Source organism: Saccopteryx bilineata, chromosome 7, assembly GCF_036850765.1.
Source record: "Saccopteryx bilineata isolate mSacBil1 chromosome 7, mSacBil1_pri_phased_curated, whole genome shotgun sequence".
In the NCBI taxonomy this organism is placed as follows: Eukaryota; Metazoa; Chordata; class Mammalia; order Chiroptera; family Emballonuridae; genus Saccopteryx; species Saccopteryx bilineata.
Window position 1 is genome coordinate 17,219,422 of NC_089496.1, and position 144,179 is coordinate 17,363,600.

The 144,179-nt window shown below is 43.0% G+C and overlaps 3 protein-coding genes and 1 pseudogene across 6 annotated transcripts in view; 1 reads left to right on the top strand and 3 right to left on the bottom strand.

The window, feature by feature from the left end:
* Positions 1-8,505: 8,505 nt before the first annotated feature.
* On the bottom strand, positions 8,506-12,800 carry LOC136310771 (uncharacterized). The gene is given in 6 exon segments (XM_066239687.1): positions 8,506-8,722; positions 8,950-8,968; positions 9,068-9,109; positions 9,112-12,129; positions 12,132-12,539; positions 12,542-12,800. Coding segments are annotated over 6 exon segments (3,963 nt in total).
* Positions 12,801-27,229: 14,429 nt separating this feature from the next.
* On the bottom strand, positions 27,230-109,046 carry PUS7 (pseudouridine synthase 7). Of its 2 annotated transcripts, XM_066239782.1 has the most exons (16): positions 108,806-109,045; positions 80,658-81,090; positions 75,728-75,812; positions 75,494-75,595; positions 71,914-72,058; positions 64,393-64,504; positions 62,184-62,261; positions 45,292-45,420; positions 44,512-44,637; positions 42,169-42,230; positions 41,207-41,367; positions 39,835-39,961; positions 33,402-33,503; positions 29,768-29,897; positions 28,919-29,010; positions 27,230-28,304 (listed from the first exon to the last, which is right to left on the bottom strand). In XM_066239782.1, exons 1-16 carry the CDS (start codon positions 108,930-108,932, stop codon positions 28,168-28,170), a joined length of 2,148 nt encoding a protein of 715 aa, XP_066095879.1. In that variant the 5' UTR covers positions 108,933-109,045; the 3' UTR covers positions 27,230-28,167. The 2 variants fall into 2 exon arrangements, with proteins under 2 accessions (XP_066095879.1, XP_066095880.1); XM_066239783.1 differs by lacking the exon at positions 33,402-33,503 and having other exon boundaries at positions 108,806-109,046.
* LOC136310641 (52 kDa repressor of the inhibitor of the protein kinase pseudogene) lies at positions 36,026-38,633 on the bottom strand (annotated as a pseudogene).
* A 6,764-nt stretch (positions 109,047-115,810) lies between the features above and the next one.
* Positions 115,811-144,179, top strand: part of RINT1 (RAD50 interactor 1) — a 41,711-nt gene continuing 13,342 nt past the window's right edge. The window contains exons 1-11 of one of the 3 annotated variants that reach the window (XM_066239485.1): positions 115,811-115,980; positions 117,270-117,318; positions 124,153-124,334; positions 128,460-128,701; positions 133,967-134,140; positions 134,238-134,387; positions 135,166-135,322; positions 137,267-137,377; positions 137,466-137,691; positions 138,161-138,298; positions 140,503-140,702. In XM_066239485.1, coding sequence (XP_066095582.1) covers positions 115,939-115,980; positions 117,270-117,318; positions 124,153-124,334; positions 128,460-128,701; positions 133,967-134,140; positions 134,238-134,387; positions 135,166-135,322; positions 137,267-137,377; positions 137,466-137,691; positions 138,161-138,298; positions 140,503-140,702 — 1,671 coding nt within the window. In that variant the 5' untranslated portion in view covers positions 115,811-115,938. Of the gene's footprint in view, positions 115,981-117,269; positions 117,319-124,152; positions 124,335-128,459; positions 128,702-133,966; positions 134,141-134,237; positions 134,388-135,165; positions 135,323-137,266; positions 137,378-137,465; positions 137,692-138,160; positions 138,299-140,502; positions 140,703-144,179 lie in introns of those variants that run through there. The other 2 variants (XM_066239487.1, XM_066239488.1) reach the window with 2 other exon arrangements.

Below are 144,179 nucleotides of genomic sequence, written 5' to 3' on the forward strand. Positions count from 1 at the left end.
ATAAGCCTGGGAAACACTGTCTCAGCCAGAGGGTCAAGGTCAACATCACATTGATAAATATGTAAAGGTCAACATCACATTGATAAATATGTAAAGCACATTGATAGTATGTTCCTTGATATGATGGATAAAAACAGCACTTTACACCGGCAATCTTTCTCATAAAAACCCATAACCTCAATAAGAGAAAAGCATCAGACAAATTCCAGTAGAGGGTTGGTCTACAGCAGGGGTCCCCAAACTTTTTACACAGGGGGCCAGTTCACGGTCCCTCAGACCGTTGGAGGGCTGGACTATAAAAAAAAATATATGAACAAATCCCTATGCACACTGCACATATCTTATTTTAAAGTAAAAAAACAAAACGGGAACAAATATAATATTTAAAATAAAGAACAAGTAAATTTAAATCAACAAACTGACCAGTATTTCAATGGGAACTAGGCTCCTCTCACTGACCACCAATGAAAGAGGTGACCCTTCTGGAAGTGTGACAGGGGCCGGATAAATGGTCTCAGGGGGCCGCATGCGGCCCGCGGGCTGTAGTTTGGGGACCCCTGGTCTACAGTATACTTGACCCTACCTCCTCAAACCTGTCAAGATCATCCAAACTAAGGAAAGTCTGAGTTGCCATTAAAGGTAAAAGGAGGCCAAAGAAACACAACGGAATGCAATGTGGTACCCCAGATGGGATCCATGAAAGGAAAAGAACATTAGAGAAGCATAAGGAGATCAGAATAAACTATACACTACAGTTAATGTATCAGTATTGGTTCTTGAATGATAACAAATGTCCGTACTAATATAAGATCTATAAATAATGGTAGAAACTAGGTGTGGATTATAGGGGAACTCTCTATACTATCTTCTCAATGTTTTTATAAATCTAAAACTGTTCTATAAAATAAAGTGTATTTTTAAAAATTAAATTTCAAAACATATAGATTGGTCATGGTGAAAAATTATATAAAAGGTGAACATTTCTTTGGTCAGTAAAGTTAATGTCATTTAATTAAATGCTGCTCACTTTATTCCCCTAGTTCAAGGTACTACTATTCTGCTATGTTTTTTAACTGTTGATGCTAAATATAATAGATCTTACCATAATAAACTCATATTTTAAATAAACTGTTCTCATAATTACTTATTTTTCTAAATAAAATGTATTATTTGGATTACTAAAAATTTCCAGATCTCCATTATTATAGATTCTCATGAAAAGAAAGCTATGTATTAGTCATGTCCTATCAATCAATTTTAAATATTAAAAGATAAGGTAAACTTTTTTTCTGTTTCTTTCTTTGCTATTTTATTGATAATGACAAGATCTATCATCAGGGCTAGATATCTTTAGGTCTAGATGATGATTATGCTTCCAAATTTCTTACCAAAATGGCTCAATGACTATTCCTTTTTCTCCTCCTTGAATCTCAAGGAATCTATTACATTAAGTATGTTAAGGATTATTTCCTATCAAATGTTATATGTATAATACACATATCACTGTTAGTTTGAAAGTAAAAATATACCTAGGAGTCATCTACCTCCCTCCAAATTTCTAGAAGCCAAGACTAGTGTGTGTCCCAGCCAAGGCAGGGAGGGCAGGAAACAAGGGCTGCTATTTTCCTTTCCACCTATTACATGTTTTCTCAAAGCTCTCCCTCACTTTCCAAAGACATGCTCTTTCTCAGTGTGTGTGTTATATACATATGTGCATATAAATCACGTCATCCTTCTATTTGTTTCAAATTGTTGCATATTTTTAATTTTTTTTGAGTTTTACTTTCTTTTAGTAAGCTCTCCTTACCGTTGGACCAAAATCTTGTCATTTTATTTTTTTAATCTAAGCTTTTATACATGCTGAGTTCTTATTTTTGTTATTTCATATTTATAATTATTTAACAATTATCTGATTCTGGACTTTACAGTTAACTACAGTTTCTGCTCAGTTTTTGTCTTACTGTGGCAATTGTTGAGAAGTTTAGGCATGCTTTTGTTTCTGGTTTTTAGTTTTTATGAGTCATAGCATAAAACATTTCAATTTTTCTCTGAATCTATGTACTCTAATTGATCAATGTCACCCCGTTAAAATTGTCTAAATAAAATTGAAAAATAAAACTTCCGCCTTTCTTTCCTTCCTTTCTTTTCTGGTGATACCTCACTGAATTTCCTGAAACAATGAAAATGTCTGAAAAAGACTCTAATCAGTATGACTAATATGCTCTGGACTCTCATTGGAATCTTAGGTTCAGGATTTTCATTTTTGTTACACAACAGATTTTTTTTTTAAGAGAGACAGAGACAGACAGGAAGGGAGAGAGATGAGAAGCATCAGCTTGCAGTTGCATCACTTTAGTTGTTCATTGATTGCTTCTCATACGGGCTTTGACTGGGGGGCTCCAGCCGAACCAGTGACCCTGTGCTCAAGCCAGTGACCATGAGATCATGAATTAATCATTATTAAAACAAAAACATCAGTGAACTTGGTTTCTAACTTTTACATCCCTTTATCACGTTCACACCATGAAATTCTACTCAGCAATAAGGAATGAGCTACTGATACACCCAACATCAGGAATGGGCCTCAAGGACACTACACTGAGTGAAAAAAGTGAATCTGAAAAGGTTACATGCTGTATAATTCCATTTATCTCACTCTCAAAGTGGTAAAATGTTAGTGGAGAACAGCTCAGTGCCTGCCAGGGGTTAAGGAGAGGGGAGGGGATGACTATTAAAGGGTAACAAGAGGGAGTTTCTTTGTGGTGATGAAACAGTTCTGCACCCTAATCATGGTAATGATTACACAAATATACATGAATATACAAATGATAACATTTGACAGAACCACACTAATACACACACACACACACACACACACAGTGCATGTAAAACCTGGTGAAATTTTACATGAGTTCACATTATTGTGCCAATGTCAATTTCCTAGTTGTGACAATGTTCTGTGGTTATGCAAGATACCACCACTAGGGGAAGCTGGATGAAGGGTGCACAGGGAACTCTGTACTGTTTTTGCAACTTTGTGTGAGTCATATTATTTCAAAATTAAACAATTTTTATTAAAAAATAATTTATAGCCCAAGCCTGACCAGGTGGTGGCACAGTGGATAGAGAGTTGACCTGGGATGCTGAAGACCCAGACTCGAAACCATGAGGTCACCAGCTTAAGTGCATGCTCATTTGGCTTGAGCACAGGCTCACCAGCTTAAGTGTGGCGTCACTAGCTTGAGCCTGAAGGTTGCTGGCTTGAAGATGAAGGTCGCTGGCTTGAGCAAGGGGTCACTGGCTCAGCTGGAGCCCCCGCCCTCAAGGCATCTATGAGAGAGCAATGAATTAACAACTAAAGTGTTGCAACTACGAGTTGATGTTTCTCATCTCCCTTTTTCTTCCGGTCTCTCTCTCACACATAAATAATTAAATAATTTATAGCCTAAAAGTGGAAAGAACTCAAGTGTCCATCAATGGGTGAATGGATGAAATATGATATATCAACACAATGAAACATTATTTGGCAATATAAAAGCATGAAGCAACAATACATGCTACAACATTGAGGAACCTTGAAAACATTATGCAAAAAGACATAAGAACATAGATTTTATTACTTCATTCATATGAAATATCCAAAATAAGTAAGTTCACAGATGCAGAAAGTAAATTAGTGGTTGCTGGGGGCAGGAGAGAATGGGGAGTAACTGCTAAATAAGTACAGGGTTTCTTTGGGTATGATGAAAATGTTCTAAAATTAGATAATGGTGATGGTTGCAAAATTTGGTGAATTCACCAAAAACCAGTGAGTTATAAACTTTAAAAGACAAACTTTATGGTATGTGAATTATGTCTCAATAAAAAAGTTATATGTAGGGAAAAAAATCAATAAAAAATATCTTTAAACTTTTTTATATATATATGCATGCCCCAAAGCAAAAATCTGTCCCAAGCCATGTGATTTAGGTAATTCCTAAGATTCAGGATTGAATTATACTGTGTAGTCTTTCCTAGTTGCCTGTTACTCACAATCAGCACAACTAATAATTGGCAAAGTAAATAAAGTCACTGTAACAATCTGACAAGAGTAAAACTTTGATGTGGCTTAGCAGAGATATCTCGGTCTTACTCCTGACAGCTACAAATTCTATAATACTAAAAATTAGAACTGGCTTAATCCATGAAAGCTCCCAGGATTAAACTAAACCAGAATGAATGAAGAGTGGCTGGCGCATACAAGTAAATAATGACAAAAGTAGATCACATCACATCAAACCCACCTCACTTGTGGTGTCAATGTAAGGAACGTCCAAACCTATAAGAATTTTTATGAGTTTATTTGAGCCAAGCTGTCAACAATTGCCAGGAAGCAGAATCTCAATCTACTGAGGTAATGCTCTGGAAAACTGGCAGTGTCACCACTTATTTTATACATCAGAGTTAAAGGGGAAGACGTGGGGGGTTTCAAGAAATCCATTGGTGATTAGGGAGGGAGAGAAAAGCAAAGTGGAGGGGATGATCTCTGGGACTGAATAAAAAGTAAAAGGAATAGATACATACTTACATAGTTAATAGTTCACAATGAACAGGACAAGAATAACAATGAGGGATTTGTGGGTTCTGTTCTGGTGGGGTGGTTGTGCCCCGACAGGGCTGGAAAAGACCACTCTTAACATTTTTTTTTTTAATTTTTTTATTTATTCATTTTAGAGAGGAGAGGGGGAGAGAGAGAGAGAGAGAGAGAGAGAGAGAGAGAGAGAGGAGGGGAGGAGCTGGAAGCATCAACTCCCATATGTGCCTTGACCAGGCAAGCCCAGGGTTTCGAACCGGTGACCTCAGCATTTCCAGGTCGACGCTATATCCACTGCGCCACCACAGGTCAGGCCCACTCTTAACATTTTAAAGGTATGTTACCTGGTACCTTATTGTTAAGGTGACCAACTTTTCTACAATGAAAAGGAGGACAAAAATAAATTGAAAAAAACAGAGTCGTAAATAAAAGGAACATTTTATTCGTTGCAACAATACTACGCTATAATATGATAAATGCATAATAAAAATATTTGTAGTATTTTATATTGTAATTATGCTTACATGCCTATTTTTAATAATAGTTGTAAGAAAAAAGTACTCATTTATATACAAATACGTTACATCACACGCAATGGATCAACTCTGCATCAATCGAATATGGATATTTACAGATTAGTCTTCCAATATCCAAAAAGAGGACAGAACGTACAAAAGAAGGACTGTCCTCCTTAAAGGAGGACGATTGGTCACCTTATTATTGGGGATGCAAAAGACAACAGACTAGCTCGATTAAGGTAAACATGGACCTTTGTTAGAGAAAAATACTGCCCTAGGCCATGACTAACAACCAAGAATGGCTTTTAGTTAGAAAGTTTTAATTTCAGACCATCCTATATTGTTACTTTAGGTCTCTGAGTTTGCAAGGCCACCATGCACGCCTCCTCCGAGCTTGTCAGGTTCAGCATGTGGCCCTTTTTTGTCTATAGTAGTAATGTTGACCGAGGACGCACCAACAGAATTCTAGACTCAGGGTAAAACAAAGAAAAGTTTATTACACTCACGAGCGGGCCCAAGGCAAGGAGATGGCCAAGAGCCCTGAGCCACTTCAGCAAGCAAGTTTTATACTTAATTTCAGGGAGAGGAGTTGTAACAGTTCTCAGGGTGATTGATGGGCAAACATCTGCTTAATTTCAGGGAGGGGAGTTGTAACAGTTTTCAGGGTGATTGATGTGACATAACCTATCCCAGGGACAGATGAGTCCTTGAGGTAAGGAAGGTGTTAGACTCCCAGGATGACTAGGAACAGATGGAAGTTGTTAGACTCCCAGGATGGCTAGGAATAGATGAGTCCTTGAGATAGGAAAGTCGTAAAACTCCCAGGATGATTAGTGTAACCCAATCCTGGAGGATAGATAGGGACTTTTCCAGCTGGGGGCTTTCAACTGTATGACTGGTTACTAAGGAATGTGACTAAAATTTAATTTGGGGGAGCCAATTGCTAAACGCAAAATTTGCTTCTGTATGAACCGCTTGCTTGCTACGCTATAAAAACCCCTAAATTATAGGCGCTCGGGGTGACTCTGGTGACTGCCACCTGAGCTCACCCCTGCGCAGGTTTTGCTTTTTCTTTGCCATAAAACTTTGTTTAAACTCTCCAAACGTCTCCAGTGTCTATTTTGCCCGGCGAGTGCAACAATTGATTGCCTCAGATGCTTGCGGCCTTGCCTTTCCGATAAGCCCCTAATCAAACACCGGATGCCTGCGGCTTCTTCAAGGAGCCTGGGCAAACATCTAGGGGCCAGGTGGGCCAGTTATTGTTTTACAAGCCAAGATGATTTAAGCAAAGATCAGACGAAAAAGATCAGATGGAATCCACTGTTACATTCCCCCCTTTCTTTGTTGCATAACTCTAATCCTAGAGATCTGAGTTCTCTTTTAATTTTTCATAATGTTGTTTCATAATCATAAGTTTTACTGCTCCTATTTGCCCCTGCAGGAAGGTGGTGAGTCTATTCAGGACACACAGTCCAATGGTGATAACTAGTAATAGCACTATAAGGGGTCCGGCTAAGGTGGAGATGAGGGTAGTCAACCAGGGTGATTTGGCATACCACCCTTCAAACCATCCCTGCTGATCTTGTAGTCTCTTTTCCCTAGCCTTTAGCCTTTCTTTCAGCTTATTCATAGAGTCCCTAACTATTCCAGTGTGGTCGGCATAGAAACAGCATTCTTCTTTTAAAGCAGCACATAAACCACCTTCTCTTAAAAATAACAAGTCTAAGCCTCGTCGGTTTTGCAACACGACCTCAGAGAGGGAGGTCAGTGACTTTTCTAAAGCTTCTATTGACTGCTCTACAGCCCTTAAATCCTGGGTAATAGCAGACTCTAGCGAGGCCATTTGTCTGGGTCCTTCAACTAGGGCAGCAGCTCCTGTTCCCACTCCTGCCAATACCCCGGCTCCCAGCAGTACTGCTAGGGTGAGTGTGACAGGCTCTCTTCTATACCTGGTCCGCCCTTCAACCGCCTCTTCAAAGTCCTCATTCCCATGATATATAAGGCGGGGGGAAAACCCTAACCATTACACAAAAAGCTTGAGAGTTGTTAAAGGCCTGAGTGGACACACAGGGAGTCAGGCCCGTTCTGCATGCCCACCGAATTCCTTTCTCAGGGATCAAATAGGAACTGTTAGGAGAAATTGAAATAGTCTGCAGGCATCGGGCCTTGTCTGAGGCAGACGGGGTCCCCAGGCATATCCCCTGTCCAGTCACTTCTGGGAGGGTAAGCATGTGACGCCTGCCCCAATTACACTGGGAAGGGCTTTTGTTCTCATAGTAGCTCCCATTGACTGCGACCCCTTCGTAATAGGGAGGCCCTGCCTGCAAGCATATCCAGCAGAAGTCAGTAAGGTTGGGATGGGTGCTATTTAAAGCTTCAAAACCACCTTTTATTAGATCTAATAATCGCTGCCCCGTGGTTGAACCTGACGGGGTTTGTGACAGGGGTGTACTACTGGCACTGGCTGGGCTGCTAGCTGTATCTCTCAGGGATGGAGTAGCTTGCACCGGGGCTGAAAGGAAATTTCTAGGCCTTGGGGCCCTTTGGTCAGCCAGTACTTTGTTAGGTCCTAATGGGCTGCCTCCAGCGGTGCCTATCTGGAGTTTAATTTTAAACGTTAATCCAGCATCAAATCCTGACACATACATTCTTAAACCCCACTGCCTGCCTTTTAGTCACATATTATCCTGTCTTCGTCCATGGTGGGTAAATGTAATATTCAGTGGGTTACAGGTGAAATTGGTACATGGTCCCTCTCCAGACCACATGACTGTCCGAGTGGCCTTGGCATGATTATATCCCCAATTTGTAGGATTCCCATCCCCCAGGCAAGAGGAGGACTTACTCAACCCTGGGGTATTTCCCCAGGTGGCTCGAGTTACAGTAATAACATCCCAGGAGGAGGTAGATTTCCAATAAGTTGTTCCAGTAGTTTCACATCCCCATGCCTTACAATAGAAGTCCCCTAAACCCCCACAGTCCCAAGCAACATTCCGATTCCGACCATCACGAGGACAAACATAGAAATTGGTCCTTCTAGTGGCTGACCTTAGCTTCGGATCCGCACACCCAAACCCCCATCCTGTAGGTCCATTTCCCCCGCACAGGCATTGGCCAGATTTGCAGAAAGATGGGTCACTTGGGTCAACAGTAGGAATATCCCAAGTTTTTAACCCCGCTGCGAGTTGACAAAGGTCTGGATACAGGGACGGCCACCAAGTCCAGGGGGGATAGTCATTGGAAGTCACTTCCCCTACTATGTCACTGGTCCCCGATATCACCTGCCATGTCTGCCGGGTCGGTTGGTGGGGATTTGTTGCGGCGGCGGACATGCAGCTTGAGGGGATTATCTGTTTTCTCCACTGTCCACTGGTCATCAGGAGCAGGAGCAGGCTTGAGGTGTGAAATATGGATTCAAGCAGCGATGCCATCGACCTTTACAGCAGTGGGTGTGATGAGGAGGACTTGGTAGGGTCCTTTCCAGTGGGGTTCGAGGGTCCAGTGTTGGTGTCTCCAGACATAGACGAAGTCCCCGACTTGGTAGTGATGTGGGATCCCATCTCCTGCCGGCTGGTAAAGGTCAGACAACTGCTTCCATAAGCAATGTTGTACTCTGGTCAGGGCCTGTAACCTAATGGACAAAGGGGTATTTGGGATATTTCAGTCAGAGGGGGATAAATCCCGAATAGGCAGAGGGGTTCCAAAAAGTATTTCAAAGGGGGTTAGGTTAGTTTTAGCAGAAGGGGTATTCCGAGCCTGGAAAAGAGCATATGGTAGGAGCATTACCCAATCTCTATGGCCAGTTTCAATGACTAATTAAGTTAAGGTCTCTTTAATTGTTCTATTCATTCTCTCTACCTGTCCTGAACTTTGGGGTCTATAAGAACAATGTAGTTTCCAATTAATCCCCAATATTTTGGCTACCCCCCTGGCTTACCTGGGCCACATACGCCGGTCTGTTATCAGATCCTATTACCTTTGGAAGACCAAATCTAGGAAAGATTTCTTCCATAATTTTCTTAATTACCACCGCTACCATCTCATGTTTGGTAGGGAAGGCTTCTACCCATCCTGAGAAGGTGTCTACAAAAACTAAGAGATACCTTAGTCCATATTTGGCAGGTTTTACCTCAGTGAAGTCTACTTCCCAATATTGGCCTGGTCTGGTGCCTCGGAGACGGGTTCCACTGGTTTATTTTGTTGGGTAGGCATTCACCATTTGGCAGGCCTTACAAGCTTTGACTATTTCCTTTGCTATTTGCCTCTTCTCAGGGGTGGTCAATGTTTTATCATCTTGAAGCAGTTGTACCAGTTTGTCAGTCCCAAGGTGGGTAAGATGGTGGGCCATCTGGAGGAACTTCCGAACATCCTCAGGTTCCTCTAAGTGGGTCAGGGTGGGGGATGGCTTTGTTTCTATAGTGAGGATGTTGGAGGCAGTCCTCATTGCTACCCCTCGAGCCTCTTCATCCGCCTTCCTGTTGCCTTTGGCTACTGGGTCTTGCCCTTTCTGGTGCCCAGGGCAATGGACAATGGCTAGCTCCCGTGGGAGCATGATAGCATCTAAGAGGGCTAGGATTTCTTGTTTGTGTTTAATGTCTTTGCCTGCTGATGTAAGCAGGCCCCTTTCTTTGTAAATTGCCCCATGCACATGTGCAGTAGCAAATGCGTACCTGCTGTCCATGTAGACGGTGGCCCGTTTACCACTAGCTAGTTCCAAGGCCTTTGTTAGAGCTATTAGTTCTGCCTTTTAAGCTGAGGTTCCTGGGGCGAGTCTCTCTGACCAGATTACTTTTTCCTTGTCTACCACCGCAGCCCCAGCTCGGCGTTCTCCTTCATACAGAAAACTGCTTCCATCAGTGTACCAAATTAAGTCAGATTGTGGCAATGGTGGGTCCCGCAAGTCTTTCCGGATCCCAGCTTCCTCGGCTAGGATATCCCTGTACTGATGGTGGACAGTTTCCCCCTCCTCCCTGGGTAGCAGGGTGGCTGCGTTCAAAACAGTTGGAGAGCCAAAGGTGATCCTGTCTTTATCTAACAGGAGGCTTTGGTAATGAGTAATGCGGGCATTGGTTAGCCAGCGGTCTGGAGGTTGTCTTATTATGCTTTCCAGGGCATGGGAAGTGACAATAGTCAATTTCTGGCCCAGAGTCAGTTTGTCAGCGTCTTTGACTAGGAGGGCCACAGCCGCTATCACCCATAGGCACCCCAGCCACCCTTTTGCGACTGCATCTAACCTCTTAGAAAGATAGGCTACTGGCCGTTTCCAGGGTCCCAAAGACTGAGTCAATACTCCTTTAGCTATCCCTTCCTTCTCGTCTACATAGAGAGTGAAAGGCTTCTCTATGTCGGGGAGTGCCAAGGCCGGGGCTGACAACAGTGCCCTTCTGATTTGGTCAAAGGCCTTTTGCTGTTTATCTCCCCAGGTATATTCAGTTCCATCCTTTAACAAGGGGTATAGAGAGGTGGCTAGTGTGGCAAAGCCAGGTATCCATAGTCTGCAAAAACCTGCTGTGCCTAAGAATTCCCTGAGGCCCTTCCGATTTTTCGGAGGTGGGATTTGAGTAACAGTCTTTTTCCTGGCCTCAGTTAGCCATTTCTTACTGTCTCGGAGAGAGTAGCCCAGGAAGGTGACTTCGGGTTGGCAGATCTGGGCCTTTTTGGCAGATGCCCGGTATCCCAGTTTGGCCAGTTCGGCAAGCAGTTTTTCAGTTCCCTGTTTGCACTGCTCTCTGGTGGCGGCTGCAAGTAACAGATCATCAACATACTGCAACAGAGTTACCTCAGGGGTGGAGGCTCGGTAGGCACTCAAGTCCTGGTGCAGCGCTTCGTCAAAGATGGTGGGAGAGTTCTTGAAGCCCTGGGGTAGCCGCGTCCAGGTGAGCTGTCCACTGAGTCCATTCTCAGGGTCCGTCCATTCGAAAGGAAACAGGGGTTGGCTATCCTCATGCAGGCGCAAGCAGAAGAAGGCATCTTTCAGGTCCAGTACTGTATACCACTTCCTGTCAGGACTGAGGGTACTGAGGACGTTGTAAGGGTTTGGGACCATTGGATGTATGTCCATTACTTGACTGTTAACCTCTCTCAAATACTGGACTGGTCTATAGTCCCCTGTCCCTGGTTCCTTTACTGGTAGCAGGGAGGTGTTACATTCTGATTAACAAGGCCTTAGGATCTCCTGTACTAATAGCCTCTGGATGTGAGGCCTAATGCCTTCTCGGGCCTCTTTACTCATGTAGTATTGTTTAACCCTTACGGGGGTGGCAGAGGGCTTTAGGTATACTACCACCGGAGGCCTTTGTACTGCTAATCCTGGCCCTGCCATTTCTGCCCAGGCCTCTGGGAAGCTCTGAAGCCACCTGTCTTCTGTTGAATGGGGTCTGGGGGCAGGGGTCTCATACAGTCTATACTCATCTTCAGCAGACAAGGTCAGCATGGTCACAATAGGCTGACTGACAAGAGGGTTACTGAATCTTACTTCTGGTCCCTGGGGCTTGAAGTCAATACTTGCCCCTAACTTGGTAAGCAAATTTCTCCCCAGCAGCGGGGCAGGGCATTCTGGTATGACCAGAAAGGAGTGCTGTACTTTTCCCCTCCCCAGGTCCATTGTCCTTTTAGTTGTCCATGACCTATGCTGGCATCAATTTGCCCCCTGAACTAGGGATTTTTTGTTTGAGAGGGGCCCCAGCGGGTTCTGCAAGGTGTAGTAAACCGCTCCTGTATTCACCTCAAAGTTGATTGGTGTCCCCTCCACATTGAATGTTACCCTGAGTTCGGGGAGGGGGTCCGAACTCCGACGCCCCTAATCTCCTAGGGCAAGGATTTCCTCAGTCTTCTTTTTCTTTTTCTTAGGACAATCCCTGACCCAGTGTCTTTCTTCTTTACAGTAGGCACACTGGTTAGGACCTAGTTTTGGTTTTTGGTTTGGGCCCGAGGTACTATGCTTTCCTCTTCTATCTTTTTTCCCTACTACAGTAGCCAAAATTTTTGTTAACTCTTTATTTCTCCGTTTATCTCGCTTATTTTCCTGCTTCTCATGTTTTTTTCTAATCTTTGCTCATTTTCCTCTGCTCACTCTCTTTTATAGTATACCTTATCAGCTTCCTTGACTAAATCTCTCAGAACCATGTCCTGTAACCCATCCATCCTCTGGAGTTTCCTCCGAATATCAGTAGCCGACTGTCCTATAAAAGCCATAGCCAGTGCCTCTTTCTGTTCTTCAGACTCAGGGTCGAAAGGGGTATACCTCCTATAGGCTTCTATTAGTCTCTCTAGGAATCTGGATGGGGATTCCTCTGACCCTTGAATTACTTCTCTTACCTTAGCCAAATTAGTGGGGCATCTCGCTGCCGCTTGGAGACCTATCATCAGAGTCTGGCAATAGAGTAAGAGTTGCCGCCTACCTTCAGGTGTATTAGGGTCCCAGTTAGGCTGCCTCAGGGGAAAAGCCTCATAAGGTTGGGGAGTTGAGTAGAATGACCATCAGGTCCAGGAACCAATTTTTTTTTTATGAGGAGAATTCAGTCTCTTTCTTCGGAGGTGAAGAGAATACCTAAGAGCTGCTGGCAGTCATCCCAAGTGGGCTGATGGGAAAACATAAGAGACTCGAGAAGGTCAGTAAGTTTGACAGGGTCCTCTGAAAAAGGTGGATTATTGTTTTTCCAATTATATAGGTCTGAGGAGGAGAAGGGCCAATACTGAAGTGCCAGCATGTTTCCCCCTTAACCATGAGGGACAGGGGGTCCAAAAGGCCGAAGGGGCAGGGTGACGGCCACGTCATCCGGGGTTTGTGCTTTCCGGCTCCAGGTACCTTGGGCTGGACCCTCTCCTGATGGTCCCCGTTCATTCTGATGTGGGGCCCCAAGCTGGGAACCAGCAGCACCGGCAGGGACATCCCTGGAATAGGGAGGTGGGAGTCCCGAATCAAAAAGAATAAGGTCAGTTTGAGATTCAGGGAGAACAGAGGAGGGAAGGGGAGGATACAGGGATGAAGTAGGCGTCGTTGGCTCTGAAGGTTTGAGTGGAAGCATAGAGCAGAGGTCTGAATGAGTTGGAGCAGGTCTGGGAGTGCCCGGAGTGGTGGAGAGGGTTGTTGGGAGGGAGGGTGCAGGGGGAGGAAGGAAAGGCTGGATCCAAGGAGGAGGGTCGTCAGTCAGGTCTTCCCAAACCCAAATATAAGGCTGTTGATCCGGATGGCCATGAGGTCCTGGACTGAAGACAACTGCTTTAACCGCCTTTATGGTGTCTTTGTGGAAGGTTCCAGTGGTCGGCCAACCTACTCCGAAGGTGGGCCACTCAGAGGTACAGAAAGTTTTCCACTTGCGCTTCTTAACAAGAAAAGACAGACTATGGGCTCAAGCATTAACCTCAGACCAATGAGACAGAGTCAGGGACAGTGGGGTGGAAGCTCCTTGTCCCATTTTAATTTCGAAGAGATAAAAAGACAGAAAGAAGGCAACAAATAAGACACTGACAAAAACAAACAGACAAAGCCAGCTGTGCTGCGAATGGCAAAATAAAACTAAAAATACATCTAATGGTCTGGACCTACGAGCTCGATTGGAAACTGGCAACAAATTACAGATTCTGTCTGAGACAGCAGATGGACTTCCAAGCGTCCTTGGTTGCCCTCACACTCCAGGGTGTCCCCCAGAGTTGTGGCCTGCGATCCCCTGACACGTCTGTCAGTCGCAGCCAGGAGGGACTCATGTCCCGTCCTGACAGCCACCGCCAGTTTCACTCACCAGACGTCAGGCGTCCCGTGGTCTATGAAGATACTGAATCTCGGTGGGACCTCCAAATGTTGACCGAGGACGCACCAACAGAATTCTAGACTCAGGGTAAAACAAAGTTTATTACACTCGCAAGCGGGCCCAAGGCAAGGAAATGGCCAAGAGCCCTGAGCCACTTCAGCAAGAAAGTTTTATACTTAATTTCAGGGAGAGGAGTTGTAACAGTTCTCAGGGTGATTGATGTGACATAACCTATTCCCGGGACAGATGAGTGCTTGAGGTAAGGAAGGTGTTAGACTCCCAGGATGGCTAGGAATAGATGAGTCCTTGAGATAGGAAAGTCGTAAAACTCCCAGGATGATTAGTGTAACCCAATCCTGGAGGATAGATAGGGACTTTTCCAGCTGGCGGCTTTCAACTGTATGACTGGTTACTAAGGCACATGACTAAAATTTAATTTGGGGGAGCCAAGTGCTAAAACGCAAAATTCGCTTCTGTATGAACCGCTTGCTTGCTATGCTATAAAAACCCCTAGATTGTAGGCACTCGGTGTGACTCTGGTGACGGCCACATGAGCTCACCCCTGCGCAGGTTTTGCTTTTTCTTTGCCATAAAACTTTGTTTAAACTCTCCAAACATCTCCAATGTTTATTTTACCCGGCGAGTGCAACAATTGATTGCTTCAGATGCTTGCGGCCTTGCCTTTCCGATAAGCCCCTAATCAAACACCGGATGCCTGCGGCTTCTTCAAGGAGCCTGGGCAAACATCTAGGGGCCAGGTGGGCCAGTTATTGTTTTACAAGCCAAGATGAGTTAAGCAAAGATCAGACGGAATCCACTGTTAGAGTAACATAGTAAAATTCAAGTTTGCCAGTCATTATATTAACACAACTTAAAAGTAGCCCTAGTACACATTTTCCTCCTCTAAAGAATTAATCAAAAGCAAAAACAATACTGGACATCAGAAAATTCTGAATTCTGGTCCAAACTAAACTAATTGTGTGACCTTAATCTTTGTCAGAGCTGCTTCTAAAATGAGTACACCTCTGAGACTCCCGGTCTCCTGAAGTCCCTTCCATCACCACTTCTCTCCAGCGCCCCGAACCAAGTCGCCATGGTTTCCCTCGTACTAACTGGCCAGTTCCCATTTTCAACTCCTTCCCTGCCAGCCCCAATCCCTTCTCCCCAAGGACTACAAGGCCAGGCCTCCCCACTGACTCCTCCCCCACCATCCTCTTCTGTAGCACCCCAGCCACCTGGCCCTTGGGTTCCTCCAACATTCCTACCCATTTCTCCCTAGGAACTTTGCCACATTCCCACCACCTACTCATTCCAGCTGCAGCTCAAATGTCACCTCATCAGACAGCTGTGTGTGGACTCTGTCCCAGGCTGCCTTGATTCAATAGTTATGTACCAGCGCTGTGTCCCATTTCCTGGTCTGTGAAAGGGTGGTAACAACAACGTGTACCCCATTGGGTTATCACAAGGGATAAACACATGTAAAGTCATCAGCACAGTGACTGGCAGTGGTCAAATGTCACCACTATTACTTAAGGTGCCCCATCTTAATTTTCTCCCTATGCTTTATTTAGCACTATCTCCATTCAGCATCTTTTTCTCCCTTCTTTTTACAAGGGAGAGGATGTGAGATAGACTACCACATGTGCCCCAAATCCACCTGGCAACCCCCATCTGGGGCCGGCGCTCTGCCCATCTGGGGCCATGCTCACAACCCAGGTATTTTCAGCGCCTGAAATGGAGGCTTCATGGAGCCATCCTCAGTGCCAGGGGCCAACATGCTTGAATCACGCCATGGCTTCGGAAGGGGAAAAGAGAGAGAGAGAGAGAGAGTAGAGGGGGGAGAAGCAGATGGTCACTTCTCTGTGTGCCCTTTGTGCCCTGACCGGGAATTGAACCGTGGACATCTATGCGCCAAGCCAATGCCCTCTACCACTGAGCCAACAGGCCAGGGCCAAATCAGCATCTTTGTCATCTTTGGGGTTCTCCTCAAAATCCCACAGAATATAAGTTTCATGAGGAACTTTATTGGTCTTATTCAAAGCTCACTTCTATCATCACCTCCTAAGAAAGGCATGCAAATACTGTTGAATACATGCAGAAATAAATCGTATCTAGCATTCCTTTAAAATAATGTCTTGATTCAAAGAATTAAGTTAAAAATGACATTGATTTAATCAGTCCTGTAGTTAGGCTGATCTCCTCTTGCTAATTGTTTTGCAGATGAATCAGTTTTTTAAAATATTTTTATTTATTTGTTCATTTTAGAGAAGAGAGAGAGAGAGAGAGAGAGAAGGGGGAGGAGCAGAAAGCATCAACTCCCATATGTGCCTTGACCAGGCAAGCCCAGGGTTTTGAACCGGTGACCTCAGTGTTCCAGGTCAACGCTCTATCCACTGTGCCACCACAGGTCAGGCAGATGAATCAGTTCTTTTAGGTGCTAGCTGGGATTTTTCCCTTCAAATCTTATCAAATAAATACAAGACACTGGAAGAAATTGACTGATTAATCTGTGGGAGTAAAAGTAATTTATTTTGGTTATACGCTAATTCTTTATAAACATACCATAATTTCAACTGCAGCACACTAAAAACATCTCTTGGCCATCAGAAAGTATATGAAATACATGTCAACTTACTTAACAAGCTGCTTTTTTACATGTATGCATATATATATAATGCACACATACTATTTACACACACACACAGCATTCCCCAAACCCAGGGTATACTTTTAAAACTCCTTTTCAGGTTTCTGAATATAATGGGCTATGGAGAAATAGAAATTGTGATTAAAACCCAATACTAAGGATCCTAAACATTACAGTTCATACTTGGGCTAAACTTTTCATCGTTCACCAAAGGAAGTATTAAATGTGAGGTTTTGATTGACTTGAAGGCTAGCACTAATTTTTCTAAACCACATAAAACTACCAAATATTCCACTGTTTTATTCCCATACTGTGGGGGGTTTGTTTTTTGAGAGAGTCGGGGAGAGAGAGACAGGAACATTGGGCTGCTCCTGTATGTGCCCTGACCAGGGAATTGAACTCGCAACCTCCTTCTCTGGAAGGACTCTCCAACCAACCCGGCTATCCCGCCCGGGCCCCATACTATTCTGTTTTAAAGGAAGGCATTACGTCAAAATCTACATTCTGTGATATCCTGGACGTACTTACAAATTATATTCCATTTTGGATGAACAAAAATGCTGTCATGCTACACCACATTAGTAATAACTTCGGCAGTTTTCATAGATGCCACCAGTGGGTATGAAGTTCCCTAAATAGAGACCACGGTGAAGAGACGGAAGGCAGCCTGGAAACGCTGCCGGGTAGCCCCCAAAGGAAACAACGTGCTTTTATTTAAAGATGATCATGGACTGCCATTCCCCATAGCACCACAGTATTTCTTACTCGAAAGAGCAGAACCGTTAATCTGTGAGGAGGAGTAAAGGTGATGAATGCTGGCAGATTTTTAAAATTAAGAGAAAAAAAGGGAAAAGAGAGAGGTGGCGGCGCTCTGCGGTCTCCGAGCAGCTCCCCAGGCAAGGCTTCGTGGGCGCCCGCCGCTCCCACTCCGGTCCGTGACCAGCGGGGAGGTGGCCGGAAGATGGCACGTTTTAAGTATCACCCGTATTCACCAACTCTGGGCACAATGAGGGGCCGGGAAGCCACACTGGGGACCCGCAACGCAAGAGGAGAAAGTTTCTTTCTTTTTTTAATATTTTATTTATTTATTTTAGAGAGGAGAGCGAGAGAAAGGCGGGGGGTGGGCGGGAAGCTTCAACTGTAGTCGCTTCTTGTAGGTGCCTTGACCGGTCAAGCCTGGGGTTTTGAGCCGGCAACCTCAGCCTTCCAGCCCAGGCTTCAAGGCCCTAACGCAGGGTCTCGGCGCCGAACTCGCGCCAGGCACACGCCCCAGGCGACCCTCTAGACACGGGCTCTGTCTTCAACAGAAAGGCCGAGAGGCAGGAGCCAGTGAGGACAGCGGGGTGACACGGACACGCGTAGACACTCGGCCCCTCACCCTCGGTCCCCGTGCCCAGGTGGGCGCGGCGAGGCAGCCTCACGCCACGCACGGCGTGCGGGCCCAGAGCCAAGGTCCCTCCCGGGTGCATCCGCGCCCCCAGGGCAGCTCTGCGTGCAGGCGGCCGTGCGCACACCCTGCGCCACCCGCACGCCCGCCCCCGCCCACCCCGCCGCCGGCCACCGAGTCTGGGCCCCGGGCTGCGGGGCCCGGGGCTGCTCCCCTGGCTCGCGCCTCCTGGGGTGCAGGCAGCAAGCTCTAAAGACACTTGGGATCCAGAAAACTTCCCCGACGTGGTCGCGGGCTGTCCGCGATCAGACAAAAGAACCAGGGTCGAGCGCCACGTGGATTCATTTTTTAGGGTGTTTCTTTCTTTTCAGCCTCCGCTTTCGGGCCTGAATGGCTAGGAGGACTAGAGAAAGACGAGACACAAGTAACGGTCGGGGCCGCGCGGCAGGGAGGACGTATCGCTGCGGGCCACTCACCTTTTTGAGAGCTAATCCACATGCAGCAGAAGCGGGGTGAGGGTCTTAGGACAGCGGTGGCGACGCGGAGTTCGAGCTGGCTGCAGCCTCCACTCACTCCGTCATCCAGCGGGGAGAAGGGAATACCAGCTCCGTGGCAGCTCCCGCGGGGGTCCCAGCAAGACTCGCCTCCCGCCGGCCCCGCCCCCACCATCCCACCTATTGGGGTCCGGATCCGGCACCTGGGACACACCCACCCGCCGCCCTCACCTGTGCAAAAACGACCCACCCACGACCACCATGGTGCTTCGGACCTCGGCCTCCACACCCTAGCCCGCGCGCCCCTTCCTCCGAGCCACAGCCTGTCTTCTGCGCACCCCAGCAGTGGCTGTTGGCGACGACTGTCCTGGGGCGGGGGGGGGGGGGGGGGGGGGAGGAGTCGGCTCGCCACCTCTCTGCTTGCGGGAGAGACTGAGGGGACCCTATCTCGGGTACTGCCACTAGGTCCATTAATAGCTAGTGGCTCGGGGTGTGGCGATGCACAGCCCCCAAGGAGCCCGCGAGATGGGAGTGTACGGCAAAGGGAGGAAAGCTCCTGGGCTCTCCGAGAAGCCAAAGGGGTGGAGCGAGGGGACAGCCACAGGCGGAGGTTAGCAAAAGGCAAGGGGCGGTTTAGGAAGCGCAGGGACAGCTCCTCGTAGTGTGGGGTGCGGGCGGCCGGGGTATAAAGGAAGGGGAGGGGCAATTTTTTTTTAATGAAAAAAATTATGTAAAAAAAAAATGCCAGGAAGGTATGGCGCAGGGTGTGGCACCCGCTTTGGTCAGGGTTCCATATCTATTCCTCAAAAACCTTCACTCTGGGCTGGTGACGCTGATGGCCAGGGCAGCCATGGAGAAGGACGCCTGGCTCCAAGCCCCACAGAGAAGCTGGGGAAGTCTTGGAGGAGGTGGGCCACATCCAGGCAGGCTCTGTGTGGCTCCAGCACTGGGCTGTGGGCAGGCCCTAGCCCCTGGGACCCAGGGAAGCTGCCAACCCACGGGCCTGCAGAGCTGGTGTCCAGGCAGTATGGACCATGGCTGTTGGACCTCTGGGGTCATGAATAGTCCTCATATGGTGGCCCCTCTGGTGCCAAACACCTGCAACCCACCATAGAAAGTCACAGGTGCTAAGATGTCCAGAAGGGGTGAGCTGGCCAGGCCTCACCTTTGCTCCTTGATCCTTTGCCATTCTCTCTTCAGGAGCTTTGGACTGGGGGTGTATGTGTGTGGGGGGGAGTACAGGCCATTTCCCCCCAACCCCAACACTACCCTACCCAACCCTTTCACACAGGACATGGGCCCAGCTCCCACTTATCTCTATGTCATCACAAAGTGCCTGTCTGGTTAGCTCATTGTGTCGTAAATTTTTTTTTTAAGGGAGAGGAGGGGAGATAAGAGACAGACTCCCTCCTGTGCCCTAACAGGGATCTACCTCGCAACCCAACCACCCTCTCCCCCAACACTCCTCTTGGGCTGTTGCTTGAATAGACCCAGCTCTCTTCAGCGCCTGGAGCCACTAGCAAGTGAGCAAGAGGGGGGAGTGGGAGGGGAAGAGAAGCAGATGGTTGCTTCTCCTGTGTGCCCTGACCCAGGGATTGAACCCCGGACTTCTGCATGCAGGGCTGACGCTCTACTCACAGAGCCAACCAGCCGGAGCCAGCCTTGATCTTGAAAGGCAACAGAAGCGCCTGACCACGCGGTGGCGCAGTGGATAGAGCATCAGACTGGGATGCAGAGGACCCAGGTACGAGACCCCGAGGTCGCCAGCTTGAGCGCGGGCTCATCTGGTTTGAGCAAAAGCTCACCAGCTTGGACCCAAGGTTGCTGGCTCCAGCAAGGGGTTACTCGGTCTGCTGAAGGCCTGTGGTCACGGCACATATGAGAAAGCAATCAATGAACAACTAAGGTGTTGCAATGCTCAACGAAAAACTAACGATTGATGCTTCTCATCTCTCTGTTCCTGTCTGTCTCTGTAAAAAAAAAAGGGGGGGGCAAAGGAAGCTAAGGGTAAATTCGTCTAGTTTCTAATATATTCTTAAGTTCATTTATTGCACAACCGACTCCAGATGGGAAATTTATCTCAGGTTCTTCTGTATTACCAACTCAGTCTCTTGCAGGTGGCTGTTGCCTGGTGAATTTACCTGTCTGCCTAAATAATAAACCACCTGGTCAAGACCATGCTGCTGCTCCAGGACTCCCAGTCTGCCATGGCCATCACTCAGTGGTTTCCTCTATACCTCACGAAGATGTTCTGCCTGGCTGGGACCACCCCCACTGCTTCAGCACCTGTGGTCAACACTGGTCATTATGCGATGGTTTTCTGTTTACCCTGGCCTGACATGCCACGGCTCCAGCACCTGTGGTCAACCTCGGCCCTCACCCAGTGGTTTTATCTGTCTGCCGTGATGATGTTCTGCCTTGCCAAAACCACGCTGCTCCAGCACCCCAAGGCCCTGACAATTACCAGGTGGATTTCTGGTCTTACCTAATGATGCCCAACCTAACCAAGACCACACTGTTGCAGCACCCGCCGTGGGCCATGGCCATCATCAGGTGCTTTCCCTGTCAATTGTGATGATGCCTGGCCTGGCTGGGACCATCCCTGCTTTGGCACCTGACCTCTGCTCTGGTCACACGTTGTTCCTCTGGGTTTCTATGTCTTATCATCTGGCTTTGAAGCGGTGTCAAGGAGTCGCTATCCTCATATGGGCTATGTGCTCTCCTCTGTGGTCCCTTCCCTTGGTGAACTGCTAAAATATTAAATCATACAAGTTTAAATTGGGCCCCCGTTCTAGACTACCCCACAGTTCTGTAAGGTCTCCACTAGATATAAGAAATGCAAAATTCTTGACTTTGTACAGCCTACATTCTGGTTGGAGAGAAAAAAAGAAACAACAAACACATGTAAATTACTAGGTTAGCCAGTAACCCAAGCTCTGGAGAACCAAGCAGTACACGGAGGACTGAGACTGTGGGGAGAGAAGCGGTGCACCGGCTAAGAATCACGGAGAAGGGGGGATTCAGACAGTTCACAGTGTTTTCCAACCACAGGACCACAAATCAGTGCCAGTCCATCAGAAATTTCGAGCTGGTCTGCGAAAGTTAAACACCTTGATGTTGTTTGAAGATTAGAGACCCAATGATCTTGGTCAAATCTGCTTATTTGACTAAGCAATTTCTGCCTTTGTGGTCCCTGAAATCATTCTCCAATTTTCACCAGTTCCCAAGTGTAAAAAGGTTGAAAATCAATGGTTTAAAAAGAGGCTGTTGAGGCAGACATGCGAGGGGAAAGCATTCCGGGTAAAGGGAGGAATCACGGCAAAGGCCCCGAGGAAGAATGACTCTGCTAAGGGATCAGTTAGTAAACCAACGTGGCTGGAAAAGTCAGGTGGGAGGGAGGAGCGGACAGAGAAGTATAAAATCTAAGGGGGAAAAGTTTCATTCTATAAACAACTATTTCATGAAATGTTGGCTTTCTTTTCCAATGATTAAAATATTGGGATTAACCATCTGAGAGTTGATTGAGAAAAAATGTACTTTAAACACACCTCCTAAATTTGGCCTTTACTCTGCCTGATGCATATTTTGCTTGCTACAGATTCAACATTTCAAAGGTAAAATTGTTGAAACTGCTAAGGCATTATTTGATATAAAAGCACATGAACTAACATTTTCTGCCCAGTCTGCTAGTACTGTATATGACATAGTTATAGGTTTTCCCTATTGACATGCTTTGGTGTCTTTGTCAAAAATCAATTGACAAAAAAAAAAAAAAAAAATCAATTGACTATTCAAGTACAAATCTATTTCTAAATTTCTAAGGCTGCGTATTCTGCAGTTTTTGGGTAAAATGTTCTATAAGTGTCTATTAAGTCAATCTGGTCTAATATGACATCAGGCCATTATTTCATTATTAATTTTCTGTCTGGATGATCTACCCATTGGTGCGAGGTATTAATCCTCTACTATTATTGTATTACTGTAGATTTCTCCCATTCTGTCCATTAACAATTGCTTTATACAGTTAAGTGCTCCTATTATGAGTGTGTAGATATTTATGATTGTTATATCTTTTTCTTGGATTGACCCCTTTATAATTGTTATTTTCTTGCCTTTTGACCTTCTTAGTAGCTTTTTACGTGTCTGATATGCTGTATTTATTTAATATTTGGCTTTACATGTGAGATTTTTCCCCCTTCTCATATTTTTGTATTTCTGGTAATAGCCTTTCCTTTTCTGCTTAAAGAAGACTCTTTAAGCCTGAGCCGCGGTGGTGCAGTGGATAAAGCATTGACCTGGGATGCTGTGGTTCCAGGGTAGAATCCCTGAAGTCACCAGTTTGAGTGCGGGCTCATTCAGCTTGAGCGCAAGAACACAATCTTGAGTGCGGGGTGGCCGGCTTGAGCATAGGATCATTGACATAATTCCATGGTCGCTGGCTTGAAGCCCAAAGTTACTGGCTTGAGCCCAAGGTTGCTGGCTTAAGCAAGGGTTCACTGGCTCAGTGGGAGCCTCTGGGTCAAGGCAATCACTGAACAACTAAAGTGATGTAACTATGAGTTGATGCTTTAAAGTCTATTCGTCTGATATGAGTATTCCTACCCCAGCTTTCATCTCTATTTACATGAAATATCTTTTTACATCCCTGCACTCTCATCCGCCTCCCTTCCTGTTTCTCTCTCTCTCTCTCTCTCTCTCACACACACACACACACACACACAAAGCTACTTAAAATGTTAACCATCATTTCCAAGACATATAGCTTATCAGTAGGAACTATGTCTTCTACATGTTTTGTTAATTACCTAGCATATTTTAAGGCCTTAAAATCCATTTAACAATTTAAAATAACTAGACTATTTGTCACAATCTATATCTTCAAAATGCCCTACATAATAATGGTTATGTTTACATTATGCTAATTATAATGAGTATATACTGACATCATTTCAGTGAGTTTTAATACTTGCCTGTTCTTCTAACTGCATTTTACTTTCTGTCATCTGTTCTACGAGTTTATCAAGTTTCTTTGAAGACTGAAGGTCATTTCCAACTTCCTTCTCTATGAACGCAGACACATAGGAACGAAGATCACCATGATCGGTACCTTCACTGACTTGTTCGTCTCCAGCAAGAGCTGCAATACTGTCACCTAAAATCAAAGAAAAACAAGCAATACCAGAAAGTACTGCAGAGTTAAAGGAAACACAGAAGATATACAAGGCACAATACCTACCTTCAAAAGTCAGTAATGTAAAGAAAACATTATCTATGTATGGTAAATGGTATGTACACACAAAATATGTAAATGCACAAAATACTTAAATGAATATACGGTATGCATACATGTATATGCATATATTTATATATAATATATATATACTCACTTGGGTTTTTTGTGTGTATACATCTATACATATATTTTGTGTATGTATCACATACATACAAAAATACTCAAATGAATAGCTATAAAGCAATCTGTGGACCAAGTATTGCCAAATGCTTAAGAGCAAAGGAAATTCCTCAGAGTGAGGGAGAAATTCCTAAAGTCCTAGTAACGTCACATTTCAATAGATGTTGCCATGACAACACAGTTACAGATATTAAACTTTTCCAGAAGACCTAACTTCTTTTTTTTTTCTTTTTTTCTTTACAGGGACAGAGAGATAGAGAGAGAGAGTCAGAGAGAGGGACAGAAAGGGACAGGAACGGAGAGAGATGAGAAGCATCAATCATCAGTTTTTCATTGCGACACCTTAGTTGTTCATTGATTGCTTTCTCATATGTGCCTTCAGCAGACTGAGTAACTCCTTGCTTGAGCCAGCGGCCTTGGGTCCAAGCTAGTGAGCTTTTTTTTTTTTTTTTTTTTGCTCAAGTCAGATGAGCTCGCGCTCAAGCTGGCGACCTCGGGGTCTCGAACCTGGGTCCTCCGCATCCCAGTCCAATGCTCTATCCACTGCACCACCACCTGGTCAGGCGTAAGACCTAATTTCTTAAAAAACTATTTTATTATGGGGAGAAAAAGGTCAAATCTGATTTTATTGGGGCATTTTATTAAATTAGTAATAATTTTCAAAATCTAAGAAATCAGATGGTATGGTCTAATACCAACAGAGGACTGGTTTCAAGAGATGTTAACAAAAGAAAAAAAATAGTATGGAAAGATTTCAAACACATGAAAAAATTTGAAAGGGTAGCCAATGAGTAAAAACTTCTCCTTATGTAAGAATAAAAAAGTTTTAAAAACTTCAAATGTCATTGTATAAAGATGTCCACATCAGAAACAGAAAATTCAATTTGGAAAGGAAATGAGGAAGAAAACAAAAAATTATGAACACATTAAATGCCTGAACGAACTAGCAGGTATTAACAAGCGGTGTGCGCATGAGATAAAGTTGGGGGAACAATACAGAGCCTCCTGGGGAACAGGCTTGGTTGAACTTCACCTCTTTCACCTCTGACCTTCCCAGGTGCTGCCCTCGCAGAACTTGGCTCTTCACCAAAAATGAAATTCTAAGAAAGCAGCAATGAGAGAAAGGCAAGAGGTTATAATCAGCCTCATTACAGAACAATTGTACGTCTGGTAAAATGAAAACATAAACACAGCCGTGGCCTGATAGCTCTGTTGGCTAGAGCTTCCTCCTGAAATGCAGAGGGTGCCATTCAATCCCTGGACAAAGCTCATGCAGGTGCAGGTCATCCTGTCTCTATCTCCCTTCCTCTCTCACTAAAATCAATAAATAAAAATTTTAAAAAAGAAGTACCTAAATTGAAAATGTAACTATCACTTATTTAATTATTTATGTGTGTTTAGGACTGGGTATGTTCCCCTCCTCAACCCCCCAGAATAAATTTTCCTTTGTTTCATTCAACTTACAAGAACTGAAAGCCTGTCTGGCCTGTGGTGGCGCAGTGGGGGGTCGAGCTGGAATGCTGAGGTCGCTGGTTTGAAACCCTGGCTTGCTTGGTCAAGGCACATATGAGAAGCAACTTCTATGAGTTGATGCTTCCCATTCCTCCCATTTTTTCTCTCTATGTCCTCAAAAGTCTTAAAAAAAAAAAAATGAAAGCCTGTTCATATGCTATGAGAACCAGTGGCCCACGAGTAGACAAAAGCAAAACTAGCATAAGTCTATGTCTCAACTTTCCAATTATGAATTGTAACATCTTCCCAGCTTATATTTAAATGTTGTAAAGGGGACTAAAATCCATGTTTTCCTACTCTCAACCCAATATTCTTATTTTCTTTTCTTTCAAATATGAGAATTGACTGGTCCACATTATACTTTATTAATACAGAAAGCCTTCTGCTATAACTCCTATTACACACAGGAGTCACAGTGCCTTCTTTTTCTTAAAACAACTGAATTGCAGACACAGGCAGAGCTATACAGAAGGAATATTTGTGAATAAGGTTGCTGTAGCTTAGGGAGTAAATTCTATCTTCACTTTAAAAAAAATTATACTTTTGATTTAACAATTTTAATGCTGCCAGGGCCACTTCACTGAAATAATCTCCCCTGATTGAAATCTGTGCCCACCCACTTAGCACCAGTGCCCCTCCCCAGGCCGCCATGGCCGTCACATGGAGGTTGCCAGCCCCTCACCGATCTGGCCAGCGGAGTGTGGCTCGGGCCAGACAGGAGACAGCAGCTCCCTCCCGGACACTGCAAGGCTGAAGCGTCACTGCGACTTCCTCCCCTCTCTCTGGTTTCCTCCTCTCCTCCCAGAGAGGCCCTGCCCACCCAGCCGCTGGGTGGCCGCTAGCCATGCATGCTTCCGACCCCTGCGGGCAGGATGCCCAGGTGCCTCAAGATCCCTCCCAACCTTTGTAAAGCCTCCTCCACCTACTGGGGGCCCTTAATGATGGAACTTGAAAGCCTCCCTCCTCTACAACATAAATTCAATATGAATCATTTCAATTTGTATTTATATATTTACTTACTCATTTTGAGGGAAGAGACAGACAGGAAGAGATAGACAGGAAGGGAGAGAGAAGAGAAGCAGTAATGCTTCCTTGAGGCACCTTAGTTGTTCATTGATTGCTTTCTCATATGTTCCTTGACCGGGGAGCGCCAGCCAAGCCAGTGACCCCTTGCTCAAGCCAGTGACCTTGGGCTTAAGCCAGTGACCATGGGATCATGTCTCTGATCCCACGCTCAAGCCGGTGACCCCACGTTCAAGCTGGTGAGCCTGCACTCAGGCTGCAAAAGCCTCAAGCCAGCGACCTTGGGGTTTCAAACCTGCATCCTCTGCATTCTAGGCCAATGTTCTTTGTACTGCACCAGACAGTCAGGCCTATATCATTCTTTTTTTTTTAATTTTTCTATTCAGTGAGAGGAAGGGAGGCAGAGTCAGATTCCCACATGCCCCCCCCCCCCAGGATCCATCTGGCAAGCCCACTAGGGGGTGATGCTCTACCCATCTGGGGCATTTCTCTGTTGCTAAGCAACCAACCTCTTCTTAGCACCTGAGGTAGAGGCCATAGAGCCATCCTCAGTGCTTAGGGCCAACTCGCTCCAATTGAGCTATGACTGTGGGAGGGAAAAAGAGACAGAGAGAGAGAGAAAGAAGTGATAGGAGGAGTGGAGAAGCAGATGGGCACTTCTCCCATGTGCCTTGACCAGGAATCGAACCCAGGACATTCACATGCCAGGGCTGAAACTCTACCGCTGAGCCAACCTACCAGGGCCCTATAATATTATTCTAATGACATCTCCTGCCCAATCAGGACACACCTTTGTGTAAGCACCATTTCTGAGGATCCCTTATGAGTTCCTTGTCTTCAGTCAAGGTCAACATTCTCATTTGCACTCAGTTCTAGATATTTATTTGATTTATTAATATAACCAGTAGAAAGGAGTTTTAAAAAATATTTATTATTTTGGTTCTAGAAATGATAGAAAATAAAACTTGGTACAATCATATCAGACCTTGGGGAGGCATATTTATGCTTTCACACAGGACAAGGGTTTTATGCAATGCCAGAAATGGAATACCTAAGCCTTTGGTGACAAAGGTTATGCTGCTAAAAGGAGCCCTTGTAAATTTTTAAAGTTTTCTTCTCTGCCATAGTTATTTTGGGCAAATACCAGTCCAGTGGAAAGAGTTCTATACATAAAAGGCACCTAGAGTTAAAAATAGACCTCAACTAATAAAAACAGCTGCAAATGTTTACATCAAGAAAAAAGGCCCTATCAATGCAACTCTCCAGCAAGACAATAATATAATTGCAAAAGGCATTGCAACTAAAAAATTTATAAACAATTAACTGAACCTGATATATAAACTATATAATGACAATCACTTTTGTGTTCATAAATCCATAGATGTTTTATCATCATTTAAATAAGCATGAGTACTACATATATTCATAGGTCTGGGGTAATCTAATTATTTATCCATTTTCAAGATCTGTTTTGTTGCATTTTCTCTTAATGCATTATTGTGTACTCCTTTCACAGATGTTAAAACTTGTTCTTCAAGAATGTAGCAAAACCTAAAACAGCTACTTTAAATCAAAGTTCTTTTTAATTATAAAGCGAGTAAAGCTGACATTTTGATGATTTAAGCACGTAAAATATGTGACCAAATTTACATTCTCTGAACTAAAATTAGGATCCTCAGAATTTGTATATGGGTACAAATACTGCAAATTTAAGCTAATAAAAACTTGAAAAAATACAAATAATCTCTTACTACAAAGATCCAAAATCCACTATGGGTCTGTGCTAAGAGAAAGATGAACAGAAAGCCAGCAAATACATGTCTGTATTTTTTAATCTGGGGACGAAGGGCTCAGCGCAGCCAGGTGGTATTCAGCTGGGTCTGGTTCTTGATGCTGGTGTCCATTTTTAGCACTTCGCGAATGGCCATGGTAGCATAGGTAGAAGGAGGAAGAGAAAAATCCATCTTCAGAGCTCTGTATTTGCCTTCTGCCAGGGAAGAGAGAAGGGAACAGTCAGGGGAAAGGCAGCTGCAGACTGATTGGGGCAAGTCATACAATCTCAATACAAACAAAAGAACTGTGCTCTTTCCTCAGACTTCTTCCCAGGGGTCTCGGAGATGAGCCATGACAGTAAGAGATCTGGGAGCGTCTGTCCCAGCTGACTGTCCATGTTAATTCTACCTGGAACCGTCATAAAAAGGAGAGATGACAGAATAGCACAGGAGAGAAATGTATGTAAAATTAAGAAGAAAAACAGAGCACAGGGTGAAGACAGACAAAGGAATGGCAGCAAGACTGAAAATAACAATGTAAGTTTAATGTTTTAGATTCCTCTCCTATATTTTCGGTCATCTTTGTTAACTCTCTATGGGGGTGGGGAGGAAATATTCAATCACCTAAAATCAAAATCTTCTATAAATGTCATTCATTTCAGCAGGATTTACTGTTTTAATCACTATCCTTCTGTAATAATCATGAAACTGAGATCATAAAACAGAAATTACAAAGTGCATGGGAAGTGGTGGTGATTATGAGTTTTGGTTTTTTTTGTATGAGAAATATTTCAAAGTTGACACGAATCTGATGGCTGAGTAAACTTACCAAAAGCAAAAACAGGGGGTGGTTTCCCTTCTAGGTTGTCCACATCTGTGTTTAAGAGCGGGATTTTAGGATCATCATATGCAACAACTTCCCTTTAAAACAGATTAAGAAAAAAAGTGTAAATGTGAACTTCTATAAAAGGTACTAAGTTGCTCATCATCATTTGTTTAGCAAGGAAAACACATAGGTCTGTTGTAGACAATAATAATAGATCTATTTACTAACAGAACAGGGCCAGACTTTTCTATAAATACTGTCTTTGTATTATTATATATTAAGGTGACAGATGACAGCAGCCTATGTAAAACATAGAAAATGTTTCCCTAGGATAAATTTTTAAAAAATCATTTTTAGATTTTATTTATTCATTTTAGAGAGAGGACAGAGAGAGGAAGCATCAACTCCCATATGTGCCCTTGACCAGGCAAGCCTGGGGTTTCAAACTGGAGACTCAGTGTTCTAGGCTGATGCTTTATCCACTGTGCCACCACAGGTCTAAAAATTCTTTCATAGGGAATAAGTTCTCTGAACATTTGTTCAGTAAGTTATTGTCAATAAAATATAAACTAAGCCACTCTCACTATATGTTTGCATTTATTTATTTATTTATTTATTTATTTATTTATTTATTTATTTTTGGCTTCACCTTTTAATTCTTTATCGAATTATAATAGCATCAATGTAAAATTTATAATAGGGAGAAAAATCAGACCAAAAGTAGCAGTAATAATACTGGTATTAAGAACTATCACCACTTATACACCAGGTTGTAAGCATTGAAAAATATATATGTGGTGCTTAAAATCTCACGTAAAAATTCAGTTCTATTTATTCTGGATTATTACTCACCAGCTGACGTTCTGAGGACGAATAATGATCTTTCGGTAGGCCCCTGATAAGGAATAATCTCGAATTCTGTGTCTCATGTTGTCAATATCAAGACTGTCTGCTGTCAGCATTTTCCTGTAGGCTTCACTAACTAACATAAAATATAAAACATTAGTTGGAATGTAACATGTCAGCAAGCTACCGTGAACTAGACTACAAAGAGAGTAAATTGGAGCACCCTAACAAAATTGGTCATGCTAACTTATAATCCAGTTTATTGTCTGGAATAAAAACTCAGTGACTTACTACCTAGGACTGGGTGTCTCCAGCTTAGGTTTAGGCCAACTTGTAAGTTATCTTTGCAACCAGCCACAGTATCTGGGGTGTAAGGTTCCCAACCTCAGTACCAAAGGCCACTGCTTCAGAAGTTACCACACTACAATTTATATGTGCTCAGAGATGAAAGAGACTATATACAGAAGCCTCCAAATATTTCTGGCAGCAGGTAGTTATAAATAAATGTATAAAAATAAGAGACCTGGAAAACAATCTGGCTCCTGGTGACTCTTTTCCTAAGAGACAGTTCTCCAGCCTGTGCTTGCGCGGTGCCATTTACAGGATGCTACACAATTAGAAAGTCTTCCTGTTTCAGGTTGCAATCTGTCTTCCTGTAACTTCTGTTGGCCGCTTTGAACAGTAGGGAGAGCCGTGTCTTCTCTAGACCAGTGGTTCCCTCGACTGGCCCTCTTCTGCCATTTCCCATCAAATCTTCCTATCTGCCTCAGGGTGACAGGCTTATGTTCAGTAGATACTTTTTATATAGCTCCAGATACTTTTTATGTAGACTACTATTAAACTGAGCTTTTTCTATCTATACATTTGATTTGATATTTGATCATAAATGTGAAAATTTACATTTAAACCTATTAAATGACCTCTGTAGTTCTTTCTAAATACTTTCTTTTAAAACAATTGATTTAAACTATTTTGGGTTACATTATTTACAAATATGAATAAAGCAGATTTCTTTATTCAAGTTATTCATAAAAAATATTAGGTACTAGCCCTGTCCAGTTGGTTTAGTAGACAGAGCATTGGTCCGGAGTGCAGAAGTCCTGGGTTCAAACTGGCAATCTCAGCATTCCAGGTCAACGCTCTATCCACTGCGCCAGCACAGGTCAGGCCCTCTGTGACTCTCTAAATAAACTTTTGCTTGTATTGAATCTCAGCCCTGAATTCCTCCTTAGCCAAAACTCAAGTACTGAGGTTGTTAAACTGAGGTCCAGTTGCTGGTAGCATTCTGGTGCCACTTCGCTGCTCACACAAGTGTCATGTTATGACTCCTCAGGCCTAGACCACCACCTGTCCAGTCTATGAGCCCATGGCTTGGCCACATGTTCATAAATGGCTCTGTCAGAGGCTGAGCTGAATTTATGTTTTATTTGCTACCAGTCCAAGTATCTGATCCTGAGAGGTACAAGAAAAAATAATTTTCTTTTTTCTTTCTTGAAAAGAAGGCAATCGTGGCTCTAAGCATCTTGCCGCCTTCCTTCATGTTGGGCCTTGGTACTGGTTTCCTCAATTCCTCACTGTGCCACCAACCCTGGACCCCCAAGCAGACCATGTCCCTCCCTAACCGACCTCTCCTATGCACTCTCCCTCTTCTTCTCTCCTTTCCCCTCAGCAATGTCAACCTCACACAAGTATTTTTTTCTTTCTTGAAGAGAGAGGCGGGGGGGGGGGGGGGGGGGGCAAGAGCATCAAGCTGCTCCTCTATGTGCCCTGACCAGGGAATCAAACCAGCAACCTTCATACTCTGGAACAACACCCCAACCAACTGAGCTATCTGGTCAGGCTAAACCTCACGTAAGTGTTATGTCAACCTCATATAAGTATCAGGAGCATAGAAACTCGATGAAGTTAATCAACTTGTAAGTGGCAGATTACCATTTAATTCTTTCACAAGTATTTACATTACTAGAGGTGTTAATCCTAATTATTTCATTATTCATATTTCAAGGAATATAACATTGATAAGTAAAATAATTCTGACCTCTTTAGAGAAAAGATGTTTTAACAGGAAAACACCTCCCAAAGCCCAGCCTTGGCTAGGAGTCAACTTCCAGGGTCAGTTCCACAAAGTTGGTCCCAGGCTCAGAACTATTTTCTTTTTTAAAATTTCTTAATCCTTGAGAAAAATAAAAGTTCCAATCTCCCCCCAACCTTGAACCAATGGTAATCATGAAAGTAACAGAAGTCTTTCATTTAAAAAAATTCTTTTTAAATTTACCTGACCAGGCAGTGGAGAGAACATCAACCTGGAACCCTGAGGACCCAGGTTTGAAACCCCGAGGTCACCAGTTTGCACATGGGGTCGCTGGCTTGATCTTCAAATAACTGATTCCTAGCGTTGCTGGCTTGGACCCAAAGGTTGCTGGCTTGAGCAAGGGGTCACTGGCTCAGCTGAAGCCCCTCCTCTGCCCTGCGGTCAAGGCCAATATGAGAAGCAATCAAGGAACAACTAAGGTGCTGCAACTACGAGTTGATTCTTCTCATCTCTCTCCCTTCCTGTCTTTCTCTCTTGTGAAGAAAAAATCATCAATTTGAGAGTGAGAGAGAGAGAAAAGAAAAGGAAGGAGAGGAAAAGGGAGAGAGAGAAGTATCAACTCATTTCACTTGGTTGTTGCAGTTAGTTGTGCATTTGTTAGTTGCTTCTTGTATGTGCCCTGAACAGGGATCAAACCTGCGTCCTCAGCATGGCAGAGAACGCTTTATCCATTGAGCCACATGGCCAGGGCACATAAGTAATTTTTAATAGGCTCTGGGCAATGGGAAATAATTCTAACTTTATACTTTATAAACTCTGTGCTTGTTGACTTTTAAAACACAATGAGCAGATAGTACTTAGATGGTTAAAAAAAATAAAGGTTAAAAAAAAGTAGAGTTCAAGTAGAATTATCCATTCACTTTCTCAATGACTCTTTCTAAATTCCTTCTATCCTCAGAAAGAACTAGTGAATTTCAGTATTTAAATAATGCCAATAGTAACAACACTAATAACAAATAACAATACCATGACCATCACTACCAACTTGTTTCTTAACTTAAATCATCCATCTGGCCTGACCAGGCAGTGGCGCAGTGGATAGAGTGTCGAACTGGGATGCGGAGGACCCAGGTTTGAGACTCTGAGGTTGCCAGTTTGAGTGCGGGCTCATCTGGTTTGAGCAAAGCTCAACAGCTTGGACTCAAGGTCGCTGGCTTGAGCAAGTGGTTACTCGGACTGCTGAAGGCCCACAGTCAAGGCACATATAAGAAAGCAATCAATGACAACTAAGGTGTCACAACGAAAAACTGATGATTGATGCTTCTCATCTCTCTTTGTTCCTGCCTGTCTGTCCCTACCTGTCCCTCTCTCTCTGTCTCTGTAAAAAAAAAAATAAAAAAATCATCCATCTGAATGTATCCCTTTCTGGGACACTTGAACAAATAAACAGTTTTCATGTGTTTGAAACCTAAGTATTTTTCAAATTTGATGGATAGTAAACTTTTAAAATTATATTTAAAATACTGATCCCCCCCCTTTCTTTATCCTTGGCTGTCAGTGGCTTCATTATGTTAGACTTTATTTTATTTCCCCATACAGGGAACTTACTTTTATGCTTTGGGTAGATAACATCAAAACCAGGCAAGGGCATTACCACATCATGGATGGAATAATTATTAACATCTTCTTCCTCAATATAGATGGCTGTGGCTACAAATTCAGAAATGAATAAATTAAGAAAACAGGCAATATTTTCATGAACTCCATCTTCTAAAATGACACACATCTAAGCAAGGAGTACAAGGTGGGCCAACCTGTGGCTGATGAAGCTGAAAGAAGTTCAGGTGGAATATGGAATACATACCGTTCTCTTTTCCACTCTACCCAAGACATAAAAATCATAGACTTAGAAAAACTAAAAGTTAAAACTTATTTCTCAGCCACATTCTCATTTAAAAAAAAGAATTATTTCTTGATTGTAGAGAGAGAGAAGTGGGGAGATGGCGGAGAAAAACACTGATTTGTTGTTTCACTTTTTCACACATTCATTGGTTAATTTTCATAGGTGCCATGACCAGGGTTGAACCTACGACCTCGTCATAGAGTGATGACGCTCCAAGCAACCAAGCTACCTGGCCAGGGCCTGCACTAGGACCTATTTTTTTGAAAATCTTTGCTTTTAACAATCAGCTCCTTATCCTTATTAAACAACACTACAAAATATTTGAAAAGCTATCACAAATTAATTTTTGCTAAAAGACCAAAAATTTAAAAAACAAATTAATAAATTTTGCTAAAAGAACAAACAAACAAAAAGTCTGTGGAGGATAAAATATGGCAGCTCACAGGGCATTAAAATACATTGGATGTACTGGATCTGTGGTGGCGTAGCAGATAAAGCATTGACCTGGATCGCTGAGGTCGCCAGTTTGAAACCCTGGGCTCACCTGGTCAAGGCACATACGAGAAGAAACTACTACAAGTTGATGCTTCCCACTCTTCCCCTCTCCTTCTAGCTCTCTCTCCTCTCTCCAAAATCAATAAATAAAATCTTTTTAAAAAGTATATATATTATAAAAAAAAACACACAAAAAAAGCCTGACCAGGCAGTGGTGCAGTGAATAGAGGGTCAATCTGGATGCTGGGGACTCAGGTATGAAACTTCAAGGTCGCTCGTTCGAGCACGGGCTCACCAGCTTGAGTACAGGAGCTTGCTGGCTGGAGCATGGGATCATAGACATGAGCCTGGGATCACAGACATGACCCTACAGTCACTGGCTTGAGCCACAAAAAAAAAAGGTTGCTGGCTTGAGCAAGGGATCACTGGCTCAGCTGGAACCCCCCAGTCAAGGCACAGAGGAGAAAGTAATCAAAGAACAACTAAAGTGCTGCAACAAGTTGATGCTTCTCATCTCTCTCCCTTCCTGTCTCTTTCTCGCTAATATAAACAAATAAACACACAAATAAATAAAATAAGGTAAAATACACTGGAAATGATCAATGTTGGGCAAAGTAACATATATTTTAGCCCTGGATGGACAGCTCGGCTGGTAAGAGCACGTTCCTGAAGTGCAGAGGCTGCTGGTTTGATCCCTAGACAGGGCACACACAGAAACAGAATGATGTTCCTGTTTTTCTCTCCCTTCTTCTCTCTAAAATCAATAAAATTTTTAAAAAGAAACAAATGACTGGTGTACCAGAGATCAGCATTTAAGGACCCTGAGGTGCTATTCTATATTCACATTTTGTTTATGTTGAAGTAAACTATACAAAATTGACTATTAAAAGATTTTATTTGTTGATTTTTAGAGAGGGGAGCAGGTGTGTGTGTGGGGGGGAAGCATTGACCCGGCAAGCCCAGGGTTTCCAACTGGCGACCTCAGTGTTCCAGGTCGCCGCTCTATGCACTGTGCCACCACAGGTCAGGCCAAAACCAGAAAATACATTTTTGTAGGATTTCCAGGTTTTGCTTATAAATCAAGATGAGGAAGTAGATATGGTCACAGAAAAAAACAATGCATAAAACAGACAAATTAGCAGTCAGTGTCCATGGCCTCTGATCCTGTCTTGACCATTTAAAGAAGTGTTCGACATATATCTGCTGCTAAAAAGCTTACGCACATTACAGGCTCAACAAAGCAATGCAAACAACCACCACCAGATGTGGAACAACAATGGCAGGTTCTTCCAGTCAATCTTTAATGTGACTTGTCCCTTTAAGATCACAGAATGAAGACAAAATCTGCAGTAAAATCCTCATTTGGCAAGCTCACATGCTTCTTTCACTGTAATTCCCTTCACCGTCCATTATAGATTTTTATTTGCACACCTAAGACTCCTGCTACTCAAGGGTTAGTTGTGAGCTTCATTGTAAGATTTTATAAACTGCATGCCTTTCTCCCATACCTTCTCAAAAGTTATTTCTTTGAAGAACTGATAACTCAACACCTGACAGCTGGATCCTCAGACTAATAAATGTTATGTCCATAATGACTTAACTAAAACAATTCCAAAGTGCGTCGGCAGAGAGCACACAGATGTGTGATGTGGCCCTTTCCATGCTGTTTTCTGAGAGTAGTTGTTCTCCAAAGCATGAGCTTCAAACAGGGGCCATTTAAACAGGTAGGTAATCAATGGCTAATGTACTCAAGATATTCAGTGATTAAGTGGCCTGCAAACTCCGTTTAGCTTTTCTATAAGATGTTTTCAAAATTTTTAGATTTTTTTCAATATCAAATATAAGAGAAAGCCTCTTTTAAAAAGTCTCTCAGGTATTTTTGATGGTTTCTGGGAATCTCTGACTTAGTTGTACAAAGTCTGATTTATGTATCCACCATTAAATCCAAATCATGTTTGTTTGTTTGTTTTTTGTATTTTTCCGAAGCTGGAAACGGGGAGAGACAGTCTGACAGACTCCCACATGCGCCTGACCGGGATCCACCCAGCACGCCCACCAGGGGGCGATGCTCTGCCCCTCCGGGGCATCACTCTGTTGCCGACCAGAGCCACTCTAGCGCCTGGGGCAGAGGCCAAGAAGCCATCCCCAGCGCCCAGGCTATATTTGCTCCAATGGAGCCTCGGCTGCGGGAGGGGAAGAGAGAGAGAGGAAGGAGAGGGGGAAGGGTGGAGAAGCAGATGGGCGCTTCTCCTGTGTGCCCTGGCTGGGAATTGAACCCGGGACTTCTGCACGCCAGGCCGACGCTCTACCACTGAGCCAACCGGCCAGGGCCCCAAATCATGTTTTATATTAAAATTTATGTTAAGCAAAGCTAAGCTTCTTGACTTCTGATCTGTCGAATGTTCCCCAGGTGTGCTCTGAGGGGCTCCAGCCCATTTTCACAGCGTGTATTCTTAACCTTCATCTCAAGAAGAATACCCAGGCCCTTCGGCAATGCATGAGCACTGGAAAAACTGCTGCCTGGCAGGTGGAGGGCTTCATAATGGTGGCTGGAAGCCCTGCCTCTTTCCCTCTGTGATTCCACTTGGTTCTCCCAACAATGCAGCTCAGCTGAGAGTGCATTAGGATCGGGTGAGTCACTTCTGTCCATGCCAGCACGCTGCTCCTCTGATGTGCTTAATTTGAGCTGTCCTGACAGGTGTACCAGAGATCAGCATTTAAGAACCCTGAGGTGCTATTCTGAGAATGTATCTTTGGCTGCTGGATAATGAGCTGCACTGTTGGAACACTCAGAGCTTCTTTGCAGTAACTCTCAGAGGCCAGCTGAGCTTCCAGGTGCCTTTGCTGAGCTCTGCTGCTTCCCAGGGAGCTTCATCTGAAAGGCAAATTTAATTGCCAAATTGGTATCTTCCTCAAACCAAAACTCAGGATAAACTTCAATATTTCCCATCACTTTATTTAGTGAATGCAGCACTGCAGTCAAGCTAGTAGCTGGAAGATATCAGAGGTTTGTCTTCGGAGATGATCCCAAAGGCTCTTGTAAGATGGCACATTTTAAATAATGACAATGGTAATGGTGAAATCAAAGCCCGTTACTGCAGGTGGAGTACAAATGCTCAGTCCACTATACAGTTATTCCTTTTCATATTTGTGTCATCATACCATCTAAACATAAAACAAGTGCTTGTAGGAGGTCCACTAAAATTTCAAAAGTATCATGCCTATCTGTCCACTAAGAAGTGCAAATTTCCTTTAGTTCATTACCTTTCTCACTGTTCTGAGAGGAGAGAAATTACATTGTTAAACTCTAAAAGCAGTTGTGGTGATCAATGGGGAAAAAACAAATGTCTTCGATTGTTCCTAATGTGACAGACGCTCCTGTAACAGCACCCGATTTTGCCAACATCGTATTTAAGGCACAAGCAGAGCAGAGAGTGTAGACAGCTTGGGAATGTTTCTCTAAAAGCCTAGAAGCAACAAGTTTCATTCTGGAAGAAAATCCACTGGACGCACGTAAGCCTGGCCGTGATGATGCTCCGTGTTTAACCCCCACTTCTCAGGTATTGCAGTGTGCCATTTCACAGCCAAAATGTCAGCCTCAGTTTCGTTAGGAAGGACGCCCGCAAATTCCGCGCAGGTTATGAGATTCAACAGCAAACTGCCCCAACAGGCAGGAGGTCTTTCCCTGCTCTGTCCACTGCGTCGTCAGTGATAATCAGACAGAAGTGAGAGTCCCTCACTTCCCTGGGGGTCTCTTCCTGAAAGCAGCTCTCATGAATCTCTGTATCTGTTTCTGCTGGGTTTTTAATGCAGCCATGTGCTGATGCTGCTGTCTCAAAGTGCTTTCTCAGCACCTTGTCACCAGAATTTATCTAGTACTCCAGCAGTGCCTGAGACTTACCAGGAGTGACACCTTCTTCTGGGATTTCATCAGCTTCATGTCCATCCAGAGGTATGTTTTATTTTCCCATAAGAACCAAAATTTTGAATAATGATTTTAAGTACTCTTTGTTTTCCTTCTCTTCTAGGGTTAAAGGTAAAATGTCTCCATCCTGATCCTCACTCCCTTCTTCTGCACTGGGATTCTGAGTATTGTTGTTGTTTATGTTTTTGTTCCTGTTCAGAAGTTTCATCAACAATTCTATTATTTGTTTTCTGTGTCTACAACATGTATTGTTCAAATGACTAATAAGATCAAATTTGTTGGTACTGCATTATTTCCAAGAACTGTCCTATACGGACTAGTGCTACAGATCGTTGAGGTCTCAAAGTGTTTGGCATATAATCAACGTTTACTTAGTTGACCAGGTATTTTATATTCTAAGCTCTCCTACAATTTCCACCCACTTCTGGCATCTGGCCAGAATCTGTGGGAACCTGAAGAAGGCCAGGTCCAGCTGGGTGCCCTTCTGCATGCAGCTGGCAGGGCAGAAGTTCATCATAATCAGCTGCCCGCCACCCCACCCAGTGCAGCCCACCCATCAGGGCCGGCGTGGCAGGGCAGGCACACAAGGGTAAAAAGTATTAAATCAGGAAACAAATAACTTACTGGAGTCATCAGGCATGCCTGCAGGTGAGCAGGCTGTCTCAGATAGTAGAGGGCAGCCGGCTATGCCAGAACACGAGCTTTGGGAAGAGACAGACTTGGTACCGAATGTCAACCTTTTCTTTTTTTAACAACCTGTGGATCTCTATGAAAGTGACTGGACCTCACGTGAAAAATGGAGAGAACACTTGGCAGTAATACTGTGAGTTATAACCTAGAAGAGGCAGGAGAAGGGCTCGGCACAAGGAGGCTCAGCACAGGCAGTGACGGCTCAACAGCAGATGGCATCGCCTGGGTGTCTGAGCACCACTTGGGCTCCGAGTGTGTCCTAAATGTCCATCAGATCATGGCCCACATGTAAAGTGAACTTCAGTCTGGAGTTAAGAAACTGCTTAAGCCTGACCAGGCGGTGGCACAGTGGATAGAGCATTGGACTGGATGCAGAAGGACCCAGGTTCGAGACCCCGAGGTCGCCAGCTTGAGTGCGGACTCATCTGGTTTGAGCAAAAGCTCACCAGCTTGGACCCAAGGTTGCTGGCTCGAGCAAGGGGTTACTTGGGCTGCTGAAGGCCCGCGGTCAAGGCACATATGAGAAAGCAATCAATGAACAGCTAAGGTGTCGCAACGAAAAACTGATGATTGATGCTTCCCATCTCTCTCCATTCCTGTCTGTCTGTCCGTCCCTATCTATTCCTCTCTCTGTCCCTGTAAATCCCTGTAAAAAAAAAAGAAAGAGAAAAAAGAAAAAAAAAGAAAAGAAACTGCTTAAATCTGGTCAACAATAGCCCAGAGGCTGAACTCCATCCAAAAATTCAGAGTATCTGCTAGACCAGATTAACTTGGAAAGGGATTTTAGGTAACATTTATAACAATTCTTATTCCAGCTGAGAAAAATGAGAAGTCAGGCACTTACTTCAAGCAGAGGTATATTTTTCATTAAAGATACAGATCCAAACTAGCCAGTCTGAGCTTACAATGCCCTTCCATTTCAAACTTCCCAGACATCTCCCTCTTAACTAGATAGTAGTAGGCTGGATTTGAAGCTCTGGTATCAAATATCTGGACCCTCGTTTGAGTGAATGATACCACCCTTTTACCTCCTTTGAGAACCAGGTCCCCTGGAACAGGTTTCAGTCCGTACTCTTCTATTCTCTTGCTTACCATGTTATTCCACACATAGCTCTGATAGCTATGAATATACATCAAACGATTATTTCTAGGTATCTGAAGGAAAGAAAAAAATATATACGTTCTAAATATTAAAAGAAGGTACTTTCCAAGGCATATCACTTGAGCGGTGACCCTAGTGTTAGACTCATATCTTAAATCTCCAATATGTAGCAACCAATGCTAGAGGCAGAACCCTCCCGCTGAGGGCATTCACAATGCGCTGCAGCCCCGGCTGTGCCGAGTGTCTCCACAGCACAAACACTCATGCAGACAAAGCAAACAATACAGAATTTATACCCTCAAAGACACAGACCTCAAGTCCAAGGGATTTACACATCAATCATAGAGCTCACAGTGCTTTCTCTCCCATAACTTTATGTAAGGAAAAAACCTAAACAACTCAACTAACAACTAATCTCATGAAGAATTCCACTTTTCTGGGTACCTCCCAGGGAAGAGTAAGACTTTAAGAGTTAAACTTTATTTTTTTGTGAGTTAAACTTTATTCTGCATTATAGCTATCCAAATACTAGTGTAGGCCACACAAGACTGGGTACCAATTTGTACATAAAGAAATTTAACCAAAATGCAGTCACTTAGACTGCTCACTGTGAAACCCTCTTTCTTACTAAGGCAGGTTACAGTTCTGATGCTGGAGAAGGACTAAGAAATGAACTCAATGATAGATTCTGAGTTTCTCAAACAGCAAGACAATTTAAAGTAAATTTCTGGCCCTGGCTGGTTGGCTCAGTGATAGAGCATTGGCCCGGACTGTTGAAGTCCCAGGTTCGATTATCAGCCAGGGCATACAGAAGCGCCCATCTGCTTCTCCACCCCTCCCCCTCTCCTTCCTCTCTGTCTTCCTCTTCCTGGGCACTGCAGATGGCGCCATGGCCTCTGCCTCAGGTGCTAGAATGGCTCCAGTTGCAATAAAGCAATGTCCCAGATGGGCAGAGCATCACCCCCTGGTGGGCTGCCAGGTGGATCCCAGTTGGGCGCATGTGGGAGCCTGTCTCTCTGCCTTCCTGCTTCTCACTTCAAGAAAATACCAAAATAAATAAATTAAATTTCCCCATAGATAATATTTTCTATATCATTACTTTTCTCATGCCCTCAATGTTAATTATGATGCCGGCACCTGCCCCTGTGACCATTCAGGGTCTGAATAAGAAGCACTTGTCTGGAGGTAATACATCTCTCAGAGTTCATCAAAGGACTCTTATTTACCTTCTGCTCTTGCAAATTTACAAAGCACTAAGCCAACTTGAGTCATTTCCTGACTTTACAAATCACACTCACTATGCCAAATGCAGAGACTATATTCTTCATTCCATATTTTGAAAGTCCTCGAAGCAGCTGCCCTTCCACACACCTTTTGACAGGTAGTTTTCTGAGGGCAGCGGCTGGGTTTTTGGTCTTCGCCCATTCTTCCCTGCATTTAACCAAGTACCCTTTTTCGGCTGAAGGGGAAGAAAAGCTGTGATTAAACAACTGTCCAACAGGCAGATTTGCATAACTTAAAATGCTTCACAGAGAACACAAATTAGACTATGCTATTTGTTAAAGCTTCTGCAAACCTGAGAACAACCATCAGAAAGTAAAAGATGAGAAATGTAGGAAGTTTACAGAACTGGATGGCTTTGTCATCCCCCCAGGACTTAAAGACAGTTACTGTTCATTACACAGATAATTCAACACACCTCCTCCCTGGTAAGTCCTTTCCCCTTCTCTTTTTCTACCTTATTGTCGAATTTAATTGGTTACTTCCCTGAAAATTAGATAATTTTAAGTATTTTAAATTTGCAAATGAATAATTACTAAAAGTGTAGAGTAGTCCTTAAATCTCTTCTCATATGGCACAATTTTAGAAATATTTTCCAGAAAATTTTAGTGAATTCTTCAAACTAAAGACCTTTAACATGTTTCTGCCAAGTTTTTATATTCTATTACACCATACTTTTAAAAGTCACAAGTGAGATATGTCTGGATTCCTATGTGCTCAGAGACTTAGTTGTGCACGGAGGAAAGAAAATAAGTGCATTCATTTATGAAATAATTAGATGAGCTCAAGAGCTGAAAATAGGATATAAATTAGACATCTCAAACATATATATATATAAACTTATGAAAAATAACTATACAATATATTTTACTGAAAAACAATTATAACAAATTCTTTAATAGCTACCTGAGTTTTCACACATACTTTTACTTATAGTAATTCCATGAATACCTAGCCATGACAAGAATTTTATTCTCACCTCCAGAACGGGGTTTCAATATTAAATCCATGACTTCGGCCCAGGAGTTTTGTAGTATAGCTCTAAAATTAAGCATTTAATTTAGTAAATTTCACATTAAGAAATGTCCAAATCTGTGGAGTCAACAAATCATATTAACTTCATATATTTTGCTAAACTTGAAAGCAAGCTGAAAAATTAAGATGTATAGATTTCAAATGGAAATGCCAAAGAAACTTAAAAACCTAGAGAAGGTCCTGCTCCGCCCCGACTGAGCATCACCCTTTGTAGTGAAGCCAACTGCTCAAGCCAAACCGCTTCAGCTGTTCTATCAGAGCAGAGGTCCGGGCTGTTCCATGAGTGTGTATTTTGTTTTTTCAGTTAAAGCCTCCAGAGACACATAATAAATTTAAACCAGGGGATTTTTAGTTATCAAAAAAACCAGAGAACCTGACCAGGCAGTGGTGCAGTGGATAGAGCATCAGACTGGGATGTGGAGGACCCAGGTTTGAGACCCCAAGGTCGCCAGCTTGAGCGCGGGCTCATCTGGTTTGAGCAAAGCTCAACAGCTTGGACCCAAGGTCGCTGGCTCGAGCAAGGGGTCACTCTGTCTGCTGAAGGCCCGTGGTCAAGGCACATATGAGAAAGCAATCAATGAACAACTAAGGTGGCGCAACAAAAAACTGATGATTGATGCTTCTCATCTGTCTCTGTTCCTGTCTGTCTGTCCCTATCTATCCCTCTCTCTGACTCTCTCTGAAAAAATTTAAAAAAAAACAAAAAACAGAAAAAAACCTCAATGTTTATTCATAACATTAATCATTCCACATTTAATAAAATGTGCCTATACATTTTATTAAAAAAGTATAAAGGCCCTGGCCGGTTGGCTCAGTGGTAGAGCGTCAGCCTGGCATGCAGGAGTCCTGGGTTCGATTCCCGGCCAGGGCACACAGGAGAAGCGCCCATCTGCTTCTCCACCCCTCCCCCTCTCCTTCCTCTCTGTCTCTCTCTTCCCCTCCGGCAGCCAAGGCTCCATTGGAGCAAAGTTGGCGTGGGCGCTGAGGATGGCTCTATGACCTCTACCTCAGGTGCTGGAATGGCCCTGGTTGCAACAGAGCAACGTCCCAGATGGGCGGAGCATCCCCCCCTGGTGGGCATGCTGGGTGGATCCCGGTCGGGCGCATGTGGATCCCGATCCGGCGCATGTGGGAGTCTGTCTGACTGCCTCCCCGTTTCCAACTTCAGAAAAATACACATACAAAAAAAGTATAAAAACTACAGTGATGCTTTTAGTTGTTATACATGGTATTTATCTACATCAATAAAAGTTAAGTCTTCAGGTACCAAACTTATTTGAAGCTCCTCAAAAAATTTTCTCCCCATGTTTTTAAAAACTGTCCTGCTTAAGTCAAACAGAGAAAATAAATACAATTTATCCTTCTGTATTATTCTTCTGAAAATGTAAAACTCTATTTTTCTCAATTATAAAATATACATGCTTCTTAAATTTAAACACTACATAAGAAAGAAGGTAATCAGTTATCTAACCTCTAAGAAATTAAACAGTTAACACGTTAGAGTATATTTTGCGAAGCTTTTTTGATGCATCTATAAGTGCATGCAACTTTCCTTTAACTTTTATTATACTCTCTTTTGCCATAAAAGAGTTACATTTTGTGTATCATACCTGAAAAAAAATTTTTTTTTTTAGCAGGAGGCACAGAGATAGAGAGAGGGACAGACAGACAGACAGGAAGGGAGAGAGATGAGAAGCATCAGTTCTTCCTTGTGGCACCTTAGTTATTTATTCATTGACTGCTTTCTCATATGTGCTTTGATGGGGGGGGGCCCTCCAGCTGAGCCAGTGACCTTGGGCTCAAGCCAGCAACCACAGGGTAATGTCCATGATCCCAAGCCAGTCCCTGTGCTCAAGCTGATGAGCCCGCACTCAGGCTGCATAGCCTGCACTCAAGCTGGCGACCTTGGGATTTTGAAACTGGGTCTTCCATGTCCCAGGCCCACGCTCCATCCACTGCACCACCACCTGGTCAGGCTGAAAATTTTTTTCAGGAAACATTTTTTGTTTTGGAGTCATGCTCCTTCTATTAATTTTTCTCTTTTTCCAGTTAATTTTTTCATTTTTCACATTTAAGTTCATCTATATGGGATATTTTGTGTATTAAACTGTATGAAGTGCTGTTTAGTATCATTTTTTTTTATTGTATTTAATTTCAGCCATTCTTTTATTGACTGAATTTAGAGAGAAAGAGGAAGAAAGAGCGGAAGGGAAGGAGGGAGAAAAAGAGAGAGAACTCCTTTTTATGGGGACTCTTTTACATGAGAGTTAAGAAATTAAATACAAACCTTCCAACTTGGTATGTGGGGACAGCTGTAGTTCCAAATCTTTGCATTCCGTAATAGTTAATAAATCCAGTCTCCTTGAGAGAGTTCATGGCTTGCTGTACTTGGTCATCAGTTCCTGTTATATTTCTACAGAGGCCCAAAGTATCCAAGGAAAAATTTACAGTCAAACTCATGCAGGGACGCACATCATAACTGTTTCCATGCCTCACCCTTGTTCCTTGCAGCTTTTTTTCTACCTCTTGATCACTCTGACATCTCTCTCTCTTTTTTTTGTAATTGTGGTAAAACACACATAACATTAAACCATTTGAGCCATTTTTAAGCATGCAATACAGTGGTATTGAGTATATCTGCAATCTTGTGTAACCTTCAACAGCATCCACTTCCAAACTTTTTCATCTTGCTAAACTGAAGCTCCACACTCATTAAACACTAACTCTCCACCCCCTGCTATACCCCCATCTCAGGTAACATCTCTTCTACTTTCTGTCTATGACTTGCGCATCTAAGTATCGCACATAAGTGGAATGATGGGCTCTCTGTCATTTAACAGACAGAGACATTTAAGGAGACGGTGTCATTCCAAAGGCGGCTGAGTTTTAGAGGGCTGGGTGCGTCAGCACAGAAACTCCAGTAGTGCTTGCTCTCCAGCCCTGTGAGGCCCCATTCTGCCTTCCCCACTGCCATGCCCGCTAGCACCAACTCACCCAATTAACAACTGTTCTGGACAGACTCAGGTGACCGAGCAAGACCCTCCCTGGTCTTCCCCCAGTCCTTTACCTGAGAACAACAGTGAAGTGATTCCCTTGAAGCTCTCCCAATTTCAGAGGGCTTTTCTGATAGCTGAAATTCCCTAGCTTAAAGTTCATCAAGCATTTGTTCAAGTGGGCAAGTCTTTGCGCAGTTATTCTGAAAAAAATAATACAGAAGAGCAGAGAGGATCATTCAATCTTGCTTGACTGAATCAGTCTTGGTAACCTCACTACAGAAAACAGTAGCTTCAACAAGGCTACGCCAAGCGGTAAGGGCGGGAAAGAAAGGCGCTGCAGCTGGGGGCGGGTGCCCTCTTCATTCCCTGCAGGAGTGTTCCTTCAGCACGACGCCTGGTCCTCTGGGGAGCCTGGACCCTGGGCCATGCTCGTAAAGCTGCGTGTTGTTTAGATACTGAAGAGTAATGGAGTAATATCTGTGGAATTTTCTACTTTTTTTGTGGGGGGGGGGGAGAGCAAGGGGAGAACAGCAGAGAGTAATCCCATGTAACTATTAAGATTATTATTATTTAAAAAAGAGTTTGTTATAATGTGACAGGGGTGGTGAACACAATGCAATATACAGATGATACATTGTAGAATTATGCACATGAAACCTGTATAATTTTGTTAACTGATGTAACCCCAATAAATTCAACAACAAAAAAAATTTTTTTTGACAGAGACTGAGAGAGAGAGAGAAGGATAAATAAAGACAGGCAGACAGGAAGAGAGAGAGATGAGAAGCATCAATTTTTTTTGTTTTGGTACTTTAGTTGTTCATTGATTGCTTTGTCTCATATGTGCCTTGACTGTGGGGCTACAGCAGACCGAGTAACCCCTTGCTCAAGCCAGCGACTTTGGTCCCAAGCTCGTAAGCCCTGCTCAAACCAGATGAGCCCGCACTCAAGCTGGCAACCTCGGGGTCTGGAACCTGTGTCCTCTGCGTCCTAGTCTGGCGCTCTATCCACTGCGCCACCGCCTGGTCAGGCCAATACAAATTTTTTTAAATAGTTACATATTTTCGTCTATCAGAGAAATATCTCACTACAGAACTGTTGGAACAATATACAAAACTACAAAGAAAACAATTCATAGTTTCATCACCTACAATAAATCTGTTAACATCTAACTTTGAATTTCCTCATGTTTGTTTTTCTTAAACAGGTGTTTTATATATACAGTCAGAATCCTTCCACAAACGTGTACCTTGATGCTATCATTTAAAATGTATAACAGGCTTCTGGTCAAGACAGCAGCAAAAGTAAACACAGTACTCGCCTCGCCTGATCAGGTGGTGGCGTACTGAACAGAGCATCAAACTGGGACTTGGAGGACACAGGTTCAAAACCTGGAGGTTGCCGGCTTGAATGTGGGCTCATTGGCTTGATTGCAGGCTCACCAGCTTGAGTGCTGGGTTGCTGGCTTGAGTGTGTGATCACAAACATGACCCCATGGTCACTGGCTTGAGCAAGGGGTCACTCGCTCTGCTGTAGCCCCCTGGTCAAAGCACATATGAGAAAGCAATCACACATGTGCACAATGAACAACTAAGGGGCCACAACGAAGAACTGCAAGAACAGATGCTTCTCATCTCTCTCCCTTCCTGTCTGTCCCTGTCTGACTCTCTCTCTGTCTCTGTTAAAAACAAAACAAAAACACACAGTACTTGTCTCCTCCAATGACCATATCAAAATAACAACTAAGCTATAAAACAAAATCATTCAGAACCACCTGAAATCTGGCTGAATGGAAGTTCTATAACTAGGGAATTGAAGCTACATCAAGACTAGTAGGAGGGGTAGAGATGTGGAACTGGCTGGTCCCACACCCATGTGTGGTGGATGAAAATCAAGAAGGATATCTATGTTGGGAGGTGTCCCCTAAAGAGGAGTCTGAGCCCCACATCAGGCCACCCAGCCGAGGGTTCCAATGCCAGGAAGAGAGGTCCCTGTAACTTCTTGCTGTAAAAACCAGAGGGCATTCAGAGAAAGGGAGATGGAGGGCTGCTGAAGTCCCAGGCAGTTCCTCTTAAAGGGGCCATGCACTGACTTGCTTGGACTCGCTCTGATCTCCAGTGCTGGGGCAGCAGCTTGAAAGGCACCAGAGACACATGGGGAGAAACCGAATTGTCTGGCATCAGGTGAAAGCTGGAGGAGCAGCTTTTTGCCAGACAGAATTGCTGACAGAGGCCACTGTTCCTATGATAAGCCCTCCTGCAACAGAGTCATTAGGCAGGTGCCATATCTGAGTCTTTATCAACCTGGGTCACATTGTTTTCCCTGCCCTGGTGATTCCCTGAAGCCCTGCCCCATCCAGCTTCCAGGCCTACCCATCCTGTTTCTAGTGGCTTTTCCATACAAATGGCCTGTCTTAGTTCATGCATTAGATTTAACTAAAATTTCTCAAATAAGCAGCATCTGATCTTAGCAGGCTCCATGCCCCTCGCTGAGTGGCACCAGGCCCAGCAACAGCAGCAGGTGGCCTTTGTCTGCAGCTTGGCCTTGCCTGGGCACCTCTACGCTCAGCACAAGTAGCAGCCACCTGCAGATCACTTTGTAGCTCATGCCTGGTGGCCCTGGGCAGAACACAGGTGGTGGCTGATCTTAGCCTGCACCTCCTGGGAGGCCCCAGAGTCACTGCACTCAGTGGACAGCTTCAGACCATGTCAGAGCACCACCAGCCAATCAACTCCACAAGCAATATACTCAAGGGGTGGACTCAGCAGGTACCAGAGCCCTGTTGATATAAGTCTTGCTTTGTGGAATGGCACCCTGCACAGCTGATCCTCCATGGTGGCCAGAGGTTGGTGGTCACAAGCAGTCCTTGTAGCTGATTTCCATGGGCATAAGTCCCTCCCAATGACGTGCCAACAGCAATCGAGGCTCAACTATAAGAGAAGGATGAACACAGACCACATGGGGAGGCACACCTTGAGTGCCTAGGTTGGACAATTGGGGAGGCTGTGTCATAGGTCCCTACAGTACATCTACTACAGAAGGCCACTCTACCAAGCCTGGGAGACACAGCAGCTCTACTTAATACACAGAAACAAACACAGGAGGCTACCAAAAGTACGAGACAAAAAAACATGTCCCAAATGAAAGAACAGAATGAAACTCTAAAAAAAGAACTAAATAAAATGGAGGCAAGCAATCTACCAGATGCAGAATTCAAAACAGTGGCTATAAGGATGCTCAATAAACTCAGTGAGAACCTTAAGAGCATAATAAAGGACCAATAAGAAATGAAAGATACCCTAACTGAAATGAAGAATAGTAACGGAATCAACAGTAGAATAAATGAAGCCAAGAATCAAATCAGTAATTTGGAATATCAGGAAGCAAAGAACACCCAGCAGAACAGAAAAAAAAAAAAAATGAAGATAGTGTAAGGAGCCTCTGAGACAACTTCAAGCACATGAACATCTGCATCATGAGGGTGCCAGAAAGAGAAGAGAGCAAGAAACTGAAAACCTATTTGGAAAAAATGACAGAAAACTTCCCTAGACAGGAAAAAAAAAATTAGATACACAAGTCCAGGAAGCATGGAGTCCCAAACAAAAAGAACCCAATAAGGTCCACGGCAACACACATCATAATTAAAATACAAAAGGTTAAAGACAAAGAGAGAATCTTAAAAGCAGCAAGAGAAAAGCAGTTACCCACAAGGGAGCTCCAAGAAGACTATCAGCTGATTTCTCAACAGAAACTACAGGCCAGAATGGACTGGCAAGAAATATTCAAAGTGTTAAAAAGCAAGGATCTACAACCAAGATTACTCTAGCCAGCAAACTATCATTTATACTCAAAGGACAGATAAAGAGCTTCCCAAATAAGAAAAGGCTAAAGGAGTTCACCATCATCAAACAGTAGTCTATGAAATGTTAAAGGGTATTTTTTAAGAAGAGGAGTGATGGCCTGACCTGTGGTGGCACAGTGAAGCATCAACCTGGAAATGCTGAGGTCACTGGTTCAAAACCCTGGGCTTGCCTGGTCAAGGCACATATGGGAGTTGATGCTTCCAGCTCCTCCCCCCTGTCTCTCTCTCCTCTCTCTCTCTCCCTCTCTCTCCTCTCTAAAATGAATAAATAAAATAAATAAATAAAAAGGCTAGTGTGTTCCAAAAGGAAAATTAAAAAAAAAAAAAGGAGGAGTGATGACAGAGGAATGGTGGAGTAAAGAGACCCCTTTGCTCTCTCCTCTTGAAATTTCAACAATTTGAAAAGCTGTAACTCAGTGAAGTTGGGAGCACGGGCCCACCTGAATGATCCGCACACTGAAGCAACCAAAGGCGGGCAGGGAGTGGCTGGCAGCATAAGGTAAGAATGCAGCCCCACAGTTGAACACATGCAGCTGGTTCCGTGGAAGGGAGAAACCTCATCTGTGTGACTGGGTTTCCTCCTGCCGGAAGGAGTACAGAGATTGGGCGGGCTCTCTTAGGTGTGAAAAATTCAGAGTGGTGGCTGAGTTGGGGGACGGCAGGAGATGATGCACTGGGAGACTGATGGTTCTCTCACTGTCTACCCACAGGATGCACTGTGGACAGAGAAAGGGGAACAAACTGCGGCAACTCCCCAGCCTCTCAGACTTTGCCTCCCCACCCTTGGTGTCAGGGTGTATCAGTGGCATACCCTAGAAATAAGTCTGCAAAACCACTGTTTCCCCTGAAGAATAAGGATACTCTCTGTTTTATCCCCAGTGTGTCAGGGTGCAGGGGAGAACTGTGGAGGCCCAAGGTCAACATTGCCAAGAAAAAGAACAAAGAAGGTGACTAGACTCTCCGAGCCCAACCTACTCCCAACATCACTGCTCCACTGACAGCAGCCAGCTTTGCTGTATCAGCCCTGGGATTCAACAGAATTAAAACTTGTAATGCACTGCCACCTAGTGGAAAATAATAGAAAAACCTCTAGGAAATAAACTACTAAGAAAGAGCTATTCACAAATGCTTAGGCAGAGAAGGAGGCCATTGAATAGCATGAATAACCAAGAAAGAGATGCAATTCAGAAAGAAATGGAAAATCTTCAGAAAGCAAATATAATATGGTAACTTGAAATATAAACAACAGAGAATTCAAAATTTAAGTTCTGAAAATACTCAATGAGATGCAAGAAAACACTGACAGCCCTGGCCGGTTGGCTCAGTGGTAGAGCGTCGGCCTGGCGTGCGGGAGTCCCGGGTTCGATTCCCGGCCAGGGCACAGAGGAGAAGCGCCCATCTGCTTCTCCACCCCTCCCCCTCTCCTTCCTCTCTGTCTCTCTCTTCCCCTCCCACAGCCAAGGCTCCATTGGAGCAAAGATGGCCCGGGTGCTGGGGATGGCTCCTTGGCCTCTGCCCCAGGCGCTGGAGTGGCTCTGGTCGTGACAGAGCGACGCCCCAGAGGGGCAGAGCATTGCCCCCTGGTGGGAAAGAGCGTCACCCCTGGTGGGCATGCTGGGTAGATCCCGGTCGGGCGCATGCGGGAGTCTGTCTGACTGTCTCTCCCTGTTTCCAGCTTCAGAAAAATACAAAAAAAAAAAAAGAAGAAGAAGAAGAAGAAGAAAACACTGACAGGTGGTTGAATACACTCTGAAACAAATTAATGAACGAAAAGTACTTTACCAAAAAGAATGAAACTTTAAAAAGAACCAAACAAAGCCTAACCAGGTGGTGGTGCAGTGAATAGAGTGTTGGCCTGAGATGCTGAGAACCCAGGTTCAAAACCTCAAGGTTGCTGGTTTGAGCACAGGCTCACCTGGCCTGAGCATGGGCTCACCAGCTTGAGTGTCAGATTATAGTCATGACCCTCTGGTCACTGGCTTGAGCAAGAGGTCACTGGCTCAGCTGGAGCCCCCTGGTCAAAGCACATGTGAGAAAGCAATCAATGAACAACTAAGGTGCCACAACAAAAAATTGATGCTTCTCATCTCCCTCCCTTCCTGCTCCCCCCCACAAAAAAGAACCGAACAGAAATTCTGGATATGGAGAAATCAATTAATGAAATGAAGAATAAAATAACAAGCATAAGCTAATAGAACTGGCCACAGAGAGGAAAGAATTAGTGATATCAAGCTCTAAGAAAAATATATAAGTCCATCAGAAAGAGAAATGAGAATAATAGGAATACCAGAGGCCCTGATTGGTTGGCTCAGTGGTAGAGCATCGGCCCAGAGTGTGAAAGTCCCAGCTTTGATTCCCAGCCATCGCACACAGGAGAAGTGCTCACCTGCTTCTCCACCCTTCCCCCACTCCTTCCTCTCTATCTCTCGCTTCTCCTCCTGCAACAAAGGTTCCACTGGAGCAAAGTTGGCCCGGGCACTGAGGACAGCTCCAAGGCCTCTGCCTCAGGCGCTAGAATGGCTCTGGCCTCAACGGAGCAACACCCCAGAGGCAGAGCATCACTCCCTAGTGGGCATGCCAGGTGGATCCTGGTCGAGCGCATGCAAGAGTCTGACTGCCTCCCCACTTCTAACTTCGGGAAAAAAATAAAAATAAAATTAAAATTAAAAGAATAATAGGAATATCAGAATAAGAAAGGGAGAAAGGAAAGGAGAGCCTACTAAAACTAATAATTGAAGAGAACTTCCCAAACTTTGGAAAGAGCTAGATCCTCAAATCCAAGAAATAAAAAGAACACTTCGTTATCTCAACCAAAAGAGTTCTTCAAGGCACATTGTATTAAAACTGTCAAAAACTGATGACAAAGAGCCTGACCAGGCAGTGGCACAGTGGATAGAGTGTTGGGCTGGGTTGCAGCAGACCCAGGTTTGAAACTCCAAGGTCGCTGGCTTGAGCATGGGCTCAACAGCTTGAGCGCAGGGTTGCTGGCTTGAGCATGGGATCATGGACATGGCCCCATGGTCATTGGCGTGAGCCCAAAGGTCACTGGCTTGAAGCCCAAGGTTGCTGGCTTGAGCAAGAGATCACTCGCTCTGCTGTGGCCCCCCCAGTCAAGGCACATATGAGAAAACAATCAATGAATAAATAAGGAAACTAAAGAGCTACAATGAAGAATTGATGCTTCTCATCTCTCTCCCTTCCCGCCTGTCCCTCCCCCCTCTGTCTCAGGAAAAAAAAAATTAATGACAAAGAATCCCAAGGCAGCTAGGGAAAAGAAGAACATAATGTATAAAGAAGGTCCATTAGGTTATCATTGGACTTCTCGGCAGAAACTCTACAAGCTAGAAGAGAGTGGACTTAAACATTCAAAGTACTAGAAGAGAGAAATTACCAGCCAAGAATATTATATCCATCAAAGCTACTGTTTAACTATGAAGGAGAAATAAAGACTTTTCCAGGCATACAGAAGCTGAGGGAATTTATCACCAGAAACACTCCCCCTTTCAGGAAACACTCAAGGGGGTTATTCTACCTGATAAAAAGAACAAAACATAACAAAACTATGAGTAAGATCTCCAACAAACTTACAAACAAAAACAAACAAAAAACATATAGACTGCTGAAGAAAAGAAGAAGAAGAAAGAAGAAAGAAGAAAGAAGAAAGAAGAAGAAGAAGAAGAAGAAACAGGGGAAAGAAGTATGGAATACCACCAAACAAAAACTGACAGAAACACAAAGAAAAAGAATCAATGGAGTCACAGAGCTACCAGAAAACAAAAGATAAAATGTCTATAAGGAAATCCCCATGTATGAATAATTACCCTAAGTGTAAATGGACTAAACTCACCAATAAAAAGGCACAGAGTAGCAGACTGAATCAAAAAATAAAACCCAACCATATGCTGCCTTCAGAAGACACATCTAAGCTGCAAGGACAAAAGTAGACTCAAAGTGAAAGGTTGGAAAATGATTCTCCAAGCAAATAACATCCAAAAAAAAGCAGGTATAGCCATGCTCATATCTAACAATGCTGACTATAAGACAGCAAACATAATCAGAGACAAGGATGGACATTTCATAATGATAAAGGGGATACTACAACAAGAAGACAAAAATACTTCTTAATATATATACACCAAAATATATAAAACTACTAACAGAACTAAAAAAAAAAAAAAACAGACAAAAACACAATCATAGTTGGCGATCTTAATACTCCACCGATAGTTGTAGAGAGAGCATCTAAACAGAAAATCAATAAAGAAACATCGGCCTTAAGTGAAACAGAGCAAATGGGCACAATTGACATTTACAGAACTTTTCATCCCAAATCATCGGCTTACACATTCTTCTCCAGTGCACATGGAACATTCTCAAGGATAAACCATATGTTGGGCCACAAAACTAGGCTCAACAAACTCAAGACTAAAATTATACCAACCATATTCTGACCACAATAATATGAAATTATAATTTAACTACAAAAAGAAAGTAAAGAAACCCCCAAAAATGTGGAAATTAAGTAGTAGAGTACTAAAAAATAACTAGGTCAATGAAAAAAATAAAAACAGATCAAAAGAGATATAGAGACAAATGAGTGACAAGACAATATATCAAAACTTCTGGGATGCAGCAAAAGCAATAATAAGAGGGAAGTTTCTATCACTACAGGCCTATCTCAAGAAACAAGAGAGATCCAAAGTAAACAACCCAATACATCTTAAAGAACTAGAAAAAGAAGAACAAAGGCAACTGCAAGTAAGCAGAAGAAAGAATCAAAATTAGTGCAAAACTAAATGAAATAGAGAACAAAAAATATATAGAAAAAATTACAAGAAAGAACTGTTTTATTGAAAAGATGTTATTATTTATTTATTTTTATTAAGTGAGAGGTGGAGAGGCAGAAAGACTCCTATATGTCCCCCGACTGGGATCCACCCAGCAAATTCCCTACCGTGGGATGCTCTACCCATCTGAGGCCACTGCTCCATTGCTTGGAGCCATTATAACTATTATAGCATCTGAGGCGAGGCCATGGAGCCATCCTCAGCACCTGGGGCCAATTTGCTCCATCCAGTTGGGCCTCTGCTGCAGAAGGGGAGTGGGGGGGGGGGAAAGAGAGAGAGAGAAGGAGGGTAGAAGATTGGAGAAGCAGATGGTTGCTTCTCCAGTGTGCCCTGACAGGAATCAAACCCAAGACTTCCACATGCTGGGCCAACCCTCTACTGCTGAGCCACCTGGTCAGGGTGAAAAGATTAATAAGACTGACAAACTCCTAGATAGACTCTCTAAAAATAAAGAGAAATGACTCATAAACAAAATTGGAAATGAAAGAGAAATTGCCACAGACATAATAGTTACATAAAAAATCATACTAGAATACTCTTTGAAACGCTATATGCCACCAAATTCAATAACAGAATGGGTAAGTTTCTAGAACTATACAATCTTCCTAGATTGAGTTATGAAGAGGTAGAAAACCCAAATAGGCTAATAAACAGTGAGGAAAGTGTTCCTCACCTATGAAAAACCTCCCAAAAAATAAAAGCCCAGGACCAGATAGATGACTTCACTAGTCAATTCTTTATTTATTATTTATTTTATTTTATTTATTTTTAGAGAGGAGAGAGAGACAGAGAGGGAGAGAGAGGAGAGACAGAGAGAGAGAAGGGGGGAGGAGCAGGAAGCATCAACTCCCATATGTGCCTTGACCAGGCAAGCCCAGGGTTTCGAACTGGCAACCTCAGCATTTCCAGGTCGAAGCTTTATCCACTGCGCCACCACAGGTCAGGCAACACTAGTCAATTCTATGAAACATTCAAAGAAGATTTCGTACCTGTCCTTTTCAAAGTTTTACAAAAAACCAAAGAGGCAATACTTATTAGCACATTTTATGAGGACAACATAACCCTGATACCAAAACCTGTAAGGACAACACACACACACACACACACACACACACACACTACAGACCAATATCTCTGATGAATACAGATGCAAAAATCCTAAACAAAATAAGTTAAAACAATAATACATTAAAAAAAATAATACAGCCCTGGCCGGTTGGCTCAGAGGTAAATTGGCCTAGCGTGCAGGAGTCCCGGGTTAGATTTCCGGCCAGGGCACACAGGAGAAGCGCCCATCTGCTTCTCCACCCCTCCCCCTCTCCTTCCTCTCTGTCTCCCTCTTCCCCTCCCACAGCCAAGGCTCAGATGGGCAGAGCATTGCCCCCTGGTGGGCATGCCGGGTGGATCCTGGTCGGGCGCATGCGGGAGTCTGTCTGACTGCCTCCTCGTTTCCAACTTCAGAAAAATACAAAAAAAAGGGAAAAAAAAATAATACAACACAATCAAGTGGAGTGTATTCCAGGAGCACAAAGATGGTTCAACACATGCAAATTGATCAACCACATTAACAAAACAAAGGACAAAAAAAATATTCCTATCAATGGATGTAGAAAAGGCATTCAGTAAGATAGAACATCCATTTTTGATTAAAACACTGAAAACAATGGGTATAGAAGGAAATATCTCAATATAATAAAGGCCATATATGACAAACCCTCAGCCAATATCATACTAAATGGTGAAAAACTTGTTCCTCTAAAATCAGGAACAAGACAAAAATGCTAACTCTCTCTACTCTTATTCAACATAGTTCTAGAAGTCCTAGCCAGAGCAATCAGACAAGAGAAAGAACTAAAAGGCATCCATATTGGAGGAAAAAAGAAGTAAAGGTATCACTTGTTGCATATGCATGATTCTTTGTATAGCAAACCTCAGACTCCACCAAAAAACTACTAGAAACAATAAACAAATACAGTAAAGTCACAGTACCACTTTTTTATACGCTAACAATGAAACATCAGAAAATGAAATGAAAAAAAGAACAATTCTTTTTACAATTACAACAGAAAAATACAATACCTAGGAATAAACTTAACAAAGGATACAAAGGACCTATATACTGAAAACAACAAAACATTATTGAAAGAGATTGAAAAAGACACAATGAAATGGAAAGATAGTCTGTGTTCGTGGATTGGAAGAATTAACAGTTAAATGGCCATATTACTGAAAGCAATATAAAGACTTAATGCAATACCCATTAAAATCCCGATATCATTTTTAAAAGAAATAGAACAAAACATTATCAGATGTATGTAAAACCAAACAAAAAAAAACCCTGAACTGGCCATGGCTAGTTACCTCAGTCAGTTAAGAAAGAGCATCATCCCAAAACAAGGTTTTGGGTTTGATCCCCGGTCAGGGCACACGTGGGAAGCAAACAAAGAATGCACAACTGAGTGGAACAACAAATGAATCCTTCCCTTCCCCTTTCTCTCCCCCTCTCTGTCTCTCTAAAAATCAATAAAATAAAAAAAGAGACGCTGAGTAACCAAAGCAATCCTGGAAAAAAGAACAAAGTTGGAGGTATCACACTATCTGACTTCAAATTATACTACAAAGCCACGATAGTCAAAACCACATGGTATTGGCAGAAAAATAGACACACAAACCAATGGAAGAGAATCAAAAGCCCAAAAAGAAAATCACATTTTTTAAAAAGGAGATAAAAACATACAATGAAGAAGAGAAAAATCTCTTCAATAAATGGTGCTGGGTAAATTGGAAAGCCAAATACAAAAAAAAAATGAAATGACTAAGTTTGTCCCCATGCAGAAAAATCAATTCAAAATGGATCAAAGACTTAAAATATATCATATGATCTGAAACAATAAATTACATAGAAGAAAAACAAAGATACTAAACTTATGGACTGTGGCTGTAGAGAACATTTTATGAATTTGGCCCCAAAGGCAAGAGAAGTAAAGGCAAAAATAAATGACTAGGATTATTATTAAACTAAAAAGCTTATGCACAGCAAAAGAAACCAACAAAACACAAAGGCAACCAACCAAATGGGAGATGATATTTACAAACAGCAGCTCCAAAAAGGGGTTAATATCCAAAATTTATAGAAGTCACAAATCTCAACAAATAATCCAATTAAAAATGTGCAGAGGGCCTGACCAGGTGATGGCGCAGTGGATAGAGCATCTACCTGGGATGCTGAGGACCTAGGTTTGAAACCCTAAGCTCACCAGCTTGAGCAAGAGCTCATCGGGCTTGAGTGTGGGCTCACCAGCTTGACCATGGGTCACTGGCTTGAGTGTAGAATCACAGACATGATCCCTGGTCACTGGCTTAAGCCCAAAGGTCACCACCTTGAAGCCCAAGTTTGCTGGTTTAAGCAAGGGGTCACTTGCTCTGTGGTAGCCCCCCAGGGTCAAAGGACATATGAGAAAGCAATCAATGAACAACTAAGGAGCCAAAATGAACTGATGCTTCTCATCTTTCTCCTTCGTGTCTGTCCCTATCTGTCCCTCTCTCTGTCACACACAAAAAAAGATTCATCCATGTTGTAGTATGTATAAGTACTTCATTCTTTTGGCTGAATCATATTCTATTGTCTATTCCTGAATATACAACAGGCATTATTTCTGAATTCCCCTGGCAGAGCAGAAAGCAAGAGCTATATTCAGTTCTCATTGGTGTGGGTACCCCCACAGAACAGATGAAATGGAGTTGACAATGTCATCACAAAACTGTTCATAGTTTTAATTTTGATAACCCTGGATTGAGCTTTTTTGGTTGTAAATTCATTGCAAATTCTGTGAATAACTTGAGAATACCAAAACCTCACTGTTAACACCAGGAGCTGACTTGAGCAGCATGTTGCACAAAAAGCCTTTAATAACAAAGTCAGGGAAATACTGGCCCAGGCTCAGAAAGGAGATTGGCAGAGAGAGGCATGAAAAGAAACAAATCATTCTCAATGAGGCTGTTTCTGCTGGAGACCCCGTTAAAATTCCTAGATGACTTTGGAGAGTTGCATGAAGCTGAAAAGAACTGCAGCTTACCCCCAGGACTGATCAGTTCAGCAATAATGAAATCCTTGATTGACAGAGTGGGTTTATCCTGTTTGACAGTTCTCACGGGAAAGATCAGTCCCCCCGCATCACATATTCATTAGGCAAACTAAAGCTGCGTCAGCGAGACAAGTGCCATGTACTTGCCAAAGGTCAGCATTTAGGTGTCTAATGTAGTTTCTTAAAAAGTCAACAGGCAGACAGACAGAGGCGGCAAAGGTCTGAAGACAGATCAGGATCGTGATCAAATGTGACACCTGGTGGCTGACCAAGAAGAGAAATAAATACCTTCACTTCAAAGAATTCAAAAACTTCACATCATATCATACAATATAAAAGGAAGTACCTTTTTTTTACCTTCAAATTAGCAAATAATTTAAAAAAATGTCCTAACACATGCTTGGGAGAATTCTGGAAAAGCAGAATAAAGATGCTAAGTACCACCTTTCTACAGGACAATTAGGCTGTGCTATCAAAAACCTAAAACCTAGGATTTCACACTCCCTTTAAACCAATTAACTCCACTGCTAAGATGATCTTAACGAGGTCATCACAGAGGTGTGCCAACATTCAGCTACCAATACATCATAATGAAAGTGCGTATTAATAGCAAGAACTGGGAAACTGTCAACATTCAAAAATAGAGTAATACATAGTTCATAAATTAGGATATATCCATATATTTAAATATCTTTTGCCATATAATAAAAGGATTTTATTAACAGGGAAGGAGATGCATTATTTCCTGTTCACAAAAAAAAAAGGAACACACTTTATATAAATACTTTGGTTTACAAGGAAAAAAGACTCCCCACAAAAAGTATACCAAGCTATGAACTAGGCATGTCTGAGGAAGTATAATTATGGGAGAACTTTTATCTTCTACCTGGTTTCTTCTATGTTGAAGACCAAGCTAATGAACTTAAATTTTAATTTAGGTGAAAAATTCACAGAGTCAGCCAGAAAGGACAGGAGTTGACCATAATATTATTTTAGATACCAAAGAGAAGGCAATAACTTAACAACCTTCTGTGCCTCACATCCTCAAGCCTGAGCCCTCAAGCCACTGTTGCTCCCCCACTCTTTAGAGCAGGGGTCCCCAAACTACGGCCCACGGGCCGCATGAGGCCCCCTGAGGCCATTTATCCGCCCCCGCACTTCCAGAAGGGGCACCTCTTTCATTGGTGGTGAGAGGAGCCCAGGATGCGGATGCCGCAAAGCGTGGCGTCGCTCTGGTACAGTACTACTTCTGGTGACGTGGAAGGCACAGCTCTGGAAGCACATCATATCACTTGTTATGGCTAGCAGTGACAAATATGAAACCGGACATCGACCATCTCATTAGCCAAAAGTAAGCCCATAGTTACCACTGAAATACTGGTCAGTTTGTTGATTTAAATTTACTTGTTCTTTATTTTAAATATTGTATTTGTTCCCGTTTTGTTTTTTTACTTTAAAATAAGATATGTGCAGTGTGCATAGGGATTTGTTCATCGTTTATTTTATAGTCCGGCCCTCCAATAGTCTGAGGGACAGTGAACTGGCCTCCTGTGTAAAAAGTTTGGGGACCCCTGCTTTAGAGTTTCTGGCCAGTCCTGGCCCATTTTCCACAGAGGTTGTTTCAAATTTTCACATTTTCAAGTTCCCTTCCCCACTCCTGCCCCCTTCACTCAGCAGACAACTCCACCATCCATGAGTCACAGGAAGAAAAAGATCAGGCAGGAAGGTAGGCACACTGTTACCTTCAGGTGTTTCCTCCTGCTTGCTCTTTCTTTTATTTTTATTTTTAATTTTTTAGTTTTTTTTTAATGTGAGAAGCAGGGAGGCAGAGAGACAGACTCCTGCATGCACCCAGACCAGATCCACCTGATAAGCCCCCTATGGGGCAAAACTCTGCCCATCTGGGGCTGCTGTTCCGTTGCTCAGCAACCGAGCTACCTTTGTGCCTGAGGTAAGGCCATTGAGCCATCCTCAGCACCCGAGGCCAATTTGCTCCAATCGAGACATGGCTACCGGAGGGGATGAGAGAGAGAGAGAGAGAGAGAAAAGGGGGAGGTTGGAGAAGCAGATGGTCACTTCTCCTGTGTGCCCTTACCGGGAATCGAACCCAGGACTTTCACACACTGGGTCAACGTTCTACTGCTGAGCCAACCAACCAGGGCCCCTCTTCCTCTTTCAAACACATCCATGTTCACACACACCACTAGTGAAGCCACGGAGGCAGCATATTCGCACTCTGCTTTACTACTGCATCATACTGCTGTCCCAAGGCCAAGGAAGAAAGCATGGGAAAACTCTTGACAATGCAACCAGGGCTCAGTCCTGACATCAGTTCAGGTGAATCAGAAAAATGCTGAAAAAGAAGCCAGGTTGTAGGGGAGGGGTAAAAGGAGATGCCATCTCAAATCCATTATGAAAAGACAGGGGAATTACACGTCAATTTTGGATTTATTTTCAGTGGGGATAGCAAGCTCAGATGACTTTATATTTAATTATAGTAAAATCAACACAAGGTAAACTGTACATACTAAAAATGTACAAGTGGTAACATGTTAATAAGCCCTGAAACCTAATGAACACGTGCATCAACCCAAGTTTCCCTGCCCCTTTACTTCTCCTCCCAGCCTTCCTCACCCAGGGTGCGCCAGGATGAAGTCTGTCTCCAAGAGCTGATGTCATCCTTTCCCTTTTACCTTCACTAGACTGACTGGGCTCAGAACCTTATTCTCTCTCTTCAGAATGTGCCAATATTCCCAAGATCTCCAGTTTCACCTATATTGCTTTATCCACAACCCATAACCCTGCCTCTAAACACAATTCCCCCTGTTTAGGTCAAGGTCAAGTCCAACATCCTCAACATGACCTCCAGGGCCCTTCAGAACCCGGATCCTGCTTACCCCTCAGGCCTTTATTCCCTGCTCTGCTCCCTCACAGCAAAGTACTTGCCAGGTACCAAATGTGCTATGCTTCCCAATTCCTTTCTAGTGTCTTTGCACACGCTGTTTTCTTAGTTTGGAACAAACAACACTAGGCCCAACCCCGCCCCAGGTAACTTCCTACTCATCCTTCTAGACCAGTGGTTCTCAACCAGGAGCAATTTTGCCTTTCAAGGCAAAATGAAAATGTCTAGAGACATTTTTGGTTGTCACAACTAGACAGTGGGGTGGGGGTGGGGGATGCTACTGATACCTAGTGGGTGGAGAGTAGCCTGTCCTACAATGCACAGGATGACACCACAACAGAAGCATCTAGTATAAAATGCCAATGGTAAAGGGACTAAGAAGCCCTGATTAGATTAAACTCTGGCCTCTTCTTTCCTGACAGCCTCCCCTGGCTGCAGTCCACAATCAGTCCCACGCTCTGTTGTCAGATCTGCTCTAACTACCCCATATCCCCCTATTTCAGCACTAACTTCACTGTGGGAAGTTCGGGTTTACTTGTCTGCTCGATTAAATAACTGCCAGAAGCAGAGACCACCTCTTTCATCTGTGTACTCCAGGGTATAACAAAAGAGCTAATTCACTGTTTTGTAATCAAATTTCAAGTAACTTATATTTAATAATGAAAGAACAAATGAGAGAAAAAGAGGAAGATGTACTATTCTCTTGGCTTTACCACAAAAAAAACCCTTAAAAATTACACAAACAGTACCTGTTTACTGTAAAAACATTAGGAAATGCAGATAAGCAAGAATAAAAAAACACAAACAAAAAGAAAAACAACTTGAATAGGCAGAAACACTGTCTAGAGCAGGGGTCCCCAAACTTTTTACACAGTTCACTGTCCCTCAGACCGCTGGAGGGCCGGACTATAAAAAAACTATGAACAAATCCCTACTGCACATATCTTATTTTAAAGTAAAAAAACCCAAAACGGGAACAAATACAATATTTAAAATAAAGAACAGGTAAATTTAAATCAACAAACTGACCAGTATTTCAGTGGGAACTATGCTCCTCTCACTGACCACCAATGAAAGAGCTGCCCCTTCCGGAAGTGCGGCGGGGCCAGATAAATGGCCTCAGTGGGCCGCATGTGGCCCGCAGGCCGTAGTTTGGGGACCCCTAGTCTAGAGACTGAAGAGGTACACATACGAAGCAAATGTGCGAACTCTGGAAGGTGGAGTAAGACTTCTGCAATATGAACCCAAGTATGTACTCTCTACTTACTTGAGAACAGCAATCTCTTGAACAGTAATGGCCCTTTTATCTTTGGTTCCCATGTAGGAAAATATGTTTGGCTTGACTCTGGAAAGACAAAAACAAAGTGATCTGAGTTACATGCCCTTAGGAAATCATATTTTTCATAATTTAAGATTCAAATATATTTAAAATCATAATAGATTAAGAGAATAAAGAGAGACAATATAAAAAAGTACCCAGGAAAATGTAATTAATGTTCAAAATGAGAAAGTAAATGATGCCTGAACAAGGCCCTTCTCAGCAGAGGCTGACTGAGAACACTGTGGCTGTAAGTCAATAACATGCTATTCAAAGATTTGGCTAGCTAGTAACAGAAAAATAACAGACTTCCTACTGATAACTGTGAAGGTAAAGAAAAACTCACTCTAGATATAAAATGTACTACTTTGAAAATTTTACAGTGTATCTTTTTTTTAATTAAGTTGAGAGGCGGGAAGGCAGACAGACTCCCACATGCACCCTGACTGGGATCCACCTGGCAAGTTCCCTACAGGGCAATGCTCTGGCCATCTGGGGCTGCTGCTCCGTTGTTCAGCAACTGAAACTATTATATTTTAGCGTCTGAGGCGAGGTCATGGAGCCATCCTCAGTGCCCAGGGCCAACTTGCTCAAACCATTTGAGCAATGGCTGCAGGAAAGGGGGGGGGGGGGCGGTTGGGGGAAGGGGTAAAGAAGCAGATGGTCACTTCTCCTGTGTGCCCTGACTGGGAATTAAACCCAGGACTTCCACATGCCAGGCCAATGCTTTACCACTGAACCAACCGGCCAGGGCCAAAAATTTTATATCTTCAATGTAAAAAACATTAACAATGTTGTCAACTTTCTGTAAATACATGCCATTTCTTTGTATAAAAATGCCAAATGCTAAACCAGGGATCTGAATAGTATTGCTATGAAGATGTAAGTTACTAAGACACGTTTTATAAAAACTGCTCCATACTAATGGAAAAATACAGGAAGGATTTCTTGAACTCTGAGCAACCCTCAACACGGATCTCAGGGAAACTCCCTCTACAAGTGTCTATCCTCCCATTAGGAACTGTCTCCTCTCCTGGGCTTTGGTGCAGACAAGGCACCAGACTCTCTCCCAGAGAGCTTGCAACCGGAGTGAAACAAGATGTTACCTAACAGGGTACTGCATCCTACGGGCTGAACTGCGTTTTCCCCAAATCTGTATGAAGCCCTGACTCCCAGTTCTTCTCTGCATTTGAAGACAGAACCTTTAAAGAGGTTTAAAGAGGTGATTAAGTTAAAATAAGGCCATAGGGTTGCCCTCATCCAACCTGACTGGTGTCCTAGTAAGAGAAAATTTGAACACATTCAGAGACTCCAGGGACGATGGAAGAAAGGCCATTGAGGACACATAAGAAAGGTGGCCATCTGCCAAGGAGAAAACCAAACCTACACTTGACCTTGAGACTTCTAGCCTCCAGAACTCTGAGAAAATTAGTTTGATAAGTCACCTAGTTTGTGTATTTTGCTATGGCAACCCCAGCAAATTAATACACTGTGTGCCATGTTTAAACTGGGTTAAATAAATATTAGAAAGCAATCTGTATTGCATACAGATTTGCTGTGGAGCCTGCACCCATCTCCTCAGCCCTTGTCCTTCCTCAGAGACCCACTCTCTGCTGTACTTACATTCCTACAAGAAAAGCTCAGGTTTGCATCAAGTCAATCTCCTCACTGTCCAGTGAAGCAAACCTCTGCAACCACATCAAAGCGTAGGCTTTCATGGAAGAAAGTTAGTTTTGTTTTTTTTAATTGATTTTAGCAAAAAGAAAGGAAGGGGAAGAGAGAGACAGGAACATTGATTCATTCCTGTATGTGCCCCAACCCAGGATTGAACCGGCAACCTCTCTCTGTGCTTCTGGACAATGCTCCAGCCAACCAAGTTATCTGGGCCAGGGCAAAAGTTTATTTTCATGTTTGGTTGAATATACTGGTTACTCTTTACTACATGTGAACTATTTACACACAGAATTTTCATCTTAAATCACTGGCAATATGCAAGAAGTTTAAAAAAATTAATTCACCTACTATCTAAGCAAACTATAATTGGAAGGCATATTTGCTATCAGTTTGCCTATTTCCTGCTCCTATTTCATTCCCAGGGCAAGAGGAAAATAAATTTCTGTGTTTTGATTTCGTGTAGGAACAAGAACAAGAAACTGACCTTAAATATTTGGACAGGACATTAATGGCATCCATGGTGTCTTTGTTTTCCTTGTACAGCACAAAGTGGCAGTAACTTCCCCTAGATTTTGGCCAACAATGTTTTCTTGGATCTTAAAAACAAAAAAATTAAATGTTATATATACTGCAAAACTGTTATCCGAGTTTTTTCTTAGGAAACTCCACAAGCTCATTTTTTGCTGAGAAACTTTGAGAAATCAGATCTAGCCTGACAAGAAATACAGGTTAAGCTGTTACAGCTGTGTGCACGATAGGTATTCAACTTCTTGTTATTGGAAACTTAACATCATCTGCCCATATTTAAAACCAAAAGCTGAATGCAGGTAGTGTGATGGATGACTAAGACTAACCAGCAATCTTCACACAGAAACAGAGAGTCCACCAGTCCCTGGCAGAGCTACTTGACTGCGCATGTGTGACAGGTGGCCACCTGGCTCTCTGGAACACGAGCCATCCAGGGAAACCACGGCCGTGTTGGGTTCCGCAGTCTTGATTTGTATCCTGAATGGTCACACATACAGGATGGAAGCCTGAGGCGGGACAGGGATCAAACTTACATGGACCTGCCTCCATAATGCACTTAGGCTTCCCAAAGGCCACTTCCATCACAAAGTAGCTAATACTAGATAGTTTAGAGAGAGCAGCTGCCATTCAAGGCCTGTTATTCTTGGGGAAAAGGAAACGCTAAAAATTAAGCCAGGTTAAGTGTTAACTTTGCAGCTACTATTATTTCACTTGCTCAACTTTTTGAAAACTGACAAACATTTCAAAACTTTGGAGAACCTGATTTTTAAAATTGCTAAACAAGCATTTTAATTATTTTAATAAAGAAACATATTTAAACAATATTAAGATTTAAAATTAGGTAGCCCTTTCAAAAGGTGTTCTGAAAAAGCAACACTTTGGGAAAAATATGTATGTCACAACAGCACTTCCCAGATGTACTGGGGTCTCAGCCGTCCTTTGAACACATCTACTGCACTTGGTTTCTATCACGCCATGGAAGAGAAGCTGTGAAAAGATATTTCACACAATCCCTAGAAGAGTCTTCTTTTAAAAATGTTCCTTTCTCTCCATCCCTAAAATAATTCTTTAGCATGAATTCATGCATCCATCTCCAGAGACATAAAAAACTCCTACACTGTGAAGAACAGATGACTTGATAGACAGCTGGAAACACGGCTGAGCAGAAGCTCGTGCGCTGCTCTCCTTCTGACAAACAGGAACGCGAGTCTTTCCTGCCTCAAACAGGAAAAGTATTGCAAGTATTTCTTTGGCTCTTAGTAGTGAATTCCTCACAACTCACCCTCAGAAAGTTGTGAATGGGAGTATTATTTTTAGTTTTCCTTCCAGCTCACTATGGTTAAGCAAAGCTGTCTACACTTGGCACTTGAGACAAAGATCATTGGCATTTCATTTTATCTACATGAAATGCCAACCGCTCTTACCTGCTGCAGTTCTGACCTCTGTCCAAATGCACAGCATAAAGAGCACAAGAGAGCAATGTTTAATTTATGGTAATATTAAAGTGCTTTAGAGGTGAACATGCAAATGATCGCATGAAAAGTTTCTACTAAGGATTTCTACAGCACCTGGTAGAATGTGGTGGGTTAACAGCCATATTGACATTAACAACGGAATGTTGCAGAGGCAAACAGTGAACAAGTAAAAACTCACCTACAGGTACAAGCCTCCCTGTCACAGTCCCCTCACAATGGCATGCTGGCTCATCCTCAAAGCTGCTCTGTCTCTATTCAGAAATAGCCAAAGACAGGCTGCAAAACGCTTCCCCATCTAAAGATTTATGTCCTTAAATATGGGAGGATATGTACCAAAATGATCTTTGTAATTAACTTTTGGTGGCGAGATTATAAATAATTATTGTTTTGCTTCACGTTTTATGAGTTCCCTGCACTGAGTTACAAAGATTTTTTATTTGCAAATATTTGAGGCCCTGGCCAGTTGGCTTAGTGGTAGAGCATCGGCCTGGCGTGTGGAAGTCCCAGGTTTGAATCCTGGCTAGGGCACACAGGAGACACGGTCATTTGATTCTCCACCTTTCTCCCTCTCCTTTCCCTCTCTCTCTCTCTCTTCCCCTCCCGCAGCCAAGGATTCATTGGAGCACAGTTGGCCCAGGCGCTGAGGATGGCTCCATAGCCTCTGCCTCAGGCACTAGAATGGCTCCAGTTGCAATGGAGCAACATCCCAGATGGGCAGAGCATCACCCCCTAGCAGGCTTGCCAGGTGAATCCCGGTAGGACGCATGCGAGAGTCTGTCTCTCTGCCTCCCTGCTTCTCACTTCAGAAAACACACACACACACACACACACACACACACATACACAAACTGAAATTATGGAAAACAGTTTTGAACCAATAGATACAAAGAGATTTAGGAGATGACTTAAGAGATTTATCCATTGATGCAATGTTCTTACTTTGTTTATATCATTATTTGAACAAGTCATCTGTATGTAAAAGACACTTTTGAGACAATCAGGGAAAAATTGAATATGCACTGGGTATTAGATATTAAGAACTTACTTAATTTTGTTGGATGTGAGAATGGTTTATAGTTTTAGTTCTTATCCATTAGATACATACTGAAGTAAAATGAAGTAGTATATAGAATTTTCTTTAAAACATTCCAACAAGAAAAAAAGAGTAGGAAGAATAGATCAAACAAAAACAACAGACTGTTAGTAATCTTGAAGAGGGTTGATGGGTACAATGGGGTTAATATACTACCATCTGAAAATGTCCACAATAAAAGTTAAAAAAATACTTGTGGTAAAGTTGATGATGTGTAGCTACATTTTCCCAAAACTACTCCTTCAGTATATTCAAAATAAACTATAATGGCAAAAAATAAATGAAGTCAGAAGACTAAGAAACTAAATGTTATTATACCTTAAGAGAAACCATGACAACTGAGTATGAGTTTTGGCTCACAAGCATGCATCTTTTATTAGCAAATCCAAGCTCTGAGCATGCATACAATTACCTCCTCTGCAAATAACAGATACAAAGATTCTTTTACTAAATGTACTCAGTATACAAAATAGTAAGCATGTGCACTAATTAACAGAAAATCTATGAGTCTCAACTTATTTTTGGTAGTTTAACTTTATAAAACTCCAAATCCTTATAATGCTAAATACCATTTGTGTAGCTTTACAATTTAAGTGAATTTAAAATAAATTTTAAAAATAATAATGTTCAGATATTTTTGAGAAACTCATTTACAATGCTAATGCAAAGATTTCTCAGGCTAAGATAACAGAAAGCAGCCTTCTGATGTTGGATATGGCAGCCCAGGTCTAGCAGAAACAGAAATCAAATAAAACCATTCAGGAAGATCCATGTACTCTGGACAAAGACCGATGAATGAGGAAGGATAAATGTTTGTAGCTCAAGAAAGATGACGGGATGGGGTAGCATGCAGAACGTTCTTTCCTCCTTATTCAAGGCCATTTCCACTGCTGCACCCCTACACACCTACCTTTCAGCTTCCTCAGGGATCCTGCTCCATCCATTATCAATCTCCTCCCAGAATTTTCACCCTCCCTCTGCACTGGCTCTTTCCCTTTAGTATATCAACACGCTCAGAGCTCTTTCACTTTAAAAGTCAAACTATGTCTCCCTCTCCTTGATCATGTTCCTTTCCTTTCTCCTCTTTATAGCTTATTTGAAAAAGCAGTCTGTATTGCCTGACCAGGTGGTGGCGCAGTGGATAGAGCGTTGGACTGGGACATGGAGGACCCAGGTTTGAAGCCCCAAGGTCTCCAGCTTGAGCAAGGGCTCATCCACTTTAGCGCAGGCTTACCAGCTTGAGAGCGGGGTGGCTGACTTGAGCGTGGGATCATAGACATGACCCCACAGTCACTGGCTTGAAGCACAAGGTCTCTGGCTTGAGCAAGGGGTCACTTGCTCTGCTGTAGGCTCCAGTCAAGGCACATATGAGAAAGCAATCAATGAAATAAGATGCCGCAAGGAAGAATTGATGCTTCTCATCTCTCTCCCTTCCTGTCTGTCCCTATCTGTGTGTCCCCCCCCCCCCCCGTCATAAAGGAAGGAAGGAAGGAAGGAAGGAAGGAAGGAAGGAAGGAAGGAAGGAAGGAAGGAAGGAAGGAAGGAAGGAAGCAAGCAAGCAGTCTGTATTTACTGTCTTCCACCTCAACCTACTGAGTAAACTGGTTTCCAATCTTATTCCTCTGAAACTGCTCTGGCAGAGACAACGATTTCCATGTTGCTAAAAATGGATGGACAGGTTTCAGAGTTCTATTTTGCTGGATGTATCTAAAACATGTTCCACTGCTAACCACTCTGGTTACTCCCAGAGAATTTCCTTTTTATCCGTCTGCCTCTCTTTCCTGAGTGTCTGGATTCCCAGCTTCAGACGTCCCTGTTGGGAACCTTTTGTTTCAGAAAGTATGGAATACCTCTATATATCGCATGGCAGAATTGGTGGGGCTTTTTCATGTAAGTCTTTAAAAAGAATTCTCAGAGTTATTTGTAATGTACATTATCTATCACAAACAAATCAATTTACCCAATTCCATGATTTATTAATAATATGATAGTTCCAGAAAAATACTATATGTTTACTTTGGTAGGTAAACCAATGTGCCTTGTCTATTAGACTGGATTAACACACAAAATAACGTCTAAATTAAAATAGTAATTTGTGATGTGTGGGCACCATGATTCAGACAGAATCTACTGTTTCTATGTTTTAGGATGCATAGCTCTATTTGAGAAAAAATAATAATTTACATCAAGGTTTGGTAGTAAAGAGATTCTAAAAACATTATAAATGTAGATTTGCAATGAAAATTTTAAAAATTAATGTAAATGCTAGGCAAGGTGGCGCTGGAGGAGCAGCTGTCACTGGTATCAGGTTCTACTGGCAGGGGCACAAACAAACGACTCTGGATACCAGCTCCCCCACTCCTGCAGTGGGGTTACTGTAGGCCACTCTTGGTTCATGGGCGGGGAACCAGATCTACAAAGATGAATGCAGGCTCTCAAGTGACTGCCTGGGTCCCGAGGCAGAAGAAGAGCTCAGATGGCAAAGCTGTAATCCGTCCTTCACTAAATAGCACAACATCTCAAGCCTAAGGAGCTGAGATCCCTGTACAAGCCCTGGTTTCACCTGCCCTGCCCCTGTGCTGCTTTTTCAAGTGAGAAATCCATATTTTACTGAAGACGCCCACAGGGAAATGGGGAGGGCTGGTGTATGTCCCACAGAGCTCAGTATCTCATTTGGAAAGTCTTAAGGGAATTTATTTGAAAAGAAAGAATGGTGGGTGTGGCATAGCACAGAATATGTAGATAAATACAAAACAAGAGAGCTCTGGCACCACTCGCTTGAGAAGAAAGGGTGAGAAAACTGTAGTGGCCACTTTGGCCTATGAATGCCCTAACTATCCTCCCTGATGGTCACAAAACCTGGCATCCTATAAGAAATAATGATCAATTCCAAGAGGTACCCAACCAAGAAAACACAGGTTTTGCCTTTTCCAATTGGCCTTACGGCCACATTCAGCAGAACAAAATCCTGCCTTCTCTTCTTGCCTTGGCCAGAGCGTGGCTGACCAGCATGGACTGCCTCTCTACGAGGCACATCTCCGTAGCTGCCCTCTCAACCGGGTTCCAGGATGTTTTATTGTATGAAGCAGGGCACCGTCTCTCCTCTACAACTCCCAGCTATATGCCAATCTTGGGAGAATGGAAAAAGTCACTGAGATCATTTTCCACCAGGCTTAATTCTCTTGAACAACTCTGGCTGAAAAAAAGACTTATGGTAATATTCTACACTACAACTCAGACATCAAGGAAACAGAATAACCACGCCATTAGTTTGTGGATTTGGAAGTAATTAACATCACATACCCACAAGTAGTTCCAGAACATTTCATCGCATTTTTTTTTTTTTTGCTATCCACTGAGAAGTGGCCTCTAATCTCTACCTTCTTCTTCCCAACTGCTCAAGTTTCTCATTACTATACTATCACCCATACTTACTGATTTCACTATATTATTTTCTCTGGCATGGTTAAACTTTATTTCTACCCATTTTTCTTATACCCTCTCATTTCACTAAAACCATTGTTGAAAACAGTAAAGGTTTTGTCCATTCACAGCATTAACCTAAGGGAGTATAACAAAGCATTAATGCTTTTTTTAAAAAGTTTCTATTGCCTGACCAAGTGGTGGTGCAGTGGATAGAGCGTCGGACTAGGATGTGGAGGACCCAGGTTTGAGACCCCGAGGTCACCAGCTTGAGCGCGAGCTCATCTGGTTTGAGCAAGGCTCACCAGCTTGAGCCCAAGGTCGCTGGCTCGAGCAAGGGGTCACTCGGTCTGCTGTAGCCCCCTCCGATCAAAGCACATATGAGAAATCAATCAATGAATAATTAAGGAACCACAATGAAGAATTAATGTTTCTCATCTCTCTCCCTTCCTGTCTGTCTGTCCCTCTCTCTGACTCTCTCTGTCTCTACCACAAGAAAAAAAAATGTTTCTATTTATTAATTTCAGTGACAGAGGAAGGGAGAAAAAGACAGGAACATCGATCTGCTCCTGTGTGTGCCCTGACTAGGGATCAAACCAGCAACCTCTGTGCTTCGGAACGATGCTCTAACCAACTGAGCTATCTGGCCAGGGCACATTAATACAGCCTTTTAAAAGTAGTCTTGCCGTTTTGCTCTAACAAATATATCTAGAAATATCTCTTCACTAATAGGGGTCAATTCTAGTAGGGGAGGAGGGTGAAGATATAACTTTTTCCTATTGTGATTTTCATTAAAATTTTATCTGCTGATTTGACAAGTAGAAGAAGAAAAATTGTCTAATATTTCTTAAGGTTATATACAAGTAAAAATTTTCATGGCTGTAGAAAACATATTAGACATAAATATCAGGGATTCACTGACAGCACAACCATTTCAAATGAATGATACACAACAGCTCAGGTGAAGGGGCATTTTCTATAGATTAGTCCATGTCGTCTATGCATGAGCGAAAAAGATACTCACGGTTGAAAAGCAGCAGCTTTTTCAGTATCAGGACTTTGCCAAAAATATACTACTGGGATAGGTGGCAAGCATATTCTGTTCATCTGAAAGCTTTCTCTCCTCCATTAAGAACACAGAATGAGAGCTATCCTTGCAATTTCCTCTTGAACTGCCACTCAACCCACTGTGCTTGCTCTCAGGGAACATATTAAACTACTAAGACACTCTCTCAGGCACTACTAAATTTCAGCAAATCTTTTACTAACATAAAAAAACCTAATGGCCCTTATCAGACAGACATTCCATAGGATTGCTCCAGCATATGGGATGATATTATTCACCTTCTTCAGAGGAGTGACATGATAAATATCCTTCTATGAACAGCAGCAAAGTGGCCCTTGAGTATGAGCAGGCTAGAAGAAGGCGGGATCTGCCTTTCACGATGCTGACAGGAGAAGGATGCCAGGTCATCAGCACACTTACTTGCCAGAGCCTTTTTCCCAGCTGCATGGTAGGCCACAATGTATTTCTTTCCCTCTCTATCCTCTGTTTTTGTCTCTAATCCTGGAAACAAAGATTTAATTGCTTGATGGATGATAGTTCTTTTCTCTTTGGTGTCCTCGACAACCTATTAAAAACATAAATAATGATATTACTCATTTAACAAACATTAAATAAGAAAATCATGCCAATGAGAAAGTAAAAACACTTTTCATCTTATTAACTTTGTGAAATAACAAAAGTACATGGCTATGATTTCAGCTCTTCTAGAGCTTCTCAATACGCAAATCCAAAGAGCCTGTTCACCGAGCATGTTCACATGCCAGGCACGCACCACGCACTTCACAGACAAGCCCTGCAGGGCGTCTGCCGGGCAACATGTCCGGGCGCACAGGTGGACACGGGGGCAAGCTGACCTGCTGGGAAGGCAGACATTCAACTCTCTTGAATATTCCAATCTACAATTGCCTCATAATTAATTCTATATTTAATTTTATAATGATATTCTAGCTCATTTGTTCATAATAAGAAAAATCAACACCATGAAAATATAAACTCGTTAGTTACATAACTATTTTCAATTTTTGAATGTCTTATATTAAGAAATACATTTCATATCTGGATTCAACAGCCAAATGTATATTTATGTATACACCTTATTAATCTAAAAACAATTATTTTTAACAATCAAAAAAATTTTAAGAGCCTGACCAGGCGGTGGTGCAGTGGATAGAGCGTTGGACTGGGAAGCAGAAAACCCAGTTTCGAAACCCCGAGGTAGCTGACTTGAGCACAGGCTCATCTAGCTTGAGCACGGGGTTGCTGGCTTGAGCATGGGATCATAGACATAACCTCATGGTCACTGGCTTGAAGCCCAAGGTCACTGGCTTGAGCAAGGGGTCACTCACTCTGCTGCAGCCCCCCGGTCAAGGCACATACGAGAAAGCAATCAATGAATAACTAAGGAGACTAAGGAGTTGCAAGGAAGAACTGATGCTTCTCATCTCTCTCCCTTCCTGTCTGTCTGTCCCTATCTGTCCCTCTCTCTGTCTCTTTCTCTCTCTGTCTCTGTCACACACAAAAAAATTTGTCCTTGACAGTTTGTCTATAAATAAATTTAGTAATTGAAGATCTCTAAAGTTTTTATAATATCACATACTTTTGGAAGAAACTGGATGAGAGGGGAACAGAAAAAGATAAGGGTTGGAGGCAGACAGCGATTTCTGAAAAGTTATAAACTGTTGTTGCTAACTGGGGTGGTGGAAGGGGGAACTTTTGACACCCTCAAATCCAGGAGGTTGTTAAAATATGCAATAAAATGAATTTAACATAAATTTAAAATTCTAAATATCTCGTAACACATAACCCTGCATAAATATCACCTGGAGCTGTTCTGTCCCATATGGTAGCCACCAGCCACACATGGCAACTGAGTACTTAAAATGTGCCTAGTCTAGTCTGACCTATGGTGGCACAGTGGATAAAGCATGGACCTGGAATGCCGAGGTCACCGGTTCGAGACCCTGGGGTTGCCTGGTCAAGGCACATATGGGAGTTGATGCTTCCTGCTCCTCCCCCTTCTCTCTCTGTCTCTTCTCTCTAAAATGAATAAATAAAATCTTTAAAAAAAAATGTGCCTAGTCTAAACTTGGATGTTCTATCAGTTTAACAAAGGATTTTAAGGACTTAGTAAGAAAAACAATGTAAAATATCTCATTAGTACTTTTTAAAATGTTGACTATATATTGAATATTCTGAATGTATTAGATAAAATAAAATATATTAAAATTAGTTTTACTGCCCTGGCTGGTTGGCTCAGCGGTAGAGCGTCGGCCTAGCGTGCGGAGGACCCGGGTTCGATTCCCGGCCAGGGCACATAGGAGAAGCGCCCATTTGCTTCTCCACCCCTCCGCCGTGCCTTACTCTCTGTCTCTCTCTTCCCCTCCCGCAGCCAAGGCTCCATTGGAACAAAGATGGCCCGGGCGCTGGGGATGGCTCTGTGGCCTCTACCTCAGGCGCTAGAGTGGCTCTGGTCCCAACATGGCGATGCCCAGGATGGGCAGAGCGTCGCCCCTGGTGGGCGTGCCGGGTGGATCCCGGTCAGGCGCATGCGGGAGTCTGTCTGACTGTCTCTCCCTGTTTCCAGCTTCAGAAAAATGAAAAAAAAAAAAAAAATTAGTTTTACTTTTCTTTTCACTTCTAAATTTTTAGTTTTAAAATTAAAAACATAATTCTACTGGACAGTACTAATTGGGCAGAATGAAATTTTTGTAACTAAAACTTTCAATAAGAAATTTTCTATTCTATTTAGTAGCTGAGCTCTCCTTTTCTTGGATAGAAGTAGACTTAGGCTGAAAAAAGAATGCTTCCTTACTTCTTTCCCTTGATCCCTTTCCTTCCCAGAGCCCGTTTGAGACCGAGAGGCTGCTGGCACTGGAGCGAGGGCCAGCGCGTCCACCTCAGGCCACAGCTCTGACTGCCAGGCCAAGGTGGCCGCGTCCACACTAGGCCACAGCTCTGACTGCCAGGCCGAGGTGGCCGCGTCCACACCAGGCCACAGCTCTGACTGCCAGGCCGAGGTGGCTGCGTCCACACCAGGCCACAGCTCTGACTGCCAGGCCGAGGTGGCCGCGTCCACACCAGGCCACAGCTCTGACTGCCAGGCCGAGGTGGCCGCGTCCACACCAGGCCACAGCTCTGACTGCCAGGCCGAGGTGGCCGCGTCCACACCAGGCCACAGCTCTGACTGCCAGGCCGAGGTGGCCGCGTCCACACCAGGCCACAGCTCTGACTGCCAGGCCGAGGTGGCCGCGTCCACACCAGGCCACAGCTCTGACTGCCAGGCCGAGGTGGCCGCGTCCACCTCAGGCCACAGCTCTGACTGCCAGGCCGAGGTGGCCACGCCCACCTCAGGCCACAGCTCTGACTGCCAGGCTGAGGTAGCTGCATCCACCTCAGGCCACAGCTCTGACTGCCAGGCTGAGGTAGCCGTGTCCACACCAGGCCACAGCTCTGACTGCCAGGGTGAGGTGGCCGTGTTCCCGTAGACACTATCTGATATAACAGTCACTGTGAGGTTCAAATAAATATATTTCTTTGTTGATTTGTGGTCATGTGAAACAGCGTTTAAAAATTACTTTTCTTTTTCTTTTCTTTTTTTGGCCTTGGCTGATCAGCTTAGTTGGTTACAGCATCGTCCTGAAAACACCAAGGTTCTGAGTTTAATCCCCGGTCAGGGCAGAAAGCTACCAGTGAGTACACAACTAAGTGGAACAACAAGATGAATGCTTCTCTCTCTCTCTCTCTCCCTCTTCATCTCTCTAAAATCAATCAATCAAAAAATAAATAAATAAAACACTTCTTTTGACCATAGTTTTATGTGGATACTGGTTATCTATCACTGATATAAAAACATGTTTTAGTGAAATACCCCTTTAGATCAAATAGAACATCATCCTTTTGTTAACTACTATAATTTTTCCAATAGACACTTATTAACATCTACCCAAAATGAAGCAATCAAAACCATCTAAAACCTTTTCATAATTTCTATACTATTTACCTCAATGGCAACACTGGTTTCCTTATTTTTAAAAAGTTGAAGCTCTTCTAAACGCTGCTTTTCTTCGGCTGTCAAAACTGTAAATACATCTTCTGAAGGATCCTTTAAAGTAACCATAAAAATTCCCAGTGAGTCACACACAGAATTCAAGGCTGTTAAGGCTCTATATTTCTATGATCTCTAAAAAATGCTATTTTTATACAGAAGGTGACTTGTTGGAGAGCTGGCTCCTACCTCCTCATCCACTGGGATGGACAAGTCATCCAGATGAATGATGCGCCCATCTTTTCCTATTTCATGAACAACAAAGTCGGAGTATCTGAGGAAAACAAAACACAAACTTTTAGAACATTAATATTTTGTTTACTGTTAATTTTAGGAAGAGGTTTATCAACAGTAAGCCTTACTTTTGTGCAAAACAAAAAATTTGTTAAAAAAGTTTTCAGTGCAAAGTAATCGTTACTGTTTCTGGTTTCTTAATGAATTTGGAGACACAGCTTGGCTTTATATCAGAATTTAAAGACCCTCTGATACTTTAACATCCACTTACAGTAGACCAAAAGATAGATCATCCAGATGGAAAGTCAACAAGAAAATATTACCCTTAAATTACCCATTAGAAATGATGGACTTAATTATTTACAGAACATTCCATCCCAGAACAGGCAGTATACACATTCTTTTCAAGGGCACAGCTCAAAAAAAAAAAAAAAAAAAATTTCTCAAGGACAGACCACATAGACTATATACTGGGACAAAAAACAAATTTAAGACAAATCATATCAAGCAACTTTTCAGTAAACTGTATGAAACTAGAAATCAACAAGAAGATGGGAAAATCAAAAATATTTGTAACAATACACAAATGAAATGTAAACAACATGTTATTGAATGACTGCAGGGTGAATAAAGAAGTAAAAGAAGAAATCAATACATAGAGATAAATAAAAATGAAGACACAACATTCCAAAAAATCTTTGTGATGCAGCAAAAGTGGTACTGAGGTCCTGGCCGGTTGGCTCAGCTGCAGAGCGTCAGCCCAGCGTGTGGAAGTCTCAGGTTTGATTCCCGGTCAGGGCACGTAGGAGACGCACCCATCTGCTTCTCCACCCTTCCCCCTCTCCTTCCTCTCTATCTCTCTCTTCCCCTCCCACAGCCAAGGCTCCACTGGAGCAAAAGTTGGCCCGGGTGCTGAGGATGGCTCCATGGCATCCACCTCAAGGCACTAGAATAGTTCCAGTTGCAGGGGAGCAATGCCCCAGATGGGCAGAGCATCGCCCCCTGGTGGGCATGCTGGGTGGATCTGGTCAGGGGCATGTGGGAGTCTGTCTGACTGCCTCCCTGCTTCTAACTTTGGAGGAAAGATAAGTAGTACTGAAAGCCTGACCTAGCGGTGGTGCAGTGAATAGAGCGGTGGACTGGGACACAGAGGACCCAGGTTCGAAACCCCGAGGTTGCCAGCTTGAATGCGAGCTCATCTGGTTTGAGCAAGGCTCACCAGCTTGAGCCTAAGGTCACTGGCTTGAGCAAGGGGTCACTCGGTCTGCTGTGCCCCCCTGGGTCAAGGCACATATGAGAAACCAATCAATGAACAACTAAAGTGCCCAACAAAGAATTAATGCTTCTCATCGCTCTACCTTCCTGTCTTTCTCTCTTCCTTCCTGTCTCTCTCTCACTAAAAAATAAATAAATAAAATAAAAAAAAATTTGACCAATTTTTAGCTACTCACTAAGGAAAAAAAGAAAGATTCATATAAATAAGGAAATAGAGAAAAGATTCAAATAAATAAAATCAGATATGAAAGTGGAGAAATTACAATGGATACCACGGAAGTACAAAGGACCATACAAAAATACTACGAAAGGTATACGCCACCAAACTGGACAACCTACAAGAAATGGAAGAATTCTTAGAATCATACAACCTTCCTAGACCAAATTATAAAGAAATAGAAAGCTGAATAGACCAAGCCTGTAGTAAGAAAACTGAAACAGCAATCAAAAACAAAAGTCCAGGACCAGATGATTTTAATGGGCAATTGTGCTAAACATTCAAAGAAAATTTACTACCTATCCTTCTTAAACTCTTGCAAAAAATTGAAGAGAAAGGAATACTTCCTAACTCATTTTACAAGACTAATATTACCCTGACACCAAAGCCAGGCAAGAATAACAAATGAAAAAGAAAATTACAGAGCAATATTTCTGATAAACATAAAGATGCAAACAAGATTCTAAGTCCTCAACAAGATACTAGGAAATCAAATACAACAATAAATTAAAAGGATCATTGGCTACTACCAAGTGAAATTTATTCTAGCATACAATGATGTTTCAATATTTGTAAACTAATAAACATGATGTACCACATTAACAAAATAAAGGGTAAAATCAAATGATCATCTCAAAAGTAGCAAAAGCCATTTTATACAATAAAATTTCTATTTATGATAGACATTTGCAATAAAACAGACACTGAATGAAAGTACCTCAACATTATAAAAGCCACATATGACAAAGCCTCAGCTATCATAACACTCAATGGGGAAAAAACTAAAAGCTTTCCTCTAAGATCAGAAACAGGACAAGGATGCTCACTCACTCACTCTTGCCAATTTTATTCCACGCAGTACTGGAATACCTAGCTAGAGCAATTAGCCAAAAAAAACGAAATAAAAGACAACCAAATTGGAAATTAAAAAGTAAAACTGTCACTATTTGCAGATGACATGAATTTGTATATAGAAAACCATAGAGACTCCACCCAAATCAGAAAGAATAAACAAATAAAGTAATGTTGCAGGATACAAACTCAACATGAAAAAATCTGCTGTTTTTATATACTAACAACAAACTATCAGAAAGAAAAATGAAAAAAAAATCCATTTACAATTGCAACAACAAATAATACCTGAGAATAAACTTACCAAAGGGGGTGAAAGACCTGTGCATAGAAACTACAAGACATTGTTGAAAGAAATCAAAGACGCAAATAAATGGAAAGATATTCCATGTTCATTGACTGGAAGAATTAATATTGTTAAAATGTCCGTACTACCTAAGGCTATCTACAAATCATGCAATCCCCATCAAAACCCCAATGACATTATTCACAGAAATAGAACAAAAAATTCTAAAATTTGTGAGGAACCACAAAAAACCCTAAACAGCCTGACCTGTGGTGGCGCAGTGGATAAAGCGTCAACCTGGAAATGCTGAGGTCGCCGGTTCGAAACCCTGGGCTTGCCTGGTCAAGGCACATATGGGAGTTGATGCTTCCAGCTCCTCCCCCCCTTCTCTCTCTCTGTCTCTCTCCTCTCTCTCTCTCTCTCTCTCTCTCTCTCTCCTCTCTAAAATGAATAAATAAAATAAAATAGGTAATCTTTAAAAAAAAACAAAACCCTAAACAGTCAAACTAATCCTGAGAAAAAAGAACAAATTCAGAGGTATCACACTCTCTGATTTCAAACTATACTACAAAGCTACAGTAATAAAAACAGTATAGTATTGGCATAAAAACAGATAAACAGACTGGTGGAACAGAACTGAGAACCCAGGAATAAACCCACACTTTGTAGGCAACTAATTTATGATAAAGAAACCAAGAATAAATGGTGCTGGGAAAACTGGACAGCAATATGCAAGGGAATAAAACTAGACTATCTTATACTCAAAAATAAACTCAGAATGGATTCAAGACTAGAATACATAACCTAGCCTAACCTGTGGTGGCGCAGTGGATAAAGCGTCGACCTAAAAATGCTGAGGTCGCCGGTTCGAAACCCTGGGCTTGCCTGGTCAAGGCACATTTGGGAGTTGATGCTTCCACCTCCTCCTCCCCCCCTTCTCTCTCTGTCTCTCCTATCTCTCCCTGTCTCTCCCTCTCCTCTCTAAAAAAATGAATAAATAACAAAAAATTAGAATACATAACCTAAACCAATAAAATATATAGAAGAAAAAAAACATAGGCATTAAGTTTCTAGACTTTGGTCTCAGTGGTGTTTTTGTGAATTTGATTCCAATGGCACGGGAAACAAAACAAAAAATAAACAAATAAGACATCAAACTAAAAAGCTCTGCATAACAGAGGAAACCATAAAAAAAATGCAACCGACCAAATGGGAATGGATATTTGCAAATAATATTTTCAGTAAGGTGTTAATATCCAAAATATATGAAGAACTCATACAACAACAACAAAAAAAAAACACCAAACAACTCAATTAAGAACTGGGCAGCCTGACCTGTGGTGGCACAGTGGGTAAAGCTTGACCTGAAATTGTGAGGTCACCAGTTCAAAACCCTGGGCCTGCCCAGTCAAGTCACACACAAAAAGCAACAACTACAAGTCGATGCTCCCTGCTCCTCCCCCCTTCTCTCTGTCCTTCTCCTCTCTCTAAAAATCAATAAATAAAATCTTAAAATAATAATAGAAATTTGGCAGCAGGTCTGAATAGACATTTTTCCAAGGAAGACATAAAGATGGCCGACAAACGTGTAAAAGGACGTTCAACTTCATTAAGTATTAGGAAAATGCAAATCAAAACCACAATGAAATATCACCTCACAACTGTCAGAATAGTTATTAACAAAAATACAAGAAACAAAAGTGCTGGAAAGGACGTGGAGAAAAGAAAACGTGTGCACTGTGGTGGGGCTGTAAATTGGTAGAGCCCTTATGGAAATCAGTATGCCAGTTCCTCAAAAAATTAAGAATAGCACTACCTCTGATTCTCTTCCAGGTATTTAACTGAAGAATAAGAAACACAAACTTGAAAGATATATGTATCGCATGTTCATTGCAGTATTATTTACAGCAGTCAATACATGGAAAAACCTAAGTACCCATCAACGGACGAATGCATAAAGAAAATGTAGTGTGCACACACGCGCACACACACAATGGTGTACTACTCAGCTATAAAAAAAAGATGAAATGCTGCCATTTGCAACAACATGGATACATCTTAAGGGTATTATGCTAAGTGAAGTAAGTCAGACAGAAAAGGACAGAAACTATGGCTCCACTCATTTTATCTTAAAATGGTTTCATTTACTCATTTAGGCAGCTTTCCTTATCCTTTCTGATCATCTGCGAAATTAATCCTTTAGGACAGAAAGAACTAATATAACTAAAATAATTTCATACATAAACTAAACATACCTTTCTTTTAAGATTCCTGAGAATCCTTGATGAGAACTTACAAATTTGGTGATGCCCACATCAAGTTCAGTAAGTCCATGCTTCATCATGTCTGCAAAACTCTCCGCTTCTTCATCATCATCCTCCTCTGAAAGGCCATCTTCCTCCTCCTCTTCCTCTTCTTCCAACTGGGCATCAGAATTTTCTGTACTCTTTCCAGCACTTAGAGAGTCATCAGGTAGCCGAGGCACATTCTCACAGCTCGGTAGGGAGTTATTTTCCAGCCCATCCTGACCTTTGATTAGACAGCATTTTGAGACCTTCAGCCTTTTTGCCTCCTCAGCTGGGACCAGACTGTCATTATCTTCAACAGCAAGGGATCCACGTTTCAGTGACACACCAGTTACTTCTGTCATCTCCATGTTTAAGGCTCCAAGAAAACATTTAAGAGAACCTTTTATGAAGACAGAGTAGGAAAGTAACAATTACTTCTATAAATAAGTGGGTTTCAGCAAACAGAAGCACAGTTAACTTTGTTCCTAGGGTCCTAAAACTCATTTATAAAAATGATTCTTCCCAACATTGGTGTATATCTTTGGTGGCATAGGAAAATGGCAGAATACTTCTGCAAAAAATTTGAAAGTGTGCATCAAAAACCTTAAAAATATGTATGCCCGTTGTCCCAAAAATACTACTTTTTGTATCTTAAGAAAATAAGAAGAAAGTTGTTAATGTTCTAGCAGTAAGGATACTTGTCTCAGTGCTTTTATTTATTTATTTTTTATTTTTGTATTTTTCTGAAGTTGGAAACGGGGAGGCAGTCAGACAGAATCCCGCATACGCCCGACCGGGATCCACCCAGCATGCCCACCAGGGGGCAATGCTCTGCCCATCTGAGGCGTTGCATCCAGAGCCATTCTAGCGCCTGAGGCAGAGGCCATACAGCCATCCTCAGCGCCCCTTTGCTCCAATGGAGCCTTGGCTGCAGGAGGGGAAGAGAGAGACAGAGAGGAAGGAGAGGGGGAGGGGTGGAGAAGCAGATGGGTGCTTCTCTTGTGTGCCCTGGCCGGGAATCGAACCCGGGACTCCTGCACACCAGGCTGATGCTCTACCACTGAGCCAACCGGTCAGGGCCTCAATGCTTTTATATTAGTAAAAAATCAAGAACAACAATGCCTGGGGGGGGGTACATAAATGGACCAATATGTGGAAACAATGTGAGCACTACGTAGGAACTGAGAAAGGATAGGGCACGAGCGGCTGGGGACAGCATGGAGACTTGCTGACTTACTGAATACTATAGTTGTATCATCTAAATTTTATTTCATGCATATTAACATACTTTCAAACACTGATAAAATTAAACTAGTATGTAAATACCATTATGGACATGAAATCATACTATACTGTATTTTAAAAAGTAAAAGAGCAAGGGGAATACAGAGCTGGTTAATGGATATAGAGCTTCAGTTTTGCAAAATGAAAGAGTTCTGCATACTGATCTCACAACAATGTCAATGTACTTAACACTCCTGAACTGTACACTTAAAAATGGTTAAGATGAACCCTGGACAGATAACCCAGTTACAGCACTGTCCTGAAGCACAGAGCTTGTAGGCTTGATCCCAGTCAGGGCACGTACAGAAACAGATCAATGTTTTTGTCTCTTGCTCATTCTCTCTCTTTCTCTTTCTCTAAAATCAATAAACAAATAAAATAAAAAATTTTAAATGGATAAGATGATACTATACTGAGAGGGGAGAAACCAGAAGAATGCAGGAGAGGGAGTCTGCAATGTCTGTGATCTTATGCTCAAGCCTGTGACCTCAGGGTTTCAGACTAAGGAGGAAGGGCTGACTGAGAAAGTGTGAAAAGTAACAAACCATAGCTGTGAACCCCTTTATCAGTTCCCTGAAATAAACTTGCAGCACCAGTAAGAAAAATGGGATATGTGAATAGTCAAGGACAGTCCAAAACTCACCTCCTATCCCCTCCCCTCCCAGAGACACAAAAGTCCCGTAGGTCTGCAGACAAAGAAGTCAAAGAAATCAGGCACTTGTCACGTGAAAGCTAAAGCTGTAAAGGTATATAAGATTTTTTTTAAAAAAACTAGCTTTGCCTGACCTGTGGTGGCTCAGTGGATAAAGCGTCTACCTGGACTGCTGAGGTCGCCGGTTCGAAACCCTGGGCTTGCCCGGTCAAGGCACATATGGGAGTTGATGCTTTCTGCTCCTCCCCCACTTCTCTCTCTCTCCCTCTCTCTCTCTCTCTCCCCCCCCCTCTAAAATGAATAAATAAATAAATAAATAATTTTTAAATAAAAAGACAGAGAGCTTGACTGGCTCTGTGACCTTGGACAGGTTAACTACATTAAAAAAAAACACTAGCTTTGAGGAGCTCGTGCTTTGGTGCTACTAGCCCCACGTGCTCTGCCGGCTACTAACAAATTCTTCTTCCTCCATCAAGTTGTCTGGATGTCTATTATCCTCCATTTACAGGCCATTTCCTACTACAGATTGTTGGTGCGCTGGCCAGGAAGCGTGGAGGAAGGACACTGGTGTCTGGCGGACTTCGGGTACCCCAGTGAAGAGGCCCTGGGCTGCCTTGCTGAGTGCACACCAGGGATTTCCCTGTGTGGACACCTCACAGGGCAGAAGAGGAAACCCCAACGGCCAGTCTCAGCAAGGATCAAACACCGGAGGAACGAGAAAAGGGGGGTGCATCAGAGCGTGGTAAGGAAAACCAGACAAGGGTAGCTAGCTGAGGTCCTGCCCCAATGGACAGAAGAAAGGCCTGATCACCCTCCAGAGGTCAGGAGTGGTGACTTGTCGCCCTCCACAGGTGTGGAAGGTTGTGTGAAAGAGTGAATGAGACGGACATTGGGTAGGAGTTCCAACTCCTTCACAGGGCCAAAGTGAGTGTTGGGTCCCCAACCACGGTTCCATAAGGTGCCTTGTACAGCTAAGAGGCAGAGTTGTGTGCTGATGGTTTGTATCAGCCTGCCATAAGCCAAAAGGGCCTGCCATCTCTGTGAGGGGAGTGGCCGGTGACTGACTGAAGCGAGTGGCATCCCCTCCACGTTTCTCTTACCCTCCCCCAATTTCTTCTTGTGGCGTGACTGGTGTTTGTCATGGGAGACAGGGGAGGTTCACAGGGAAAACCTACTCCCCTAGCACAATGATCAAGAACTTTAAGAAAGGGTTCTCAAGGGATTACGGAGTTACTATGTCCCCAGGGAAATTGAGGACCTTGTATGAACTAGAATGGCCCACTTTCGGGGTGGGGTGGCCAGCAGAAGGAAGCTTGGACAGGTCTGTTGTGCAGAGGGTGTGGCAGGTAGTCACTAGAGATCCAGGCAGGGGAGAGACAAGATGGCGATGGAGTAGGCAGACGTACCAACTTCCACCTCCCAGAACCAAAGTGGATTACAAACTAATTTTAAGAACCATCATCTGGAAAAAACAACTTTGGACTGAACTAAGAGGACTCTTCAACCACGGAACACTGAAGAAGCCACACTGAGACTGGTAGGAAAAGCAGAAATGCGGAGAGGGCTGCCCAGCTCCCCGGAGCAAACAGCAGCTGGGAGAGACTCGCATGGCGGGAAGTGAGTTTAGCAGAGAGGGGAGGGTCCTGAATCCCAGGAACAAAGCCCCAGCCTGCAGCCCCAGAGCCTAGAAGAGGCGTATGGACAGTTTTTAGCTGGAAACAAGACAGGATACTGTTTGTGAGAAAGAGATTGATTTTTCTGACCCAGGATTCTTCTTTTTTTTTTTTTTAATTTTTTTTTATTTATTCATTTTAGAGAGGAGAGGGAGAGACAGAGAGAGAAAGAGAGAGAGGAGAGACAGAGAGAGAGAGAAGAGGGGGAGGAGCTGGAAGCATCAACTCCCATATGTGCCTTGACTAGGCAAGCCCAGGGTTTTGAACCGGCGATCTCAGCTTTATCCACTGCGCCACCACAGGTCAGGCTCAGGATTCTTCTTAAAGTGACTGTGCAGAACACTTCTCTCACAACCACTCACTCGGGGCTCCGGGGAACGGGGAGAGAGGAGAGGACTGGAGTAGCAGGAAGAGAGTATAATCTAGGAGGCACAAGGAGAAACATTTTGAGAGACAGCCACCCTAACCTCTGGGACGAGTCACTCCCCAAATCTGAAGTGAATATTTCCCCTGGAAACAGCAATACCAGCAAAGGGAAGCAGGACACCAGCCAAACAAACTCTCCCGCAGCACTCAGAGCAGTCACTTAGAAGGAGGGAGCTTTCGGGACTACAGTAGTGAGTGTTAGGGTCTGAGCTGCAGTGCCCACACCCACACGGCTGAGGGTTCGCCAGAAGGTGGGCAGCGGTGGGACACGGAAGCACAGTTCTGTCAGCAACGGCGGAAGCCGGATGGCCACCGAGGCCCAGGTGAGAGCTTGGACTTGCCCGGCTAGGGAGGAGGGGGCATGCAAAAGTGGTCAAGCCCAGCTGCAGGCCGTCTGCAATCCAGCCTGCAGGGGAAGGACAGGAGCCCCAGAAAGGGTGGAGACCAGCCCTTGAGCAAGGGCGCAGGAGCACAGCCTTGCCCCGCCTGTGGAACCTAGGTTTGTGGCCTGAGCAAGCTCCTCCCGCAGGGGTGGAGCCAAAAGCCCAGAACAAGCAGAGTCCCGCTACTGAGCATGGGCATGCAGTCCCGCCCAGCCTGTGGAGCCAAGGCTTGCAGCCCTCCCACAAGCGGGCTCCTCCTGCAAGGGCGGGGCAAAAGCCTGGAATCAGGGGGAGACCTGCAGCTGAGCAAAGGTGCTCACCCCTGCCCTCAGGGCCGAGCATAACGCCACCCATGGGGGCAGGGCGAAGGCCAAGGCTGCCCAGGCTTGTACACCCAATCACGTGATCACAGCCACTCCCGTGAAGGAGAGGCGGAAACCACAGCAACAGTCCCAGAGGGTCAGCACTGGCAATGCCCATACCTGAATGCCCTAGGCAGCAGCAGCAGAGGGAATGGCGGGCCTGCAGACAGACCACACCTAGGGAACACAGAGGCCACACCCAGTGGACTCCAGTGGCCAAAACCTTCTTTTACACAGACAGAATGAGAAGGCAGAGAAATGCAACACAAATGAATCAAGAGAAATCCCCAGAAAAGGATCTGAATGAGTCAGATATAACCAAACTACCAGATGCAGAGTTTAAAATAATGATTGTTAGGATGCTCAAAGATATTAGAACAACAATAGATGGTCATTACGAACACCTAAATAAAGATAGCAAATATAAAAAAGGACATTGAAATAATAAAAAAGAATCAGTCAGAAATGACAAATACAATATCAGAAATGAAGAACACAATGGAAGGAATTAAAAGCAGAATGGATGAAGCTGAGAATCGAATCAGCGAGTTAAAGGACAAGATAAATGAAGGCATGGAAGCAGAGCAGAAAAAAGAAAAGACTCAAAAAGTCTGAGGAAACTCTAAGAGAGTTCTGTGACAACATGAAAAGAAATAACATCCACATCATAGGGGTTCCTGAAGAAGAAGAGAAAGAACAAGGGATACAGACTTTGTTCAATCATATCATAGCTGAAAACTTCCCTAAATTAAGGCAGGAAAACATCTCACAAGTTCAAGAAGCACAGAGAACTCCATTAAAAAGAAACCCAAAGAAATCTACACCAAGACACATCATAATTAAAATACCAAAGCTAAGTGATAAAGAGAAAATATTAAAAGCTGCTAGAGAAAAAAAGACTATCACCTACAAAGGAGCCCCCATAAGGATGATTTCCGACTTCTCAACAGAAACACTTGAGGCCAGAAGGGAATGGCAAGAAATATTCAAAGTAATGCAGAACAAGAGCCTACGACCAAGACTACTTTATCCAGCAAGGCTATCGTTTAAAATTGAAGGAGAAATAAAAAGCTTTCCAGACAAAAAAAAACCAAACAAACAAAAAAAAAATACTCAAGAAATTCACTACAACCAAACCAAGGCTGCAAGAAATGTTAAGGGGCCTGTTGTAAACAGATCAAAGGAGAAAAAGAATATCGCAAAAGAGGAATACAGTTTTAAAGAATAAAATGGCAATAAACAATTACATATCAATAATAATCTTAAATGTAAATGGATTAAATGATCTGATCAAAAGACATAGGGTAGCTGCGTGGATAAGAAAACAAGACCCATACATATGCTGTCTACAAGAGACACACCTTAAAACAAAAGATGCACATAGACTGAAGATAAAAGGATGGAAAAAAAATATTTCATACAAATGGAAATGGAAAAAAAGCTGTGGTAGCAATACTTATATCAGACAAAATGGACTTTAAAACAAAGCCATAGTAAGAGATAAAGAAGGTCACTACATAATGACAAAGGGAGCAATCCAACAGGAAGATATAACCGTTATTAATATCTACACACCTAATATAGGAAGGAGCACCTAAATATATAAAGCAGCCTTTGATGAATATAAAGGGTGAGACAACAGCAATACTATCATAGTAGGGGATTTCAATACCCCACTAACATCACTAGATAGATCCTCAAGAAAGAAAATTAACAAAGAAATAGCAGACTTAAAGGACATACAAGATCAACTCGATTTAACAGATATCTTCAGAACCTTTCACCCTAAAGCAGCAGAATATACATTCTTTTCAAGTGCTCATGGTACATTCTCTAGGATAGACCACATGTAGGGCACAAGAGCGGTCTCAACAAATTTAAGAAGATTGAAATCATATCGACCACTTTCTCTGATCACAATGGCATGAAACTAGAAATCAAACACAACAGAAAAACTGAAAAATACTCTAACACTTGGAAACTAAATAGCATGTTATTAAATAATGAATGGGTTAACAATGAGATCAAAGAAGAAATTTAAAAATTCCTAGAAACAAACGATACCGAGTATACAGCAACTCAAAATTTATGGGGCACAGCAAAAGCAGTCCTGAGAGAGAAGTTCGTAGCATTACAGGCATACCTCAAGAAGCTAGAAAAAGCTCAAATAAACAACTTGACCCTGCATCTAAAAGAACTAGAAAAAGAACAGCAAGTAAAGCCCAGAGCTAGTAGAAGGAAGGAAATAATAAAGATCAGAGCAGAAATACATGACATAGAGGCTAAAGAAACAATACAGAGGATCAATGATACCAGGAGCTGGTTCTTTGAAGAGGTAAACAAGATTGATGAACCTTTAACTAGAGATCCAGGCGACTGGACCAGGACCAGTAGTTTCTCTACATAGACACATGGCTCATAGCTGGTATTGTACCCTCCCCCTTGGCTTAGAAGTCAGGCTTCCACTGTGTTAGTAGCAAAAGCAGGGGAGCATTCCACCAATTCAGTGCCAGAAATTTTAACCCCTAGTGAGTCAGAAGAAACAGAAACTTTGGCTCCCCCACCATGCATACTGGCAAGGCTTCACCCTTCCACATCTGGCTCCCCATCCACGCCAGAGACTGCTACTGACTTAGGCCCGTCATCGCCAGGTCTATCAAGTCCCACCATAAGCTCGCCTGAGTGAGAGGCGCCTTTCTCTGCCTTACTGGAACCAGGTCCAGGCTCTCCTTCCCTAGCTGGGAGGCTGCGCTCAAAGGCAGTACCCGGTGTGCAGATGCATTTGAGAGAAGTGAGGAACACAGTGATGAATGAAGAGGGGCTCATGGTAGAAAGGCAGGTGCTGGTATACCAACCTTTCATCACCACCGACCTCCTCAATTGGAAGCACCACAATCCCTTTTATACAGAAAAGCCTCAGGCCTTAATAGATCTCATGCAATCCATATTCCAGACCCACTATCCTACTTGGGCAGATTGCCATCAATTGCTCTTCTCCCTGTTCAACATGGAGGAAAGACGTCGAATAATACAGGTGGCGACTAAATAGCTGGAGGAGAATAACCCTGAGAGACACCAGAACCCCCAGGAATATGTGAGGGTCTAGATGCCAGGAGAGGATCCTAAGTGGGACCTGAATGTAAAGGAAGGCCTGAGACAGCTCAGGAGACACAAAGAGGCTCTCCTCCAAGGCCCCTAGAAAGGAAACCAAAGGCCACTAATATCAACAAAGTGGCAGAGGCATTGCAAAGAAAGGGCGAAAGTCTGGGTGACTTTTATGAGGGGTTATGTGAGGCCCACAGGATCCATACTCCTTTTGATCCAGAAAGTCCAGATAACCAACGGTTAATATGGCCTTTGCCAGCCAGAGTGCAGGAGATATATAAAGGAAGCTCCAGAAATTAAAAGGCTTCACAGTGATGAACATTTGTAGCCAACAAGGTCTACATCAACAGAGAGGTTGCAAGCATGCAGGAGGATGAGCACCAAATGAAGAAGGCTGAGCTCACAGCTGCTGCCCTTCAGCACAGGGGCAAAGGACAGCCTCCCCAGTTTGAAAATGGGAAGACAGGCAAGGGAAAGAAAGGACAGTCATGCAGGGCCCCGTGCGGCATGTTCAGTGTGCTATCTGCCGGGGAACTGGTCACTGGAAAAATAACTGTCCCAGGCAGGACAAGGGGGAGGCATGCTTGCCAGCCACCTCCAGAGGGGAAGACACACTGTTCAATGTAGCTGGGGAATCCCTCTCGGACAAGGGCGACCGAACTCAGGGGCCCCTGGTGACTCTATGGTCCATATGATGGTAGGGGGCCAACAGATGGACTTCCTGATTGATACAGAAGCTAAACACTCAGTGGTGACTCGGCCAATAATGCCCACATTGTAGGAACCACAGGAACACAGGCAGACCAGGCATTCTGCCTGCCCCATAAATGTTCTATATGAGGTCATGAGGTTATGCATCAGTTCTGTACATACCTGACTGTCCAGTGCCCCTGCTGGGACATGATCTGCTGAGCCAGTGGTCGGCAAACTTTTTAGTCAGCAGAGCCAAGTATCAACAGTACAATGATTGAAATTTCTTTTGAGAGACAAATTTTTTAAACTTAAACTATATAGGTAGGTACATTCCTTATCGAGGTAGCGCCTGCAAGTGGTATTTTGTGGAAGAGCCACACTCAAGGTGCCCAAGAGCAGCATGTGACTCACGAGCCGCGGTTTGCCAACCAGGGTGCTAAGCAAACTAAGGGCTACTACTATCTCTTTTGCTGACAATGGTCGGCTAGAGTTCAGGTGCCAAAGCCTAAGTTAGTTCTAACTCTAACCATCCCTAGAGAGGAGGAATAGAGAATTTTTACTACCGAGCCTGAAAAGCCACCCAGTCAGAGGCTAACCCAGAAATGGCCTAACGTGCATGTAGGCAGAGGATAATCCTTCCGGGCTAGCAATAAATCAAGTGCCAGTATGGATCGAGTTAAAGCCTAGGACACTGCCTGTGAGTCAAGAACAATACCTGATTCCTAGAGAAGCCTTGGAAGGAATCCAGGTGCATTTACAGAGGCTCAAGGAGCATGGCATTATTATCCCATGCCAGTCACCCTGGAATACTCCTTTGCTCCCTGTCAGAAAACCGGGACCCAATGATTATCGACCAGTAAAGGACTTGAGAGTTGTAAATGTGGCAGCAGTGACTCTGCACCCGACAGTACCAAACCCCTACACTCTCCTAAGCCTCTTCCCTGCCCACATCTTCTGGTTTACTTGCTTGGACTTGCAAGATGCCTTCTTTAGAGTAAGACTGGCTCCTGAAAGCCAGTAGAGATTTGCCTTCCAATGGGAGGACCCGGCTAAGGGGCTAAGGTGCAGGATACCTGGACTAGGTCACCACAAGGGTTCAAGAACTCCCCTACCACCTTTGGGGAGGCCCTTGCTCGTGACCTCCAGAAGTTTCCTGCACAGGACATTGAATGTGTCCTCCAGTTCGTAGATGACCTGTTGCTGGGTCACGAGACTCTCCAAGGATGTGCTCGAGGAACATACAAATTTCTATGCCATCTAGAGAATAATGGATACAAGGTCTTTAAAAGGAAGGGTCAGATCTGCCAAAGGCAAGTAAAATACAGTGTATCCATACATCATGGTGCACTTTTGACCGGTCACAGGAAAGCAACAAAAGACGATAGAAATGTGAAATCTGCACCAAATAAAAGGAAAACTCTCCCAGTTTCATACCTATTCAGTGCAGTTCGATGTGGGCTCACGCACAGATTTTTTTAGGGCTCCTTAGGTAGCTATCCCATATAGCCTCTACAGACTCGTCACTGACTGATGATCTACCAGAACAGGGTTTCTCCACCAAACTGCCGGTTTCCTTCAACTGCTTATCCCACCGAGTAATGTTATTCCTATGTGGTGGTGCTTCATTATAAAAGTGCTGATATTCACGTTGCACTTTGGTCACGAATTCGAATTTAGCGAGCCACAGAACACACTGAACTTTTCTCTGTACCATCCACATCTCGACTGGCATGGCCGTGGGCTGCTCCACTGTATACATGGTGTTACGTCATCATCTGCGCATGCGCACATGCTGCCACATCATCCTACAGAAACTGGGAGGGGTTTTTTTTTGTTTTTTGTGGGGGTTTTTTGTATTTTTTCTGAAACTGGAAACGGGGAGAGACAGTCAGACAGACTCCCGCATGCACCCTACCGGGATCCACCCAGCACGCCCACCAGGGGCGACGCTCTGCCCACCAGGGGGCGACGCTCTGCCACGATCAGAGCCACTCTAGCGCCTGGGGCAGAGGCCAAGGAGCCATCCCCCGCACCCGGGCCATCTTTGCTCCAATGGAGCCTTGGCTGCGGGAGGGGAAGAGAGAGACAGAGAGGAAGGAGGGTGGGGGTGAAGAAGCAAATGGGCGCTTCTCCTATGTGCCCTGGCCGGGAATCGAATCCGGGTCCCCTGCACGCCAGGCCGACGCTCTACCGCTGAGCCAACCGGCCAGGGCAAGGGTTTTCCTTTTATTTGGTGCAGATTTCACATTTCTATTGTCTTTTGTTGCTTTCCTGTGACCGGTCAAAAGTGCACCATGACTTTACAGACACACTGTACTTGGGATTCATTCTCCAGCAGGGGGAGAGGAGGCTAGGAGTAGAACAGAAACAGGTTATTCAGAACATTCCGGTCCCCACCACGAGGAGACAAATCATAGAGTTCCTGGGTGCAGTAGGATTCTGTCATTTGTGGAGCCCCAATTTTGCAGTACTAGTCAAACCCCCTCTATGTAGGGGCCAGAACAGGACTGTGCTTTTCAGACTCTTAAAAAGGAGTTACAAGGTGCCCCAGTGCAAGGTCTTCCTAATCTAGCAAAACCTTTTGTGCTGTATGTCTCGGAGAGGAGCACAGCAGTAGGTGTATTAACCTAGGACTTGGGGTCATAGCCTCGATGGGTAGCTTACCTCTTCAAACAACTGAAAGGAGTTGCTAAGGGCTGGCCACTCTGCCTGAGAGTCTTAACAGCCACAGCAATGTTGGTACAAGAGGTAGACAAACTGGCTTTTGGACAAAACTTGAAGGTGCGGGTATCTCATGCAGTAGTAACTCTGATGAATGCAAAAGGGCATCATTGGCTAACAAATGCCCGTCTCACCAAATACCAGAGTGAAAACCCAAGGCTCGCAATAGAGGTGTGTACTACTTTAGACCCAGTGATGCTGCTCCCAGTGAACGAGGGAAAGCATCAGCACAACTGCTTAGAAGTGCTGAACTCCATGTACTCCAGCCAGCCAGACCTGTTAGACCAGCCCACAAGAGACCCAGATTGGGAGCTGTATGTAGATGGAAGCAGCTCTGTCATCTCACAAGGGCAAAGGCAAGCAGAGTATGCAGGGGTGACTCTAACAGAGACTGTGGAGGCGTGGCCTCAGCCCCAAGGCACCTCTGTTCAGTGGGCAGAACTTACTGCCCTAGAGCTCAATGAAGGAAAACAGCAAACATTTTTACCAATTTCTGCTTTGCCTTTCTTACCCTGTAAGTCCAGGGGCCATATATAAGGAAAGAGAGCTCCTGAGAGCTGGGGGCAAGGACCTTAAATATCCAGGAGAAATTCTATAGCTGCTGGAAGCAGTCTGGAAGCCAAAACAAACAGCAGTAATCCACTGCTGAGGACCCCAGAAGGAGGCAAGGTAGAAGCCCAGGGAAATGCCAGAAAGATGCAGAGGCAAAGAGGGCTCTACTCTGTCCTACCACAAGGCTACTATAACCCCTCTCATCCTGCGGATCCCGGATCTTGCACCCAAATACTGAGGGAGAGACAAGGTGGTAGAAAAGAAAGGGGCAAAAGAATTAAAGGACGGCTGGATGCAACTGCCAGACGGTAGAGTTGTCATCCCCATCTATTGGGACCGGCAGTGGTCCAAGCTTTACACACTGCCACCCACACGGGACAAGAAAAAACAGAAAAACTTCTAGGAAGGTATTTTTACATTCCTCTCCTAACAACTTTAGCCAAAGAGTCAGCTTGCACTGCCCAACCTGCTGTTAGCATAATGCCAAATAAGGCCCCTTGATGCCTCCAGGTGTCCAGTCCTATGGGGCAGCCCCCATTGAGGATGTACAAGTAGACTCACCTTGGCCTCAAAGCCAAGGCCGCTGGTACTTGTTAGTAGTAGTGTACACCTACTCAGGACAGGTGTACACTTACCCCACCTGGACTGAAAAGGCCAGAGAAGTAACAAAGGCAGGACTAAGAGAAGTCATTCCAAGGGTCGGACTGCCACTTCAGATAAGCTCTGACAACAGCCCTGCTTTTGTGGCTAAGTTGTTACAATAAACAGCACAAGCATTAGGCATCACCCGGAAGCTTCATGCAGCAAACAGACCTCAGAGTTCCGGGAAGGTGGAACACGTGAATAGGACTCTAAAGTCAGGGCTTAGCAAGTTACCATATTTCCCCATGTATAAGATACACCTTAATTTTGGGGCTCAAAATTTGAAAAAAAATGTATTAAATAAAGTTACTGAACTCAAGTTTTATTCATCATAAAATTCATTCAACTCCTCATCCGTGCAAAAAAGCGGGAAATGCACGTGAAAAAAATCTACAACCACTGTATAAGACACACCCAGTTTTTAGACCCCAAATTATTCCCAAAAAAAGGGGTGTGTCTTATACATGGGGAAATAAAGTATGTCAGGAGACCAATCTTAAATGAATGCAAGCTTTACCTTTAATTCTGTTTAAAATTTGGTGTACCCCATCCAAGAACACTAGGTACTCACTTTATGAGATATTACACGATAGGCCTCCTCTAATATTACAGTTTGCCAGGGACCCCCGAGAACTAGGAGAAACAGAACTACACAGCCCACTAGAGGCTTCAGGCACGGTAGCCTGTACCATACCCAAGTGGGTGTGAGATAGGACTCTGATCAATCTGTTTGCTCCTGTTCATTCTTTTCCCCAGGTAAGCAGGTGTGGGCCAAAGACTGGAATCCAGCACCCTCCATCCCAAGTAAAGAGGACCTACACAGTGATCCTCACAACTCCAACAGCTGCCAAAGTAGACAGAACACCTGCTTGGGTTCACCACAGTCGATTGAAGTGGGCGGCTCTCCCAGAGACATCCCTCATGGACAGTGCAGATGGATCCCACCAACCCCGGCAGGCTGACCCTGAGAAAGACAACATGCCCTGCTCCTGCCACAAACCGGAAGCTGGCTGGTCCACACACAACTGAAACCTGAGGAACCGTGCCATGGGGGTCCTTATAATAGGACTCTGGGGAGGAAAGGGAACTAGGAAGGAGGACTGTGAACTATGTATCCATATCACCGAGGAAGGTCCAAAAGTCTACCACCTTGCTTTTGCTATAGTTTCTATGAATGCCAGGGAACCCAGAAGAAAGGGACTTGTACATATAATCAGACTCAGTATTCATTATGTGACCCAGGAAATGATCAACCTTATATCTGTTATAACCCCACAGTGTTCAAGGTAAAAGTAGCGAAGGGAGGAGGAGTTTAGGGATGAAATGATGGGCCAACCATGGCACAAACTAGGGTCAAAGGAAAGCCAGAACAAGTCATCTTAAGGTTTGATGCATGTGCTGCTATGGTCACGCAGAAAGGGGATGTGGGTCCCTTGGTTGGGAGAGAAGCCACAGGGTAAGTGAAAAGTATATATATGCTCATAGCTACCCCTGTGGAATAACCTGTGAATATTGGTCATATGTCTGATGGGCTACTTGGAAAAAGGACACCTCTAAAAAGAAATATACTTTTTTTTTTTTTTTACAGAGACAGAGAGAGAATCAGAGAGAGGGATAGATAGGGACAGACAGACAGGAATGAAGAGAGATGAGAAGCATCAATCATCAGTTTTTCATTGCGACACCTTACTTGTTCATTGATTGCTTTCTCATATGTGCCTTGACCATGGGCCTTCAGCAGACTCAGTAACCCCTTGCTCAAGCCAGTGACCTTGGGTCCAAGCTGGTGAGCTTTGCTCAAACCAGATGAGCCCGCGCTCAAGCTGGCAACCTTGGGGTCTCGAACCCGGGTCCTCCATATCCCAGTCCGACGCTCTATCCACTGCGCCACTGCCTGGTCAGGCTAAAAAGAAATATATTTTAAGAGAGGGGTAGCTCTGTCAAACTGCACCACCCATGGGTGCAATCCCTTAGAGCTAATCATAACCAATTCACTAAACCCCTGCTGGAAGGCTGGAGAAGTGCTACCACTTGGCCTTGACGGGAAGGGGCTAGATCCCATTGTTCCAATCCTTATCAGAGGTCAGGTACTGGACCACCCCACTCAAGCCTTCCAAGTATATAAGCCATTTTATGAGGAAGCAACTGAACCCCTACCCCCACCAACTAAGAATTTATTCCTTAGGACGGCTGAAGGAATAGCTCATTCCCTGAATGTCACTTCCTGCTATGTATGTAGGGGGACTCTAATAGGGGATAGATGGCCATAGGAAGCCAAAGTATTGTTTCCCACCGGGGCTATGCCAAATATATCGGCTCCCCGCACTTCTAATGACAGTCAATGAATTTTTAAACATATACTGCTCACAAAACTTAGGGGATCGAAACATGCAGATACTCCAGTACTTTTAGCCTTTTGTATAGTGCATTTTCACCAATGAAAGAAAAGTTGGTTTTGCATCTCATTTGTATAATCAAACAACTTTCTTTGACTTGTTTGCTTTTCTGATGTTCTTGTTTAATAAAAAAAAATCAAATGCTTTTGTTTATTGCTTCATATTCGTTTTGAAATACTCCCTAATTTTTGTGAGCAGTGTACTATTATAGGACAACACTGCTTGGCCAGACATGGAGGAAATTTCACTGAATCAGTCGAGAATTTAACTTGCCTTGGCCAACAGTATTATAATGTCACCTCCAAACAAAACATGTGATGGAGAAATCAGACAGAGAAAAATCTGTTGGCCAGGTTCCCAGAGTTAGCTGGAGCCTGGGAAGACCCCAGCAAGGCCCGAGACTGGACAGCACTGCGTGGACCATACTGGATCTGCGGAAATAGGGCCTACGTCCACCTTCCCAGGACTTGAGAAGGGAACTGTATAATTAGAATGATAAAGCCATCTTTCCTCTTGCCTCTGAAAACGGGAACTGCGTAGCTACCCATCCCCACAGCCCTCACAACGGGCAAAGAGAATTCCAGATAAAAGACTAGACAGATAATGAATGGCCCCGAGAAAGGATAATCCAATACTATGGACCTGCCACCTGGGCAGAGAATGGGTCTTGGGGATACCGTACCCTCATTTACATGTTAAACCAGATTATCCGACTGCAGATAGTCTTAGAAATCATTACTAATGAGACTGGGAGACCCATAACCCTCCTTGCACATCAACAGACTCAGATGAGAAATGCCATCTACCAAAACAGGTTGGTGCTAGACGACCTGTTAGCAGCTGAAGGAGGAGTGTGTGGGAAATTCAATCTCACCAATTGTTGCCTGCAGATCAATGACCAGGGTCAGGCAGTTGAGGATCTTGTCGAAAAGAAGACAAGACTGGCACATGTGCCTGTGCAAGTCTGGCATGGAAGGGACCCTGATAGCCTTTTGGAGGGATGGTTCTTAGCCTTCGGCAAGTTTAAAACTTTAATAGGAATAGTTTTACTACTCCTAGAAGTCTGCCTGTTAGGACTGTGTTTGCTGTCTCTGGTAAAGAACAACTTAAAAAGCAAAGCCACCGTACAGCAATGAACCACGGCCCAGGTGTACTTTACCCACCACTATCGGGAAATTCTCTGGAGTTAGACGAAGAATGTGAGATTCCAGCATAAAAAGAAAAAAAAGAAAAAAGAAATTTCTAGAGTCTCAAAGGGGGGAATAAAAGGGGAGAAACCAGAAGAATGCAGGAGAGGGGGTCTACAATGTCTGTGATCTTATGCTCAAGCCAGTGACCTCAGGGTTTCGGACTAAGGAGGAAGGGCTGACTGAGAAAGTGTAAACGGTAACAAACCACAGCTGTACCCCTCTATCAGTTCCCTGAAATAAACTTGCAGCACCAGCAAGAAAAATGGGATATGTGAATAGTCAAGGACAGACAGTCCAAAACTCACCTCCTATCCCCTCCCCTCCCAGAGACACAAAAGTCCCGTAGGTCTGCAGACAAAGAAGTCAAAGGAATCAGGCCTTGTCACGTGAAAACTAAAGCTGTAAAAGTATATAAGATTAAAAACCCTAGCTTTGAGGAGCTCGTGCTTTGGTGCTACTAGCCCCACGTTCTCTGCCGGCTACTAATAAATTCTTTTTCCTCCATCAAGTTGTCTGGACGTCTATTATCCTCCATTTGCAGGCCACTTCCTGCTGTAATATGTGTTATGTTTATTTTTTCACAATTAAAAAACAGATTATGCCTGACCTGTGGTGGTGCAGTACATAAAGTGTCGACCTGGAATGTGAGGTCGCCGGTTCAAAACCCCAGGCTTGCCTGGTCAAGGCACATACAAGAAGAAACAACTACGAGTTGATGCTTCCCACTTCTCCCACCTTTCTCTCTCTCTCTCTCACTCTCCCTCTCTCTCTTCCCCTCCCTCTCTCTAAAAATCAATAAATAAAATCTAAAAAAAACCTCAACAAAACACATTACCATTTAACTGGACTGTACACAATATACTGAGAAAAGTGTAAGCAGCCACTCATCTTCCCAGCACAGACCGGTGTGAGGGGTTACCTGTGGCAATCAAAGCCAGTTCATTTCCCTAAGACCATGAGTGTCTGCCTAGCTTGATCTTATTTGATGCTCTTGGTAAAATAATAAAGGTTCTTCTTATATTAATTATATAGGAAGATACTAAAATTAACATAATAATGACCTTAGTGAACATATTTATAAATAATGTAAATAAACAGAAAATATTCTAGTTCTCCAAGGCTCAGTTAACAAGAAATCCACCTACAACAGAATAATAATGATCACAAACTAAACTTTAAGAATTCATATTTAATCTTATATTTTTAAAATTGTGTCAAAAATCAAGAATGGAAAAAAGTAGAGCGAAAGACAAATACTACATGCAAAAACTGAACGAAAAAAGTTCTCGTACCCAAAACCAGCCGAAGAAAGGAGATAATAAAAATCAGAGCAGAAATAAATGAAATAGAGAACAGAAAATCTATAGAAAAAATTAATAAAACAAGGAGCTGGTTCTTTGAAAAGATCAACAAAATTGACAAACCCTTGGCAAGACTTACCAAGGATAAAAGAGAAAGGACTCATATAAACAAAATCCAAAATGAAAGAGGAGAAATCACCACAGACATCATAGATATACAAAGAATTATTGTAGAATACTAAGAAAAACTATATGCCACCAAATTCAACAATCTAGAAGAAATGGATAAATTCCTAGAACAATAAAACCTTCCTAGACTGAGTCATGAAGAAGCAGAAAGCCTAAACAGACCAATTAGCAGGGAGAAAATAGAAAAAACTATTAAAAACCTCCCCAAAATAAAAGTCTAGGCCCAGACGGTTATACTAGTGAATTCTATCAAAAATTCAAAGAAGACTTGGTTCCTATTCTACTCAAAGTCATCCAAAAAACTGAAGAAGAAGCAACACTGCCAAACACATTTTATGAGATCAACATAACCCTCATACTGAAACCTGGCAAGGACGGCACAAAAATAGAAAACTACAGACCAATATCTCTAATGAATACAGATGTTAAAATACTAAACAAAATATTAGCAAATCGAATACAACAACATATTAAAAAAATCATACATCATGATCAAGTGGGATTCATCCCAGAATCTCAAGGATGGTTCAACATACGTAAAACAGTTAACATAATACACCATATCAAAACAAAGAACAAAAACTACATGATCTTAACAATAGATGTGGAAAAGGCATTCGATAAAATACAACTTTATGTTTAAGACACTCAACAAAATGGGTATAGAAGGAAAATATCTCAACATGATAAAGGCCATATATGATAAACCATCAGCCAACATCATATTAAATGGCATAAAACTGAGGACTTTCCCCCTTAAATCAGGAACAAGACATGGTTGTCCACTCTCTCCACTCTTATTTAACGTGGTGCTAGAAGTTCTGGCCAGAGCAATCAGACAAGAGGAAGAAATAAAAGGCATCCATATCGGAAAAGAATAAGTAAAGGCATCACTTTTTGCAGATGATATGATCCTATACATCAAAAACCCCAAAGACTCCACAAAAAGATTAGTAGAAACAATTAACCAATACAGTAAGGTCGCAGGATACAAAATTAATATACAAAAGTCCATAGCCTTTCTATATGCCTACAATGAAATATTAGAAAACGAACTCAAAAATATAATCCCCTTCATGATTGCAACAAAAAAAGTAAAATACCTAGGAATAAACATAACAAAGAATGTAAAGGACCTATATAATTAAAACTACAAAGCATTGTTAAGGGAAATCGAAAAAGATACAATGAGATGGAAAAATATTTCTTGTTCTTGGATAGGAAGAATAAATATAATCAAAATGGCCATATTACCCAAAGCAGTCTATAAATTTAATGCAATTCCCACAAAGTTCCGATGACATTTTTTAAAGAAATGGAACAAAAAATCATCAGATTTATATGGAACTAGAAAAACCCCCAAATAGCCAAAGCAATCCTAAGGAAAAAGAATGAAGCTGGGGGCATTACAATACTTGACTTCAAACTATATTATAGGGCCACGATAATCAAAACAGCATGGTATTGGCAGAAAAATAGACACTCAGACCAATGGAACAGAATAGAAAACCCAGAAATAAAACCATATGTATATGGTCAAATAATTTTCGATAAAGGGGCCAACAACACACAATGGAGAAAAGAAAGCTTCTTCAACAAATGGTGCTGGGAAAACTGGAAAGCCACATGCAAAAGAATGAAACTCGACTATAGCTTGTCCCCCTGTACTAAAATTAATTCAAAATGGATCAAAGACCTAAATATAAGACCTGAAACAATTAAGTACAGAGAAGAAAACATAGGTTCTAAACTCATGAACCTTAGTTTTAAAGAGCATTTTATGAATTTGACTCCAAAGGCAAGGGAAGTGAAGGCAAAGATAAATGAATGGGACCACATCAGACTAAGAAGTTTTTGCTCAGCAAGAGAAACCGACAACAACATAAACAGACAGCCAACTAAATGGGAGATGATATTTTCAAACAACAGCTCAGATAAGGGCCTAATATCCAAAATATACAAAGAACTCATAAAACTCCACAACAAAGAAACAAACAATCCAATAAAAAAAAGAGAAGAGGACATGAACAGACACTTCTCCCAGGAAGAAATACAAATGGCCAACAGATATATGAAAAGATGCTCAGCTTCATTAGTTATTAGAGAAATGCAAATCAAAACTGCAATGAGATACCATCTCACACCTGTTAGATTAGCTATTATCAACAAGACAGGTAATAGCAAATGTTGGAGAGGCTGTGGAGAAAAAGGAACCTTCATACACTGTTGGTGGGAATGTAAAGTAGTACAACCATTATGGAAGAAAGTATAGTGGTTCCTCACAAAACTGAAAATAGAACTACCTTATGACCCAGCAATCCCTCTACTGGGTATATACCCCCAAAACTCAGAAACATTGATACGTAAAGACACATGCAGCCCCATGTTCATTGCAGCATTGTTCACAGTGGCCAGGACATGGAAACAACCAAAAAGCCCTTCAATAGATGATTGGATAAAGAAGATGTGGCACATATACACTATGGAATACTACTCAGCCATAAGAAATGATGACATCAGATCATTTACAACAAAATGGTGGGATCTTGATAACATTATACGGAGTGAAATAAGTAAATCAGAAGAAACCAAGAACGACATGACTCCATATATTGGTGGGACATAAAAATGAGACTAACAGACATGGACAAGTGTGTGGTGGTTGGGGGGGGATGGGGAGGGGAGAGAAAGAGGGAAATGGGAAGGGGGAGGGGGAGGGACACAAAGAAAACTAGAAGGTGACGGAGGACAATCTGACTTTGGGTGATTAGGTATGCAACATAACTGAATGACAAGATAACCTGGACATGTTTTCTTTGAACATATGTACCCTGATTTATTGATGTCACCCCATTAACATTAATAAAAATTTATTTATATAAAAAGTTATCATGATGGCTTTCCTGTGTTTATCAAAACACAGGAAAAAGATACAAAGAAATGTTAGTAAACATAATTTCCTGTCAAAGGTAAAAAATTAAATAGACCACAACTAGTAGACACAATGAGTTATACAAAATTGTCTCTAATTCAAATAAGAAACCATTTATTCTTTATTTGTTCTAAGCAAAGTATGGTAAAAAAAGGATGACGGTTTATGAAATGATGCTATTTCACTCTCGCTTTACCCTACACACCAGCAAGGGAGGGGGCTTGCTCGGCTGGGGACTATGGGTGCACACAGAAAACCTCAGGAGGCACTGGAGGTGAGTGTCAGAGAAGACACATTTCTAACAGAAGTCAGGAAATGAACACCTGAGCCAAGTTGTAAGGAATGAGTAAGGCCATGGAAAAGTAGGAGGAGGCTGGGGAAAGGGTACTGGCTAGCGCTAGACCAAGACATGCCAGAAGGGGGGAGCATGGAGCGCTGCAAGAACCCTAGGAGCTCATCACGCATTGTGAAAGGTACAACACAGGAGAGTCTGTAGTTAAAGCAAGAGAGTGAGTGGAAGCCACGCCAGACTGAACGGAGGAAATGACGTTCTGAAAATCAAATGACCATGACATTTGTGAATTAGAAGGATTTCATGGTAGCCTCTGAAGAGAAATTAGGTTAAGCAGGCAGACTACTTAACAGGGTACAGCTGTAACTGAGGCAAGAAATTTACAACCTGATCTATGGCGGAGGCAAGGGCCACAGAAAGGAGAGGGGATTCAGGGACAACTGGGGGGTGCTAAGGAACAGGACTAGGTGACAAATGTGGAAAGAAAGAGGAAATACCCCAAGGTAACTTGCAGGATAACCCCCAGGTGGTAGAAAAAGAGAAGCCCACTTACAGTCCTGTGGTGTTGCAGCTATGTGGGGGACATCCAAGAGATGTCCTGTAGCCATCCGTTACATTGTGTCACACTTACTCTTACCCCAAAGCCTCCTATGGCCCCTAGCAATGATGTAAGGTCTGCAGCTGGCATGACAAGAGCTACCAGATCTTGATATCCTTCCAATGGCCTGAACGCTCAGCAAGGAGGAAAGTACGGCAGTAACAGCCACATCGGCACTTGGATCAGGGACTTTCTAGTCAGTTGGACGTCTGCCTTCTCTCCAGTATGCAAGAACTTCTTGCTCGTCAGGCTCCTTCTCAATAACCCAATGGCTATAAGCCTTGGCGGAAACACCAACTATTTCCTCTGCAGAAAAAGTGCTCCACCCTTAGACTTCCGTGCTGTCCATCCTCCAGTGCATGTACCAGGATCTTCACACACCTCCAACGATGCAGGCCCAGCCCCAACAGGTGCCCCTTCCCAATCTAACTGCTAACATGCTCTCGCCAATGAAAGGTCCTCTGTACTCATCTCAGACCACCCTGGTCTCTCACCTGTCCTTTCAGATTCATCTGAAGGCCCCTGGCCCCAGCTCCTGTGTCTTCCTCTCCATTGACTCCATGTCTTCCCATTTTACCCCTCTTCATTCACACTACCCATGCAGGCACCTAAGTACTGTGTTCTACCCTCACCATTTTCCAGCTGTGTAACTTCTCCAAGTAAATTACAAACTTCTCCAAAATCTGGTTCTTCAGGTATAAAACTGGAATGATGGTACGTGTTTCACAGGACTGTCATGAAGATTAAATGAGATTATAAACATGGAGTGTCTAGATCAGTAGGAACTAAATAAATGCCACTCCCTTTCCTCCCTCACGTCGTCTGCAGATTCTCTGAGGACATTATTTCTTTTGTACATGCCAGAGAAGCCAGCATGGTGTAACAAGCATCAATAGGTATTTCTGCAGAATTCTTGAAATGGGTGCCGAAACGCTTCCCCATCTGTAGAGATCAAAGACACATTACGTAGCAAATCCTTAATGAACTAGTGGACCGGGGCAATAATCGTCGATGTCTATTAACAAAAGAGTGACAACTGGACATTTTGTACCCTTTAAAGTACACACTATAATTTATGAAATATTACTGATTGAAACTCTATGTCTAACTACTAGTTTGGACGGCATACAAGGACAGAGGATGTTAAATACCACCCTGGGAAGCAATCAGCAAATGCTGAACGTGGGAAAGAACAAGGACAAAGACACAGTTCCTTCCACTAATAAAAAAATAGCGAAGGGGAACCTACATATAAATCTAAAAAGAAATGCAATAGATGGATTCTTCTTTGGATCTTCATTTAAGTAAACCAACTGTTTAAAAAGCATTTATGAGGCCCTAGCCAAGTAGCTCAGTTAGAGTGTCATCCAGATACACCAAATGTGCAGGTTTAATATCCAGTCAGGGCACATGCAAGAAGCTACCAATGAATACATAAAATAAGTGTAATAAAAAATCAATGTTTTTTACTGTCTCCAAAAAATCAATAATATAAAATAAAAATAAAAAAACCCTTATGAGACAATCAGAGACACTGAAACACTGGGAATATTTGATGACAATAATACTGTCAGCTTCTTAAGGTGAAATAACATTATTCTGGTTATATTTTAAAAACATTCATGTTTCAAAGATAGAAACTGAGCTGGCCCTGGCCAGTTTGCTCAGTGGTAGAGCGTCGGCCTGGCATGCAGAAGTCTCGGGTTCGATTCCCGGCCAGGGCACACAGGAGAAGCACCCATCTGCTTCTCCACCCCTGCCCCTCTCCTTCCTCTCTGTCTCTCTCTTCCCCTCCCGCAGCCGAGGCTCCATTGGAACAAAGATGGCCCAGGCACTGGGGATGGCTCTATGGTCTCTGCCTCAGGTGCTAGAGTGGCTCTGGTTGCAACAGAGCGACGCCTCCGATGGACAGAGCATTGCCCCCTGGTGGGCGTGCCGGGTGGATCCCGGCTGGGCGCATGCGGGAGTCTGTCTGACTGCTTCCCCGTTTCCAACTTCAGAAAAATACCAAAAAAAAAAGAAAAAAAAGAAACTGAGCTATTTATTGTTGGAAAGATATGAAATCTGGAATTTGCTTCAAAATAATTTACCAGTGGTGAATGGAAGCAGAGTAGGGATAGATTTGAAACAAGACTGGCCATGAGTTGCTGTTGAAACTGAATGATGGGAACACAGGGAGGTCATTACATCATTCTAAGTTTTGTGCCTTACATTTTTTATAACAAAAAGTAAAAGTGCAGTGTTGGCCCAGCATGTGGAAGTCTCAGGTTCAATTCCCAGCCAGGGTAACAGGAGAAGTGCCCATCTGCTTCTCTACCCTTTGCCCTCTACTTTCTCTCTTCCCCTCCTGCAGCCAAGGCTCCATTGGAGCAAAGTTGGCCTGGGAGCTGAGGATGCCTCCATGGCCCCCACCTCAAGCACTAGAATGGCTCAGGTTGCAACGGAGCAACACCCCAGATAAGCAGAGCATCGCCCCCTAGTGGGCTTGCTGGGTGGATCCCGGTCAGGCGCATGCGGGAGTCTGTCTCTCTGCTTCCCCACTTCTGACTTCAGAAAAATACAAAAAAAAGTAAAAGTGCAAAGTATAAAAAGATATGCAAACTATTCTACTATGATCAAACCACCAATCTTTTCAGTTCTACTGCTCCCTCTCTCCCATCCCCAGTTCTTCAAACATATCGAGATATCCAGTTCCGAAATACTGCCTCTTCCACCTTTATTTATTAAAATATATCAAGTGCCCCAAACCTACATAACTCTTAGTCACTACTCAATACTTTTGCTCACCGGTCCTTCGCTCCATGATCCTTGCTGAACCTCAACCTAGGGCCAATCCGACTGTGTCTATGTGCTCCTGGCCACTGCCGCAGAAAAGATCCCAGGTCTGGGGAGCTCCTCTCTTACGCTGCTCCCAGGCCACCTTGCCCTCCCTAATCAGCAAGGTCTTCTCCCAGTCCTGTTCACATTTACAAAGTAAATGGAGATCTTCTAGTGGACACACCTCCCTCCAACGTGTTTACAATGAGGCAAGATAGCAGGAAGCCAGAATTCCTTGACTAGTGGGATGGGGAAACAGAGACAGACAGTTAAGTGGCTGAGCAATTTACAACCAGGTAAGAAATCCCAAGGTCTTATTTTCCTTAACCAAGGATACTTAGGAGCAGACAGTTTACATATTCCAGACCGTGCAGGGGGGAGCCAAGCCTTGGTCTAGTCCAGGGGTAGTCAGCCTTTTCATACCTACCGCTCACTTTTGTATCTCTGTTAGTAACTTTACTTTATAAAATTTATAAAGCAGAGTTACAGCAAGTTAAAGCATATAATAATAATTACTTACCAAGTACTTTATGTCAGATTTTCACTGTTTGGCAGAATAAATCTTTATAAAAAACCTTACTATAGTTAAATCTATCTTTTTATTTATACTTTGGTTGCTCCGCTACCGCCCACCATGAAAGCTGGAACACCCCCTAGTGGGTGGTAGGGACGAGGTTGACTACTACTGGTCTAGTCCCTCTTTAGTGGCTTTCTTTTTTTTAATTATTTATTTATTTATTCATTTTTAGAGAGAGAGGAGAGAGAGAAGAGGGAAGGAGTAGGAAGCATCAACTCCCATATGTGCCTTGACCGGGCAAGCCCGGGGTTTTGAACTGGCGACCTCAGCGTTCCAGGTCGACACTTTATCCACTGCGCCATCACAGGTCGGGCGGTGGCTTTCTTTGAAGGTGAAATGACCCGGCAATGATCCTATCCCTCTATTAGCTTATTTTGATGAATCAGCATATCAAAGGACACACCTGGAAGGCTGGTGACTATTCCATTGAGATCTTCCGTTGAAGCCTCCCCTAAACTTCCCACCTTTAGGAAACAGATAAGAACCCTTAAGTCAAAGGACCCAGTGTGTGCTCTCTTTGGAGCAGGCCTATGTCTCCCCCTACACCCCACACCCACCCCTTCTTTCCTCAGGGGTATATCTTTGCCTTCTTTCTCCTAAGCTCTAAAGGTCCCCAGGAAACTCACAACCAGGAGAGCAGCAGGCAGCAGCAGCATGTCCCAGCCTAACTCCCTGAACCTGTCTCCAAGGGCCCTCCTTTTGCCTTTATAACTTGTTTCCTGAGTCCACACAACCCAGCTGGCTCACTTTTTCTGCCTTTGCGACTTTCTTTCTAAAGGGTCAAGGTAGCCTCACCAAGGCTCCACTCTTCTCATGTTTCCAAAGGCCCAAGGCAGCTCTTCCAAGCCTCACTAATGTTGCTATGACCTTGCCTCTTCTTTCTTAAGCCCTTCCTTTGTTTCACTGTCCCCAGCTTTAATAAATGTACTCTCACAATCACCTGGGCTTGTGTCGTGAAATCCTTCCTGCATGAAATCAAGAACCACATGTTCCAGACTGTACTGGGGCAGACCCGTCTCAACCCTAGTCCCTTACCAGTGAGAGCAAGACCACTCATTATAACCATTTCCGTTAATATGGTAACCCTTTTAAGTAAGTCCACATTTTAACAGCCACTCCTCGGCCCTGCATTTCAGAACCTTAACAAACATTCACTGTGCATCCCTATGCCAGACATTATTCCTGTAGTGAAACAAGACATAGCAGTGAACCTGACCAGGAGATGGTGTGGACAGAGTGTCAGCCCGGGATGCTGAAGACCCAGGTTTAAAACCTCAGTCTCTGGCTTGACCATGGGATCATAGATATGAACCCATGGTTGCTGGCTTTAGCCCAAAGGTCACTGGCTTGAGCACAAGGTTGCTGGCTTGAGCTAGGGGTCATCAGCTTGGCTGGAGGCCCCCAGTCAAGGTACATATGAGAAAGTAATCAATGAACAACTAAGGTGCTACGACTATGAGTTGATGCTTCTCATCTCTCTCCCTTCCTGTCTCGGTCCTTCTCTCTTTTGCTAAAAAAAAAAAAAAAAAAAAAAAAAAGAGAGAGAAAGAGAGAGACAGCAGTGAATAAAATAAATGCCCTGCCAGCACTAGCTTCTCTGCCCAAATCACTAACATTCGATCCTGGCCCTACCTGACATCTTCTCCCACCACAACATGGTTCACTGCTTTTTCCCTTGAAACTCTCCTCCTTCTTGCTTACTGCCTACTTCTGGAGATGCTCCTCTCTCTCTGCCTGTCCCTGTTCATTATGTTTGTTATCCACTGCATTACCACAGGTCAGGCAAGTAGGTGCCTTTACAGGACCTGAAGTTGGATCAACTTAATTCAGTAAACACAGCTGGGTTGCAATTTGTCCTACTTGGAAGAAAAAACTATGTTTATTAATACATGTATTGGCCCAGCCTGTATCAAAAATTATGTTCAGAACCCTGGTTGAACAGCTAATTGGCTAGAGCATCCTTGGAAGCGGAGGTGGCCCGTTCTGTCCCAGTCAGTGCACATACAGGAACAGATCCATGTTCCAATCTCTCTCCTTTCCTTTCCTGCTAAAGTCAATCAATAAAATTTTTTTTAAATGTTCAAAGGAATTTATTAAGTAATAAATACAGAGCCTGACCAGGCGGTGGCGCAGTGGATGGAGCGCCAGACGGGGATGCGGAGGACCCAGGTTTGAGACCCCGAGGTCGCCAGCTTGAGCGCGGGCTCATCTGGTTTGAGCAAAGCTCACCAGCTCGGACCCAAGGTCGCTGGCTCCAGCAAGGGGTTACTCGGTCTGCTAAAGGCCCACGGTCAAAAGCAATCAATGAACAACTAAGGTGTCACAACGAAAAAGTGATGATTGATGCTTCTCATCCCTCTCTGTTCCTGTCTGTCTGTCCCTATCTATCCCTCTCTCTGACTCTCTCTGTCTTTGTAAATAAATAAATAAATAAATACTGGCTACTTGCCTAAATGATGAACCCATTCCCATTACCAACCCATTCCCTTTTCAGTATGGGTGTACTGTTGGATATTTGACAGATCCCTCCATTGTCAAGGTGTGCCTGACTCAGATGATGAGACCTAAAAGCCTTTAGTAATCCTATGTATGTTTTCGAAATGAAAAAAAAAAAGGTAGTCTGACAACGGAACCGAATATCTAACTAAACACCAAGCCCTACCTCTTGGCCGGCGCTAAAACCAGACAATAAGGAAGTAGTTTTAAACCTCTCAGTGCCGGGAGGGCGGTAAGGACTCAGTACGGATGAGTTTCAACATGCACAGCAGCACGTCCTTCATCCGCTTGGGAAACACTCCTTGTTTCCAACCTGTTCGCTCCGACCCTGGGAAACGTACACAAACAAGCCTTGCACATAAGTAGCGATGGATGAGGAGTACGAGAAGGAGCCACGTGGGCTGGACCCTGTAGCCGACTGGCCCGGCGATGTCAGGGAGCTGTTACAAGGTTTCGGGATAAAGGCCAGTTTTCTCTTCCGGGAGGGAGAAGAGTTTGGGGAGCGTCCGGCGGAAAGAAAGGAGGAGTGAGAACCGGCTCCTCCGCCTGACAGCGCCGCGGGGAGGAGGGAGGGCGCAGCGTCCCCAGTGGACCTGCCCGGCGGTGGGGGCGGGGCTGGCAGCACCGAGGAGCAGGTCCCGCCGCGTCTGCAGCCGCGCTGCCGCGGCTACGGTCCCTAGTGGAGGCTCTGCGGGCGCGCCGCGGGCTCAGGCCACGCGGGGACACAGTTCTCGTCTGCATTACCCCTGCGGGCTGGACCTGGGGGCCGGGTCGCCAGGCCGGGTCAGGACCTGCGGCGGAGCCCGGACGGCTACCGGGAGGCCGCGCACTTACCCTGGGCCGGAGAGCACGGGCGCGGCGCGGGCCGCGCGGAGAGGGGACGCGCGCGCTGCTCCGGGCTCAGGAGATCGGCGGCGGCGACGGTCACTCGGAAGAGCCAGCTGCGGGTGCGGCCAGACATACGAAGCGACGTCCGCGTCCGGGGCCCGCAGCGTCCCGGCGGACCAGCCGGCGGCCGGGCTTGCACACGTGCGGCGTAGGAACAGGCGGGCCTCGCCCGGCCCCACCCCCAAGGCGTAGCCCGCCCTCCGCGCCAGCCCCGCCCACGTGCCCCTGGGCACTTCGAGCCGCCTCTCTCCAGGCAGTACCGGGCTGTATCCCTTGGCTTTTCTAGCTGCTAGGTGGGGAGGCCACGGTGGCCCTTTCCACTCCCGGAGCTTCCCAGGCGGTGGATCTGGGCTTTGGTGAGGACAAGAAGTGATTTTACAGGCACCAAAGAGTCCTTAAATGTCTTCGTATGCAGCGGATCCAAGAGCACCATTTTCCAACTTCGATTTACTTGCATGCGTGACCGCACCGGAGTAGGACCCCCTTCAAACAACGTGATCATAGCAAGTTTGTGGTTTGTATAAAGAAAAATAAAATTCATTACTCTACCCATGCTCTTCAAGTAGCAAACATTTCCAGACCAAATCCTTAAATAGCTTTTGAACATTTAATATTTTGCCACACTTCAATCCTGAGTGAAAAACCAGCCCTGGCCGGTTGGCTCAGCGGTAGAGCGTCGGCCTAGCGTGCGGAGGACCCGGGTTCGATTCCGGCCAGGGCACACAGGAGAAGCGCCCATTTGCTTCTCCACCCCTCCGCCGCGCTTTCCCTCTCTGTCTCTCTCTTCCCCTCCCGCAGCCAAGGCTCCATTGGAGCAAAGATGGCCCGGGCGCTGGGGATGGCTCTGTGGCCTCTGCCCCAGGCGCTAGAGTGGCTCTGGTCGCAACATGGCGACGCCCAGGATGGGCAGAGCATCGCCCCCTGGTGGGCAGAGCGTCGCCCCTGGTGGGCGTGCCGGGTGGATCCCGGTCGGGCGCATGCGGGAGTCTGTCTGGCTGTCTCTCCCTGTTTCCAGCTTCAGAAAAATGCAAAAAAAAAAAAAAAAAAAAAGAAAAACCAGTTATTTCAAGTCCTTATGTTTTTGCTAAATTTTTTTTATTGTGGTAAAGTACACATAACATAATATTTTACAATTTAACCATTTTTAAGTATACAGTGTAGTGGTATTGAGCACATTTACATTGTTGTGCAACCATCACCACCATCCATCTCCAGAGCTCTTTCTTCATCTTGAAAACTGAAACTTTATATGTTAATGCCCTAGTCCCCCCCCCCCCCCAACCTCCTGGCAACCACCCTTCTACTTTTGGTCTCTATGAATTCTACAATTCTAGGTAACTCATTTAAGTGGACTCATACAGTATATGTTCCTTTGTGACTGGCTTTACTTAGCATAATGTTTTTAAGATTCATCTATGTTGTAGCATGTGTCAGAATCTCCTTTTTAAGGCTGAATAATATGTATACACCACATTTAGTATGCCCATTATCACTAGAGTTGCTTCCTTCTTTTGGCTATCGTGAGTAATGCTGCATGTTCATAGGATGTACTAATATCTCTTTGAGATCTTGCTTTCAATTTTTATGTGTATATACCCAGAAGTGCAATTGCTGTACAGTATCATATAGTAATTCTATTTTTAATTTTTAACGTTTTTTTATTTTTTTGCATATTTCCAACGTTAAAAGCGGAAAGGCAGTCAGACAGACTCCCGCATGCGCCCGACCGGGATCCACCGCCATGCCCACCAGGGGGCAATGCTCTGCCCATCTGGGGTGTTGCTCTGCTGCAACCAGAGCCATTCTAGCACCTGAGGCAGAGGCCATGGAGCCATCCTCAGCGCCCGGGCCAACTTTTCTCCAATAGATCCGTTACTGTGGAAAGGAAAGAGAGATCTGATTTGTTAATGTCATCCCATTACCATTAATAAAAATTTATTAAAAAAAAAAAAAGAAAGAAAGAGAGAGACAAAGAAAAGAGAAGGGAAAGGGTGGAGAAGCAAATGGGCGCTTCTCCTGTGTGCCCTGACCGGGAATTGAACCTGGGACTTTCACTCTCTGGCCTGACGCTCTACTGCTGAGCCAACTGGCCAGGGCCTATTTCTAATTTTTAGAGCAACCCCTCTTCTGTTCTGCATAGCAGCTCCAGACTTGTTTTTTATTTATTTATTCATTTTTTTAGAGGGGGGAGAGAGTGGGGGGAGGAGCAGGAAGCTTCAACTCCCATATGTGCCTTGACCAGGCAAGCCTAGGGTTTTGAACCAGCAACCTCAGCATTCCAGGTCAATGCTTTATCCACTGCGCCACCACAGGTCAGGCCAGACTTGTTTTTAAAATCTGGATTTACATGTGAGGATCTGGCTAATTGAATAGAGATAAATTACTCAGACTGGTAGGGTTCTGTAGCACCTAGATTATCCTCCTCCATTAAATACCTCGGACAGTTTTCTGTTCGTACTGCATGGACAATCACATGTATTTGGGCTATGGTAAATTCACAGGCTAATGTCTCAATGACAGCAAATGCAAATATTTTTATCACAACCATGCAGTAAAAACTGAATTCTAAACTTTTAATTTTTGTGTACTTTAAAAAGTGTCTTGCTTGGCTTTTGGTGGTGCAGTGGATAAAGTGTTCACCTGGAATACTGAGGTCTCAGGTCTAAAACCCTGGCTTGCCCTATTATGATAAGCAATCAATAAATAACTAAAGTGAAGCCACTATAAGTTGATACTTCTCATCCTCCCCATCTCCTCTCTCTGTAAAATCAATAAATAAAATATGTTTTTGGCCCTGGCCGGTTGGCTCAGTGGTAAAGCGTCGGCCTGGCGTGCAGGAGTCCCAGGTTCGATTCCCAGCCAGGGCACACAGGAGAAGCGCTCATCTGCTTCTCCACCCCTCCCCCTCTCCTTCCTCTCTGTCTCTCTCTTCCCCTCCCACAGCCAAGGCTCCATTGGAGCAAAGTTGGCCCGGGCACTGAGGATGGCTCCATGGCCTCTGCCTCAGGTGCTAGAATGGCTCCGGTTGCAGCAGAGCAACACCCAGATGGGCAGAGCATCGCCCCCTGGTGGGCGTGCCGGGTGGATCCCGGTCGGGCGCATGCGGGAGTCTGTCTGACTGCCTCCCCGTTTCCAGCTTCAGAAAAATACAAAATAAATAAATAAATAAATAAATAAATAAATAAATAAATAAATAAATAAATCTGTTTTTAAAAATGTGTCTTCTTTTAGATTTTGTCCCAATTCTTCATAAAGAGCATGGCCAATTGTTAGATCCATGTTAAGAAATTACCCTTTTTGCATTTCAGCCTAACCTTCCTTAGACAAGGTCCAAGTGAAACATGCATTATTATAAGTTTTCTGTTTTTCGAAATGGCAGCTCTTTATTGGCTTTTATAGTTAAAATAATACAGAAGTGTTCAAAGCCGCTTCCCAATTCCAACTCCCTTTAATAAACATTTAATAGTTCAATGTTCTTCATGACTTTAAAATTATATGACAATATGTATATTATGTATAATATTGTGAATCCTTTTATTTCCACATAAGACTACAAGACGCTAAGTGCCCAGCACACACAACTTATGTCCTGTTTCGTTCTTGTTATTGCCTGGTATTCTGTCCATTTTAGGTGGCTCTCTCCACTTCTTAGAATGTAGTTAAGTTTTCCAAGCTCTCTCAATCATTGCAAACATTTCTCTTGTTAAACCTACTGCACCCTACTTTAAATTATTTATTTTCATGGCTGGTTGTTTTTTTTTTTTTTGTTTGTTTGTTTTTTTACCCAAAAGTATATTCTTCAGAAGCAAAAAATTAGAATTTAGAGCAAGGGATTTTCTTCCTTAATTTTCTTTTCTTTTTTTCTTTTTCTCTTTTTTCTTCTTTTTTTTTTTCTTTTTTTTTAATTTATTCATTTTAGATAGGAGAGAGAGTGAGAGAGAGACAGAGAAAGAGAAGGGGGGAGGAGCAGGAAGCATCAACTCCCATATGTGCCTTGACCAGATAAGTGCAGGGTTTCGAACCGGCGACCTCAGCATTCCAGGTCGACGCTTTATCCACTGCGCCACCACAGGTCAGGCTCCTTAATTTTATTTTTTATTTTTTATCAGAGTTTTACATGTTTGTGATTTAGAATCAAATAATTACATAGAAACCCTGATGGTTTGCAGTGGAACAGCAGAGACTGTCTCCCTACTCCTCCCCGTCCCTGCCCCCCCCATCAATGGCAGTCACACTTCCTCTTTCAACTGGTTATTTTGATATTTACTTTCATTACTCTATATAAAATATTTGAGTTGCTCTTTTTTGGTTTTTCACTTTTATGTATTATCAATGAATAATAAGGATTTAGCTATTCTTCCTTTCCCCATCCCTACCATACTTCCTTTTCCTTTATCTGCCTAATATGGTTATACTATATATTTTTTTAAAAATAGATTTGTTTTTACTACATTATAACTACTCACATCTTGGGCAAAAACTATAGTACTATATAAGATTATTTTTCACCCTGGCCGGTTTGCTCAATGGTAGAGCTTCGGCCTAGCATGTGGTAGTCCCAGGTTCAATTCCCAGTTAAGGCACACAAGAAAAGCAACCATCTGTTTCTCTACCCCACCCCCCCTTGTCTGTCTCAATCTCTCTTTTTTCTTCTCCCACAGCCATGGCTCAGTGGAGCAAGTTTGGCCCAGGCTCTGAAGATGGCTTCATGGCCTCACCTCAAGCACTAAAGTAGCTTGGTTGCTGAGCAATGGAGCAACAACCCCAGATGGGCAGAGTATCGCCCCACAGGGGGCTTGCTGGGTGGATCCCGGTTAAAGCACATGTAGGAGTCTGTCTCTCTGCCTCCTTCTCACTTAAGGGGAAAAAAAAGATTATTTCTTCTGATCAGCTTTTTGTTTTTCCTGCAGTTAGTAAATTATCTTATCTTGGTTTATTATTCATCACCAAGCCAAACCCCAACTTCTTTATATTTGTTTGAGTCTCTCCCTGCAGAGACTGAGATAGATGGGACATTCTATCAGTTTCCATTCTGACCGAGTCTCTCTGGGAGCCTTCTGACCTGCTTCTGTCTGTGTCTAGTGCACAAGTGTCAGGGCGTCACTTCATTTTCTCCTGTGTTGTATCCCGTTTCTTATAGCCTTTGTCTTCTTTGTTTGCTCCTTCATTTTAGTGGAGTGCAACTAGTAGCTTCCTGAAAAAGAAGTAAATGAAAGGGACATTTTTTGAGATGTTGAATGTCTGAACATATCTTTATTCTTCAGCCACTTTTGATTGTCAGTTTACTAATCAAGCAAAATATTCCAGTTTGAAATAAAATTCTTTATGAAGTTTGATAGAATTATTTCCATGTCTTCTAGCTTTCTTTGTGACTGTTGAGAAATCGAAGGATATACTGAGTTTTGATCCTTTGCTTTTATCTCTGAAAGCTTAGGGTTGTCTTTTCCCCTGGTGTTCTGCAATTTCACAATGATGAATTTGGGGTTAGTCACCTATTTTTCATTTTGCTGGACACTCCATGGGCTTAGTCTGAAAACTCATGACTTTTAGTTTGGAAATTTTTTCTTGAATTATTTTGTTAAATATCACTTCTTTCCTAACCCTTGTTGGTTTTTACTTTGGAACTTTTTTATTTTTCAGATTTTGGACCCCTGAAGTGGTCCTCTTATTTTTTTTTCTTTCTTATTTTCACTTCTTTGTCTTTTTTCCCCTAAGATATTTTCCATCTTCCAACTCTTTTATTGAACTTCTCAATTTCTGCTCTTTCTTTGTCTCTAAATGCTTCTTTGAAAAATAGTAATCTGTTACAGTTTTATGGTTGCAATGATATCTCTTATCTCAGGGTATAGATTATACATAAAATTTTTAAAAATCTTTTTCCTCACTGAATGGTTTCTGTTTCTTGTGAGGGCTGTTGACCCTCAGCCCTGCCCCTTGTGTATGTCTCTATGATACCACCTTCCATATTGTTTCTGAAGTTGTCAAATCACTGGGTCCTCTAGTGCCTCTTGCTGCCAGGTAGCTCCCTGACAAAGGGTAGGTTTGGGGGGGTCTCTGCAATGGGTAAAGTGAGTATTTGATGCTGAGCCCTTTTCCTCTTAGTTCCTAGGATATTTACAACAAGATCTTCACCTTCCAGGCAGGAAATTGGAGTGTCGGCCTTAAAAGAAAGAGCAGTCTTAAAAGATAATGATTGGCAATGACCTGAATAAACAGCCCAAATAAATTACATTAAAGCTAGTCAACAAATCCCCTCACACACTCCCAGAACATCTGAAATATCATTTCAAATATAAATCAAGGGCCTGACCTGTGGTGGCGCAGTGGACAAAGCGTCAACCTGGAAACACTGAGGTTGCCGGTTCAAAACCCTGGCTTGCCTGGTCAAGGCACATATGGGAGTTGATGCTTCCTGCTCCTCCCCCTTCTCTCTCTCTTTCTCTCTCTCTCCCCCCCTAAAATGAATAAATAAAAATTTAAAATAAATAAATAAATAAATAAATAAATAAATCAAAATGATTCATATTAAATTTATAGTGTGGTGCCTGACCTGTGGTGGCGCAGTGGATACCAATGAGATCAGGGTTCGAAACCCCGGGCTTCCCTGGTCAAGGCACATACGGGAGTGGATGCTTCCTGCTCCCTACCTTCTCTCCCTCTCTCTCTCCTTCTCCCTCTCTCTCTTTCCTCTCTAAAATGAATAAATAAAATCTTTAAAAACATTTATAGTGAAGAGGGGAGGATACTTTCAAGCTCCATCATTAAGGCCCCAGTGAGGGTGAGGTTTTTACAGAGGTTGGAAAGGACCTTCTCCCTTTCTCTTGAGAGCCCCGGGGGCGGGGCTCGCTTCCTTAGCGGCCGACTGGACATCCCGCCGGCAGGGGGCGCCGCAGCATGACGGCCGGCGGCGCGGACAGGCCTCTCTGGGAGGAGAGGAAGAAACCAGAGACACGGGAGGAAGTCGCCGTGGCGCTCAGCCCTTCATACCCCAAGGCTGACCTGCTGTCGTGTGTGGCCCGAGCGACACTCCGCTGGTCGCTCTGGCTGCACTAGGAGCTGAGAACTCGCGCGAAGGCGGGATGCTCCTTGCCGGCCAGATCGGCGAGGGGCCGGCAACCCCGGTGAGGCGGCCCTGGTGGCCCGGGGAGGGACGCTGGTGGCCAGTGAAGTGGCACAGATCTCGGTCAGGGGAGATGATTTCAGTGAGGTGGCCCTGGCTGCCGGCTTGAGGACGTGGCTCCCATGGCCTGGGGGAGAGACCCTTGCTGGGGAGGGGGCACAGGCTCTCAGGGCAGGCAGCCCCAGTGCGGTGGCTGTGGCTGTCCGGGAGGTGACACATCCCTTTGGGGAGATAGCCCTGTTGGCTGGGTAAGGTATTCCCACCCCCGGTCCTGGGGAGGTGACAGGGTGGCCTCAAGGAGGTGGCTCGTTTTGGAGCCGGTATCACAGGGCCCGGGCCACTCAGGAAGGCCCAAGGGAAGGAGTTTGGGACTCCGCTGTATTTCTGTGCGTGTCCTCTGGGAACCTTATATAAGTTTCATTTATCATTTCAGTCTTTTTAAAAAAACTTTTATTGAGTCCATTAGGGCGACATTGGTTAATAAAATTATACAGGTTTCGGCATACAATTCTAAAGCACATCGTTTGTATATTGCATTGTGTGTTCACCAGCCCAGGCCCAGCCTCCTTCCATCACCATGTGTTCCTCTCTTCTCTCATCCACCTCCCCACCCCCATTGTCCTGCCGTCCTCGCACTGTTGTCTGTGTCTGTGAGTTTATTTTCTTTCCTTAGTCCCTTCACCTTTTTCACCAGTCCCCCAATCCCATCCCTTCTGGTACTTGTCTTTCTCCAACTGGTTTATTTCATTTAGCATAATAATCTCAAGGTCCATCCATGCTGTCACAAAGGGTAACATTTCCTTCTTTATTTAGAGTGGGGTAGTATTCCGCTGTGTAAATGTACCGCAGCTTTTTGTCCACTCATTTATTGATAGGTACTTGGGCTGCTTCCAAATCTTGGCTATTGTAAATAAGTCTACAGTGAACATAAGGGTGCATATATTCTTTTGAATTAGTGTTTGGGTTTCTTTGGATATATTATATTACCAGAAGTGGAATCACTGGGTCATAAGGCAGTTCCATCTTTAATTCTTTGAGGAACCTCCATACTGCTTTCCACAGTGGCTGCACCAGTCTGCATTTGCACCAGCAGTGCAGGAGGGTTCCCTTTTCTCCACCTGTTTAGAAACATTTGCTGTTTGTTGATTTATTGATGATAGCAGTTCTAATAGGTGTGAGGTGCTATCTCATTGTGGTTTTAATTTGCATTTCTCTGATGATAATTAGTGACTTTGAGCATCTCTTCATATGTTTTTTAGTCTTAATGTGTTTGTTACACCTGTTTTCTAGTGTTGCTCTGAAACTGCTGATGGTGAAAGGAAGAATGTGGAGGAGAAAAGTAAGCAGATTCCATACACCTTATCCTGTCAACCAAGCCATCTCTCCCAACTCAGCCCTCCCGGGTCTGCATCCGAGAAGAGACTTTTAGATGAAGTGGTTTTTTTTTTCCTTTGTACAATATGCTTTCATAGTATTACATACTGACTATCATTATACACCAGGGGTCCCCAAACTTTTTACACAGGGGGCCAGTTCACTGTCCCTCAGACTGTTGGAGGGCCGTACTATAAAAAAAACTATGAACAAATCCCTATGCACACTGCACATATCTTATTTTAAAGTAAAAAAAACAAAACGGGAACAAATACAATATTTAAAATAAACAAGTAAATTTAAATCAACAAACTGACCAGTATTTCAATGGGAACTATGCTCCTCTCACTGACCACCAATGAAAGAGGTGCCCCTTCCAGAAGTGCAGCAGGGGCCGGATAAATGGCCTCAGGGGGCTGCATGCGGCCCGCAGGCCGTAGTTTGGGGACCCCTGTTATACACGAATGTATGTCTTTCTAAAATCATAAAACATGGTGTGACTTGGAGAAGAGCACTTCCTGGCCCCAACCTAGTGTAGGGCCTTTCACGGGGGTTCTGCCCATTACAATGGATTCATAATTGGGGCCTTCCTTTTATTTCAGTGAAGCACCAACTTATTTTTTTTAAAGATTGTATTTATTGATTTTACAGAGTGAGGGGGGAGCAAGAAGTATCAACTCATAGTTGTTTTACTTTGGCTGTTCATTGATTGCCTATTGTATGTACCCTGACCAGGCAAGCCCAGGGTTTCTAACTGGATACCTGGGCCCTCCAGGTGGATGCTCTAACCACTGCATCACCCCAGGCCAGGCAAGAAGCACCAACTTATTAAGCATCAGGACTTTGAATAGGCTAATGATCTAGGAGAGATGACCAACACCTTAATTGGATTCAGAGGAATCAAATGATCATGGTTTAGTTGTACTTGACCAGTGAATTTACGCTTAAAATTGATCTAAGAAGAACACAATAGATAACATGGTTTCTGGATCTTGGACTGGCCAAGGATGAGGGTAATATCCATTTCCTACTAAGGACAGGAGCATATGTCAGGGATGATAACATTTGGCAGGCTTTTGGAAACCAAGGAATCTTTGCAGGCTTTTGAAGTGAAATTTATTGGGAGAGGAAGGGAAAAGCATGTAACAGCCATTCTGTCAGAGGGATTCGATTCTGGGTCTGATCACGGCATAGTCGGAGCAGAGTGAGGTAAGAGAAAGGGAGCCTGCAGTGCTGTGTGAGCGCTAGGAGCCAGCCTTGCCCCTTACAGTGCCTGCTGATCTAATCTGCATCAGAAAGAAAGCTCTAAGTAGTCCTCAGTACTTAACAGATCAACTGAGCTTTTCCTTAAGGGATTTGAGAGTACTCAATATCTTTCAGTTAAACCCTCCCCTTGTTCAACTTTGCCCCATTCAGATGCCAGGGGGTGGCTGTTGGGCTGTCAAGGCAATAAAACAATAGACACAGACTGTGGACTTTGTCCTTGTCCCTCGTTTGTCTTGGGCAGCTTCTTTGTATTTGGGAGTGCTCTTTATAAAAAATGGAGAAAAAGGAAGAGATTAAAATCTCCAAATCACTAGTGTGTTATTTTGAAGAATGTTATTTTTCTAAGAATATGCTATGCTGCATTTCATGGTTATATCAAAAAAGTATAATTTTTTTAAAAAGTGAAGATAGAATTTACTCCCTAAGCTACAGCAACCTTAGCATTCACAAATATTCCCTCTGCATAGCTCTGCCTGTGTCTGCAGATATACCACACAATTCAGTTGTTTTAAGATAAATTAAGAAAAAGAAGACATTGTGGCTTACAGGTGGTGGCATAGTGGATAAAGTATCAACCTGAGGACGCTGGTTCAAAGCCCTTAGGTGGCTGGTTGTGAGTGTGGGTTCATCAGTGCGGGGTCACTGGCTTGACCAGGAGAATCTTTCACACATCCAAAGGCTTGCCAGCTTGAGCCCAAAGATTGCTGACTTGAACAAGGGGACACTGTCTCCGCCCTGGCCAAGGGACGTACAAAAAGCAATCGATGCACAACTAAAGTGAAAACAACTGTGAGTTGATGCATCTCACCCTCTCTCTCCACTTCTGTCTCACTTGCTCTCTCAAAAATTCTTTAAATTTAAAAAAGGAAGACATTATGACTCCTATGTGTAAGAATAGCAGTAAAAGGTTTTCTGTATTTAATAAAGTTTGATGGCCAGCCAATTCTGCTTATATATGAAGGAGAAGAAAAGAATACCTGGTTGAGAATCAAAAAACATGGATTTTAATCCCATTTACAATCTTTAAGGTTAAGCTGGGAAGAGGATGTAATTCACAGTTGAAAAGTTGAGGCATAGACTTATGCTAGTTTTGCTTTTATCTTCTCATGGGCTCCTGGTTCTCGTAGCATATGAATAGGCTTTCAATTCTTATAAATTGAATAAAACAAAGGAAATTTTATTTTGGGGGATTGAGAGGAACATAATCCTAAACACATGGATATACATTCAGTTAATCTTTACATAAATAATTGATTATATGTGATAGTTACATTTTCAATTTAGGTACATCAGTATTCATATTTTCATTTTATCAGAAGTTACAGTTGTTTTGTAATGAGGCTAATTATAACCTCTTGCTTTTCTCTCATTGCTGCTTTCTTTAAACTTTGTTTTTGGTGAAGAACCAAGTTCTGCGAGGGCAGCACCTGGGAAGGTCAGAGGTGAAAGAGGTGAAGTTCAACCAAGCCTGTTCCCTAGGAGGCTCTGTATTGTTCCCCCAACTTTATCTCATGCGCACACCCCTTGTTAATACCTGCTAGTTGAATTAAGCTTTTAATGTGTTCATAAACTCACCATCAATGGTTTGTTTAAAGAGGACCAAGTCCTTTAGGCAAACATGAAGTAGAGCAATGCACTGTGAAAGGCAAAACCGTGCGCTGAACCAAAAACACGAGGCTAGTGTGTTCCAGAAGGAAAATTGATTTTAAAAGCACCTGAGTCCAGGCAGGCTGAGACCCAACAAAGGGTGTCAGCCCTGAGCTGCTGTGGGAGGGAGCGGTAGATACAGGGGCTAAGGACGGATTAGCATATCTTGGTTTATGGCCTTGGTCACTGACTTGACAACAAGCAGAAGGGGGATTTAGCTTCAGAAACACCTCCTCTGCAAGTTCTTCTGATGTAGCACAGGCCTAATCAGTGTGGTCCTGTCTGGTGTCCTTGGTAAGTCTTGAAGACAGCCAAGAGGTCAGGTGTCGTCCAGAAACAGCTTGGACCTGGCACCTCTGGGCCTGTGGCGAGGCTTTTACAAACAACTGCTATGATTTAATTTCCCCTAATTGTCAGGTCCCTCCTCAGTGTGAGCTTTCCCTGACATTCCTGCAAAGGTAAACTCTTTGCTACATTTCAAAGTAAAGGCTAGGAAACCATTAACAGAGAACAGCAAGCACAGTAACTACAACCTCACAGTGGGGGTGAGAATGTTCTGTTAGGAACCCTTCCTCCTCCTCTGGGCCTGCACTGTTTTCTGGATGGCAGCTGAGTAGTCATTTTATCTATCACACTGTATGCTCATGTTTATTCTAATGTTTGGTTTCTATAAAGTCCACTCTTTCTCTGAGGCCTTATTTTATAGCATATATTATTATTTGGAAATCAGTCTAAGTTTTTATATTATCTTGTTTTTGTTTTCATTTTTAATTCCTAGATACTACTCAAATCTGGGGAGATTAAGCCCTGCATTCTGAATAATTCAAGTTGTAGACTGAGTCAAGGATGTTTTGGTTTTGATTGATTGATTGATTGATTGATTTTGGAGAGAGAGAAGGAGAGGGAGAGTGAGAATGAGAATGAGGGGGGAGAAGTAGGAAGCATCTACTTGTAGCAATTACTTCCTGTATGTTCCTTGAAGGGACAAGCCCAGGGATTCGAACCGGCTACCTCAGCATTCCAGGTCAATGCTTTATCCACTGCGCCACCACAGGTCACTCAGAGCATGTTTGATATCAGGGAACTTAGCAACTGCACAGTGAAATGGAGTTACCATTATACCAACTTTGACCCAAACTTCTGGTTTTCTCAACTTCTCTGGGAAGAAGCAAACCATGAGTAACCAGATGGGGCTGGCTTACACAGGGAAACAGCTACTTCAAAGGGAAATAGTTTATCTTGGTACACTGGGGTGGCAGGGAAGGAGAACAGTCTGGCAGCCAGCTGTGGCCATGTCTCTTGTACCTTCTTTGTTAAGAAGCTGCTGGGAGCCATCAGGTTTCTCTGGGACTCCAGGCATGTTCAGAAAGCCATCCACCCAGCGAGTCAGCAGAAGGGTAGCTAGAGATTCCCTGAAACAGAGGAGCAGTGCTCTTAGTCCACAAATTGAGGACAGTGGGAAATAATTTCATTTCTTTGCAATAGATTATATGTTTACTAGAAATCTGTTTTCGTAAGTGTTTTGTTTAAATAAAAATGGCAAATTATTATAAGGAGTGGATTCCTGGGAAATATCACATATTAAATGGGATGAGAGCCAAGCTAGTAAATGTTACCTCTACTACCACTCTTCTCCAAGAAGTGGCTTCCAAATCACCTGTTTTTGTCCCATGTGGTAAGTCCAGGGTGAAATAGTCCAAGTCTAGTTTATTTGCCATGGAAGACTCTCCCTTTAGACCAAGGGTCTCAAATTCAACTCACCATGTGGGCCGCAGAGCAAGATCACAGCCGTTCGGCGGGCCACACTAGGTCTACAAAAGGCAACTGTTACGCAACACTTTTCTCACTGCAGTTGAAAACAAAAAAAAATCAGTACAACAAGCACAATCGTACATGCAGTTTACTCAGTGTCACAAAACGACCAGAAACTGTAGTTCGCATCACTACTGCTGTTAACTAAGCTAATATCTTGCTAGGATGCTAGAGAAATGAAAAATACAAGTAGGCCCCTAGGCTTACTTAATTTTATCCAAAATACTTTGAATTTCGTGGATTAGTCTGCGGGCCGCACAAAATTGTTCGGCGGGCCGTGAGTTTGAGACCCCTGCTTTAGACTGCACAATTTAGTGACTGCATCAGCGATTTTGAGTTTTTCCTTATAATTTGTTTTCTCTCAAATTTCCTTTTTAAATTCATTTTTTCTGTTTCTGACATGGACATCTTTATACAATGATATTTGAAGTTTTTAAAACTTTTCTAACACAGAAAGTTTTACTCATTGGTCACCCATTCAAACTTTTTTTTTTTAATTTATTTTAGAGAGGAGAGGGAGAGACAGAGGGAGAGAGAGAGAGAGAGAGAGAGAGAGGAGAGACGGAGAGAGAGAAGGGGGGAGGAGCTGGAAGCATCAACTCCCATATGTACCTTGACCAGGCAAGCCCAGGGTTTCGAACTGGCAACCTCAGCATTTCCAGGTCGACGCTTTATCCACTGCGCCACCACAGGTCAGGCCCTTTCAAACTTTTTTCATGTGTTTGAAATCTTTCAATACTATTTTTTTTTTTTTTTACAGAATCAGATAGAGGGATAGATAGGGACAGACAGACAGGAACGGAGAGAGATGAGAAGCATCAATCATCAGTTTTTCGTTGTGACACCTTAGTTCATTGATTGCTGTCTCATATGTGACTTGACCATGGGACTACAGTAGACTGAGTAACCCCTTGCTCAAGCCAGCGACCTCGGGTCCAAGCCGGTGAGCTTTTGCTCAAACCAAATGAGCTCGCGCTCAAGCTGGCAACCTCAGGGTCTTGAACTTGGGTCCTCCGCATCCCAGTCCGATGCTCTATCCACTGCGCCACTGCCTGATCAGGCTTTTTTTCTTTTTTTAACATCTTGAAAACAGTCCTCTTTTGGTATTATTTAGACCATACTATTTGGTTTCTTACAGATTTTGAAAATACATTTCTAATTTAATAAAAACACCAATAAAATCAGATTGACATTTTTTCCCAGTAATAAGATTTTTTTATTCTATTTTTCTTAAGTGAGAAGTTGGGAAGCAGAGAGACAGACCCCTTCATGCACCCAACCAGGATCCAACTGGCAAGCCCACTAGGGGGCAATGCTCTGCCCCATCTGGAGCTGTTGCTATGTTGCAACCAGAGTCATTTTAGCACCCGAGGAGAGGCCATGGTGCCATCCTCTGTGCCAGGGCCAACTTGCCCCAGTGGAACCTTGGCTGTGGGAGGAGAAGAGAGAGGTAGAAAGAAGGGAGAAGGGGAGGAGTAGAGAAGCAGATGGGCGCTTCTCCTGTGTGCCCTGACCGGGAATTGAACCTGGGACATCCACATACTGGGCTGATGATGCTCTACCATTAAGCCAGCCGGCCAGGGCCCCCAGTGATAAGATTTTTAAGAAATTAGGTCTTCTGGAAAATTTAATATCTGTAACTGCCTTGTCATGCTAACGTCTATCGATAAACCTGAGGTTACTAGGACTTTAGGAATTTCTCCCTCACTCTGAGGAATTTTCTTTGCTCTTAAGCATTTGGCAATATTTGATACATAGATTGCTTTATAGCTATTCATTTGGGTATTTTTTTGTGTATGCACACAAAAAAAAACCCCAAGTGAGTGTGTGTGTGTGTGTATATATATATATATAAAATATATAAATATATGCATATACATGTATACATACTGTATATTCATTTAAGTATTTTGTGCATTTACATATTTTGTGTGTACATACCATTTACCATACATAGATAACGTTTTCTTTACATTACTGACTTTTGAAGGTAGGTATTGTGCCTTGTATATCTTCTGTGTTTCCTTTAACTCTGCAGTACTTTCTGGTATTGCTTGTTTTTCTTTGATTTTAGGTGACAGTATTGCAGCTCTTGCTGGAGACGAACAAGTCAGTGAAGGTACTGATCATGGTGATCTTCGTTCCTATGTGTCTGCATTCATAGAGAAGGAAGTTGGAAATGACCTTCAGTCTTTAAAGAAACTTGATAAACTCGTAGAACAGATGACAGAAAGTAAAATGCAGTTAGAAGAACAGGCAAGTATTAAAACTCACTGAAATGATATCATTATAATATAATATAAACCTAACCATTATTATGTAGGGCATTTTGAAGATATAAATTGTGGCAAATAAACTTAATTATTTTTTTAATAATTTTAATTATTTTAAACTATTTACTGGATTTTAAGGACTTATAATATGCTAGGTAATTTATAAAATATGACATAGTTTCTACTGATAGAATTTATGTCTTGGAAACAGTGATTGTTAGCATTTTAAGTAGCTTTTTTTTTTGAGAGAGAGAGAGAAAAAGGAAGGGAGAGAGATGAGCATGAACTCACAGTTGCATCACTTTAGTTGTTCATTGACTGCTTCTAATGTGGGCCTTGACTCAGGGGCTCAAGCTGAGACAGTGACCCCTTGCTCAAGCCAATGGGCTTGGGCTTCAAGCCAGTGACCTTGGAAGTATGTCAGTGATCTCATGCTCAAGCCAGTGACCCCATTCTCAAGCTGATAAGTCTGCACTCAAGCCAGTAACCTCAGAGTTTTGAACCTGAGACCTCAGCATCCTAGATCGACACTCTATCTACTGTACCATCACTGGTCAGGCTTAAGTAGCTTTTTTACGATAACTTTTAATGTGCTTTTACAAATAAATAATTTTATGATATACAAAAATGTTTTTAACGTCATCATTCCAAAATTTTTATATATGCCCTAATAGGGAGAAAACATGAAAATAAGTATAACATTATAATGATGGTTATTTGTGAGTGTTGTTTTTTTTTTTTAATTTTTTTTGTATTTTTCTGAAGCTGGAAATGGGGAGAGACAGTCAGACAGACTCCCGCATGCGCCCAACAGGGATCCACCCAGCACGCCCACCAGGGGGCGACGCTCTGCCCACCAGGGGGCGATGCTCTGCCCCTCTGGGGCATCGCTCTGTCGCGACCAGAGCCACTCCAGCGCCTGGGGCAGAGGCCAAGGAGCCATCTCCAGCACCCAGGCCATCTTTGCTCCAATGGAGCCTCGCTGCAGGAGGGGAAGAGAGAGACAGAGAGGAAAGAGAGGGGGAGGGGTGGAGAAGCAGATGGGCGCTTCTCCGTGTGCCCTGGCCGGGAATCGAACCCGGGACTTCTGCACGCCAGGCCGACGCTCTACCACTGAGCCAACCAGCCAGGGCCTTTGTGAGTGGTTTTAACAAATGATTTATTTTCTTTATATCTTTCTTTCTGTAAATTCAAGATTTTTTTTTACACTGAACATATTAAAATAATTTTAAAATTTTTTCGTGATTATAATCTTAAAAAAATAAATGTCCTTTTACTCTTAACAGTGTGTCTGTCCAAGAAGAGGTTTATATTGTGTAACCACTAAGTTGGGTTAAGTAAGCTTTTGTTGGGTGTGTTGGTGTGTCAGCTCCAGGTTGACAGAGGTCTTGTGTTCATTGTCTCATTGCCTCAGGCTCTCTATCTGTCTTTTCACCACGTCTGTTGTAAGCTCTGTGTTGAGGCCGGCGCTGTCCTCCTGGGTGAGTTGCTATGGGCTCTCCTGGAGGAAGTCTCACAGCTGAATGGACAGATAGCAGCCCACAAGTGTGGTCTTCCGTTCCTCCTTGTTCTTTCAGGAAAGTTGGCTACTCTTCTCAGCCATTCTTCCAGATTCTCCCCGAGACACCTGTCCCACCTGGCCATTCTCTCCTTTTGTTACTCAAGAAAATTGAGGACTTCCAGCATGAATCTGTTGAACAGTCTGCTCCAAATTCCACAAACTGGCTGGTCACCATTCCTACTCTTAATTCAACAGAGAATCAATGAAAGGTGTTCCGGGGCCCAAATCCTACCTGCCAACTCTCTGCACTTGCTTCACTCGTGTAATTTACGCTTAGTTTCTTAGCCGGTCTGGTCCCCTCAGCACATGGACATACCCTGATCTTTTCCTTAAGACCTAAACAAACAGAACACACTCCCCTCATCTTTAGTAAGTGTTAGTCCTTTCCTTTTACTTTTAGACTTCTTCAAAATGTCATCTCACTTTATATCTGTCTGCACTTCCTAATTTTACATTTGCTCTGTGACCCACTGCAATCAGGCTTGTTTCCCTAATGACCATGGAAGCTTTTGCTGAAGTTCTTCATTGAATGTTAGATTAAACATGTCCAACACTGTACTGATCCATCTCTTAAAATGCTTCCCTGTCTTGAAAAATGGTACCACCACTCAGGCTGAAACCTAGGAATTTCACTAGATCACTGCTCCTCATCTCTGCTCTTCCCCCATCACCCAGACATCTTGAGATTTATGTCCTACTGTCTCCAGTGTCTGTGCCCTGCTTCCGCCCCAGCTCCCAGCCCTCAGTGTAGGGCTGCATTCTCTCATGCATTCGATGGTAGTTTTCCCATCTCATGTGTTCTTCATACTGCTGCAGTAACTTACTTTTTTATTCCTTACAGAAATCTTTTTATATGTAAATAAAGCAAATACTATAATATATAGTTAAAATCTTTTGTATATATATAAGCATATATACTTGAAATATGCATAGCTTAACTTTTTATGATTAATATATGATAATATAGGACTTATTTTCTTATCAATATATATCTACTTGCCCTGCCCGGATAGCTCATTTGGTTAGAGTGTCATGAGTGTCGGCCCGGAGTACAGAGGTTGCTGGTTCTATCCCCAGTCAGGGCACATACAGGAATAGATGGATGTTCCTGTCATGTGCACTCTCTCTCTCTCTCTATCCCCCTTCCTCTCTCTTGAAAATAAATAAAAATAAGTAATTAATAAAATATTAATATCTACTTAAGTCATTTTATGATATTTAAATATGGCTATGCATACATGATTTATTTAACCAGGCCTTTATTGGTTGGTATTTTGCTGTTTTCAGTTTTCATTGTTACAAATAGCATGAGAATAAACATAATTCATCACTTTACCTTTCTGAATCATAAATCTAACTGAATTGATCCCTTATTAAAAACTCTTAATGGAAGAAGCCCCCATTCTTCTGAGGCACAGGTTGCTGCCTGTGATCTGGTTTCTCCCCACCTGTTTAGGCTCCTTTGTTCTCTCCGTGTTTCTTTGAACTGGATTCTGTGCTGTAGTCAGACCTTTACTGTTCTTTGATCATGTCTGAGCTGTTCCTCTGTCTGGAATGCCCTTTCCTTCCATAGTTCCCTAAAAAATTCCTACCCATCCTACAAAGGTCTGTGCATGAGCCATGTGAGCACAATTGCATTGTACTTCAACACCTTGCTACTAATTTAAAGCTTGTTAAATTGCAAAATCTCAGTTCCTATTCCAGACCTACTGCGTCTGAATTGGCGTTGTAAGATCTCTAGGTGATTCTGTACATTCAGATTTTGGACGCACCATCTTACTGCACCATTGCGCCTAGTGTCTCTTTTACTACATCAATCCACTGTTGAAATATTTGCTTACACCTTTCTTCCATACCAGCTGAGCTCAACGGCAGATGCTGTGTCTTTTTTGTGTCTATCCCCACCTAGCACAGTGCCTAGCAGTGTCTCATTAGTGTTGATTAAATTGAAATTCTTCTATAATATTTTTTATATTGTACTGATGCCTAATACTGTTCTTCCATGTGGCTGGACTCTGGAAAGCACTGAGCTTCATGAAGGCAGATCCATAGAAGCTAATGGCAACAGTGTGATACACCTCTCCCTACATAGGCTTAGTTGGTACAGGATACAGAAAAATCCATCTTTCTTTTGAAGCTTTTAATTGACAATTTTCAATTCTGTTAAAACAAACATGTATTTTGAAGGTAGTGGACTTTTTAAAAAGGTCATGGATTTTTTTTCTCGAGTTTAAATGCATTTTATTTTTAGACAACCTACATCACATGTTTTTTCTTAAAAACAATGCTTCTGCTCCAAATCAATCGAGGTCAAAATAAATGAAGAGCTCAAGATAACATCAGTCCCATTTATCCTAGTCCTGGTGTGATGAAAAGCAGCAGCTAGTTATGATGACAGGTGATAGATCCAAATTGCCAAATTTGTTAACAAACATATGTACCCTGATTTATCAATGTCACTGCATTAAAATTAATAAAAATAAGATTAAAAAAAAGGTAATGGAAATTTCATTTGATGCTGCTGTTTTTTGTTTTTGGTATGGTCAGGTACTTACAATTTCATCAGAAATCCCTAAAAGAATTCAGAATGCCTTAAAAAATGCAGAAGAGTCAAAGCAATTTCTTAATCAATTTCTGGAGCAAGAGACACATCTCCTCAGTTCCATTGATAGACATTTGCTGACCGCACAGCCCTGGATGGAAGATCTTGGGGCCATGATTAACCAAATTGAAGAGATTGAACGGCACCTAGCTTACCTTAAATGGATTTCACAAATTGAAGAACTAAGGTAAAATGGGTCTCTTTGTTCTCATAATTATTATTTTCCTTTGAGGCTCTGACTTAGAGAATACATGCATGCCATTAATTAATTGAGTTAATTAAAGATTATAATAATGTAATTTCACCAGTTATGAAAACAGCATTATGATAATGATTCTTTTATTATTATTATTATTATTATTATTATGAATGAACATAAACTTTTCAGGGAGCTTAATTTGCAATTTTTCTTTTCCAAGCGAAAGGAGGGGAGATAGACAGACTTCAGCATGTGCGCCCCAACTGGGTTCCACCCGGCAGCCCCCATCTGGGGCTATGCTTGCAACCAGGCTAATTTTAGCACCTGAGATGGAGGCTCCACAGAGGGAGGAGAAGAGATAGAGAGAGACAGAGAGAGACCAGGGAAGGGGAGGGGTGGAGAAACAGAAGGTTGCTTCTCCTGTGTGCCCTGACTGGGAATTGAACCCAGGACATCCACACGCCAGGCAGATGCTCTACCACTGAGCAAATCTGCCAGGGCCTTAATTTGCATTTTAAAGAAAGTAATCTTAAGTAAAAATTTTAAGTCCTATAGTCATATTGTGAAGACATGATAAAAACTATATTTTATAGTGCCTGATTAATAAACTGCCACATCATTGTGGTATATTCCTCTTCATGTTTATTTTTTAGAGATGTTCACTTAATGAAATGGATTGCTTTCACTATAGTTGGAATTTCTTTTCAGTGGCAATTATCTAATAAGAGCACAAGTGTTCTTAGATGACTAATAGAGTTCTACTGTGGGTAGGGAAAAAAGTACTTCTTTTTTGAATTGAATATATATCTCTGGTTGTTGATTGTGTCAGTATTGCCTTTCAAATAAGTTAAATTAATATTTCTCCCTACACTGGCAGATTATTTGGTTTCAGGATAAGTCCTCCAGCCCCTCTAAACTACTGTTTTACCCTTGCTTTGTATTCACTACTTTCTTTCAAAGCTGTCAGCAGCCATTAATGTCTGGAAGACTTCAGTGAGAAAAGTCATCAAAGGGTCTTGATGTGTATTTATTTATTTATTTATTTAATTTCAGAGAGAGAGAGAGAGAGAGAGGAAGGCAGAGAGATGAGAAGCACCAGCTGTAGTTGTATCACTTTAGTTACTTATTGATTGCTTATCATACCTGCTTTGATGGGGAGGAGGGATGCAGCTCAAGCTGATCCAGTGGCCCCTTGCTCAAGCCAGCGACCTTTGGGCTCAAGCCAGTGACTCCATGCTCAAGCTGGTGAGACTGCATGCAAGCCAGTGACCTCGGGGTTTCAAACCCAGGTCCTGAGTTTCCCAGGTCAATGCTCTATCCACTGTGCCACCACCTAGTCAGGCAGAGCCTCTCCTTATTTAGATAAATTATTTGCAGTGAAGAAATTTTAAACTTTGATTTAGTTTACATCTTTTTTTCCTTGCCTCTGAAAGAAAATATCAATAAGGAGTAATTTAATAACCTTATCAGTTATTATAAAACCTTATTAAGTAAAGCCTCAGTCTTGTAAAAGCTAAAAGCAATAGGTTAGTTAAAATAGGACCGTGGTTATGGGTATCCTTTTCCTGGTATTGAGACTGTTTAAAGGAGAATATATGCCCAAGCAGTTATATTAGAAATAGGAATCAAGTTCATAATCAAATAGAGCACAGTTGTTTATCTTTGTAAAACATGTTCTTTCCCTGCAGGTCATTTGTGATATGTCTCTATTTCTGGCTTTCTTTGGGGCTCCTGAGACTTTCCTTATCTCCTCATTTCCCTTTAATGGCTTGTTTTTTATTATATTGCATTCTCTCTTTTTAAAAAGTAGTTTCTTCTTTCTAGAATTAACATCGTTATATTAACTGTTTCTTAAGTACTACAGTTCAACAGTATCACTGTGAATTATCCCTATGACCCTGGCTTTCACTGAGCTCTGAATGTCACTCATGCTTCAGGGTTGTGTGGAGATCTATTTCATTGGATCTTAGAAAGTGGTACTCCTGTATTCTGTGGTGACTTGTACATTTAAAATTTTTTTGTGACATTTGTACACTTTTTTTGCATTGATTTTGAAGAAGGGAGGGGGAGAGAGGAAAGTGTCAATTTCCTTAGTTGCTCCATTTAGTTGTGCACTCATCGATCACTTCAACAGTGAAAGTGGCCTGACTGCGGACAGACCCCCCACCTCAGTGCAGGAAAGACACTTGATTCACTGAGCCACCCAGCTGGGGCCTGTATGTTTGTTTTAACATAACACAACAGTTTATTTGGATTTATATGTCTTTGTAGTGGAAATAGTGAGATTAGCCATAATGCACAGAGCAGAACCTTACGTAAGAGCAGTCACTAGTGTTTGCCAACCAGCAGAACAAGCCCCCAAGAGGAAATACCGGTGCCTTAATTGTAGAAATGGTGGACTGGTTGATTCCAATGGGAAAAAAGAGTGTTTTAATTCTGAGAAAAACTGTAAAAGACAAAATCTATTTGAAATCTTAATAAAAATTATTAGTAAGGGAGAAGAAAGAAAATGAGAGAATGAGTGTGATAGCCAAAAGGGCTGACAGAATAACACAAACGTGAGCTTAGTGTTCTTGTTGAGGCCCGAAGCAGTGACAGCGAGAAGCAGACAGTGCTCGTGGAGAGAGGAGAGGAAATCTAGGAGCGCAGAGTGGGGCTGGCAGGGGCTGCACGTCCCTGTCTGTCAGGAGGGCGCTGGGCCCACCCCAGGAGCATAACTGAAGCAGCGCAGCACACCAGCGAGTAGGGTCCGCACATCCGCCCTGTTCCAGCGCAGCGACCAAGTGCCCAGGTAGAAGGCGCGTGGGCTGCCGGGAGGTGGAGGTCTTACTTCAGATTTCCCACAGTGGTGACCTGAACTGAGATTCATTACTGAAAAGGGTACGTTTTGTTGTTTATTCTTAGATGGCTTAAGATATACAGTGTGTCCTTAAAGTCGTGGTGCACTTTTGAACGGTCACAGGAAAGGAACAAGACGATAGAAATGTGAAATCTGCACCAAATAAAAGGAAAACTCTCCCAGTTTCATACCTATTCAGTGCAGTTTGATGTGGGCTCACGCACAGATTTTTTAGGGCTCCTTAGGTAGCTATCCCGTATAGCCTCTACAGACTCGTCACTGACTGATGGCCTACCAGAATGGGGTTTCTCCACCAAACTGCCGGTTTCCTTCAACTGCTTATCCCACCAAGTAATGTTATTCCTATGTGGTGGCGCTTCGTTATAAACGCGCCGATATTCACGTTGCACTTTGGTCACGGATTCGAATTTAGCGAGCCACAGAACACTCTGAACTTTCCTCTGTACTGTCCACATCTTGACTGGCATGGCCGTTGGCTGCTCCGCTGTATACACGGTGTTATGTCATCATCTGCGCATGCGCACATGCTGCCACATCATCCTACAGAAACTGGGAGGGTTTTCCTTTTATTTGGTGCAGATTTCACATTTCTATTGTCTTTTGTTGCTTTCCTGTGACTAGTCAAAAGTGCACCATGACTTTATGGACACGCTGTAGAATATGTTACTTTTATCAAAACAAACATTTCATTTAAAATGTTTGTGTGGGCCCTGGCTGGTTGGCTCAGCGGTAGAGCGTCGGCCTGGTGTGTGGGGGACCCAGGTTTGATTCCTGGCCAGGGCACATAGGAGAAGCGCCCATTTGCTTCTCTACCCCCCCCCCCCCCTTCCTCTCTGTCTCTCTCTTCCCCTTCCGCAGCCAAGGCTCCATTGGAGCAAAGATGGCCCAGACACTGGAGATGGCTCCTTGGTCTCTGCCCCAGGCGCTAGAGTAGCTGTGGTCGCAACAGAGCGACACCCCAGAGGAGCAGAGCATCGCCCCTGGTGGGCGTGCCGGGTGGATCCCGGCCAGGCGCATGCGGGAGTCTGTCTGACTGTCTCTCCCCGTTTCCAGCTTCAGAAAAATACAAAAAATAAATAAATAAATAAAATGTGTGTGTGTGTGTGTGTGTCAGAGACAGAGTCAGAGAGAGGGACAGATAGGGACAGACAGGAAGGGACAGATGAGAAACATCAGTTCTTTGTTGCGGCTCCTTAATTGTTCATTGGTTGATTTCTCATATGTGCCTTGACCGGGGGGCTACAGCAGACCGAGTGACCCCTTGCTTGGGGCAGCGACCTTGGGCTCAAGCTGGTGAGTCTTGCTCAAACAAGATGAGCCCACACTCAAGCTGGCAACCTCGAGGTCTCAAACCTGGGTCCTCCACGTCCCAGTCCGACGCTTTATCCACTGCGCCACCGCCTGGTCAGGCCATTTTAAAATGTTTTGCTTTATAGAGCCCAAATGGTAGCTCATGGGCTGAATTTATCCTAAAGATAGATTGAACTTGGCTTGTTTTAAAGAATTTGAATAATTGGTTTGACTTTCACATGAAAATCTTGATTTCCTTCTGCTCTAGAATATTTTTAAGATTTGGCCAAATTAGACACACACTCTAGTGTGGCCTCAGGTGGCTGGAGCCATAGGATACGCTGCTTCCATCCACTTTGCTATTTATTCTTTTGTTTGTTTTATTTATTATTTATTGAAAACATCCGTTACTTTGAGAAAGAGAGGAAGGGGGTGTGTGTTAACTCTTGTTTCACTTAGTTGTTCTATTTAGTTGTGTTCTCCTTGATTGCTTTACACATGTCCTGAAGAGGATTGAACCCACAACCTCTGATGCTCCAGGTCGACGCCTTATCCACTGAGCAAGCTGGCCAGGGTCCCCACTTTGCATTTTAAACATACTTTCCCTATTAGGCCTTTGTAGGCCTTTGAGTTTGCAGCCCTTGCTATAGAGCTTGCCTTAAATTTTATCTGGAACTTTGGTAACAGTAACTTGAAAGGCTTGGGCTCTGAAGTGCCTCCTCCTTCAGTTTTCTTTAATCAAATTCAGCTGGGCAAAGTAGGTAAAAATTGAAGATTACCATGTTTGACCCTACCAGGTGCCACTCACATTATTCCCTTGGATGGAGACACTAAAGACTGTGTAAAGGGCAGATGTATGAGAAATGAGTGGTGCCTGAGGGAAGGTGACCCAGGCGAGTCTGTTCTCCTGGAGGGGTGGGAAGGGAATGGCGCAGGGAGGGTCCTGAACATGTGCTTGGGAGGGGGCTGAATTTGGCGACTCAGGGCCCCAGAAGACAGGGGTGTCAGGAAAAAAGCCACTTTAGTGTGGTGCTTCTCATATAATTTGGTATAACCAGGAGGGAGACGCAACTGTCTTGAGTTTGCTTTGCCTTGTTTTACAGTGACAGCATTCAGCAGTATCTGATGACCAGTAATGTCCCCGAGGCAGCCTCCACCCTGGTGTCCATGGCAGAACTTGACATCCAGCTTCAGGAATCATCTTGTACTCATCTTCTTGGTTTTGTGAGAGCCACTGTGAAATTCTGGCATAAAATTCTCAAGGACAGGCTTACAAGGTGAGGAAATTACTCCTAGTTTATGGCAACTGCTTCTAAGTGGATATTTGGTGATCATTGTACTCACTGATGCATGTGTGTTACTTTTCTGTTACAGTGATTTTGAGGAAGTTTTAGCACAGCTTCACTGGCCATTCATCACACCCTCTCAGTCTCAAACCACTGGCTTAAGTCGACCAGCCAGCGCTCCTGAGACACAGGCTAACCTGGAGACAGTATTTTGTCAGCTTCTGAAACTACAAACTTCGTATCTTTGTTTGCGTTAAAACTTACTGAAATTTATTTTTCTATGGTAGATTTGTGGCTAGAGGGGAAAACTTTGTGAAAGTGGACAACAAGCTAAGTGGGAGTCCCAGGCTTGGCCTTGATCTGTATATGCTCACGGAATGTTGGAGACTTTTCTTTCTCAGTGAATTGTATTGGGGTGGGGGGCGTGGCTCAGCCTGAAGTACGTGACTGACCCAAGTGTGCCTGACATGGTCTCTGGGACAACAGAAAAAATGGGCAGTTGGGAGGAAACCTATTAACTTTGTGTTAATTTAATCAAATGGTTACTTGAATGTGTTTTCTTACTACTGTTTTTTATTTAATAACAAAGAGATTAATTCTAATAACATTTTCGTGCATTTTTCTTAAATCATATAGAATGTATAGGTAGATTACATAGTGCCTGTATTATAATTGTTACACACACTGCTCACAAAAATTAAGGGGTCAGGGAACGTGCAGATACTCCAGTACTTTCAGCCTTTTCTATGGTGCATTTTCACCAAAGAAATAAAAGTTGGTTTTGCATCTCGTTTGCATAATCAAACAACTTTCTTTGACTTGTCGTTTGCTTTTTTGATGTTCTTGTTTAATTTACAAAATTCAAATGCTTTTCTTTATCACTTCATGTTCATTTTGAAATATCCCCTAATTTTTGTGAGCAGTATAGTATCTTACGTCTTTGTTGGAAAACTGGATTGTGTGCATATACATACATGTGTGCTTTTGATTCTTTTCCCTTGACTCGACTATGCCAGAGACGAATTACTTACAGAGCCAAAACAGCCTCCAGAAACGTGCTCTCCTCCTGCATCCACCTCTGTCCTTCTGCCCATCCAGGTTATGCTGACTCCCCTTCAGAAGAGGTTCAGGTATCACTTCAGAGGGAACCAACAGACTAACGTTCTAAGCAAGGTGTGCTCTGCCAGCTCTGACTCTTGATTTTTATAATAGCAAGTGTTAAGGGTGTCTGTACTTTTCTTTGTTTAAGTTAGAATTTGATTCTAGCCTGCCCTGGTTGTGGCACAGTGGATAGAGTGCTGGCCTGGGATGCTGAGGTCCCTCGTTCGAAACCCTGAGGTTGCCAGCGTGAGCACAGGCTCATCGGCTTGAGTGCAGGTTTGCGGACATGATTCCAAGCTTGCCCTCTAGAAGCCCAGGGTCGCTGGCTTGAGCCAGGGGTCACTGGCTCTGTTTGAGGCCCCTCCCTCCTCCTCAAGGCAGGTATCAATGAACAACTAAAGGCCTGACCTGTGGTGGCGCAGTGGATAAAGCGTCCACCTGGAAATGCTGAGATCGCTGGTTCCAAACCCTGGGCTTGCCTGGTCAAGGCACATATGGGAGTTGATGCTTCCAGCTCCTCCCCCTTCTCTCTCTCTGTCTCTCCTCTCTCTCTCTTCCTCTGTCACTCCCTCTCCTCTCTAAAATGAATAAAAAAAAAAAATTAAAAAAAAAGAACAACTAAAGTGATGTAATTACTAGTTGATGCTTCTCATCTTTCCTCCCTCTTTCTCCCTTCCTGTCATTCTCGATCTCATCAAAAAAAAACAAACACAAGTTAAAAAATATTTGATTCTATTCACATTTCTAGTTTTTCTCTAAAGAGGTAAATTTCTGCTTTGTCACTGCCCCTTGTAGATATATTTTGGGACTTGTATTGATACATTGTAGGAATCAGCTCACTCACTGTCACCTCATCTGACCAGTTTCTCAGGTTTCCCCTGGGCTGTGCGATGGCACTTTTTACAACTGGATTCACATGTAAATTGTTCCTTCAAGTTTATAAAGGCTATTTAGAATTTATTTTATTTTTCTTGATTTTAGAGAAAGGAAGGGAGAGAGAAAGAGAAACATTGTTATTATGTGTTCATTGGTTGATTCTTGTATGGGGATTGAACCTGCAACCTTGGTATATCAGGAGGATACTCTAACCACCTGAGCTCCCCAGCCAGGGCATAGAATTTTTAAGGAATTCAGAGGTAGGAAGTTATGTTTGCATAGATAGAGTGGGCTGGCAATGGGTTTCTGGTTCTTAAGTTCAGCTTGCTCTTTGTACTTTATGGGTTTCCTCCTCTTTTGGATGGTGTTGGTGCAAAGAAGAGTACAAGCAATTAGTAAGTAGTGAGCAAAGCAATAAACCTAAAGCTGTAGAGAGGTAGTAATAATTTGAGGTAAGGAGATTGTGAGTTATGTGGCTGCTTTTTAAAGTGTGGTCCTAGTCCTCTGACATCAAGCCTAAACTATGCAGCTCCTGAGATTAGAGATGGTCACTTACTCATTTTTGTATTCCTGACATCTAGCGCACAACAGGGACTTACCATTCAGTAAATGTTTTTGAATCCTTGTCTAGCAAAACTTGGAAGATTTATAGAATTACCTCTAGAGACAATTCAAAATTTTCTTTCCTCTAATTGTACCTGTGAAGGCATGCATAATTTTTGTAATGCAGACCAGTCAAGTTTTTTCCTTAATTCACATTTTGAAAAGAAAAAGCAGAAGAAAGTAATGTAATGATGTTTAAAAATTATTTTGTAGTGTTATTTTAAAAAAATTAACAATTTATAGGTCATCCGATTTTTTAATACTCATCATTTTATATATTTGTAATTGCTAGGTTTTAAATATACATGGCATTATGAAGTTTATGAGTTTATTGATGTAAGCCACATTATTGGAATTTGTTGGGAGTATATTAGGAGACATTTGATGAGTAAGCTCTGTATGAGTTTAAAGTTCAGAGTAGAAATTGTGCTCTTACATATAGGAATTGCTGTGTGTATACAATGAAATAGAGCCATTTGATTGTAACTTTCTAGTTGAAATGACTAAAGAAGTCAGACTCTTTTGCCTCCTTCCTAGCCTGAATGGTACTTGGCTCAGGTGCTTCTGTGGATTGGGAACCACACGCAGTTTCTGGATGAGAAGGTTCAGCCGATATTAGACAAAGTTGGCTGTGCAGTAAATGCCAGGGTAAGAGCTCAGTCCTAAGTGTTTGTTTTAGAGTGTCCATGACCTTGTCGTTTATGTCACCTTATGCTTCCTTATGTATTTCTTTTAGCTTGAATTTTCTCGGGGCCTTATGGCACTGGTTCTGGAGAAGTTAGCTGCTGATATTCCTTGTCTGCTCTATGATGACAACCTCTTCTGTCATTTGGTGGATGAGGTGCTGTTGTTTGAAAGGGAGCTCCACAGTGTTCATGGCTATCCTAGCACTTTTGCTAACTGTACACATATTCTATCAGAGGAAACCTGTTTTCAGAGGTGGTTGACAGTGGAGAGAAAATGTAAGTGCTCACGTGGCTATAGAAGGGGAGAGATGTCTCCAAGTATGTATTAACTTTTCGTCAGAGTTTACCTAGTTGCCTTCTGAGACAATTTTCTTCTTATCAAACACTTTTTTTTCTATAATTGCACTCTACATGTGTTTAGAGTCTAATATATATTTAAGCCAGTAGAGTATATAGTTAACTGTTTCATAGGTTTTTATATACAGTATTTCTGCTCTTGCTAGAATTATTGTGGATGCAGCTTATCTAGTCAGCATAACTATTTTGAAGATTTTGGGTAGGGTTGGTGGGAAGGTATATTTTATTTAACCTTAAAATAGAGCATTTTTAATATACATAATACAACAAGTAAGAGTTTGTAGATTTCTTTATTTTTTATTGAAAAGTCATCATTTCTAAAAAATTGTGAGTTAAAAAATTAGAAATGATAACTATTTCCCATAATCCTTTTATTTTTGCATTTCAGTTGCTCTTCAAAAAATGGACTCAATGCTTTCATCAGAAGCTGCCTGGATATCCCAATATAAGGATATCACTGACATGGATGAGATGAAAGTTCCAGATTGTGCTGAAACTTTTATGACTCTACTCTTAGTTATAACTGGTAAGTGTAAGTCTTTTTGGATAAAACTTTGTTTTAAAAGAACGAGCTCATCCCATGGTACTTTTCAAGTAGTTCAACAGAATTAATATTGTAGTCATTATTATAAGTTCTTTAAATTCAGTTTCTATTTTTGCAGAATTCTAGCATAATATCCTAGGTTTTCAATTTTTAACAATTTAAGTAAGATCTTAAACATTAATATATATGAGGGAAAATTCCTGAATTGTTACATAAAAACAAATAAGAATTTGATTTTATTACCTGAATTCTCTTGCCATTTAGTTTAAGTGTCTTCAGTAAATGGTGATGGACCAAAATTTTAAATATGTCCTTCACTTTTATATGGCAGAAAAGTAAAAGATTGCAGAAAAGTAAAATAAAGTAACTTTAGGATTGGAGTAGTAATAGGAACTCTTCTTATAGTGCAAGGATATTCTGGCCAGAGAGTGGGCTAGCAGCTTCTAGCTCTTCTCTATAGAGATCTGCACCGCCTCCTGCAGGCCTTCCAGTTCTCCAGGTGCCACTGAGCGCTTATAACGACCATCTTCTGTCTTGTCCATTTCTTGCGCCTGTATGTGTAACCTGAAGAAGTGTCATGGCAGCCTGGTCAGTAAATAATTCCATATTTTTAACTGTAAGAAAAATATAGCCTGACCAGGTAGTGGCACAGTGAATAGAGCATTGGCCTAGGATGCAGAGGACCCAGGTTTGAAACCCTAAGGTTGCCGGGCTATGCTCAGGGTTGCTGGCTTGAAGCCCAAGGTCAATGACTTGAGCCCAAGGTCAGTGGCTTGATCCCAAGATCACTGGCTTGAGCAAGGGGTCACTGACTCGACTAGAGCCCCTGGTCAAGGCACATATAGTATGAGAAAGCAATCAATGAACAACTAAGGTGCCATTATGAAGAATTAATGCTTCTCATCACTCTCACTTTCTGCCTGTCCCTATTTATCCCTCTCTCTCTCTCTCTCTCTCTCTGTTTCTCTTTCTCTCTCTCTAAAAATAAATAAAAAACACAAAAATTTAGAAAAATTTGTGTCTTTTAAAGAACTTTTTATTAGGGAAATTTTCAAACATACAAAAGTAGCATAAGGTAATGAACCTTCAGGTATCTGTTACTAAGATTTAAAAACAATTTTCACTTTTCTATTATATATTTTTTTCCCCAACTCTTTTTATCTGGGAATATTTTAAAGAATACTTAAGACATCTTAACATTTCACTGTAAATTCTTAAATAGATACTTTTTTTTTTTTAAGTGAGAGGAGGGGAGACAGAGAAACAGACTCCTGCATGTGCCACCACTGGGATCCACCCAGCAAGCACCCTACAGGGGCAATGCTGTGCCTATCCAGGGACTTTACTCAGCAACTGAGCTATTTTTAGTGCCTGAGGTGGAGGCTCCATGAAGCTATCCTCAGTGCTGGGTTAACTTGGTGGATTGAAAGGAAGGGGAAGAGAAAGAGGGGTGGGGGAGAGGTGGAGAAGCAGATGGTTGCCTCCTCTTTGGGCCCTGACCAGGAATAAGACACAGGATATCCACATGCAGGGTTGATGCTCTACCACTGAGCAACCGGTCAGGGGAACTAAATACCACTCCCCCCCCCTTTTTTTGTGACAGAGACAGAGAGAGAGGGATAAATAGGGACAGATAGGAAAGGAGAGAGATGAGAAGCATCAGTTCTTCTTTGCAGCACCTTAGTTATTCATTGATTGTTTTCTCACATGTGCCTTGACCAGGGACTACAGCAGACTGAGTGACCCCTTGCTCAAGCCAGCAACCTCGGGGTTTCGAACCAGAGTCCTCTGTGTCCTAGTCTAATGCTCTATCTACAGTGCCACTGCCTGGTCAGACCAAATACCACTTCTAACGTAACCTAGTTCCTCCTTCATTTTAAAATGTTATTTACTTGTTGAAGAAATTGAGTGATTTTTGTGTATCATTATGTCATATGCCTTTTTAAAAGATTGAGGTATGATTTATATGCAGTGAAATGCACAGATTTTATGTATACAGTTCAGTTTGTTTTGATAAGTACATTACTTGTGAAACCGAATATCCTTAGAAAATTTAGAAATAGATTCACATTTGAATGGTCAGTTGGTTTTTAGCAAAGGCACCAAAGCATGTCAATAGGTGATACCTGTAACTGTGTTATATATAGCATCAAACCCTTCATATATCTTGTTAACTGTCTCCACAGATAGGTATAAAAGTCTTCCCATAGCTTCCAGAAAACTTCAGTTCCTGGAGCTACAGAAGGACTTAGTGGATGATTTTAGGATACGACTGACTCAGGTGATGAAAGAAGAGACTAGAGCTCCCCTTGGCTTTCGGTACTGCGCAATTCTGAATGCCGTGAACTATATCTCAACAGTGCTAGCAGACTGGGCCGACAATGTTGTAAGTTAATGTGCTTTTATATTAAGTAATACATTAGTAGTTTGAACAATTTTACATTTTGAAAAGTTGACTCTATAGTAAGAAAAAACACACATAGGGCAGAATAACAGGCCAAACATAGGAGATGTGATTTAAGTAGTATATATTTTTCTCAATCACATCTTAAATGGTTAAATAATCCTGATATTTTAATCACTGGAGAAAAAAACCAACATTTCATGAAATAGTTTTTTATGGAATAAACCTTTTTTCCATTTAGACTTTATATTTGGGAAATATTCATGTATGGTAATTGCATCTCAGAAAAAGATAAGATTGAATATGGTGTCAAAAATCAATAAAATAAAGCATTTTAAGGAAATAAAATAATAGCCCTTATATCTCTTGAATGCCTTCTAAATGTGACAAATCAGAAGAATCACAAAAATAGAAACTTTTTAAACTTTTATTTCATGCATTAAAAAATTACTTAATGTTTTGTTTATCTTCAAACATATACAAGAGTAAATAGAATAATAAAATGAATCTGCATGTGATTTTTTTTGTGTGACAGAGACAGAGAAAGGGACAGATAGGAACTGACAGGCAGGAAAGGAGAGAGATGAGAAGCATCAATTCTTCATTGCGGTTCTTTAGTCTTCTTAGTTGTTTATTGATTGCTTTCTCATATGTGCCTTGACAGGGGGGCTACAGCAGAGTGAGCAAGTGACCCCTTGCTCAAGCCAGCAACCTTGGGCTTCAAGCCAGTGAGTGACTTTTGGGCTCAAGTCAGTGACCTTGGGCTTCAAGCCAGAGACTTTTGGGCTCAAACCAGCGGTCATGGGGTCATGTCTATGATCCTGTGCTCAAGCCAGTGACACTGTGCCCAAGCTGGTGAGCCTGTGCTCAAGTTGGCAACCCTGGGGTTTCAAACGTGGGTCCTCTGCATCCCAGTCTGAAATTCTATCCACTGTGCCACTGCCTGGTCAGGCTCCCCCAGCTTCTTATATCAGATATTTCATTTAAACCTCTCCTTCTCTCCCCATGTTTGATTATTTTGAAATAAATCTCAGCTACCACATTTCTTGGTAAATATTTTATCATATATCTCTAAAAGATACCTCCTTTAAAAAAAAACATAGCCACAATACCATCATCACATCCAAACGGTTAACTAGTTTCTTATAGTATTGGGAGGTATGCTGTAAATAAATCTTAAAATCAAAGCCTTGGGTCCTATTAAGTACTGTTAAGGCCTTTTACCTCCAAGAATTTTATTTATTCTTCCTTTTTTCATGTAGATTCCATGTGTTCAGAATCTGCCTAAATATATTTATTAAGTAGTCATTTATTTTTACTCTTCTTTTGCTTTTTAAAAATTTTTATTTATTGAGTTGAGAGAGAGAAAAAAAACACATTGATTTGTTGTTCCACTTATTTATGCATTCATTGGTTGAGTCTTGTATGTCCCTTCACCAGAGATCAAACCCACAACTTTGGCATATCAGGGCAGGGCATTGCTCTAACCAAGTGAGCTAATAGGCCAAGGCTTTACTCTTCCTATTAATCCAAGCGATATATAGGCTGTCAGGGCTTTGGTAACCAGATTTCTAATATGTACTTCCAGCCAAAAGTGGAGAAACTTACTAATTAACCTTTTTAACTTAACATATACAGATTAATTCCTATAGCTGTTGTAGATATTAAAATGACCTCAGAAGGCCTTCAGGAACTCCTTCTTGGACAGAGTACCCTTGGGTTAGGAATCGCTGTTCTAAGATCATCTGTATGAATACAAATAACAGCTTGGGTTTTCACCAGCTTGTCCCATGAAATAATAGGCTTAATGACAAGAAGCTTTAACAGAGAATTAAAATGATTATTATTTTTTTATTTATTTAATTTTTTTTTTAAATTTTTTTTACAGAGTGTCAGAGAGAGGGATAGATAGGGACAGACAGACAGGAATGGAGAGAGATGAGAAGCATCAATCATCAGTTTTTCGTTGCGATACCTTAGTTGTTCATTGATTGCTTTCTCATATGTGCCTTGACCGTGGGGCTACAGCAGAGCAAGTAACCCCTTGCTTGAGCCAGCGACCTTGGGTCCAAACTGATGAGCTTTGCTCAAACCAGATGAGCCCACGCTCAAGCTGGAGACCTCAGGGTCTCGAACCTGGGTCCTTGGCATCCCAGTCCGATGCTCTATCCACTGCGCCACCGCCTGGTCAGGCTAAAATGATTATTAAGTAATGAAAAAATTAATTATACTGAGGATAATGAATATGAAGATACATAAAGTATATAATTGTATCATGAAATGAAAATAGACAGGAAATTAAAATGAAAAAGTTATACTCAAACCATTTGCCTCATAGGGATCCCAGAAGTAGAAGAGAAAGGAACAGAAACTTTATTTAAAGAAATAGTGGCTGAAAACTTTGCTAACTTGGGAAAGGAAGCAAACATTATGGTCCAGGAATCATCAGAGTTCCAAACAAGATGAACTCAAAGATACCCACACTAAGACATATGGTTATTAAAATGGCAAAAGTTAATGAGACTGTCGTGTGTGTGTGTGTGTGTGTGTGTGACAGAGACAGAGGGACAGATAGGGACAGACAGACAGGAAGGGAGAGAGATAAGAAGCATCAATTCTTTGTTACGGCCCCTTAGTTGTTGATTGATTGCTTTCTCATATGTGCCTTGAATGAGGGACTTCAACAAGACTGAGTGACCCCTTGCTCAAGCCTGTGACCTTGGGCTCAAGCTGGTGAGCCTTGCTCAAAACAGATGAACCTGCGCTCAAGTCCTCAAGCCGGCGACCTTGGGGTTTAAACCCTGGGTCCTCTGCATCCCAGTTCGACGCTTTATCCACTGCTGTGCCACCAGCTGGTCAAGCTAAAGAGACTGTCTTGAAGGAAATGAAAAACACAACGAAACTCCTTAAGGCTATGAGCTGATTTCTCAGCAGCAACTTTATAGGCAAGAAGGTAGTGGAAAGATATCTTTAAAGTGCTAAAATCAAGGAAGCTACAACCTAGAATAATTTACCCAGCAAGGTTATCATTCAGAATTTAAAGAGATAAAGAGTTTCCTGGACAAACAAAACCTAAAGGAGTTCATCACCATTAAACCAGCTTTATAAGAAATATTAAAGCTATAACCAGAAATACAAAAATATGAGAAAGGGAAAAAAATCTCATAGGTAAAGCCAAATATTAAATAAATACAGCATATCAAACACAAAAAGCTACTACAAAGATTAAAAGAAAAAGGTTCAAACTCAAACTACAATGAACATTTAGGAGATACACAACACAAAAAAGGATTAAAACGTAACATCAATAACATAGAACATGGAAGAAGGATTAAAAATTGTCACTATAGGATATATTCAGATTTAAATGTTTTTAGGCTTTTAAAATAGACTGCTCTATGCCTGACCGGGCGGTGGCGCAGTGGATAGAGTGTCAGACTGGGATGCGGAGGACCCAGG

What these genes read in the sequence shown, in the direction of transcription:
- PUS7 (XM_066239782.1), bottom strand. Translation starts at nt 108,932, where the DNA reads ATGTCTGGCCGCACCCGCAGCTGGCTCTTCCGAGTGACCGTCGCCGCC. An exon ending in CCCACATACCAAGTTGGAAG is followed by an intron (nt 42,231 to 44,511) that starts GTTTGTATTTAA and finishes GCTTAATTTTAG; the next exon opens with AGCTATACTACAAAACTCCT. An exon ending in TATCTACCCAAAGCATAAAA is followed by an intron (nt 29,898 to 33,401) that starts GTAAGTTCCCTG and finishes ATTTTATGTTAG; the next exon opens with TTAGTGAAGCCTACAGGAAA.